Source organism: Erpetoichthys calabaricus, chromosome 3 (assembly GCF_900747795.2).
Source record: "Erpetoichthys calabaricus chromosome 3, fErpCal1.3, whole genome shotgun sequence".
NCBI classification, from domain to species: Eukaryota; Metazoa; Chordata; class Cladistia; order Polypteriformes; family Polypteridae; genus Erpetoichthys; species Erpetoichthys calabaricus.
The window spans coordinates 198094388-198208694 of record NC_041396.2 but is presented as its reverse complement, the minus strand read 5'-3'; the positions used below and the strand labels follow the sequence as shown (position 1 = coordinate 198208694).

Below are 114307 nucleotides of genomic sequence, written 5' to 3'. Positions count from 1 at the left end.
CAAGGGGTGAGACAAGAGAAGAGTCAAAAGAATACAAAGGTCAAGACCAGGAAGAGCAAAACACTGATATGTCTCAGATATAAGAGCAAAAGAAAGGTCAAACCTGAGAGGACTAAACTATTATAAAATGACTATAAAGACACTGTTCTTCTAAACAGAGTTTTACCCGCTGAAAGATACTGACAATATGCCAGTCACCGCCACATTTATACTGGAAGGTATTGTGATGTCAAAAAACATGACGACTATAAATACGACGTTGCAGAAAATTAAATAAAAACCATGGTAAAACAAATCAAATCGATCAATCAAAAAAAGATTATTCTAATACAAGGGAATCTCCATATCTTAAAACATTAGGATAAAATTATAAATTCCATCAGTAAACAAATTTGTCAATTTAACGAAAAAGCAAACAAATACAAATTCATAACAAGAGGAAAGATCGCTGTATAAGCATTAAAAATCTCGAGCCTTCAACCTACTTTGTAATCTTAAACATTTCAGAACAAGCCTTACAGACTAATATTGACTGAAAACTGCTCCAGAAAACCTTGCTTCTTATGCTCAATCCTACAGGTATGACCTGTGTGAGGTGCAACTGAGACCCCAGACCCTCAAGCACAGTAACACCAACACAAATCTCAGGTTCAAGTATGTGAATTTGATTTTCACAATACCTTGACAAACTGTCAGTCGCTTATTTAGACTGTAAACTGATGCTTTGTAGCCTTTTCCTTTAAGAGAAGCCATATTGGGTACCATTGTCAGGGTCAAGTCTCTCGTTTCTAGGGGTGGGGTCTCTGGGGTCATGACTGTGACTTAATTAACACCTGGCATAAAAGGTCCACCTTTTGCTATGAACCTTATCGAATCTGCAGATAAAATCCTTAATATTATTTTAATCTATTGTGCATTTTCTCATCTTATATTGCCTGGTTTCGACTTATTGCCTGTTCTTTACCTTGATTTTGCCTCTCGTCTGGGTTATGGTCGCTATGTTTTTTTTTTTTCTTTTGTTTTGCCTTTTGCCCATTTCTCCTGGTTTACTCACAAAATCAGTTATCTTGTTTTCCTGCGAAGATAGGACATGCCCAAATACACATCTCTTCTCTCTCCTTCCTCTCCTCCGAGTGGGCTTTGTCCTCCAACATCTCGACTTTGACTCCCGGAGGTGAGGTGTTGGTGCCCTTTTATACTAGACCTGGGAGTACTTCTGGTGTTACTGTACTATACCTTTGAAGCACTTCCAGGTTACTAAATAGTTCTTTAAAGTAAGTAAAGCAACTCCTCCTGGTGGCACCCATGGAACCCAACAGGCCTATTTAACTGGACTGCAATTCTCAGCTTTCCCTGCGGGTACCCATGCAGGGAGATTGGCACCTATTGTATCAGGGGAGCAAATAGTCTACATGAGTGGTCTTCCCCTGTCCTTTCCTTTAAATTGGCCTCCCCGCTGGGACACCAACCCATACCATACCATGTCCATGACAATGGATAAATCTGAAAATGCCATAGTCATTTTTAACGTTTTGGGCACACACTAACATTTTCTGATTGTTTGCTAAAAGTTTATCATCCACCCTGAAAAGCCTCAAATGCAGGAACCTTGCCTATTGACCATTTGTGGTTTATCAGATTTGATATTAACTCGACTTGATGTTACCTTAGAAGAATTAAGTGGATAGGACTGGTGAGCTTTGTTGGGCTGAATGGCCAGTTCCCATTCATGACACATAACATAGTTATGTTGTCATAAAAAAGGAATAAAGCTGCTGATGTTCTGAAACACCTAGAGATATTGCTAGATGAATATTAGGTGTTCATGACAGAGCTTGTGATAGTGACAATCATTTGGTTTATGTGGGACCTTTAGACTTTAGACACTGATAGTTGCCTTGATGGCGTTTTTTTGTTACAAGTTGTCTGACTTGTCACGACTGTCAGGACGCAAGTACATGGACATTTCTGACGCTCACAGAGTGCAAACAGTCACCAACTACCAAAAAGAACACACAAAGAAATGGGTTATATTTACATCACATGTTCTTCTGGGCCAGCATTCTGTGAGGTGCTGTCATTCAAAGACTTTCATTCAAATGGAAACGAGTGGTCATGTTACTGGTGAACATAAAGTAATCAACAATTTCTTTACATTTTTGATAGTTACTGTTGATAATAAAGCTGTTGCTTTCTAATACATTCCATTACATTTTTACAAGTTTAGATTGAGTTTATTATTTATCATCAATAAATAGTCCATCGGTCCACTTGTTAATACTCCCAAAAATATGAAGTTGGCTAATAGTGACACCAAATTTCTTGTTAGCTATGTTGCATATTCAAAATATACAAACTTACTTTTACCTGGACCCTTTTCTGAGATATTTATGGGTCTTGTTGTTGTAAGGTGTTGACAAACTCATAAACAGCAATATGACTTGCTTTCCACCATCAAACAAACCTTTAAAAGCACCCGAAACATTTCATGTGAAATGCTAGCATTGATTTTGCAAAATGAACCCTGGCTGTTTTGCACATCACTAACCCTGTGGTCATTTTGGTGCTATTCGTTTTGGTCACTAGACAAGGACACTAATGGAGCCCAAGGGCTAATCGTAGGTGAATATATTATTATTAAACATTCAATCTAATTTTCAACTAAATTAAAGTGGAAGGTTTTGGGTTGGCTGAGTCAATCGCCAGATCTTAACCCAAAAGAAACATACATTTCACCTCCTGAAGAGAAGACTGAAGGAAGAAACCCCACAAAACAGACAACAATTAAAAGATGCTGTGGTAAAAGCCTGGAAAGGCATTACCAAGGAACACCAATGAAGAAACAAGAAACCTGGTGGAGTCTATAGGTCACAAGGTTGATGTATTTATTGTGAGCGAGGAATATGCAACCAAACATTAGGGATTTTTGACTTTAATTTAGCTGAAAACATTTTGTTCCAATACTTTTGCTCACTTTAAAAACTGGGTGGTTTGATACAAAAATGTTCTGTGTTCTATGTTATTTAACATACAGTATCTCAAGGAAAATACCAGGGAATAAAAGCCAGAGAGAGATCTCATATTTAGCAATGAATATGAGATCTCTCTTCTCATATTCATGTTTTGATCTCACACACAAATGTCTTCACAAATTGCCTTGCTGGAGGGGACTGTACATAAAGTTAGTCTGTCAGTTCTGCGATCCAGATTTAAAGAGTTAGGTGCTAGACTGAGGAGCAGAACTGACAAGGTGGTCTTCTGTGAAGTTCTGCCTGTGCCACGTGCCGGTCCAGGCAAGATTGATGAGATTAGAAAGCTTAACGCGTGGATCACATTTTAGTGTTGGGTAGAAGGGTGTAGGTTTATGGGGCATTTGGAACGGTTTTCCGACTAATGTGTTGGGGAGGCGTATGAGTAGGTTAGTCGAGGATTCTTCAAGTTTGGGTATGGGGGCAAGGAGTTTAGGACAGGCCAGGTTTAGAACTGTACATGGGGAAACAAACAATACTCTAAAAATAAAAACAACATTTAACAACATTTAAATGTAAAAGTAAAATAAGTAAAACATTAAAAATAGCTTGCCTTAATGCTGTACGTATCAAAAATAAAATTGGAGTTGGAGTTGTATGTAGCGGAACATAATTAATGGAACAATAGAGGAGACCTGGCCAAACAACAATGATGGGGATGAGTGTAACATAGAGGGATAACACATTTTTTAGGAAGGATAGACAGAACAAAAAAGGAGGTGGGGTTGCTGTTTATGTCCAAGAGAAATTTAAGCGCAAGACCTCTTCAGTTGGACAATGAGCCCCACCTTAGTGAGGACAGGTGGCTTTGCCTGGAAAGAGTTAGGGAAAGAGGCCTTATTTTAGGAGCTTGCTATAGACCACTCAATGCAGACTGTAATTTCAACACACATCTTTTTAGTAATATTAAAAAAGCAAGTTTACAGGGAGATATTATAATCATGGAGGTTTTTAACTTTCCAAATATTAACCGGGATAATCTTGCAAATAGCAGAAAACAAGAGCAGAAGTTTTTAGATGTAATCAGTGACTGTTTTTTAACACAGCATGTTAAACCACTAGCGCAGGGGGAAGCCTGTCTGAATTTAGTATTCTGTAGTAATCAGGACATTATTAAGGGTGTAGAGGTGATTGAACCACTAGGGTCAAGTGACCATAATATAATACAGTTCTCAATGTTGTGGAAGAGTGCAGATGCAAAGACTAAAATTATTAAGTTTAACATTGTTTGGGAAAATTTTGAGGAGATGCAGCAAAGTCTAAGGAGGACAGACTGGGATAAGCTTTTAAGTGTGGAGATATTCAAGGAGCAGTGGTTAAAAAATGTTTTACATGTAACACAGGACATGTGCATATTTAAATTTGGAATAACAAAAAATCTGCACTTGTTTAATAAAGCTGCAAAGAAAAAACAGCTGTATAAGGCGCAAAAGACTAATAATTTCATTGTGAAGCATAGGGCGTATAAGAACATGACAGTAATCATTAAGATGGATATTAGGGAGGCTAAAAGACTATTAGAGAGAAATATTGCAGATAGGCCAAAAGACGACCCAAAGAGATTCTTTCAGTATTTTAGTAGTAAAAGAACAGCTAAGGAGGAGGTGAAGTGCATCAGGAATAGTAAAGGGAATTAAAAAATAAAGACAGTGAAATAACAGATGCTCTAAACTTGCATTTTTCTGAGGTCTTCACATGTGAGAAAGTAGATAACCTCAGAGTGGTAAAAGGGACTAATAAGGAGGTACAGAGTGATTTTTAAATTATAGAGGGAGAAGTACTAACTTAAAGAGGCTGAAATCAAACAAATCACCAGGAAAAGGTAATAATTGTCCCATTTAGTCATTTAGCTTTTATACAAACAAAACTCACGAAAATCAACCAAAACAAATCGCCACTTGGGCTTAACACGATAGGCTATGCTCAGGCAGCTGCTTGTAATGAAAAGGGTGAATTGTTCAGGAGCTCCGTCCAGCGGTTTGCCCTGTGGAAAATGACAATGGGGCATCTTATGGCAGCACATCCCAGAAGAGGCAAAGCTAAGTGCACTCATTGGGCGATTTCTCTGAGCTGTGAGGAGACAAGGAGAAGAGAACATAAGCAACAGTGCCCCTCTCCCCCCAGTGGGTTATCACATACCTTGTCTGAGCCCATGAGGAGGTCCTCCGATGCACATGCGTGACAATACAAGACCCCTATGCATATTTTTAGGAAGTCACTGCTTACTGGGGAAATTCCAAAGGAATGGAAAATGGCAAATATTATTAAAAGGGTGACTGGGCAGACCCAAGCAACTGCAGGTCAGCAGGATGAACGTGCATCACAGGAAAATTAATGGAAGGACTTACTAAGGATATGACTAGGCAACACATTGCAAGAACGGGAGTTTTACTGAACAGTCAGCATGGGTTCAGAAGAGGGAGGTCATGTTTTACCAACATGCTGAAATTCTATGAGTAGGCAACAAAAGGATATGATCAAAGTGGAGCATAATATATTATTTATCTGGACTTTCAGAAAGCATTTGATAAGGAGCCACATGAGAGGTTGGGCATCAAACTAAAAGAAGTGGGAGTTCAGGGTGATGTTTTTAGATGGGTGCAGAATTGGCTCAGACACAGGAAGCAGAGGGTGATGGTGCAAGGAACCTCATTAGAACTGGGCGATGTTAAGAGTGGTGTTCCACAGGGGTCAGTGCTGGGGCCGCTGCTATTTTTAATATACAGTATATAAATGATTGGATAGGAATATAAGTAACAAGTTGGTTAAGTCTGCAGATGACTCCATGATGGGACTTGGGACAGCATTCAGGTTTGGGCAGATTTGTGGGAAATGAAACTTAATACAAGTAAATGTAAAGCATTACATGTAGGAAGTAAAATATTAGGTTTGAATACAGAACAAAAGATCTGAAAATTGGCAGCACACATCCATGAAAAGGATTTAGATATCATAGTGGACTCATCACTATCAACTGCCAGACAGTGTTCAGAAGCCATTAAGAAGGCTAGCATCTGGGCTTAACGCCTAGGCCTCATCTGGAGTACTGTGTGCAGTTTTGGTATCCAGGCTACATAAAGGAGATAGCAGCCTAGAAAAGTGAGTATTTACTGTTCATGCACCTTTGGCAGCTATGACAGCATTGAGTCTGTGTGCACAGGTCTCTATCAGCTTTGAACAGTCCAGAGAAGAGTGACTAGGCTCATTCCAGGGCTACAGGGGATGAATTATGAAGAAGAATTAAATGAGCTGAGTGTTTTCAGTTTACGCACAATAAGATTACTAGGAAAACATGATTGAAGTATTTAAAATTATGAAGGGAATTAGTACAGTGGATCGAGACTGTTATTTTAAAATGAGTTCATCAAGAACACAGGGACACAGTTTGAAATTTGTTAAGGGTAATTTTCACATGAACATTAGGAAGTTTTTCTTTACACAGGGAACAATAGACACTTGGAATAAGCTACAAAGTAGTGTGGTAGACAGTAGGACATTGGGGACCTTCAAAACTAGACTTGATGTTTTTTTTAGAAGAATTACGTGGCTGGGAATGGCATGTTATGTTGGGCTGAATGGCCTGCCCTTGTCCAGACTGTTCTGATTTGCTCTTATGATGGGTAACTTTACGACCTGTGGGGAGAACCTGTCCCTGAAACAACTAGTAAGTGGTCCTGTTCCATTTGCCAGAACAAATAGCTGGGCAGGATGGCTGAGGTTTTTAATAACACTGTTTGCCTTTTTAAGGCAGTGAGTGTTTATACAGTATCTCTTGAAGAAAAGGCAGCTGAGTGTTGGTAATATTCTATGCCACCTTCACCACCCTCTGCAGGGTTTTACAATCTTGAGATAAACAGGTGCCAAGACAGGATGAAATATAAGGTTATCTAATGGGATGAGCACCATATAAAAAATGCTAAATCTAAAATTATGGGTACACATTGCAAAACAAGACACAGAACAAATGGCAATATAATATTATTTTATTTCAATCATGTAAAACTTTATAAAGACCTCATAAAAAAATCATGATTCGCACAAATAAAAAGTATTAATACGTTTAAAATAACCTTACAAATTGTGATATGCAGGAAAGAATCAGTGCTTCAGTTTAGCAATAAGAAACCAAAAAGAATTAAATCAACTGTACAGCACTTTTCGCTTTACTCTCACCAATCAAGTAAATGCACCATTTGCTCAAAATGAAAGGTTCATTAAATTGTGAACACACATGATGCATGATAAAAAATAAGTCAGTTAATTTAAGGTAACCGATGCATGGACACCAAGTAAATTAGAAATTGCTTTGGTCAGTACATTTGTCATTTGTTGTTCCCCTCCACAATTGACTATGGTATCTCACAGCCTTTTTAACAACTAATTCTCTATAAGCATTTTACTCTGCATCCTGAGGTAGTCCAAAGGCATCTTAAAGCCTGCACATTATGTTGATTTCCTTAGGACATGCAAACATTCAATACACTTTATACTGAAATGGAAAACACTGGATTTCACACAGTGTGAAGTGGTTTCATGAAGTCCTTCACTAAACAGTTAATTCGTACTCGTGATTATTGCTGCAGCCTCAAAGAAAACTAAAATGGAGATAGCAGATGTCCATGTCCTCTGTGTATGTAACAGGTAAGTACAGTATGTGTGCAGCGATCTTTGTTCTGTTATTAAGCATGCTGTAGGGCCCAGGTTTTTTTCTTGATCATGTGATCACCATACTGTCAAGCTGCGTTTCAGAAGTTTCCCTCATCATTTTGTTCCAGGTGTTCAGCAGTCATTTGCCAATAAGCGCTGGGTCACGACTAGACAATCAACGCTTAATCATCAGCTATCTCTCAATGCACTCAGCATGTGCCATGAACTTAAACTACTCGTGTTGGGTCATTAAGTTTGTTGAAACTGTGACGAAAGTTTTCAAACATTGTCATAATTGAAAAGGAAAACAAGGAACATGTGATTGGAAAGTTGTAAAGCTTTTCTGTAAAGACAGTGTGAGACCACCTGATTGTACTTATTTGAAGATGGTATTATACTGGGTCAAATGTACAGTTTCATGCTGCATTTTAGCAAAGCCAGCAGAATTTATTATTGTAGTGGAGGGGACACACTGGACTGTCCCTCTGAGAAGCACACTTAGCTCTTGTAAATTTGTTTACCTTTGTTTTCTTTATAACAGAATAGCACGGTCTGTCTTTGGCACACTTTCTATTGTGCCACTGAAGTCTACGGCTTTGATTGCAGGACACAGCAGTTGCTTTCCCATTCTCCAAGCTCTACGGCTCTTTTTTAATCTTTTCAAGTGTAGTGAGTGTGTTGATCACTCTAAAGGAGTTAGCTAAGGACCTAATATCTCCTAGCGGTTCAGGGATGACCTACTGTTTAATAATAAAATAAACACGTCTTCCACTGTTAAAGGACAATGGCATAGTGGGGGAAGCATAGGAATTTAGAAACCAGAGGGTTCTTGGTTTTATCACCATCACTAATTTGAGTCTGATCCTGTGTAAGCTTCTGCTCCAACTATAATATATAGATGGTGCACGAAACTGTACTTTGCTCTCTGTTTGGAATGATGTTCCTATAAGGCTGCATACATAATAAAGTCTGGTTTTTATTTGTTAAATGAAAAATAATCATTGGGTTAAATCTTTTGCACTTTTAAGTATGTTTTAATATGCTTAAAATTTCATTGCGTACATTATTCATACAAAGTACATCTTAACTATACACAGTCAAAATTAAGTGCCTTGAGCATGGGAAAGGCGCTATATAAATAAAATGTATTATTATTATTAAAAGAAATAACAACCAACTGCACTTCAAGTCAAGCATTTAAAGTCAATGCCTCATCAAATACAAGCTATTTTGGCAGCTACAGCACCAGAGTCTCACATGATGATAATATGTCAGTTACAGGTTCCAGCATGTGCCTAGCGATACTGTAGTTTGCTTGGCTGTTGGTTTGGCCATGGTAATCCAGACTTTAACTGTGCTTGTTCTACAAGACTGTGGACCCACCACAGTGGTTACGTTTCTCCTAGCACACTCCAGTCCTAATGTAGTTTTGATTTCCTGCTTTTTACTGAAACTAACTAAAGCTTCTGCTAATGAGATATCTGTTATATACTGTATGTCTGACAGATACAATACCATACCAAGCCCTCTTATTTCTGAGCAGGGTCATGGGAATGCTACATATATAATTAATGCTAATAAATAATAAATCTTTGTAAGCACTTTGATGATATTTAGATTTAAGGTTATTTCAATATGATGTGCCATCACTAGACACTTCATAAAGTAAAGGTAGTCATTGACTTATGACCACATTCAGCTCTGACGGACCGGTCGTAAGGATCTGGGCGTAAGACAGACTGATATATGTATTCAAACCAGACTGTATGTATAGTACTGTACAATAAGTCCCTTAAGTCATGTTGTTTGTTTTATATGCTTTTGTTCAGTTATTACTGTTGCTCACATGGGTGCCAAACATTTAACAGCTTTGTAAATCCTTTCTTTGTCTGTGTTATGTTACGTCATCAGTGTGAGCCTCTCCTAGTGTTCATTGTGTTACAGTAACTGTGAGAGGAGGAGTTGCACTGGCAGACTTTGAACACTAGTATGTTTTCTGTTTGAACATTTCAGCCTGTTAATAATAAGCACTAACAGATAAAGGAGTTCACTGTTGTTTCATTACCCCTTTGTGACAGTTCACACGAAGCGGCATATTGCGAGTCACAACGCGCAAGCTTTGGAGGTTAACCAGATTCAATGCCAAAGTGCAGCAGTACAGCACTTGCAGTGAAAACCGGTTAGAATGGGATAACTTAAAGTCACATGCAATCGCATTCGCTTTCTTTCCTCTCTCATACTGCTTGACCACCTTAATTTTTGTGTTGACATCAATTGTCTTTTTTCTGGTAATTGTAAGACAAATGTAACTGAACATAGTCATAACAGCTGTGTGTAATAAACTGAGATTGAAATGAATGAGTCACGGCATACAGAGCAAGTGTGGCAAAAACTGTCATTTGCCTGTGAGATGCGGTAGCGGTCGTAAGTCGAATGGTCGTAAGATGCATAAGTCGTAAGTTGACGACTGCCTTTACACACAGAAAATAAAACCTCAACACTAAAGGAATATGATCAACAGTATATACTAACCGACAAATTCAGATGCCCATTCCATCCTACTTAAGTGCTTTGAGTAGTAAGAAAAGCGCTATATAAATATAAAGTATTATTATTATTACTAAACAGACAGCATTGTAAAGTCATTATCATCAAAGAAGGGACAGTTCTTAATTTTGTAAAGATGGAACATTGAAAGAAAAATGTGAGAAGTAGTGGATTTTAATCTCAATTGCAATGTCAAGAGCAATGGGTCCTCATAAATAAGCCTAGGAATGGAGTTAAATAGTGTAAAAACTACTGTGCTGAAAGATTATTTGCCAAGAGATGCTTTGAAAGAGTATAGAGGCCCACATCAGGAGATCTCAGCTATTCAACACACCGCAATATTTCTTTGCAGTGTTGTTCAAAATTACCTGAGTCTGGCAATATAATGAAAAAGACTCAATGCTCGCATGTTCTTAACTGATTAACTTAACTTGATTACCTAGTGACGGATTAGTAGAGATGACTGCTGCAACTGAAAAACTGTTGAACACCTCTTGATAGTAGGCAGAAAAAAACTGGGCTGTAGTCTTAAGGTATGTACTTATTAAAACTGAAAAATGCATTTGTGACTAAGATGGTTTGTCAACATTACATGTCATACTGAAAAATGAGAACGCAGGATTTGTAATGCATTTTCAAGATCAAACTTTAATGAAACAAAAACAAGTACATTCAACCCGCTGAAGCAGTGCCACATCTGGAATATTTCTTTGTCTCTAGTGAAGATCGGCACTGTACACTGCGCAGTTTTAGCTTTGGGGTTGTGAGAAAATGAAAAACAACCTGCCTTATGAAGTCCAGTATTTTCTGTATACCTATTTTGCATTTCATTTTGCTTAATCCTTTACACCACTGGAATGGCCCAATGAAGAATAAATTAAAAAAAGAAAATAAAATGCCTGCCTTTATAACAAAAAAACACTTAGATGTCATACCTGTCTCATCACCAAATAGCAAACTCAGAAGCATGCACTGAGGATTTTAAATATAGTACAGTACAAAGACAACTGAGTTGTAAAAATGCAGAAAATAAAATGTGGGTTTCTCAGGCATAAATGAGACAAGGATCACAAGGCTTTATGCTGCTCATTGGCTCAGAGGGTTAAATAAATCTTAGGAACACACAGGTATCACAAATACATGTACAAAGTAAAAATCAAATCCATAGCCACCTTCCTGATTACAGCAGCTCGGACGTTTACACTAGAGAAGCTATGAGGTAGGCTGTTTGCTGTAAACAAAAAACAGAAATTAAATGTCACATTACCATTCATGAACAGCATAAATTATTACCTTACGCAAACTTCATGTAAAAGGGAACCCTGATGTTCACATAAGTATAACAAAAGAACATTAAAGATACTTTCATATGAAATAAAACAAAGCCTTATCTGATTATCAGAATTGCAGGACTATGTATAACTCAGAGGTAGTTACTAGTATATAAATCATAGTTATTACACACTAATGCTACTGTCAGTTTGTTCATAACACAGCAGAGAAGCAGGCTATAATGAGACGGGGAAAAAAAGATACTTTTTTGGTATATTCCCTGAGTTAAATTACGTATCCTGAGATGCTTTAATTCTTTGTGCTGTATGTGCATACACAGTGTGTATGCAAATATACAAAAATACACACACACATATATACTGTGCAGTCATGTAAAACATTCACAAGGAGATTTGTTTTGGTATGTGCTGTTAGGGATTTATATTTTTCTGGCGCATCTCTGAACTTAATCCAGATACACTCTGAAAGATCAATGGAACTTGTTTTGTTTTAATAAAAAACAAAATCTCAGTCCTGATTTTATGTAATTTTTTTGGTTTTATACAAGCAGGGAATTCCAACTGAAAACTGTATCATGCAGTATGTTTCTGTACGAACAAGAAACTTTGGTATACGATTTTTATTTGAATTTCACCTTATATAGACTTTAATTTGTTGCTTAGCCTAAATAAATATGAAATAAAACCATCCTGATTTGTCAATACACATTAAGCAAAGTACCAGTTCTCTAACAAACAAGGGTGTCACTTCTGCCGGTACAGTTTCACATTCAATATCGTCAAAATAGTGGCAATGTATCACTCTAAGCATACTGATAACCTGTTGAGTGCATCTTGACAATCATTCAGCAAGTACAAGTGTGGAACTATGTGACTCTTGCTGAGTTTTTGATAGGACCACACGTTATAACTTAAAACAGACCTATCAAACTAAAACAGTCAAAAATTATTTTTAGTGATCTACACTCCACACATTACGGAGGCATTTTGTACAGTACAATTTTACCACTGAAGGGTATGTTTGACAGATTTTGAATTCACACTTAATAATTTAAAGAATTTGATTATTTTTTTCAGTCATTTAGAACACAAACTTAATTGAGATGTAAACACATTATGTAAACTCGATATTGCATTATAAAAACTGAAAACAGTTTGATGAAAATCAGTACTACACTATCTACTGAAAGTAAGGCTCTTCATTTAGTAATACACACAGTCAATACTTAAAATAGTTTGTTTTTTGAGTTAAAATATGTAATTATTATTATTATTATTAAGAGTAGTCAGCTATCCGGAGTATAAAACAGGCTCTTTAGTTATATATTAAAAGGTGACTCACTCAGATGGCTACTGCCTGAGTATTACACACTAACAACATACAGTATAATGATGACATTCTGCTCTGATACATATTATACACATATACATGCTCCTCACAGAAAGGTAACGGCCAGCAGTTAGGGATTTTTTTTACTGTCAAACAAACAGTTAATTTGTTTAAAATATTAATCAGGAAAACAAACCGTTGTCACATTTCTTTGTTTTTTTTTATGTACAGTGAAATTTTTGATTTCTACACCATAAACATATATTTCTATCTCATTTCTGATTATTGGGACTCCAAATACACATTTATAAGGTAAAACAGAACTTTTGAGAGGGAGATTATAATTGGATCAACCCTGACCTCTTATGTGCAACCAAGTCCCAACATGAGTGCTACTGGATACGGTAAAACTACTTAACCACTGTAAGTTTGTTAGGAAAAAAAACTGCCATTCAGAAGATGAACTGAAGAGCCCCAACATCTGAGACACGCTAACGTGGCTAGCAAAATTTATATACTCAGGTTAATGGCCCCTCTAAGTAAATTGAGTTCATGATTATAATAGGATGGCTTTCTATGAGCAGCACATATATGAATATAATACATACGAAAGAATAGGATAGCTTAACAGATATCAACACATTCAGTAAAACAGCACTTGATGAAACACAGGCACACAAAAGAAACATTCATTATTTAGGGCAAGAAAATATCCTGATGGCAAGGGCCAAAAGTGTACAAAAATGTCTAGGCTTGGTGAAACACCAATCTATTATTTGCATTGTATTTTACTCAATACTTTACTTAACATTTTCTTTGTGTTTTCCTGATTTGTTTAGTGAAGTAATCCTTTGGTTAATTGGAAATTTATTAACAGTCACTGTTGTCTGACAAAAAAGGAATGGTTCAGAATCAGATAAAAAGGCCTTCCAGAAAACGGATTTCCTCATCCAATATAAAGAAACTGATTGAAGGTTTTTGTTTGCAAAAAAGTACAATACACGATCTGAGCACAAAAAAGAATGGCAAGTATTGTTGTCAAGGATTCTATAAAATTGAGGTACGATTGAAAGCCACCCTTAAATGTGCATCTAGGTCCACAAAACATGTGTAGCAGGATTAGTTAAGGTTAAATAATTTAAAAATATATTTATATATATATATATATATATAATAGAAATTCACAGTTTTACACAGTAGTTAAAAAGCAGAGCTGCTTTGAGTGAAATTACTTCCCCTGTACTTTTTCAAGTATGAGGTAGATGTGGCATGAATATCCAAAGTTGGTAAAAAGATGTGTATTTTCAGCAAAAATTAAGTTTTTTTTCTTTTCTGGACAGAAGGCCCTTTCCTGTTGGGATCTTCCAAAGAAGATGAAGGCTTACTTGTTGAAGCTTCTTGAGAAGGGCGCCCAGATCGTTCCAAGCCCTCCAGTCTTCCTTCCAGGTGAAATGGTGAGGCAGAATAGACACCTTCTCTCAGGAAAGCTGAACTTGACGGCACAGACTCTGCTTCATATCTTCCCTGAGAAGTACTGGGCAGCTGCGTAAGAGTTTTATGAGGACAGTTGGCTACCATGTGAGTGATGCTTTGACAGTAATGGCACTTCTTTGGCTGAGGTGGTAAGTTGCATTCCTTAGCATGGTGATCAAGACCACCACAGTTGTAGCATCTATTACAAGAGGAAGAAAAGAGAACCTACAGATTAAAAACTGCAGATGTATTAAACCATAACATTAACAAATGTAAGTATAATAGGGTGGCAAAAAATTAAATCCTTAAAATGGACACTGGAAAATTTGTACTATCATGAGGCATTCAGTGTCCACTACAGAGAATTCACTTCTTTAGTTTTGAAAACTGAACATTGGGAAGTTAACCAGGTTTGTTTAAATTCTCAAAGATTTCTCATTGATTTAGATGATCCTGCAGAATTGTTTATTTATATGATAAATCATATACTCAAAGGAAACCACTGGAAAGTAAGGGGGTGTGCGTCCAAGATGAAAACCTGGATGGTGAAAATCAAGAAAAACTCTCACATCGTGTGGATAAAGTGAAAAACCAGATGACTTAAAAATGTCTGGATGAGACAGGATACTAAGAAAACCTAGCTATTAGATACCCAAAAAAGTGAAGAAGTGAGTGGTCTACTGGTGTCTGTAAATTTTATTTTGATCTAAATCAAAGCTGACAATCAAATTTGAAAAAGAAAAGGCTTTTTAGGAGCAGTTTCTAATACATTTCAGGTGTTCTAAAAAACAAGCTCAAAGGGAAAAAGAAGTACAGTCAATCAGAAGTCACTATTTGGCTTTATACTAGCTATTCCCCTCATTAAGATGTATTCTTTATGAATCAACATTACTGTATTTATCAGAATCACTGAAATCTACTGTATCTATGGCATGTATAATAATAATAATAATAGTTCTTTACATTTATATAGTGCTTGTCTTACTACCAATGCGCTCTCCACACAGGACTGGATTTAGAAAGCATTATATCCCCTTCACTTTCTGTACATTTTATTGTGTTGTAGATTTCATTTGAAGTGGATACATTTGACATTTTTTCCCAAATATATACTCTCAATAACCCAGAATGACAACATGAAAAATGAACAGTCCTTCATGGACACTCTTTTAGGACCCCCATCACACATGACAGGGCTACTTCATTTGAAATGCTCCCCTAACTGAAAATCAGCTCATTTCATTTTTTTGGTTAAAGAATAAAATGAGCAGCTGGAAACCTTTATCTTTACAGTCTAACTTTTTGAGCTCATCTATATATATATTAGTTAAATATAGATTTTACTTGGCTTGTCAGTCAATTTATAAAACTGTTTATTGGTTACACAGTGTGAAGTGATTGTGCTATATAACTTCAAGGCATTGTAGGATGAAAACAACAATGTGCTTGTTAATTTATTTAGAACAAAGCACTCTGCTCTACCACAAAACTATTCCTGCAACAATGAGATATTTGTAAATCACCTTTAAAAATTAAATATTTCATTGTTTGTATATTTTTACACTTTCAGATTGTATTTTATTAGCTACACAATGTTTCCAGAGCTGAAAATGTGTTTTTTTATTTAAATTGTGTATATAATGTTTCTTTAAAAAGAAATTGGTATAATGTGAACATTGGAATTATTACAAAATAAAGAATTTTCCCACTGTGAATATTAATTTAGAAAGTTCAAAATATGGTTGGCATTGTGAGCACTAACATCTCACAGCTCGAAATCAAAGGGTTCAAACTGTAGTCTGATCACAGTCACTGTGAGACCATATACAAAATAAGCATATGGAAATTTACTTTGCTGGGGCACAGAAAACATTCTGGCGGGCAAGGTGGCACAGTATTGTGTGGTATGCACATTTTCCTGTGACTTTTTTTTTTTTTGCAAAGATGTGTGTCTCAGGTTAGTTAGTGATCTTAAATTACCCCAGTGTGAATACTGTGAGTGGTTATGGGTTTGCGTTGTTGGTTTATGCCATCTGCCTACATCTCCCAGGACTGGGCTCATCTCCTTGTGACTCTGAATCAGATGGGTAGAGACAATGGATGAATGGGGAAAAAATACTAAAGTAAAATAGAGAGGTAACAAACAAAAAATAATTTTTTGGATTTAATATTGAGTGAGATTCAATTAGTGGAAACTTCTGAATTAGATATATATTTTTTATTTCTTCACCAAAAGACATCAATGTGCATTTCCATGTTGTATGCATGAAATTGTTTACATTGAAATTACGACTATGTTAAAACTGAGTTAGTAGTTTATCATATATATTAAATAGACAGAAACAACGCTTTCATTCACACACTGCATCTAACAAGATCTTTTACTTTTTTCACTTCCTTCACATACTGTTCGAACAAGTCAGTTTTACAAAATTCCCAGTAGATGGCGCCATATCAAACGATTAAATTAGGCAAACTGTAATGAACAATAGAAATAGGATTTTACAATGAATTAAGAAGGCAATGCAAGTACTTAAGTGATAGACTGCAGTTATTTGTTATTATGTAACTTAGGTCACTTCCTTATTATTGTATATCCATGGATTATTTTTTTAAGCATAAGAAAAATCACACAAATACTTTCTGGCTACTGTTTCACTATAGTATAGCATTACAACTCATCAAAACTAGGGAAATACATAAAATAATAAATAACATAACACAAAAGAACATAACATTCTCAAATGGTTAACACAAATATTTTTAAAAAATGAAAAAGACCAACAAATACAATGTAACAAGAGACTGGAGAACTAACTATGTGTAGTAAAAGAAGACATGTCTCATTCAAATGTAAAACATTAACAGTAATCTATTGAAAAAGAAAATCTAGCTCCATTTCTACCCATCTTATACTATAAACACATTAGAAACTATGTAAACTTAAATACCCCAACAAAATAAAATCTCCACTGGCTGTACAAAATTTAAGAAAACAAGAAAAAAATTATACTGTACAATAAACTTTGACTTTAATGTATACTATAAATATTTTTCATATTAGATATCATTATTTTATTATTTTATTCACAAACCCCTACTTGCTTGTAACGGGTCAGCTGAGAACCACCAATCAGTCTATGACACACATCCTTGGTATCAGGGAGGGAAACCAGGGTACCTAGGACAAAAACCTATAGGGTCACGGAGACCCCTGAAGAATTTGCAGACTCCAAATTCCACACTCTTATATATATTTATGCATATGTGTATAAAGAGTGAGAAAACAAGAAAATGCATGTGTTACACTTAATATATAGCTTTCTGTGACACTGAAGGAACTTGCATTGATACACAGTAAGACAGCAGAAATTTACATTAAATTAGCAAGAAAATATTAGCCTTTAAAAATACCACAGGTACTTGCTAATGATAAACTACTCAAATACAACAAATTGGAGACTGAATAAATCCAACAGTGAATCTGTGGATGCACAAAACGCGAAGATTTCCAAAAGCAATGGTGCAAGATAATTAAAAGTAATCACAAATAAATATTAATGTCCACCCATCCATTATCCAACCCGCATTATCCTAACTACAGGGTCACGGGGGTCTGCTGGAGCCAATCCCAGCCAGCACAGGGCGCAAGGCAGGAAACAAATCCCGGGCAGGACGATAGCCCACCACAGGGCACACACACACACACACACCCCAAGCACACACTAGGCACAATCTAGGATCGCCAATGCACCTAACCTGCATGTCTTTGGACTGTGGGAGGAAACTGGAGCACCTGAAGGAAACCCACACAGACACGGGGAGAACATGCAAACTCCACACAGGGAGGACCCAGGAAGCGAACCCAGGTCTCCTAACTGCGAGGCAGCAGCGCTACCACTGCACCACCGTGCCTCCCTAAAAATTAATGTGAACAACAGAAAGTTTGAGAATGTTAGGCAATAAGAGAAAAGAAAAAATTATGTTAACTAAGAATTCTGTTATATGTTAAAAGTATGCAGTTAGTATTCAGATAAAATATAAAAAAATAAATTCTGTACATGCCCATTCTGATTACAAAAACAAAATGTTTTACACAGCCTGGCTGTGCCTTCTAATATTTACTGACAAATGCAATTTTATGTTTGATGTGGCAATGCTTTCAAAAAGAGCCTAAGAATTTTAAATTACATCATGAACAAATGCAGGCCTAGACACATGCACAGATATTGATAATATTTTCAATATACCATAATGCTATATTATTAACTGAATGCAGTAACACATCTCAAGAACAGTTAATAAAAAAAAGGGAGAAGCTGTAGCACATGTATATAAGAAAATGATAGCCAATAATAATAATAATAATAATAATAATAATAAATTTTATTTATATTGCACTTTATATTTTAGCAATGGATTTTGTGAAATTACCTTTATATGTGAATACTCTAGTTTGATTACAAATCCAGACCATTTAACTAATTAAGCCTAAAACTCAATGAAAACACTATTTAAGTGTTCCTAAAGGATCACAGACATATTACACATTTACAAACAATACCTTTCTAGAAGTATATACAGTGCAACCTCGGTTTGCGAGCATAATTTGTTCCGGAAACGTGCTCGTAGTCCAAAGCACTCGTTTATCAAGGTGAATTTCCCCATAAGAAATAATGGAAACTCAGATGATTTGTTCCACAACCCAAAACCATTCATATAAAAATGATTAATACAAAATATAAAGTAAAAATACATAAAACAAATTAACCTGCACTTTACCTTTGAAAAGAATCATGGCTGGTGTGAGTGAGTTTCTAAACTCTTGTGGGATTGCACCCAACGGGACGACACGCGGAAGAGCATCCCAAAGCAATTGCAGTCTCCCAGCGCTGTAGCAGTTCGCCGTAAAAGCGAATCCGGACATGCTATAAGCGCCTGCCGTCGATGGGTGATACAAGGAACATTATAAATGTGCAGGACCCTGCCTGACTGCTGTGTCTGTGTATAAATAACCTCGCTGTTGCTGTTTCAAGCTGAATAAAGCTGGTGTTGCTAAAGCACTGAGACTCAGCTTCGTGTTTTATGGTGCAAGACGGGGACTCGCATGTCACAGCACACACGCGCGCACGTGCACACACACATACACACATGTGAGCGAGTGAGCACACACACATACACATACACACACGCAAAACACACACACACACACACACAGTCACAATGCTAATGCTGCAGTAAACAGTATAAGCTCATACGGATGTTGACTATATGAGTGAGGCACACCGACTCAGATGGAGAATAGGAGACGATTGCCCACAATCCCACAGCGAGAGAGAGATAAGAACCATCAGCTCAGTTGTGATCACATGACGCTCAGCAGACAAAACGTATACATACTACTTGTATTGCAAGACCTCGCTCGTTTATGAAGTCAAAATTTATTAAAAATTTTTGCTCGTCTTGCAAAACACTCGTAAACCAAGTTACTCGCAAACCGAGGTTCCACTGTACTGTATTTTCAAATTTGTATGTGTGTTGCATTCAGATTCTTAAACACAGTTAGAAAAAAGCAAAAATATGACATCAGTCAGCCTGTTTACTAGATGCACAAGCATTTCAATGAAAAACAAAGATAAACAGAAAATCCTTAAACATAAATTACTGTGATTACTATACTGTATAATACAAGAACATTTGGTTTTTCCATATTTTCAGATAATACATGATTAGTCACTTCTGCAAAATTAATAAAGACTTATATATTGTAATCACCATATTAATAATAGTTTAATAGCTGGGCAAGTAAACAACATTGTTACTGACTTTAACTTTATGCATTTACATGACTTGCTGAAGTGTCGAAATGTAATTTATTATTACAGTAAATTGTTCATTTGGATAGCTTCAAAGAACACATCTCTGAGCACTGACATGTAAAATATTCTTTGATAAGAACTGACTTTTAATAAGGGAAAAATAGAAAGCAATGTAAGGTAGAACAGACCCCTCACAATAAAGAGTATAATGCTGCTGTGTAGGATGTGTCATTCGTATTACTGCATATCAACTAGAGTTTGTAATTGCCAAGGATCCTGTAATACAATACTACCCCAATAGTTTTTGTCATTGTATGATAACATTGCAGTTTTTCTGCTTTACAATATAAAAAATACTGCCACTAAATTCTAAAAATTATAGCAACTTACTGTTCCTTTTTATGTGACTGAAGTTATTATCCCTATCAGCAAAAATAAGTCAGTTTAAAACCAATACAATAAGAATAATCTTGACTCAATTCTTTCCACTTAAATAATTTTTAAGTGTGAAAATTAACCTCAGATATCTCAAACATTTCCTCATGATATTTACTTAAGATATATTTCACAAACATCAGTAAAATGTGTAAATTTAGCTGAGTGAGTCCTTGTAAGATTTGGCAAACAACATTTGAGATTGGTATGTTTCACACTAAGATGTTGTTTCAATATATACAAATGTGAATTTCAACTGATTGGAACTGAATGAATATTATATGTCAAGGGTTACACGTAGATTATTACTTTTCATACACAAGTAAAATGTGTTGAACACCATTCTAGTCCCAATGTTATTTAAACATTGTGGAAAAACACTGCTTTTAAAAACATTAGAATTCTTTTCTTTCTTTCACACGTGGAGGCATGGATGAAAGCAAACTAAGCATCGGGCAGAGCTTCCAAGCACTGCAGCTGAATTTGAAATTTCCTCTTTCTCTTTAATTACATCAGTTTGTAAACCCTAAATTCAATATAGTACACCCTCCTTGAATCCCAGCTGTCTTCTGGTGATAAACAGAAAGTCCTAATTTGTAGTGTGTCAGAGTAATTTAACGTGACAACAGTTGACAATGGTTACTAATGGTATACTTCATACTGAGTCTTTTCTTTGTAAACATTTCACTTCAGCATGAGCAGAACATTTGGTACATGAACTACTTGTTCTTGGTATATTAAAGACTTATCACAATGAAAAATAATAAGTACTGCATTCATTATCATCTCACTTCTAATTTTGACATTAACTATTCTCTAAATATAACTGAATTTAAATATTAAAATTATTTTTCCCAAACTGGAAAAAAATGAAGTATGGGACATTACTTTCAGAAATAACATACTTCCCTCCAAAGACTGGTTCATGCCTTATGTCTGATACTGCTGGGTCAAGTTCCAGCCCATTGCAACCCAGTATTAGATTAAGCATGTTAAGAAGACAAATTAAAGGAAAAATATGTATTTATATTTAACCTTACGCAAATTTAACTGGAAATGTTTTTATAGTTCCCAGGGCAGGAAAATGGCAAAAATACTTTTTCATTAAATGAACAATTGGAAACACATGAATGCAGCAGCTGACAATAAAAGAATGATTTTTATTGTGAAACTGCCATGACTTTATTATTGCAGCTTAAGTGTTCTTCAAAGATGAGGATTTTAGGATTCGTGTCATAGGGTAGCTAGCAGGGAACAATGGCAATGGACAAATAGGTAAGTTACAATGTTAAGCTGTAATAAATACCAATTTTTAATAAATTAAAAGACATTAAAATGTCTGTAATCATTATCCCCTAAAAAGTAACATTAATTAAATCTTTGAATATGATAAAACCTGCCTTCTTTCATAAATGTAATACAGTCCGAATCCAACAGTAGTAATACATAATTTTTAAATACAAAAACACTGCTTTAGAAAAAGCCAATTTAACTACTCTCTGATATATAATTTACTGAACCATTTTACTGCAAGGCTGATGAACCAAATTGCCATTATGCCCTGATTCAACAAAGTCTTCTCGGTCATGTTCTGTATCATCTATGTATTGGTTGCTCAATTTGTTTAATTGGCCACTGCTTCAGACCAATGATAAAAACAGAGAGAATGAACTGCACAAAGAATTACCAGCAGTGATGAACTCAGGTCACACATATGGGTCTCTTTGAGGAAAGCTCTTCTCAAACAACAGGATGGCTTTAAACTGTATGCGCGCCTGTTAGCATGTGCTTTAGCTCTAGGGGGAGGGGTGGTATTTATTCTGTTCTTCTGACTATTTATTCATTCCATGTCAATCATTCCCTCTAGCTGCACAGATCATACCCCTATTCTGAAATGCTTTCGTTCTCAAGGGATTTACAGCAAAATGGAAATGGTCAGCCACCTCTAAGCATAACTGCATCACTGGAGCATGCTCACATTGCCAGTGCTCTTTAACCCTTTTTATTCTGCAAGAGCTTGTCACTACACAATCAGAAATGGAATATCTAAACTAATTATATCAACTACCTATTTAACACACCTACATATACACATAATATAAATTTCAGCACATCTAAACAGATATATGATCCATGTTTGTAAACAAATACATGTTATGAGTTGAAAAAGACATACATTACAATAAATCAGAATTGTTTCAATGATAACCTTTAAAATTCATCCAATAAACACTGAGAACTAAAGTGTAATGCCATATACAAGCTCATAAAAAAGCAAATCAGAAAGTCTAAGTAGCTATTGCTACTTCCCTCGCTCTTTTCAAAAAGGTACTTCTACAAGAGGGCTGGCTGACACAAAGGAAATAACCCTTCCATTCATTTGAGGCCGTCTAAGTTACTAGGTAGCTTCCTGTTTTTAAGGTATAGCATGTAACTGGGTAACTTGCAGAGTGGAAGGGCATCCATCACCCAAGGACTATGAAAAGAGTTTGGATTTTGAACATGCTTAATAATATATTATAGTATAGTTAATTCAAGACAAAAAGAAAGAATATATAAAAACAAGAACATTATACGCCTAAATGGAATCTCTTTTTCCTACATCCATGTTTTCTCACTGAGGAGCGTTTAATTAATATCAAATCAATATTAATCAATAATCAACAGTGTACAAAAATCTTGAAGGTGTTCACAATTATGCATCTTCACTTTCACAACTGTATATATGTATTCATTTTACTTTCAAAAATAGTACGATTACGGCACATCTGTAATTCTGTCACATACAATAAGTCACATTCTCAAAAATAAATGCATCCAAAAGCCTCTGTTTTACAGTCCTGGTAAAGTTTTGATAATGTTATTCATTTATTCAGGGAATAAATGAGCAATCCTTAAAATATATAACACAGTTTTTTTAGGATACTGACCAACACTGATGCACAAATAATAAAATACTTTGATATGTGTTAATGGTTAAATATAGAGTATACATCCTAAAAAGAAGTATGTTACTAGAGTTTAATCCGTTACATTTTAGTTACATCATCTTAATCATAAAAGACTTACAAGAGTGGCATCAATGTTGCTGTTAATCATAAAACTTGATGTAAATAATTTCTAGTATGTTACATAGTTAAGGTACTGCACAAATGTTTATGACTTATTTCAAGAACAAAATATTCTACCTTATAGAATTGAAAGAGTAAATGAATAATAAGAAAACATGCTTTTACTTAGGTTGATTGAAAAACATTTCTTAACCTAAGATCTATAGATTATCAACAAAAAACAAAAATGTCTTGTAAAATTTGAATTCTCACTCTTGAATCGTATCACCAAAATTTGATTCTCTTTCTTATTTTATTTATATATATATATATATATATATATATATATATATATATATATATATATATATATATATATATATATAATTTTTCCTTTGATGTTGAGCTGTACTCTGTGGTTCAGATGTTTCCTTAACTATCAATTCATCAAAGAAAAAAGAGCTGAACTGGGCCAAGTTACAATTAATAATTAATGAAGTGTTTCAGTAAGTATATTCATGAATGGGCTTGGAATGAGGAACCCCTTTTCATGAGTCAGCTTTACAAAAATCATTGATGTTTTCATTTTTGCTTTCACGGATTTCTTAATAATTTAATAGTTAATATACAAATAAATCAACACTAGTGTTCTCTTTCTGTTAGCAAAACATCAAATTATAATTGAATGTTTAACCAGATACAGCTCCATTTAAATATATACAAGAAAAAAAAATCCATAGACCCAATGTGTGTACATGAAACATGTTTAAATGCTTATCAGTTGCTTTTAAATGAAACAAAAAGTTCTACATGAATTATCTGGAAGCCAGCATGGGGTCAAGCATGGTGGCATCTTAAATTAGAGCAGGCAAAGAGGGGGAAGGGCACTGGAATTTAGGTTAGATCTGCACTCCTGTGGGGCCAACTACCTATTCCTGCCAACCCCCACCTTTCATTTCATTCATGCTCTCAAGAAACTGTTTTAGCCAGTGAAATTATCATAGCTATCAACTCAGCTAAGGCACAAATCTACTACAGAAAGAAATGGAGGACCAGAAATCAGCCTTTACCTCAGGATTCATGATTATAATAACACAAGAAATTCGTATAAAAATAAAATAAGGAAAGAAAAAACAAGAAGAAAACAACTGAGTGTTACATGCTATTTCCAACATGCTGTTTGGCTTTATCTCACTAAAGATGTGACTGCAGTTAACTTTGTATGAAGAAACTGCATTACAAGTTTCAAATGCATACAGAAAATGCACAGTTTGCACTTTACCAAATAATCTGAATGTATTATGTAATAATGTAATAATTGATTATAAAACAAATTAGCTGTTTTAATAAACTGTTAGAAAAACCATCATTTAAGAAATCTTCAATAATGTCAGTAAAACTGAATATAATGTACTGTAAAAGAAAAAAAACCAAAACCTCAATAATTTGGACAAAACTACTGTATACTAATATGAAAAATACTTCATTCTCAAATTCAGAATCATAATTATACTGAAATAAAAAAATTGTGAAAGCATTTATAAAAATGTAAATGTTTGTTCTGTTAACTTGTTTGATTTATTAACTTTGTAATAAAATAATTTTAGTTCAAACGTTTCAACTGTTAAAATCAACTAGAACCAGAAAACCAATGTTCTTTCAAATTATTTATACATTTTCAATGTGAATAAATCTGACAAAGGGAGTTTAATCACATTGGAGAATTCATAAGTACAGTATAACTAAAATCTTTTTATAACAAAAAGTTGGAAATCTGTAAAGATTTTTAATGGAAAAATTAATTAATCAGCCAGTCAGCCACCTTTAACATTATAATTAATTGCATTTAATAAGTACTAACTATAATGTCAGTAAAATTTATTTTTACAAACTATTGTTTCAATGGAGCTCTTTGTGACTTACAGTATGTTTATGCTTCACAATATTGCAAACACCCAATGACAAAGCTTTTTTGCCATTGTGCTAAATCATTGATTGGTCCACTTAATTAAAAACATTCTTAATAAAAACAAATTTAATCAGCCTAAGCAAAATTAAATTAGTTTTAAATATGCTGTAAATTGTACAGTGACGAATATCTTTTATTTTTACTATAACATGTACAAAATGAGTATTGCATTTAACATTATATTATAAAGTTAGGTTAATTAAAAATAGAAATTGAATTAACATGCTCAATATTCACAGAAAGAGACATGATTAAGAAAAGAAAACAGCTATTCCAAAAGGTTAATATATGAGGTTAAAAAAGACAGATTCAGGTATTAGAAAAGATTTGTGAAAACAAGTCTTGTCTATCTTTTTACAGTTAGTTAAGTACTAAAAATAATGTAATTTGTTTTAGTACATTCAGACATGGATGAAAATTACATAATCGGACCAGTATGTTTAATTTTCAAAATGAAATTAATTACATCAAATATGAATAACTATATTCACATTTCATTATCAGCAATGCATTATATCTTCAATAAATCTGTTCATCAAAAAAAAAGATGGTATTCAACAGAACTAAAAATTACATTTAAACAAGAATTGTATACCACCTCAATTTTAAATTTCTAAAGTGATACTGTGCACAATGAGTATAAATAAGTAACATTCAACAACACAACACCAAATTTCTCAGAAACATGTTCAATTTACCGACTGTAAACTTATAACTTTTTAATATATTAATATTGTAAACTGCCAACACCATAATAGCATACAATTAGCTAGTTGCACTCCATAATTAATTAGAAAAAAAGAAAACTCTTTGACAACTTTGATATTTTTGCTTCTGAAATGTGCAAGCTAATTTTTCCATTCCAGTTACCATTTCAGGCTTTAAACTGCCTTAATCTCCTGCCCTCAGATGTTGACCTTGCAAGAAGAGAGTTCAAAGGTCAGAACAGGCAGACCATAAAAGATGTGGACTGATAATTCATGCCTGAAAGAACTCAATTTCAAAAACGAAAAAGCTATTAAAATCACACACATTTAGGTGGTTTGAAAAACATGCAGTGTGAATTAAGATTCAGTACTTAGAATCAACTGGTTTCCTGATTTTGGAAATGCTGAAAAAAGGATGGTTGAACATTTCCCACCAGGTTTTATTTTAGTCTTTTTGAAGCATACATTAGTTTTGGCTTTTTTATTGTTAAAATATCTGGATGAAAGTGAACTATCAATGGCAAGCATCTTTTAAATAAACATTTAAAAGTATATTAAAATTAATATAATCCAGCCTGCTGTTCAGCTGAGCATGTTTGATTTAAATGCAGACAAAGAACAAGAATCTTTACTAAAAATAAAGTAACAAATTAATATAATTCACAGTGTTGTCCCCTTCTGCATTTCTAGGTAACTTTTAGGGTAATCTCACTAAAACAGACCTTAAATATCATTGGGAAAGTACAGTGGAACTCAATATATCTTCAAAGTAAAATTATTCTTGGCATGGTGTGCTTAACCTGAAAGCTATGGGAGGCCGTGTTATAACCAGAAGCAATGAAATTAGAGCAGTCTGTGATTTGTAACTGTTACAAATATACTGAAGTGTCTGAACCTTAAGATAATGGTTAACAAATTATCAAAATATACCCTCCACTATAAAAAATTCTTAGAGAAAGAGAAGGTTATTAGATTTTCAAGCTTTCTCTGAAATTAGGATTATATCAACAATAATCAATTAAAAACTATTTAATATTGTTTCACTGATTATTACATATCATTCAAATAAGTTAACATTAACAAAAGCACATTGATCACAAAATACTAAAATAAGTCATATAAAATATCTAAAAACAAAATAAATAACACAACAGTAATTTAAATACAATTTCTAAAATCATTTACAACTCTACAACAAAATCAAAATTTAAGCAATTATAGCTGTCAGTAAAATATTAAAAAGTCACTAAACCTCTGTATGTAATGTATTGATATGTTACTTAAGATATATAGTCAAAATTGAAAGGCACTGTAAATGTGTTCTAATTATATGTCTTTATGACACATACTCATGCTGCATTATGTAAATATGCTTAGAAAATCAATAGACTTTAGAAACAATATAATACCCACTCTATTTTAATGTATATGCTGGAAAAATCGAGAATTTTTTAAAACATAAAAATATATTTGGACATTATTTTTAAAATGGTATGTTTTCTTTCAGTTCATCAATTCATAAAAAAAAAATATCATGATAAGCCTTGATTGCTAAATGAATAGTTCTAGAATGTTTTACATTTCTTGTCATAATATATTTACATTTTTGGATAGGTAAGGATTATGACCAGTATGAATGTGGTCTAAATTCTACATAACATAACATAACATAACATAACATAACATAACATAACATAACATAACATAACATAACAACATCTTTAAACCAGAGGAGCCAGAGCCTATCCCAGCAGCACTGCATGCATTGTAGGAAATAGCTCAGGGTGCTAGTCAAACTAAGTGTCCATGCTTAATATTAGATTCAACAAAATAATACATTTAAGGCTGAGAATAGGGATTCAAGTAAAATTAATATTAAGAATTTACGCAAATGTTAAAGTTGAAATTTTCAGTTTTTCCTTTCATAATTCTCCATGGAAAGTTATAACTCTGAAAGTCAGAGAAGATAGGTTAAGAACTGTAGAATACCTCCATACAGAGAGTAAATTTCAAAATTACAATTTAAACTTTCAAATACAAATTCATGAAATTAAAAAGGGGATTGATTATCCATGAATAAAACACCAACTCATACAAGTAGATATAGAAAGAACCAAATCAAAAATAAATGTGCTTACCTGTCTCCCTTTGGTTTTCTTTTTTGCACAATCTTCCCTTTCGGTCGCCTTTCACTACCAACACAGGGGCTGCCACCTGGACCCGTTACCCGTAATGATTCTAAACCTTTGGAAGATTTTTTAAACGTGAATTCTACCAACTCTCCCTCTTTTAGGCTCCGGAATCCTTCCATGAAAAGTTTGCTCTGCAAAGTGAAATAAAAAATTCCCACTAGAAATGTAAAATCTCTGCAACATTTTTATGGAATTAAAACAAAATAAAAAAACATTTCTAATGTGCATATTTTAACAATAAACACAATGTCAAAATAAAAAATATGCACATTTAAAATTTTTACTTAGAAATGTATATACTTAAAATTGAATTTAATGGTGCAACCTCATTTAATCAGAATTGTTGGAAATAAACCACACTTATACACTAATAATAACAATAATATGCAGAAAGAGATGGTAGGCCTATCAAGGCACAATGGAAGTCCTTTCCACTCCTCTACACCTTCCGTCTTTAACTGTTGCCCTGGTTACAAGTAAGTGAAATAATCACAGAAAATGTGCTCCGAGATGACTTACTGTAGGTTACTGCCTAGACAGCAAGCCTGTAATGGGGGAAGGGGGTGACAAATGGATCATTTCTTTCTGTGAGTGGACTGCCTCTTAGCCTTATGCCCACCTTTTATTTTACTATAGTTAATTAAGATACTGTGCACAAGAGCCTATTGTAAACAGTCAAAGGTAGTTCAAAAGTATACACAAATGCAATCTATGTAAAAATAGCTATGTTCATATACGCATTATTAATATTTTAATGTGCGTCTAATGTGCACAAAAATATTAACCACTGAACATTCTTTATTAAACTGCAAAGTTAGCTTGTAAGTACTGCAGCCTGGAATTGTAAGTTGTACAAAAATTTATTTTATCAGTTAGTTAGATGCACTGAAGTAGGTCTTCCCAGAACTGGAAACATACTATAACCCAAAATAAAACATAATTTAGAGGGAAATAAATGTTTATCAACTAAAGGCAGAATATACCACTGAATACTTTCAAATCCTTGAAGTAAGCAAATTAAAATAAATACAAACAAAAAGATATTTTTGGAAAGTGTTAATCTTTAACCATATATGCAGGGTACAATATATTTTTTTTATTAACTATCGTGTAAAACATCAAATTATTTTGTCTTGTTCTGTTTACTCACAATAAAACTCTAAAATGTTCTTTAAATGTATAACAATTCAGTATATACTAAATGCTAAATTGCCTTTCTAGTGGCCATATATAGTGAAGCTAACTGCATACTTCATTAGTTCATTAGAATTGCCTTAGTCAATGGGTGGGCCTCTCTGGCAGTGTCTTAAATTGGTTTGAATCCTACCTGGCAGGGAGAAAATTCTTTGTTAGTTGTGGTAATTATAACTCAAAGACACATGATATTCTATATGGTGTTCCACAAGGCTCTATCCTGGGTCCACTGCTCTTCTCAATCTACATGCTTCCATTAGGTCAGATTATCTCAGGGCACAACGTGAGCTACCACAGCTATGCTGATGACACACAGCTGTATTTATCAATAGCACCTGATGACCCCAAATCTCTTGATTCGCTAACACAATGTCTAACTTGTATCTCAGAATGGATGAATAGTAACTTTCTCAAATTAAATAAAGAAAAAAACGAAATCTTAGTGATTGGCAATAATGGATACAATGAGGCTATTAGAAATAAACTGGATGCATTAGGATTAAAAGTCAAATCGGAGGTAAAAAGCTTAGGGGTAACCATTGATTGTAATCTGAATTTTAAATCGCATATTAATCAGATCACTAGGACAGCATTTTTTCACCTAAGAAACATAGCAAAAGTTAGACCTCTTATATCATCGAAAGATGCAGAGAAATTAGTTCATGCGTTTGTTTTCAGTCGGCTAGATTACTGTAACGCACTCCTCTCAGGACTACCCAAAAAAGACATCAATCGTTTGCAACTAGTGCAGAATGCAGCTGCTAGAATCCTTACCAGGAAAAGAAAATCCAAACACATTTCTCCAGTTTTGATGTCACTACACTGGTTACCTGTGTCATTCAGAATTGACTTTAAAATTCTGCTTATGGTTTATAAAGCTTTAAATAATCTTGCCCCGGCTTATATATCGGAATGTCTGACACCTTATATTCCAAAACGTAACCTCACATCCTCAACTGAGTGTCTCCTTAGAATTCCAAGAGCAAAACTTAAAAGAAGTGGTGAGGCGGCCTTCTGCTGTTATGCACCTAAAATCTGGAATAGCCTGCCAGTAGGAATTCGCCAGGCTAATACAGTGGAGCACTTTAAAAAACTACTGAAAACACATTACTTTAACATGGCCTTCTCATAACTTCACTGTAATTTAATCCTGATACTCTGTATATCTAATTCATTATAATAACTATTCATTCAAAATCTGTACTAACCCCTACTCTCTCTTCTGTTTCCTTTTCCGGTGTCCTGTTGGTGGTGGCGTGCGCCACCACCATCTACCCAAAGCACCATGATGTTCCAACAATGATGGATGGATTAAAAGCCAGAAGTCTGTATGACCATCAGCATCAAGTGACTCCATGAAAAACCCGAACTACAAAGAGGACTATTTCATTTATGTTAGGTAGAATGCCCAAAGGGGATTGGGCGGTCTTGTGGCCTGGAACCCCTACAGATTTTATTTTTTTCTCCAGCCTTCTGGAGTTTTTTTTAGTTTTTTCTGTCCACCCTGGCCATCGGACCTTACTCCTTTCTATGTTAATTAATGTTGTCTTATTTTAATTTCTTATTTTGTCTTTTATTTTTCTTCTCTTCATTATGTAAAGCACTTTGAGCTACTTTTTGTATGAAAATGTGCTATATAAATAAATGTTGTTGTTGTTGTTGTAGTTTCCTTCACAAGCTGTTATTGAATATAAAAGAAGACAAGCAATTTTCTCACACAAAACAACTTTTAAAGCATGAACTTAGAAGATTTTTCCCATCTCATTGGGTCAGAAGACAGGAAAGAATGCATATTTTCTTGAGAATTTTCCTTGGACTCATAAGCTTGCTTATAATACCTGACACAGTGGTCAAACGTCATTGCCAAAATATTGCATTATTGGACTAGGCTTAATAATGGAGAATAAGACCCCAGAATCATGTCTTCTGTGTTAGTTTTCATGTAAGCAATCTGTGTTGTTTGCTTGGAATGTAACTAAGACTATGAAGAACACTATATTAAATCTTTAAAATGCCAAAAGTGATATGAGCAGTAAGATGATAAAATTTGCAGAAGATTAAGTGTTTTAAGAAGTCAGAATTAAATTGTACATTGAGACTATATAGTACTTGGCTGCGAGGACCCACTAATTGAACCATAGCAGTGACCATCAATTTTTGGTCTACCACACAAAACAGTTCACTGCTGTGCATATTCAATGTATTGGTTGTGTGTTCAGCAGCAGGGACTTAACAGCTTTTTTTCAGTATTTTTGGGCATTACAACTTGGGACAAATCTCAAGCAATATGCAAATCAAATCCAAGGGTTTTGCTCTTCACTATCTGTGTCAGATCATTTTTTCAAAATGCTTTGGAGTATAAGAAGGTGCACTATTTTAAGATTAGCCATAACAGCAAATTAACTGTATAAATTAGAATTTGAGGTGGGTGGTATTTTTGGCTTTTTATGAGAAGGTCACTAGAAGTATTCTGAAATGAGTAGTTAGCCAATACAATAATACAAATGAGGGAACTATTTAGTCAAAATGTTTACAAAAATACATTACTATGTTAAGATCTCTAGAAGGAGAACTCTTAAAATAAGTGTTTAAGTGGCCCAATTATTTTTTTCCAAACACAAAGCAAATTATTGAAATATAAAAATTTCAACAAGTATCCAGTGTATTGAATGCTTATAGGAATAATGAGTAAAGGTCATACATGCTCATTATACCTTTTATTTATTCATTAAACCCTAAACAATACAGCAAACAGAATATTTTGCTGACTAGATTGTACATTGATGTGTTGCTTAAAAGAACCTTGAAAAGGACAGCGATTAACATGCTGGATTGGATGCAGACCTGCAATTTGAGGATGCTTCCTATGTTTGCAGCTAGGATCAGGAACAAAAGATACCCCTGCTGTCTCTCAGGATAAATTCTAATGTTCTCATGGTCTCTGTTACCTTCATGCAACATTTGGCAATGTAAAGATAAAGAAACAGACACTATCACAAAATGTCTTTTATTATGTATCAAAATATTTTGCCAATATCATTTCCACAGTGGTATCAATATAAGTGATTGAAGAGAAATGACAAGAATGAAGAACTGAGATGAAAATCAAAAATGACCTCATTAGAATGTCAATGAAGAAAAAAAATGACTTACATTATGGAAGAAGCAGAAACTGCATTTTGTGATGCATAAAGCAGTAGCTTTACAAATATTCTATAAATGAAATACCTGACTAGCTTGTTGTACAATCTGAGAAAAGTTTTACACTTAGCTACAAACCAACTGCAACCTGCTTTCTTTATTTATTAACAAGAAAGGCTCAACAGCATTCAATCAAAAATCAAACACTGATTTTAATTATTTTGCTTTTAAACAATCACTGCACAAGAAAAAAGTAGCAAAATCAATTAGAAATATTTAAAAAAAACTGATCCTGCTTTTCCACATATCACTTATTATCTTTCCACAAGTCACATATCACTCATTTTCATTACTTATCATAAGCCTTGGGGAATATTTGCAGTATAGGAACACCACACTCAGAAAACTGTCTATCTGAGGGTCTAATGAAAGAAAGATCCAAAGGATAGAATAGCAGAAATGCAACAGAGTAAAATGGTGCAACACGCAAGTATGGATGAAATAACGTTGGTATTAGTAATTTAATTATATGAAAATTCAATAAAACACAAAAAATGCATAGTGAAAATTAAATTATTGTAAGGCACACATTTGTAGAACAAAACAATTTATCAAAATGCATATAATGACAATTTAATAAATTAATAAACACACCTCATGTAACAAATAAAAAAAAGAAATTTGTACTGTGCATATTCAAAAGGACAGAAAATGTACATAATCATGACCACAAAGATAGGAGACTGATAGAAGAGCATACTTTTTTCATAATGGTGAAAGCAATGAGGGCAGCATGGTGGCGCAGTGGTAGCGCTGCTGCCTTGCAGTAAGGAGACCTGGGCTCGCTTCCTGGGTTCTCCCTGTGTGGAGTTTGCATGTTCTCCCCGTGTCTGTGTGGGTTTCCACTAGGTGCTCCGGTTTCCTCCCACAGTCCAAAGACATGCAGGTTAGGTGCATTGGCGACGCTAAATTGTCCCTAGTGTGTGCTTGGTGTGTGTATGTGTCCTGCGGTGGGCTGATGCTCTGCCCGGGATTTGTTCCTGCCTTGTGCCATGTGTTGGCTGGGATTGGCTCCAGCAGACCCCCATGACCATGTGTTAGGATATAGTGGGTTGGAAAATGACTGACTGACTGAAAGAAATGAATAATATAAGAAATAATTAATCAAAAGTGCCCTAAGCACGGAAAAGGAACTATATAAATAAAATGTATTATTATTAATGTTAGCAAGAGTTTTAGAATTAATAGTACAGTTAAAAAAAACACTGAGTAGGTGAAAACAGCACAAAAGATGACAACTGCATAATAATAATGAGCAAAAAAAGAGCTTGTTTACAGCAGTGCAATTAAAAACTATATGGAGCAATAATGAGAACGTGAGACAACAAGCGGGGGAGTCCTAAAACAATGCACTCTCAACAGAGGAAGTGGGAATTGGGTATATTGTGCAAATAGCAGGGGTGCTGCAAGTGCCTTTTTAGGACATGAACATCAGAGCGAGAAAGAAGTTAATAAAACATCTGCAATGAGTCAATAAACTGCTTTTCACAAGTAGTTATTTTTTTATTATTTACATTAGCTAGAAAGTATAAAGGACTTACTAGTGTGCATCATATGGCACTTGACATTAAACATATTTATTTCTGCATTGAACAATATTATGCAGTACATAGGTTGAAATAAAGAATTTCACTTTTCTTAGGAGTACACTGAAGCCCCATTAACTTACTGATAAAGCAGTCTCAAATGTGCTTTTATTGGTCCTTTGTACCATTAAACAACTTACCTTTTCTTTGCATTCACATACAGCACTGCTTCTCTGACAGCCATATGGACAATCAATGAAGTGCTTAGTAGTTTCATAAACATAGTTATAGACAGAACATTCCCTCTAAATAAAATCATGGGATTTCTTTGGAAATGTCATTGTGTTTGCTTGATTATGTGCGCGTAGTATATAATTACATTGCAGCACACACTGTTGGATACAATTTAAAACAATACATTTTTCAGTTCTTTAGACTACTTTTCAACTACTGTATTACTTTTTACTGTTTCATTATAATATGACCACTCTATGACATTTGTATTTTGTTAGTCTGTCTTTTCCTTCTAAAGTTACCCCTTCTGATTTTTCTCCAAGTACACAAAACATACAGTATGTCCTCAAGATTCTCACAAAAACTCATACAAATCATTTAATGCAAAAAAGTCCACGATATGGTAGCAAAGGTGGAATAACCATATTACTTATCCTGAAGGTAAGGATCACCTGTTGACAGAGATTGCAACTTCACCACCCCTACACAGCCTGTGCTTTTAAAATGATGTTGAGAAGCATTATCTCTTGTTAACTGAATGTACAGTATCCTATTAAACAACTAGGTTAACCTATGCAAAAGAAAAGTACAGGGAGATTCACTCACCTTGCAGAGTATTCATTTTGGAAACGTTATTTAAATACAGTCTGTACAGCTTTTTCTTTTATTTTTTATAGTTTTTTTCCTTGACATCAAAAAATTATTGAAATTTTGCTTTGGGGGTTTGAGAGGTCAAAAATTGACCATTAATTGGTGGCTTAGATGTGCTATAATCGTATTCACTCAAAAGAGGTCCTGAATATTCCGTTGTAACTCCCATTAGGATGAAGCAATCTGAACCAAAAAAAATACGCTATATACTTTGATGTACTGTATGCGTAATCGATTGCATTACATGTGATGCTGGAAGTAGTTTCCATTTTCTGCCAGACACATTTCGACATGGCTCTCTATGTTAATTTCACGTTGGATGTTTATCTTCAAATCTTCCACAGTGTGAGGCTTGTTCTGATAGACTTATCATTTGAGCCCAAACCCAAATGAAGAAGTCTGGTGGTGTCAGATCCGGCGACCGTGGTGGCCAAAGCCCCTTTGAAGTTACCCTGTTGCCGAAGAAGGACTGAATTTCTGCCATGCTCCTTGCCAAAGTGTGGCACATTGCTCCATCTTGCTGGAAGTAACCTTCTGTTAACTCACAATCATCCAGTTGATTCTGACATCACTTAAATGAATTGGTGACCTAATAGGTTCACACTAATACTGTACACCACCATCCTGATGAGAAGTTGAGTGACTGAGTGAACGGGTATAGGCGGTATGCACCCGGAAGTTGCAAAAGGAGGTTAAACGTCGCAATGGTAGTCCAGCACCTACCTCATCGCTCCGACACAGGGGCATCACTGCTTGTTCGAAGCTCCATATACTGAGGAGCACATTGCACATTATTTCGTTCAGATTTCTTCGTCCTAGAAAGAGTTATTACAGAATATTCAGGGCCTCTTTTGAGTGAATCTCCCTGTAGATTAGAACAAACTTTACTGCTATTGTCAATGCCTCCTCTGAGAAGAATATGTCTCCCAGATTCAGAAATTGCTCAGATTCCACTCTTCAACCTATAACAATATTATCAATAAACAGTAAAGCTATTTCATCCTTGCTGAATGCAGCCTGAGTGATAACTAAATTGTTCCTTCCTAAGTTGTGAAATTTTTAAAGCTACCTGAAGATAATTATTTTTGTCCTCACCAAATGCTACCTATAATAAGCCATTTGGTTTGATTACTGCAACTGCTGTTGCCTTTTTGGTCTTAAATTCTTATTCTGACACTGTATAGAAGGTTTTCTGAAACTCAAATGTTTTCCAAAACACAGATGAGTACAAATGGGTTCAAGGGATGCTGCTATGACAATTAGACCATACCTTTTTCCAGCTTCTCTAGAATGGAATATAACCTAAAGAAACACATTTGCTAAACACACCAACACAGTCTTCATTCTCTGTTTGGGACTATCTTGGCTGCTTACTTGATGTTCCATTTGCTAAAGTCAACTCATCACAAAATAATGACCAGTTATAACCATTTTTGCTTTTTAAAGCATCTTACAATGGATAGCTATGTGAAATGTGATACATAAAATAAAAAATGATTGAAGTTGACATTTGAGCACTTCTTTATAACACCATACAGAAATTAGTGCCTTAGATTGGGTAAAATGGCTACAATGACCTTTAGCCCAATGAGCTCTGAAATCAAATACATTTACCTTGTTTCTTGTGGAAGGTCAATGACTAGTACAGAAATCATAAACCATTTTAAGTCTTAGAGTGAGATTTCCCAAATCATTCCCTCTAATCACATTCCTTCTGATGCCTCTGTAATTGTCCACCTGAGCACTAAAAGTCTCCAAGTAGTACTAGACAGTCAGTGGAATGACACCCACCATTTCTAAAAAAGCAAAATGCATGCAAATAAGAGTCTTTCTAAATTTTTACCTTTGCTATATGAATTTGTATTTAGCCTACTTTATTGTGCACTAGAACAAACTTCCATTGCAAAGTACAGTACAGTACATATTAGTGGGGCTGGTAAGTATCACTACACTTACAGTATCTGGTGTATCTCCCTCAGCACAAACCTGGAGAAAATGGCAGACCATCCTAGGTCAGTCTAGTTTTAGGGAGAATGCTGTGTGAAGAGATAAAGTGAAATGATGTAGCTGACATTTCTGCTTTGTGCCATTCCCCACCATAACCTATCATCTATGGGGGAGGAGTGAAAGGTTTAGATTCATCAAAAATTTCTATCTCCGTGTTTTGATGGATCTTGATGTTTAAGGGTCCAAAATATAAATATCGATATCTCAATTGTAAGTTTGTGTATGTGTGACTGTGTGTCACAGTTTCTTGAGGATGGTCTAGAGAGAAAAATACCCAACTCGAAACTTGAGCCTGTTATGTGATGACAATGAGCTAATTATTTTTTAAGCCAAATCGTGAAAGAGAAACAGGCACTGTAGAGGAACCTTCAAATACTGTAATTCTGAAAATTATGAATTCTTCTTGTCAATTGTTATTGTAATGACCTATTTTATGATCAGAAAGATCAGCATCAGAGAGGTAAATAATTACTGAAATGTGATAGAATAGCTCGGGTAATTTGGTTCCTAGGGCACAAAGCCTACTGATGCTCACGTTCAAATTTTTAAATCTAATACACAATCACTGGATTTTTCCTTATCCAGTGAACTGACATTCTATATTCCAAGAGCCAGTTTCTTATGCTCACTTTTTGATATGAGGATGATGAACTCATATAGTGGCTTCATTGCATTCATCACCTTGGCTTGATGGGGCTATATGAGTCACTTAGCCAATCAGTGATTGTTGGGATACACCCACCTAAGATCTGGCTATACACCAGTTTTTATACATCAGTTTTTAAGAAGAAAAATTCATAGAAAACAAATTCTGGATTGACAGTACAGAAGGGAACAAAGAGCCCACAAAACAATAAGTTGTTAGAATTTGTGGATTGTTACTTAAATCATGCATGTAAACACTGAACCTGTTTGACATACTTCTTGGAAACACATAAGAATTTCAACCTCTCTACTCGCCTCCTAAATCTGCTAGTGTACTGATCAATCACATCATGTTAAAACTATAATACTAAGTAGTAATGAGTGAAACAGGCAAGTTTTGATTTGACAAACAGTTTCACAAAAATGACATTAAAATTAATGCACAGGCGATTGTCCAATTACAAAACACTAAGGTCACTATATTAAGTTTTTTGGAGGTTTTAAAGGTTTTTTGGAGGTGGAAAAACAAGGAATATTTATCCCTAAAATATCCTTCACACTTCCGTGTTTACCTGTTAACATCACTGCATTTTTACAAAATGTAACATTTTGCATATTTTCCATATAAAGACATTTCAAAGCGCTCAATTTTGCAGATTACTTTGAGATTACCCATGGAAAATCTCACTAAAGGGGAAGCTGCCCACACCCCACATAGTTACCTTACAAACACCCTTTCCTGTTTCTTGATTCCAGTGGAGGAATTTGAAGATATGCACTCTCCAAGTGCTGTGCAGTTTCAAGTTTCCTTCCTGTCTTTGACGCATGTTTAGGATTGGGATTACCAAGAATGTTATGATAATTAGCAAAGTGGGGATCGTACTACCAGAACGTTTCTTTGGCTTAACAAAATGTCTATTTGTGACAGGAAATGAATCAGGTGATTTTTTTTTTATTGGAGATCTTTATTTAAATATTAAATGACAGGCAGATACATGAGCAATTAAAGCATGCAAATCAATGGCACAAATTTCACTGGAAGTGAAACACAATTCTTTTCTTAACTTCATGACGAGTTCAATTATGTGTAAATCGTTTCGCTCATCACTAATACTAAGCTTCTATGCTTTACTTTGCTTAACTAATTTTGTCTCTTTGTTGTATATTAACTTTGTACTTTTATGCTAATTAAACAAATTAATTTTATGTTTAATGGGATTTTTTGTTTTGGTGTAGATATCTAGTGCCACAATTTATATAAAAGAAAGAAAGGTATTAACATTGTCTCAGAGAGCAGATAAAAGTATATTTACAAGCAACAAAAATGGAATTTTTAACATGTTTGACCAACCAACTATTTTGCCCATGTTTTTTCTCCATAATAATAATAATAATAATAATAATTCATTACATTTATATAGCGCTTTTCTCAGTACTCAAAGCGCTATCTTATAAAATTATAAAATTTATAAATTATAAAATTTCCACTACCCCACTGACCACAACAAGCAGAATAAGGGGCAAAGCATGAACTGTGTAGCTATTTTCACTAGTTGAAAGTGAGGGGGCAGCCAAGTCATTATGGGAATTTTTCACCGTTTACAAAAGGAAAAGATTGCTCTTTGTCATTGGATAGAATTCTGTAACATTAATGACAGCATGTCAATATGATGACAATATGTTACGCAGTGAAAAATACACACACTGTTCCTAGAAGTGATGTTCAAAAACAAGACAAAGTCTTAATGTATAGTTATTCATTTTCTCCTGTTATCATACAATTAAAATAATAATAATATTAATGCATTTTATTTATAGGGGCACTTTATATTAGCAGTAAATCTCAAAGTGCAAATAATATTTTACTAATACTGAATGGCTAAATAAAACAGTACTATATCTGTAAGTGAAAGATTTCTACTTAATTCCTTAAATAGTTGCTTATTAAAAACAAAATATGATTTAAAAAAATATATTTTATATTAGTAACAAATCATACACCAAATTCCCAAATATATCAACATCACATAAAATTTTAGTGTTTATTAAAAAAATCCCTTAACTATGCGTAAAAACATGAGTAGTGATTTGGAAACTTCATGCATTTTTCTCTGAGGTTGGGCTAATTGGCACTTCTAATTGGATTAGAATTCTAATCTAATTCTAATTGTGGTTGTGGGTTTATTTGTGAGTATGTTGGCAAGGCAAATGACTAGTGCCCAATTCAGCAATGGTTCTTGCCTTGTGCTCATGGCTGCTAGTATAGGCTCTGGTCCACTTATATTATCATGTATCTGTCAAAAGAACACCAAAAAAGGTATTTCCAAATGTGACGTGAATTTCTGAACCTGCTCTTTCTATACATTGTGGTGTGAAGCCAGAAGCAATCTACACATTATCAAGTAGAAGGCAGGAAACCAACCTTGGACAAGACCCAAATTAATTGCAGGACACAATAACCCCATAAATTCATACCAGATCCATTCACAGTCAGTAATTAACCTAGCCCAAGTAGCTCTGGAATTTAGGAAGAAACAAATGTACACAGAAACAAGCGGAAAACTCCAAAGCGTTAACCACTACACCATCATGCTTGCCATTAATGTACTTTCCACTTGCAAATATTTCCAAATAAATCAGTGGCTTTAATAATGACTGACATGAACAGTTCAAGCATGAGAAATAGAACAAATCGAGATTTTTAATGTTCAAAGGGAAAACTGTCTAGCTTATTAAAACATCAGAACAGTAAAATGTTGAAACATTGTTTAGTAGACATAAAAGTAAGCATAAAATTTTAATGTTATGTTATGTGGGGAAGGTATCTAATTCATCCCTTCAAGTTCATAAGTGAAACCTGTAAAACTCAGGTGTAAAATGATGGGAGACCACCAGATTTAAAAAGTAGCCTGTTTAAACTGTTGTTACCTTGAAATATCAGATTCAATTTTATTAAGACATTCATATTTTAATATCTGTTATATGTTTCAAGTATTTAAAAAAACTAAACTTGCAAAAAATTTTAAAAAAAGCAATGAAATAAAATACTGAACGAATGTGCCATTATAACAAAACATGTAGAATTTTTCTAACATGAAGCTTTATGCAGTGCAGTAAATTTTATGCCAAACAAGAAGCGAAACATTTGGAAAACAGATGAAGAAATCTGCCCATACAAACAACAGGCACATCCTACAATAACAGCCTCTATATGTACCTTCAGTCTACAGTATCATAACATATAGCAGAACATAAGAACACAACACAAAATGTAAAAAAGATGGTGGTATGTCAGTACTTTTTCTACCTGAAGGGATTTTACTGTATGATGAAAATGTCTGTAAGTACATGGAATTTCTCCATAAAGCAACCTGGTTTGAGAAGTAGTACTAGGATATTGTGCTTTGGAATATCCTCACAGTTTTGTCAGCTCTAATTACGTATTTTGTATGATAAGAATTCTGTATGTTTTGTGTTATATATACATTGTTTCTGTACTATATATTCAAGCAGTATCATAGCTTTTTTATTATGTTGCCCTCAGTATGTGGATTCATAATTACATAGCAATTTCTGAAAAACTTAGCAAACCTGACTTATGATGAAAGATTTTACAATTCTGTCTCCTACATACAACATTTAAGAGACCCGTCAGAGATAATGATGCATCCTGTGGAGGAACTGAAATTGTTATTCACATACAACTATTTCACAGTGAATGACCTTTTTTCCCCCCTGATTAGGGAGCAATGTACTATGTATGGGTAAAAACATTACAAAATAATGCATAATTAAATTTCATAATGTACATTAATTTTGAATCTGCATGACAAAATCCAGCCCAGATGGTAAACAATAAATTTACTGTTGCTAACGCTGAAACAGTGAAAGTCTGATCTATAAATCACTGAAAAACATACAAATATTTATCAGTACAAAAAAGATCACCCCTATTAAATGCTCTCCATCACATTGCATTTTAATAATTACACTAAACAATATGAATATCTATCTCCTTCTTATTTATGTAATTTTACTGTAACTTGCATTAGAATTTAATAGCAAAGGCAGAAGTTTGCCTTTGGCACAGTAACTGTTACTTGTATTGAGTTACTTTTTTTATAGATGCAAAACCATTGTTACACAAAAATAAAAAATGAAACGTACAATAGCTTGAAAATTATGCAATAGGCAAAAATATATATTTCAGACTATTTAGCCCAGCACTCCTATAATTCAGAACTCTATTCTGTGAAATATTAATGTTTCTCTGAAACATACTAAATCAGCTATTTTAGCTGACAATCTCCCTGGTGCACTAGTTCTTAATGTGTATAATGCTGCAAACAATATGTTTTCTTATAAATATTACATAGACAAGGTAATTTTATTGTCCACACTGGCACCAATAATAATAATCTAACAGAAACCAAGAAACAAAAATTAATAAAGAAAAGACCAAATAAAAGGTAACAATTTTTGGTCCTATGCTGTTTTTCAAACGTGGATGAGAAAACTTTACTGTTCTTCCCTATCCATATTTATGGTCACCTATTTTGTCTGTTAACACATAATACTGATTCAAATGACATCTTATCTTTTCTGGGAAAGAAACACACTTGTTTCATTGAGATAGCGTACATTACACTGAGTGAGAATATAGTATTGTGTGATTTATTATAAGATAACAAATCAAATGTTCTAAAGCAACACCTAACTAACTATGCTGAAGTTTTTGTAATCTACAAAGTCCCCAATAACAATTTGCATTTTGCTATCAAACTCACTTCACTTGAATATATTCTACAGATACTGCGGCTAGACTAGAATATTTAAGATACTGACCCATTAATCAAAACCTTAGGTCAAATTCGAACTGTCTTTTGAATACCATATTTGGATTTCTTAATGTCAGGACAAATACATAAATTATTGCATTGTAACCAAATTAATACAAATTGTTTATACAATGCTTTACGTTGAAAATTTAAAACAAAGATAAATTAATCATCCACATCTAGCTAAAATATGGAACATTTTCAAAAAAATAAAAACATAAGATGGTATTTATTACTGGACATTTCTGTAGACAGACTGGTAATTATGCATGTTAACATTTTCTTCATAACCCAGAAAAACTAATTTTCACAGTAATAGCATTGTCAGCTATGTGTTTTTCATTTGCTTCAAATTTCAGCATTTAATTAAAGGATCAACACCGATTATTTTAGTACATTACAGTGATCCCTCGCTATATCGCGCTTCGTCTTTCGTGGCTTCACTCCATCGCAGATTTTAAATGTAAGCATATGTGAATATATATCGCGGATTATTCACTGCTTCGCGGATGTCTGCGGTCTACAGTACGTGTGCTTCCTCAGTTGATTTGCCCATTTGAATTCAAAAAAGGGACGCATTTGAATTCAAACAAGGGACGCTGAGAAGCTACCCAATCAGAGCACGCAGTTAAGTTCCTGTGTGCTGCTGATTGGCTCAGCAACGGAGTGCTGCATTAACCAGGAAGTCTCATCTCACTCATTCAGCATTAATGCACGTTACTGCTAATGCTTCAGGATTGCAGAAAAGGTAAAAGTTTTGGATATGTTGAAGGAAGGAAACAGCTACACCGTTGTAGGACACAATTACAGCATCAATGGGTCCACGATTCTTTTTATTTAAAAAGGAGGAAAAGCATATAAGATCTACGGCCGCAATGTCCTTTAATCAGGGCACAAAACGAGTTGCAAGGGGACATGATAAGGCAGTAGTCTGGATGAAATCTGCTTTAGGGATTTGGATTGAAGAGTGCTGGAAGAAGAACAACGGCAGTGCTAAACAGTCGCCTGAAGAGGCTCCTTTAGAAGAGCTGTAACGCTATCCTTTGTTGTGCAGTAAAATTAAACTCATCGTTATCGGACAAGTCGTCGTGTCATTGTTGGTGAGTAACCATAATTAATTATTTACGTACAGTACTTATTACATGTACATAGTTTAGTGTTGCTGTACACACATTTTACTGTATACAATTTTTCTTGCATTGTATGTATTTATTGCTGGTGGCCTGTCTGTTGTAATGGCTGTAACGTATGATATTGGAGACGCTCGATATCTTTAAAATAATATTTAGGTTTTACTGTATGTAAACTGTGTTTACATACATAATTTCAATGAATCTTACCTAATATCTAAGAGAATACAAAGGGTTTATGCTGTATAACTGTGCGTGAAATGTTTATAATAGTGTGGGAGAGTTTGTAAGGGCTTAAAATATATAAAAATAACCATACAAACATATGGTTTCTACTTCGTGGATTTTCTTATTTCGCGGGTGGCTCTGGAACGCAACCCCCGCGATGGAGGAGGGATTACTGTATAGTACACATTTTCTATAATTGATTATAAGGCTGTTTATATTGCTATTTATGGCAATATAGTAATATTTTAACTCAGTGCTACTGAATCCTTCTCATTTTTTTCATTTTCAGCATGTTCCATTATGGTGTTTAGTATTCACTATTATTTTGATCACATAATCCTTCCTATCAATAGAACGAGACATTAATGTTGATGTATTGTTAGCATTTATAAGCCTAAAGAGAAAGCTCTCCTCAACATTTGCTGGTATCGTTGGGGTGCCAAGGGAAGTGTTGGATGACCAACTGTTAGAGGAAAGATAGAATATTTAGGATAATGTTACATAACATAGAATTCTCAAACCTACATATTCCAGTTCAGAGTCATAGTCAGTCAAAGTCTATCCTGGCATCACTTGGAGCAAGGCTATCAGAGGCCAACCCCCCATGTACACACCCAGAATCACATACATACACTATAGGGCTAATTTAAGTAGTCAGTTAACTTAACCAACACGTCTTCAAGGATGTGGGAAGAAAACTGGAGTTCTGAAGGGAAAACCCGCACAGATGTCAGTAAAACAAGTAAAATGCAAATACTATGGTTGTTTCATTTTTTTCTTTTATGTTTCCATCTGTTCCTAACTTAATATACTGTATCAATACTATACCATTGTATTATTATTATTATTATTAGGTGCATTATGGTCCAAAATTAAATGAAAAGGTCCATAGATATGTAATATATAGATAATGTTAAAATGCATTTTGTTTGTATTGAACAGTGTATTTATCTGCAAGTAATTCTGTATTTTAACTACATTATACTGTATGTATAACTTTGCATAACATAACTGAAGTAACTAAAAAATTTAATTAATTATTACTAGGAGGCTTCGCCCCCTGCTCACTTCGCTCGCCAACCCCCATTTTTGTTTTTTCCAGATACAAACTTTTAAGATTTTTTTTCTTTGAATTGTTGCTATTTCATTAGTTTCACTTTTATTTCTAAACTTCTGTAAAAACAATACTTAGAATCTTTTGAGTCCCAATATGCTGAATCTTTTTAATGAGGTCAGTGAGACATGTGTTTAATGACTTTGTACCATAATTCAGGATACGTTTCTTTGTTTGGAATTTCAGCACAGACAAAATGATCCACATCATCAGCAGTTAATAATATTTTTTGCAAAGTAACCAATAAATGCATGTGAGGTAAACTCTGTTTTTGAAATTCTCTTGACTTAAACTTCAAAGCCTTACAATATTAACAAACTTCTGACATATCACCTATGTCCATATATTCAATTTCTATTCACCTTTTCGTTATTTCTCCAAGTAATAATTTCTCTTTCTTTGCGCTAATGTGATGTTTACTTTCTTTGTTTTGACACTGTTGTTTTTTTCTGCTTTCATATTCTGTACACTTGCTCTGCATGTGTTTCGCACCTACGTTTTTTTTGAGCCTTTCGAATTCCATTGCTTTCATAGTCTCTAACCTGCTCTGCATGTGTATAGTGCCAACGTGCGGATTGGACATGCTTTTTTTCAATTCCACTTGTTCTGGGCTGATAATTACTTTCCTTATTTTCTGAATTTGCACCTAGATTATTCTTTTTCTTTTTTGTCTCTCCAATGCTTTTGAGACTCTTTTCTCCACGCTGCTTTCTTCTTTGCTTAGTCGTCTACGTTTCATCTATAACGTATTGTCCTTATACGCTTTATATGCGCTGAGAGCCCTGGATCTGTGTGTGCTCAAAGCCAAAACACGACTGAGTGTGTTGCTGCCCATGCTCTTATTTGGTTGTAAGTAGGGCATGTCTTGCAAGAATCTCATGTTCTATGTCATCGCAAGACGGTCCTGGGTCAATCTCTTGGCACAAAGTCTCATGTTTAAGGTCCCCGCGAGACGCTCCGTGGCCAATCTCTTTAGTCTCGTGGGTCTTTTAAGTGTCTTCCGTGATCTTAACGTGAAGATCCCGTCTCAACGCCCTACTGTTTCTCTGCAGGATTTTTTTTATAATAGAGAGACATTTCAATATACAATATATACAGTACACCGCTCTGTTCAACCATCAACATGTGAATAATAGTAGGGACAGAAAAAGAAGAATGTAAGTTAAGCAAATGAAATATCAACATTTATTTTTTGTTTTTCCAGTTAACAAACAAAAAATATGTGAATCAATAAATTAATCAATATAGATATACAGAGAGACAGAGTACAGAAGGCTGACATGGGAAAAATGTTTTAACCCTTTGTAAGCAGCACTCAGGAAAACAGTCTGCCAGTGAAACACAAGCAGGGGCTTAGTATTTATGGTTGATATCATGACTCTTTCTTTGAAGTAAAAAAATATCACAATGATGGATAACATCAGAAGGAAGTACACACTGAAAAGTCAGATTAATTATAGAAAATCTATCAAATATGTAATGCAATGTTAAGAAGAAACACAGCAAAAGAAATCTAAATATATAAAGTGAAATGAAAATAAGTGAGTAATGAGAAATAAATATAAAAGGTGCAAGTAACTCAAAATTAAGACTATAAAGCAGGAAAAAAACAAAATAATTAAGGTATATTTTATGCATAGAAATAATTCCACTGAACACAAATAATGCATGCACATACAATTTTAATAATGATTTCCAATTCATTTATAGTAAATATTAAAAATTGCACTTCAAAATATGATTTTGAATTTAAAGGTAAAATCTAATCATACATAATTTGTATTTGAAAATTCTGCAACTTGTAACTTTCTCTACATTATACATACTGTAGTACAAATTGATGTTTCATAATGCATAAGAATATCACATTTTTTACAAGTGCTAATTCAGAGTTATTGCTGACTAACTTAGAAAATATTATTTGGAAATGGGAACTTATTTGGTAATAACAACTGAGTGTGCAGCATAACAAAACTGCCTTTATGATTTTAATATCTTACCACTGGCTGCAATTAACAAGATGACATCAGCCACCATGATGTTGTTAACATTTTAAGGATGACAAAAGAAAAATGCAAAAAAAGAAGCAACAGAGTGTCTGCATATTCATTACATGTATTTCTAATGAATATATGAATAAATACTGAAAAAGATAGAACATTTCATTTTGCTCAAGAGGGAAATTTAGCTTTTTACAGAAACTCAAGAAATAGTTAAACAAACAAGCAACACTATGCCTCACCAAGTACACACACACATACACACACACAAAATACGAAAAATATGAGGAAAACGTTTCGCTACTAAGTAGGAACCAGCCCTGGACAGGGCAGCTGCCCATCAGAGGAAACATTCATAAACAAGCAATTTCAATGTAAGTTGGCAATTAACATAATTTTCACGTCTTCAAGATGTGGGAGGAAGGCTGAGTGCCTCTGTGGAAACAGCAAGAATAATCAGCTTCCAGACCGGCAGTGGCCAGGTTTCTCAAATGGTGAGAATGAACTTACACTGGTGAGACAAGCTTGCAAGATACTCGAAAGAATCAGTATTGCTTTCAAAAGGATGAATAAATTCAGTTCCCATCAGGACTGAAATGCCTGCTTTATTACACACTATGTTCTTAAGACTCTGAAATATTCTGCAAAAAAGATGCCAAAATGTGAAAGAAACATGAAGAACTACTAAAAATATATTTGACATTGAAAATGTGGTGGAAATAGTAAAAAAAAAAAAAAAAAAAAAAACTTTGTTCATAAAAATTAAACAAGGTGGTAGGTTGACCAAACCACTGAAATGCCAAGTATTTGTTACTTGAAGATCCCTTGCTAGTAATTCTTTTCAGGCACTATCTTTTTTTTCTGGTAGTTAAGAGAAAGGTGGAATGGGTTTCTCAAAAGCCTTACACTGGGGAGAAGAGCTTACAAGACTCTCACAGGCTTTCTTGAAATGAGTGACTTACAGGTTAGTAGGTGAAAGCAGGTATAGCTTCTTACCACCTGAGTGGTGAAAAACTTTCAAACAGCTGAATCTATACCATTCCTATTGTGTCAGCAGTTTACTACATACCAAAATACACTTCGATAGAGACAAACACATACAATGGAAGAAAATGAAAAACAAAGAATTATTGAAAATATATTTACAGGGTAAGCATGCACGAAATAGTAAAAAGTATTGTTAAAAAAACAGAACACTTACTCTGATTTTCCATTAAAGAGAAAAAAGGATGGCAGTGAGCTCAGATCCCACTCTTTTTACAAAATTACAGGAGATGCAGTAGGAAGAAGAACTTCCTCAGCAAGCCACTCAGTTACCTGTGTGTTCAGTGTCCTGTGAACCATTGCACAATATTGTAAAATTATAATTTACAGATGAACTGGTAATTTTAATAATGTACGCATCCATTAGTCCTTCCATCCATTTTCCAAACCTGCTTATCTAGAGTAGGGTCATGGAGAATCTGGAGCCTATTTTAGCAATCACTGGATGAAAGGCATGAACAATCCCTTGATGGGAAGCCAGTCCATCACAGGTAAACACACTCATAATTACACACTAGGGAAAATTTAGCATTGGCAGTCCACCTAATTCTCATGTCTCTGAACTGTGGAAGAAAGTCAGACCCAGGAGAAACTTAATGTGAAGAACATGCAAAATCCATATATGGAGCACCTGGAACGTGAACCCTGTTCTCTTTGCAAATTTGTCAGTTTAATATCTGAATCGCCTTTAGAAGCTGTGTTTTAAGGTTAAAGCTGGATTTACCTTAACAGTGGAACTTTTTGTGTTGAGGCTGGCTCTGTGAGGGATGCAGAAGTATAGGTGAGACTGAAAATGAAAAAGAGAGCTTTTGATCTATATTAACAAACTGCTAAATGGACTTTCTGCTTGCATCAGTTTCTGTATCTCTAACCAGCATCAAACAAATCTAACTTTTTACAATAGTAAATAACATGGCCCACAGACAGTGAAAAAAGGTTAAATACATGTATGGGTAATCTCTTTCCACATATAAACTTTTAAGGGTTACTTTAATACTGGCAATTTAACTGTGTGAAATCTGTGTACTTTCAAATACAGTGCAATTTGCCTTAGTGACAACAGATATATTAGAATTAAATCCCACATTGTCAAGCCATGACTTTATGTTTGTAGAAAATGATTTTCTTCCCTGAATGTGCAAATCATCTGTTATGGAAAGCTCCCTGTAAGGAACATTGTTGAGAAGTGGCCAGGACCTACAAAAGATGCACCATAGCTTTGCATCAGTCAGGTGGTGCCCAACAGTATTTTGCTATAGTCATTTTTTTTTTGCCTGATAACAAGTAATCAGTCAGCCTTAATGACAGATCTCTCATTTTCACCCACTGTCGTCTCAAATCATTATCAATACCAGTAAACCCTCGATTCTCTAAAGAATCGCAAATCCAAGAATGGCAATTACTTTCTGTTCCCTCCGATCTTTGTAGGGATAAAAAATCATGGAGGGTGGGAGCGTCCTGGGAAAGTTTTTATTTAATTAAATAAATATATTTGTACTAAAGCTGTTTCTTTTTGGAGCCGTGACTCCTTTGGTTCTGGTGTTTCAGAAGCGGGTTGTAGGCGCCTTCGTTCATTGTTTTTATCCATGCGGTCTCGTTTTTGTTTTACTATGGGTGTGTTGTTAGCTAGAAGTCGTTTGCTGTTAGGAATCATAATTGAACTTATTTTTAACACTGAATTTTCTTAATGTGATTCAAATAAGCCACACGGACAGCTGCCACACTGAGCGCTGGCACAGTGGATTAGAGCACACTAACTGCTGGCACTGTGTAGTGGAGTACTGCTGGCACTGTTGAGGCACACTGACTGTTGGCACTGTGTAGTGGAGTAGCTGCTGGTACTGTGGAGTGGTATACTGCTGGCACTGTGTAGTGGAGTAGCTGCTGGCACTTTGGAGTGCAGAACACTGACTGCTGGCACTGTGGAGTGGAGCACTGCTGGCACTGTGGAGTGGAGAACACTGACCGCTGGCACTATGGAGTAGCTGACTGCTGGCATTGTCAGTAGTCACCACAACCTCAAGTTTAAAAATACATAGACATATATAGATAGACACAGCATTCACTGTGTTTCCCAGTCGACACGATACGTCAGAGCATCAGCCTTACTGCGTGTGGCAAAAGTGCCATTTAAACTAATACAGGTAAGACGTGGAAACCAGGTTTTCTGATGAAAAAACAATAACGTTTAAAACAGTTTCGTTTACATACAACAGATTTTGGCGAATCGTTTAAATGCAATTATTTATATCCATTTATACACTAATAATGGCAATTATTAAATAATAATAATTATAATTATTATTATTAAATAATTCCTCCAATATAAGTAACATTTCAGGGACTGCCTTCTTCTATCTTCGAAACATTTCTAGACTTGTGACCTGTTCTTACGCAACACAGTACTGAAGTATTGGTTAATGCCTGAGTCACCTCACTTATAGATTACTGTAATGCTATTCTATCTGACATCCCACAAAAACGTATCCATCGCTTACAACTTCTTCAAAATTCTGCTGCCAGGATAATAACCTGCTGTTCTAAATCCACTGAACATATTACACCGATTCTCTCTCAACTTCACTGGCTCCCTGTTAACTACAGCTCTTAACATTTAAAGCTCTCCACAACCTCACTGATCTCCTACAGACTTACAGTCCATCTCGCTCACTCAGATCCTGTAATTTGAAAGTATTCAGTCTGGCAATATGGTGCAGCCTTAGTTTGTAGAAGACAGACAAAACTAAAGACATGAGCATAAAATGATGGTTGTCAATTTCAAACTGTGTTTCCTCAATGTGCTCCTTGAGAAAAAACATCATCAAGTTTGAGAAATGTTAACAGCTAACAACAATCTACATAGGTAGTGACTAAATACATTTAAACAAAACGTTGTTTGGAGGCTCACTTGAGCACATAAATGCATAGCTTTGCTAGCTTAGCCTGGCTTAGCTAAAGTAAAGATTATAAAACGGGATTTTCTAATAGCCAAATATAACCAAAACAATTGTTCAGCCTTACCTATGAAATGTAATCCCCTGGGATCTGGTTTGGAGCGTACAGCGGTTTGTACAATCCAAAGCAGCACATTATTCATTACTTCACTCCACAGCAGTGCCACTCACAATATGGCGGCGACATTGACGTACGATTCTGCTGGTCATGAGGCGTCTAGTTATTCTATGTCTATGTATGTTTAAATATGTCACCATAGCAACTTGTTGGCGTGCACGATTTACCTCAAGTTTACTTTACAGGTTGTGTTGTTTGGGCGCCACCTACTGACTCTGGGAAGCCGCTGGGTTTGACTCTGGGGCACTGAGGCACTGTGCTCGTGCGCTTTTGGCACGGGTTGCGTCTGGCATCCGTGCATATATACAACCTTCGTAAACATTACTAAACGAAGGTTGTATATGCGGTGTTGTGAGCGTTCGTGTTCGGGCGGCGGTTGTATTGTGACCTGAAGTTTAGTTTACAGGTTGTGTTGTGTTGTTTGGGCGTCACCTACTGAGTCTGGGAAGCCGCTGGGTTTGACTCTGGGGCGCTGAGGCGCAGTGCGCATTTGGTGCGTCTGGCCTCTGGCATCCGTGCATATATACAACCTTTGTTTAGCAATATAGATATAGGTTTACCACTAATTGGAAAGGTATCCAGGACCTTTCCACTGTTACTAGTACATATATTGCACATTCCCTATGCAATTGCCTTTGCAGCATCTCACTTGTTTGACATTGCAGTTTTTTTATGCACATTTAACAAATTAGATACACGTGTCAACAATTTAATCACTGCATTGTTTTGTTCTGTTTTTTATTTTTCCTTTCCCTTTTTTAGTGACATTCAGATTTGGCCTAGAAACTTGGCTTCAATTTTCTCATACATTTCATGGATAATTAATTTATTACAATTTTTCCTACATTGAGACTGCGACTGTTCTCATTATTTTAAAGTTTAATTTGTATTGCTGTATATCGGATCCCTATTTTAAAATATTAATTACATCAAAGATAGCCACAATTTTTAAAGAAAAGGTGTTTTAAAGGATGGCTTCATTTCACTGGAGTGAGGATCTTGTTGCAAGCTTTCAAGGAACAGACTAGTGAGAAGAGAGTGAGTATAGCACTCACCATTCTTTACTGAGAACCTGGCCCCTGATGCTATGAATTCAGGTCTCACAACTACAATAAATTGAAAAAGGCCTGTATTGAAATAATATGACTGAAACTTTCAAACAAACCAGGGGCCTCACGTATAAATGGTACATACGCACAAAAATGTTGCGTACTCCTGTTTCCACACTCAAATCATGACGTATAAAACCTAAACTTGCCGTAAAGCCACGCACATTTTCACGCCAGCTAAATGCTTGGCGTACGCAAGTTCTCCACTTGGTTTTGCAAACTGATGGCACCCAGCGTCAAAGAAGTGCTTTTGTTCAAGTGTGGTTTCCCTTTCTTTTTAAGATCCACATCCCTGACGAGGCTTTATCAAAAAAACTGAAATTAACCACATATTGTTTATTAGTTTAAGGCATCTGATTGTAATTTACCTGTAACACTATAATGGTCCACTGAATGGCCAAACTATTCCAAATACCATAGCTGCTTTAGCTTTGTTACTCTCAAGTATTTAGACCACTGTATCTGAGTGTGGAATCACAGCTCTACAGCAGCTGATCGGAAAGAGAATTATCAGTGTACAGCACCAAGCACACGCTGCCTCAGCCATGCTGTCTATTGAACTGCTCCCATACAGCAAACACTTCAGGGAACTTTCCTGTACGGACCTCGCAGGTCAGAAACAGTTTCATCCCAAGAACTATAAACGCACTCAATCAGTCCAGCAAGTGCTCCTTGTAGAAATGTTTGTACTTATTAGTACAATTACCTCACTGTAAACAGTTACAATATTACACAACCTAAGCCACTTTAAAAAGCTCGTATTTACATATGATGACGATATCATTTTTAAGATGAAATGCAGCAAAATATGTTTATTACATTATACAGAAAATGTTAACATCATTTAAATAATCTATATTGTTAATGATTAAACATGTGAGGACATGGTGTTGCAGTGCTAGCTAGTTCAGGGATTGTTCCTGCCTCGCGCTGTATTCTTGTTGGGGCTGGCATGACACTGGAAGGATAGATGGATAGAATAATTAAACATGTACTACGAAGATATTTCAATGTTCCTTAAAAGTTTTGAAGAATGTGCGTTCTAAGCTTACAGATGGCTTAACATCTATTACAGAGCTGATTGTGTGGTGATTGGTTACTTGGAGAAAGAAAAGGAAGGACAGGAATTGGAGGTTAGTACGTTTGAAAGAGACAGTATTGCTGCAATAAATTATTTCATTGAAGGTCGCGCACAGCGCAGCAAGCATCTTGCAGGAGGCAGGAACAATCTCTGGACAGGGCACCAGCTCATCACTATCACTGCGCCACCGTGTTCCCATGTTTAATAACATGCTTTATCTCTTATCATCATGAAAATGATATCAAGTATACATCTCAGTATTTTAATTATTCAGAGAGCTGTAATATCACGAATGCAATGGATTCTGTGTCCTGTTGGAGGAAGAGAAAGCCCGTTTAAGAAGCACGTAGTGATTCACACACATAGAGCACATAGAAAAACACATACAAAACAAAGCATTTAACATGCTACTTTAGTTATGATGGTATTTGAGAAACTAGTAAATTAAATGATTTAAATATTAAGTTTATGATGTTCTACTTTAATGACACAATAAACTACGTGACTAAAGTGGAAATTTCGAGATTAAAGTTGACATTTCAAGCTTTTTTCTCACTGTGTCCCTATATTTTTTTTTCTTTTCTCTGTACCCTAATAAGCTTTCATATGACACTCAGACAGTGGGCTATGACTCACCTTTTCACAGCGACTTTGATATCTGACAACTATTTTTTATTATTTCAGGCACTGTGCACTTTGTGAACTTGAGCTTTCCAGTTTCTCTGACACTCTATGTCACCCGATCAGCTTCAATTTGTTGTTTATACCACTGTTTAAACCACCAAACACTACGTTTTTCCTTGCCTCCACTTGGTATTCACTGAAATTCTTCTATTTTCTCCCATGCTTTTGCCATTGCCTTTTCACAGAACACTGAGCTTAAGAGCTATTTATATTGATTTGCATATTGAAAAAGTGGTGTAATTCTGGGGGGAGTTGGGGTGGGGCAGCAGGCACGTGCGTTACTTTTCACGCTGACCAGGATTTATGGAGCGGAAGAACGTGGAAGTTGGTGTTCGCACAGATTTATGCATCTGGATTTTTTTGTGCGTATGCACATTTCCGCTTTTGTCTGTATGCCATGTTTTAGTGTGAATTCTACGCACAGCCTTATGTATTTGGCCCCATGCCCTTCAACTCTAAGGAAGGTCTAGGACCTGTCTGCACCTTCAAAAAAGCCAAGGCCTATATATCCCAAATGAGAGAAACAAACCATTAGAAAACCTCTGCTCGAAAAGAAGCAAATTTGATATTCTTAATATTATTAAAGAATTCAAAACAAAATATATTCTAAGCAAAAAAGTTAGAGCCTGAATATACTTAATACTATGTGACATGTATGCAAGCAGTGTAATGTCTATACTTGTGCGTGTAATTTATGTAAATATGAAGGATTTCACAAGGTGGCAGTGTGAGACATCATTATGGTAAGAAAACAACGTATGGTTTCACTGTGCCATAAGTTGAGGGAAGAAAGATGTTCAAGTTAAAAATTCTTTGCATTCTGATGATATTGCAAAGGCACAAAAAAAGACAACAGTAGCAACACAGAGGATGGTATGTGACACCTTTAAATTTTGTGTTATTAAGATGGGAATTATGCAACACTTGTATTGCTTATGTGAGAAATGGATGAAGAAAAGCACCATGAATAGTTTTGTATATCAGCATTTAAGTCTGATGATTTGTTTCACCACATTGAACTATTCATCAAACATCGAAGCGCGTATATTGATCCTGTAAGAGCTGCAATGAGGCTTGCTGTCACACTGCATTATCTTGAACAGCTGTCATCAAATCCCCACTTCTTTTCTCTGACATTTTTTTCTTTGCATGGACGTATCTGTCTCAAATTTTCTTCCATTTCGTCTTGCATGTTTTCACATTCACTTTCAAACAGGTGGTGATTTGATGACAGCTGTTCTGACAGGCATATTTGTCACTTTGGAGATTTTGATAGTAAACAGCAATGCGGATGTCATATACCAAAACTTGAACACACATGCCACCCAAATGCTTGCTGGTACTGCATCTAGCACACGAGTCACGTAACTTTCTGACAACGTGCTCAGAGGATGCATGGAAGCCATGATGTATGTGCGTAAACATTCAAGTTTAAACCTGGCCTTAGCCTCTAAAACCAAAAACCAAACCAAAAACCAGGTAAAATATTCCAAAAATGAAATGGACCAATCCAAACATTTCTAAAGATCAAAAAATCTATCAAATGTAAAACAAAAAGGAGAGCCAACCAAAATGAGCTGGACAGCTAATGCCTCTGTACAGGCAGCCACACTTCAATGTCAAGGGGATCAGCACCCTTGGGTCTAAACAGCAAATTAAATTAACATAGTTAAAAATGACAAAATCATTAAAATTAAAAAAAAAACTTAATGAAAGGTAAAATATTAGGTAAAACAACTTAACAAAACATGCACACACAAAAATCTCACAAAATAATTGAAAATAATTTAAACAAGAAAATGAAGAAAACGGAGACCAGACATGAAACCCTGGTTAAACTGTGACACCACCTGCAAACATGTTATATCTCTTAATTATTATTTACAGTATTTGCAAAATAATAACCACACAGTAGATTTATTACCCAAAATGCTAGCATTCAAAATATTATCTGTGCTGTTAATTAAATCATTTACTTAATTTTTCTAAATACAAAAATAAATTAGCTAGTTGAATTATTTAGAATGCCATCCATACATCTGTGATCATGAATTGTTCATTATCCCTTGGGCGGCATGGTGGCGCAGTGGTAGCGCTGCTGCCTCGCAGTTAGGAGACCTGGGCTCGCTTCCTGGGTCCTCCCTGCGTGGAGTTTACATGTTCTCCCCATGTCTGTGTGGGTTTCCACTAGGTGCTCCGGTTTCCTCCCACAGTCCAAAGACATGCAGGTTAGGTGCATTGGCGACGCTAAATTGTCCCTAGTGTGTGCTTGGTGTGTGTATGTGTCCTGCGGTGGGCTGCTGCTCTGCCCGGGATTTGTTCCTGCCTTGTGCCATGTGTTGGCCTGGGATTGGCTCCAGCAGACCCCCATGACCATGTGTTAGGATATAGTGGGTTGGAAAATGACTGACTGACTGAAAGAAATGAATAATATAAGAAATAATTAATCAAAAGTGCCCTAAGCACGGAAAAGGAACTATATAAATAAAATGTATTATTATTAATGTTAGCAAGAGTTTTAGAATTAATAGTACAATTAAAAAAAACACTGAGTAGGTGAAAACAGCACAAAAGATGACAACTGCATAATAATAATGAGCAAAAAAAGAGCTTGTTTACAGCAGTGCAATTAAAAACTATATGGAGCAATAATGAGAATGTGAGACAACAAGCGGGGGAGTCCTAAAACAATGCACTCTCAACAGAGGAAGTGGGAATTGGGTATATTGTGCAAATAGCAGGGGTGCTGCAAGTGCCTTTTTAGGACATGAACATCAGAGCGAGAAAGAAGTTAATAAAACATCTGCAATGAGTCAATAAACTGCTTTTCACAAGTAGTTATTTTTTTTATTATTTACATTAGCTAGAAAGTATAAAGGACTTACTAGTGTGCATCATATGGCACTTGACATTAAACATATTTATTTCTGCATTGAACAATATTATGCAGTACACAGGTTGAAATAAAGAATTTCACTTTTCTTAGGAGTACACTGAAGCCACCCTGCGTGGAGTTTGCATGTTCTCCCCGTGTCTGCGTGGGTTTCCTCCGGGCGCTCCGGTTTCCTCCCACAGTCCAAAGACATGCAGGTTAGGTGGATTGGCAATTCTGAATTGGCCCTAGTGTGTGCTTGGTGTGTGGGTGTGTTTGTGTGTGTCCTGCGGTGGGTTGGCACCCTGCCCGGGATTGGTTCCTGCCTTGTGCCCTGTGTTGGCTGGGATTGGCTCCAGCAGACCTTGTGACCCTGTGTTCGGATTCAGCGGGTTAGAAGATGGATAGATGGATGGATAGATAGTTTTGCTTAGACTTACACCCACAGTTTATACACATTTCAAAAATTAAGTCTTGATGCTAACTCTAAAACTGTCTCAACCCTGGCTTATGTGTAGTTTCATTTTCACTTATGTTTTTGTTTTTCTTTATTATCATGTATATTATGTCATTGATGATGTTCGTTTGTCATTTTTTATGTTGAACATTGCTTTGTTTAGTAATTATCTAGAACTTGTGTTATGTTTGCATTAGTGTATTTAGTTATGTGTCCTGTCCCCTTTATTAGAGTTTCAGGAGATGGGGCCACTGTGATGTTTCAGCTGGAGGATGACCTTTTGTTTTTATATTCCAGGCAGAGGGTCAGGTCCTCCAGATCTGTTTTTGCATTGTATTCATCATTTTGGAAGTATTGGTTTTTTAATGGCTTTTTCAATTATCAAGACAAGTCAAGTGGCTCTATTGTCATATCATTCATACACAGTATTACAGAATATAGTGGTATGAAATAAGGTTCTCCAGGACCGTGGTGCAACATATACATAAAAGCGGGACAAATGCAAGACAAAAGCACTATAATATACTACATTATAAATAGATAATTCTACATTATAAATAGATAATCCGTGAGAACCCTAACTACAAAGAGGACTATTTCATTTATGTTAGGTAGAATGCCCAAAGGGGACTGGGCGGTCTCGTGGCCTGGAACCCCTACAGATTTTATTTTTTTCTCCAGCCTTCTGGAGTTTTTTTTTGTTTTTTCTGTCCACCCTGGCCATCGGACCTTACTCCTTTCTATGTTAACTAATGTTGTCTTATTTTAATTTCTTATTTGTCTTTTTTTCTTCTTTTCTTCATTATGTAAAGCACTTTGAGCTACTTTTTGTATGAAAATGTGCTATATAAATAAATGTTGTTGTTGTTGTTGTAATAGGTAGTACATTATTATTTTGCTCGGTTTTGTGAACAAAGGATTTGGATTTGAATTATGGACTGGCTTTTGTTTTGTTTGCTCTGAGTTGCAGTGGTAAAGCATGTTAGGGGTCAGTGGCAGTGTGAGATTTTTAGTTTTTAATAAAATCAGTGAGGCAGTGCACAACATGTGAATGTAGGTGTGTGAAAGAAAAGCTGTGCAGCCACAATGAACATGATGACAGAATGTGATGATTGTACTTAACATGCATTAAAGTGGTTAACACAGCGATTGCTCACTGGAGGTATGTGGGTTGTGTGGCACACCTGCACTTAATTAATCCATTCCAGACCATACGAATTAGTATGTAAATATATATATTTTTTAAGTTTTTAAGCACAAATATAGTTGATCAAACCATAGAATGCACAGCATAACAGTAAACTAAATGTAAAAACATTGAATAACACTGAGAAAACCTTGAACAACAGAGAAAACTAACACTGCAATAGTTTGCGCTATAGCGCTACCAACCGCTGGCTAAAAACACTTTTTTTTTTAATGAGTTTTAAGCACAGGGAAAAAAATGAACATTTGAAAAAATCTGTAATTTAATAAACCACCAAGAAAAGTAACATTGCAACAATGCACGCTACGAACCGATCACTGTAAACAGAAGTGAAAACTTCCTACCTTATGCGTCCAGCCCTCTCTCTTGCACTGCCTGTGTGTCTCTCTCGTGTGTGTGTGTGTGTGTGTCTCTCTCTCTCTCACACGCACGCCTGTGTGTGTGTGTGTGTCTCTCTCTTTCTCGCCTGTGTGTGTGTGTGTGTGTTTGTCTCTCTCTCTCTCGCGCATGCCTGTGTGTGTCTCTCTCTCTCGTGTGTGTGTGTGTGTCTCTCTCTCGCACGCACACGCCTGTGTGTGTCTCTCTCTCTCTCTCACGCGCCCGTGTGTGTGTGTGTGTGTCTCTCTCTCTCTCGCCTGTGTATGTGTGTGTGTGTGTCTCTCTCTCTCTCTCTCTATCTATCTCGCGTGCACGTGCCTGTGTGTGTGTGTGTCTCTCTCTCTTGTGTGTGTGTGTGTGTCTCTCTCTCTTGTGTGAGTGTGTCTCTCTCTCTCTCGCGCCTCTGTGTGTGTGTGTGTCTCTCTCTCTCTCTCTCTCTCTCATATGTGTGTGTGTCTCTCTCTCTCTCTCGTGTGTGTGTGTCACTCTCTCTCTCTCGTGTGTGTGTGTGTGTGTGTGTGTGTCTCTCTCTCTCTCTGTCTGTCTGTCTCATGTGTGTGTGTATGTGTGTGTGTGTGTCTCTCTCTCTCATGTGTGTGGCGCTCTCTCGCTCTCTCTCTCTTGCTCGCTGCACAGGAAATGCACAGGGAGAGACTGAACACATAGAAACCGAAAGGGAGACTAGCTTGTTCATATACAGAGTGTGTGGTTGTGAACAGATGCAAAAGTTTGGCAAACTTTTTGGTCATAAACTGATTTGTACATGTTCTGAGACGCACATTAACCGAGGTTCCACTGTATATCTATCTATCTATCTATCTATATGGATTTTGACCTCCATTGAGACACTTTTTATTATGGATTACATACATGTTTATTTAGTTATTCAGAAATTTGCACTACACTTTATTTTCTGGACACAATTTGCTGTGGAATAAAACGCAAAAAGCTCTAACATAAACCTTGTCCATCTGTGCCCTTTATTGTACTGGTCCATCCTTGGTTCCAAGAACAGAAAGATATTGCTAAGGCTGTGGGCAACCCTGTTTTGCTATATATATATATATATATATATATATATATTTTTTTTTTTTTTTTTTTTTGTGAACATATTTTGTTAATAAATCTTCGTCAAAATTTTCAAGAACTTTTTCTAAGGTTGCTAAGGTTTATTGTATCCTATTGTTTGGGGTGAAAGACCCATTTTGGTTCCTAGGCCTAAAAGAAGCCTGAGGCTAAGTTTGGAAGGCAAGGCCTCTTTCTGATATTTTGAGTAAGGAATAACAAAACCTGTTGGCACTTGGGTCTAAGGATCCATTTTGGATGCATAGGTCATTTTCCACATTTATGTATTTTTTTTTGTGAGAACCAAAAAAATATATATATGACAAAATCAAATAAAATTAATATCCACTATATTGAAAACATCAAAAAACCTTAAATTTAAATCATATCTAACACTAGGCATATTACATATATAAGCCTCAGAAACACAGCTAATTCCTACACATCAAAGTATTTTAAATATATATTAAATATCCACTCATCAGAAAAAAAGTAGTTCTGCTTAATTATTCTGAGCTAAATGTCAGATATATGTTCTCTCACTGAAAGTAGGTTCTCAGGTACTAAAATCTTAATTCAGACCACCTGATGATTTTATCTTTTCATGCATTTTTCACTATAGATTGTAAAACTGATATTCAGTAGTAAACTTCAAACATCCATAATGAAGTCTAAATAAATATCTATCTTTTATATTCCAATAGATAGATAGATAGATAGATAGATAGATAGATAGATAGATAGATAGATAGATAGATAGATAGATAGATAGATAGATAGATAGATAGATAGATACTTTATTAATCCCAATGGGAAATTCACAATATAAGACATATAAACCAAAACAAATAAATTAGAAATTAAATAATTATTTTGACATCCTAATCTAAGACATTTAAACCAAAACAAACATATTAATTTAAATAGCTGCTTGTTTATACTCTTTATTCATAGATGAGTCAAGCAACATTCTGTCTGAATTACCAATCAATTATTTTAAGGTATTCTTATAGTGTGACTTTGTTATTCATACAAAAGTGCGATCTCCGATATATTATCTATTGAATTCCAAAATGTGTAAGGTTCTTCTCAGGTTTCCCCACTTGTGCTGTTTGGTGTTTTGCCTTGTAATGAAAACGGTACACTAAAAGGGCTTGATAAAAGGGGTTTAGTATATAATAGTAGTCATGTAAGTAGCCAAAAGTCAAAAATGTAATACATTATATAATCAAGTGTCAAAGCCAAAACAAAATCCTAATTCTATGTCAAAATAAACAGAAACTGGTTGGAAAATTTTAGGACAAATATACACACTTGCAACACTTTAATTACCTCTTAGTTATTATCCACAAACTCTGACTATCTGATGCCCTTTATAGACTTAAACCAAAACATCACATGATATGTGGTCTCCAATGTGTAACAACTAACAGAAAAAGCTCATGCAAAATGGTGATGCCCAATAAAAAACAAAATAGTGTAGTGGGAAGAATTGAATAAACCTAATATCAGAAATGGATTCAGGATCTCAAGACTCTGAAACCAAAAAAGAGCACAGGACTAAAACTAATGCAAAATATGAGGGGTGTTCAATAATTAATTTACTTCAGCAGGAAATAAAAGAGTTTTTTTTAAAAAAATGTTTTATTTTTTAGTATAGTCCCCTGATCGCTCCATACACATCATCCACTTTTCCTGCAATCACTTTAACCCCTTTGAAAAAAATCTTCTATTTGACCTTCAAACCAGGACATCATAGCTGCCTTGACGTCTTCATCATTCCACCGTCCACGGAGAGATTTCTTCAAAACTCAGAACAGGAAATAATCTGAGGGAGCCAGGTCAGGACTATAGGGTGGATGGTTCAGCTGCTGGAACCTACATTCTTGGATGACAGGCTGTGATTGACGTGACATGTGAACTGGCGCATTATTGTAAAGAAGCAGCACACCTGCTGTGAGTTTTCCTCGTCGTTTCTCCTTGATTGACACCTGCAAAGTAATCATTGCTTTGGTGTAACTCTCCCCGGTTATGTTTGTCTTGTGTGGCAAGTACTCCAGAAGGAAAAGTCCTATAATTTCCCAAAAGACAGTTGCCATGACTTTGCCTGCAGATCTTTCTGTCTTGAACTTTTTTGGGGTTAGGAATGACTTATGCTTCCAATGCATTGACTCCATTTTGCACTCAGGGTCTCTGTGATAAACCTCAACAACAGTCACCAAACAAAAACAAAATTCATTTGGTCTCCACAGAGCATCTCCAAATTCTCCTGACAGCACTGGAGCCTCATGGCCTTCTGACATTGTGTCAGCATTTTTGGACCTCATCTTGGCATTATTTTCCAAACTGTACCTGCCGAGATGCCCATTTGTTCAGCTCTTTCTTTGTTTCTTCAGAAATTTTATGACTGAACATTACTCCAAATCTAGCATTTTCTTACTTGATTCACATGAGAATTCTCCTGACATCCTGTCTCTTGGAATATTAGACTCTCACTGAGCAACAACTGTGTATAAGTAACCGTGAGACATGTCACAACATGCCCAGACTTGTTTCAACATGCTCGCTACTTTCTCAGGTAGATAAATTATTGAAAACCCCTCGTAATAAAGAACATAAATTATAATAATAGTCTGGCTTTTTTGGATTTAGTTTTATATAGCTATTGTTGGACTTTCTAATTAATGGATATTTTTTCTAGGTAAAGGTTCTGTTTCATTTTTGGATTTTGACATTGTCCATTTTTGAGTTTCCTTTTTGAGGGAATTTTCAATATTGTTGCCTTTTGAATTCATTGAGATTGTAATGCTTTCACCCCTCTTTGTCTGTGTGGGAATACAGCCCTGTTCTGTTTTTGAAACTAAGGCATGTCACTATGGCTTTTGTGAGACTGGACATTGTAAAATTGTCTTTATGATAAATAATTAGGTAAAATTCATAACTACTGGATGGTATGCTTCTGTACCATAATGAAGCACAAAAAGGGAACAGGCCTCCAAAAAACCTTCAAAAGGCCAGAACTACCCATAATTCAAGTCTGGGCCCCGCGATTTGGCCTGAATTTAGGCAGCCTAGACTCCAAAAAAAAAAAAATACAAAAGGCCAGAACTGTCCTTAATTCAGATCTGGGCTCCTAGCTTTGGCCTGAAACTAGGCAGCCTAACCACTGGTCAAAAGGCGAGCTTTACTCTGTACAGGCCCAGAAATGGGGCTAAGGCTGTTAAACATTCAAAAATAAACAGAAATTCACAAAATATGGAGAAGGGGAAAACTGTGAAACCTCAAATCCAAAAAAATTACTACTGCATAATTCAAGAATTTAATAAGTTAAAAAAGAGCACCAAATGCATTACTAGAAAAACAGAGCAAAATAGATTTAGGCAAAAAAATCTAGGAGTAAAACCCAAAGACAGACATTTTTCCAAAAGGAATTTAAACCAGAAAAATACAACAATTATACACAAAATGCAGGAATCAAAATAAGCCAAAAATAAAGAACTAACCACAATCAATGCTGAAGTTACTAAACACTTTTCAGCTTATGCCTAAGTACTGCTTGGACTTCATTAGGCTCCACATTTAGAAGTCAGAGCTGATAAAAAAAAAAAAAACTAAACATAAACTTAACATAAAACAAAACAGTAAAATTAAAAACTATATCATTAATATGACATATGTACAACACAGACATCGACAAACCAAAAACAGAATTAATAAAATAAAAAAATATTTTAACAGCAATGTCTAAATAAAAAAGAAATTAACTTAAACCAGAGCAAAAACCCTTGCTGAAACATAACACTGGATATGTTAACATTAACATATAAAAGTAAATTATTGGGATAATTATTAGCAAGAACAAGAAAACACCCATTAACCTGCATTATTAAAAGCAGTTGTATGTAGGAAACATATTTTCAGGTTTTATTGTTGCAATAACACCAATTTATATGAAATCAATGATTGAAATCAATTGATTCAAGTAAAAACAAAAAATAAAAGGAAAGCAGTTTTTAAGTATTTAACAGTGACCATTGGGCCAAGGGCAGAGGTTATTTGTATAAATTAGAAGTTTGTTTTTTCTGTTTTATTTTCAAGGTGTTCTTAACCTTATTAGATTATATTTAAATACAAATTTTTAGCACACTGAGAATCTACTTCATTTAATATTTTTTCTAATTTTTATACATATACAGCACATTATTTTTGGTAATTATGTTTATGTATTTTATTTTAAACATAACATACCTGTAAATATATGCAGTGCTCTCAGCTTATAAATGAAATTGTGCTGTATCAGGGTGAATAGATCTAAATTGAACTGGATAAAAAGCATACACTTGATTCAAAGAGGGACTGCGGAAAAGAAAAATGAAATTACACGGCCTCTGTGATACAGCCCTGTAAAGACCTCATGGTTAAATCCAACTGGCAGTTATGGTCGTGAGAACTAATTACTTTCCAAACTGATTTTAGAATACAATAATAAGCAAAATTGTTTTTCAGAATAATTGAGTATATTTTGAAAACCTCTTTGAAATATTTAACTGAGTCATTTGAAAGATTTAAGTTATTTTTTATTGATACGATAGTTTACATTGAAACGCTTATTTCTGTATGCTAAAATATTAATACTTTAAATCAGACAAATGAATCAGTTGTCTCCTTTAAACTTGCTCTTACTTCAGTCACTTTGAATGAAAGCACATTTCAATTTTTAAACATATCAGAGCAAAAGTACTTTCTAAACATTTATTATCTTCTTTACTGGTCAAAAACCTCTTTGCAAATTCAAACTGTGTTTACTTTCACCATATGATACACATCTCTATTGAAAGTAGCCAACTATTTTTTCATAGTATGGATAGGGATATATATTTTTGTTCAGATTTAAGAACTGTGTTTTATACAACAGTTTGACCAACCTTATCTGAAAGCAAAAAATAGGATAATATTAGTGATACAGTTCTAGGGTAGTTTTTGTCTGTCATATTTCACATCCATAACTTTACAGACATTATGTCATGTCAACACTGACTGCAGCATGTGGAATCTTTTGCCACCATTTTTGGGGTAATTTCTATTCCTCTTTTATACTATTCTTCTTTGACATATTATAAATAAACATAACAGTTAACTAATTTATAAGTTTGCTTATCTGACATAAATTGATGGATGGTCACACATTTTAAATTTACCAACTAATTTTTTAATTTGTTTATCTGATATAAATTGATGGATGGTCACAAATCTTAAATTTACCTAAGACAAAAATCTAACCTTTATTTGTTGGTCTTTAGTGGGACACTACAAAATTATGCTGAGTTAAATCTGACTTGAGGAGTTTTGGCGTTACCTACACTTAGCATATGAACTTCATGTTAAGTGAGATTGTTCATTGTACCTTTAAGAAACACAAAGTAAGGACAGGTCTTTCTTCTCTTACATAGGTCCTTGCATGTATTCAGTCTAAACCAGATTATTGTAATTTGCTGCACTTGTTACAGCTAAATCACTGAAGATGAGCCAAAAGCTTAAGTGTAAGATTATATGATTAGGCAACTAACGTGCTAATGAATTTTACCATGCACTGCCTCCAAGTTGCCTCTATGAAGAAAATTAGCATTTGCAAAATGAAAACATTTTAATTAAAATAACAGTAAGGAAAACAGTGAGAAGAACAATTCTTCCTAATAGAAATATAATCCAAGACCAGGGAATAAAAACTTGCTGACTTGGTACAACAGAAGGACAATATATGAAATAAATGCAATAGTAATAACTTGATGTTTGTAATTTTATGAATTCCCAAATGTACAACTACAATCATGTCAAGTTTGCCTCTGTAAGGGTTTAGCTATCATTCTAGAAAACCATCATGTGCAAGTGATTGACAACTATTGCTTTGATATTATAAAATCAGACACTAAACTGTGCATATCAGGTTACATTTGCAAGATAACAAGATCAACAAATATTATGGCAGAGCCAGAGTTAATAGTATCAAGACTGTTTGGAGGAATATAGCTTTCTTTTTCTTTTGATTTTCATTGTTATAAAGTTTATATCTTGACATGAAAAATAAATCCAGCTTGCTATATATAAATAGCAATTTCTTTAAATGAGGGTGTTTTACATTTTGTACAGTACATTCAGTGTCAAATGTTCAGAGTAACGGACTTCTACACCATGTCATATTTTATTGCTGTAAATATATTTATAAATATATATAATATATATTTTGACATATTTTACCTCCTCATATTTTACAAAACTTCATAATAAATACAGTGTCCTAAATTATGATTTGAAAACATATTGATTCCTATTCTTTATAATAATGCAACCAATGAAAAATATAACTGTTGTTAATTTAGCTGCAGGAAAAATTGTTTAATTAGTTCTGATCTATTTCAATTCTGAGCTATTGCAAGCCAGATCATATGCCAGCAGTAAATGTAACATGACTAGAACCAGTCCTAGGTACAAGTGCATAATAAGGCACACTGAAACATAACAACTCACACCAGCATAATGGTATGTCAAGTTTAGCACTTGGGATGCCACAATAACTGGAAATGTTAATTCAAACCAATTCACTATTTGGAACCCAGCTATTCCAACTAATACAACATAGTTTTTTCTTCATAACTCTTTGTTTTTTTTTATTCCTGAACAAATATATTCAATGTCTTTATTTAGTTATTTTCCCTAAACCAAGTGCATATTAACAATGAGAGGTTAGACATAACAGAAATAACATATGTCTTGATCCCATTTACGCCTGTGTATGTTAATTATGAAAGTATATGCTTCAGTGCCAAAGCAGAAAAAATAAAGGCCCAACAAGCAATAATCTTCTCTGGTAGTTCTCAGAGAAGCAAAGCTAACATATTGGTCATGTACGAGGTGACAAGAGTAAAAGCCGCAACAAGCAATATAAATAAATGGCTTCTAATAAAGAAGTCGGTTGGAACAAAAACATACAGCCACTGCAGGCCTTTGAGAACTGCATCTAACACATCTGACCTGCTGTCATTTAATGACCTGAGAGCATGCCTTTGGACTTAGAAGAAAAACTGGTGTCCCTTAAAGAACTCAAGAAAAAAATGCACACTCTATACATAAGACACTTCCAACCAGAATATTACTGCATTTGTACACCAAATGTTGTGAGGCAGAATAACTTCTTGTCATCTCACTATAGTGACCAGAAATTGCAATTAAATAAAAGCAATAATGTTGACAATTTTCATGTTTTTTTAAAACATTGGCCCTTTTATTATACTTATTTTGTTATCTTTCTTTTGGCAGTTTTTAAACTATGTTTACCAGTTACACTTCAGTTTAAGTATCAATTATATACCAGCTGCTAAGAATCACCAAAGATTTTATTAGCTTAATAATTAACAATAATAATCATTAAAAATTAAACTCTTTAAATATGTCACTGTCATTGTTGTATACCTAAAGTAAAGCATTACCAGGTTTGCTTAAACACATACTAATAGCTATTTCAGTTACATAAATTACGATTATATAATTATAATGATTAATAGTTTGATAAATTAAATAAGCACCAAATAATTAAATAAGAATGTCATAACCACATAAGGATATACTGTATATTCAGGTAGAATACTGATGTAATTAAATTAATGCAACCATAAAAATATTTTGTTATAACAGAAATTTCAGTATAACAAATATGGGGAAAATATGTATACTATTGCGACTCTGGTCACTGGCAATTCACCATCTCTAATGGCAGCGGCACAAGGACATCTCTGTAGTTGCTCTGCTATGTCTAGTAAATGGTTAACCTAGGGCAAAGTAATTGGTTTTCCTCTGCAGGATCAGGCTTACCGCCTAATGTGCTTGTTGCATGATGTTTAGAACATTTAACACAGGGTGTTGACCTGCTCTTCCTTGCATTCTCCTGGACTGCCACAGCGTTGATTTTGAGCCACTGGTGTTCTTCTAATCTGAAGATGGTAGCTAAAGCAGGACGACTGCCCATGTTACAACTTCTATCTTGAGTGATGAAGTAACAGCTCCAATTTGGAATGAAGTCTTGCGACTGTACCTGCCTTCTCTATACAGCAATAAAGTATTTATATTTTCCTTGGAAACATGAACTCACCTTCCTGTCTCTCATGCAACTCTGTGACCCAAGCTTGCCAATACCTGTATCTGTATCATTTACAGATGTAGCTTTTACAATTTCATTTTACTAGTATAATGACAATAAAGGCTTTCTATTTGTTATGTTCTATTCTGTTCTAAAAAAACAGCACTTCTTAAACTGCAAAAAATATTTCACTTGAAAATGAATGTTAGATGTAACTTTTTTTTATAGAAATACAGGTATAAATACATAACAGTTCAGTATCCACACATGACACAACTATCCATGTGGAAACTTGACGGAGCACTAACTTAGAATTTGGCTAAGCTCCTTAATACAACATAGAAGTGGAATTGCATATCAACAGAATACATGAAGATTTGGGAAAATGCTTGAGCCTGTGGAAACACAGAGCCGATCCCAGAACTGGTCTCAAGATGTGGGACATCAATCTTTTCATGGTACATTCAACAATTAATTGAGTCACCAAATGAAAATAAACCTACATGTCACTGTGATGAGGGGAAAAAGCTAAAATCCTTGGAGAAAACTCACCCAAATATCCAATTGCACAATCTCCGTACACATAGTGATCAGGCAGGGATCTGAATCTAGCTATTAAGATACATATACAAAATTTTGTATATGTGGGTGCGTATGCCAAATAGCACTTCAAAATGTGATTAAGCATCCAACAATTCCTTGGATTGAGTATCTATGCATACTATACAGTGATGTTGGTTGTTTATTAATGGTTATGAGTGAAGGAGATAACCACTATTATTAAAATCACTCTCTACATGAAGAAATAAGGCAGGTTAGTATGACTTTGTTAATGGCAAAATTAAATATTGTTTACACTTTCTTCAGTATAACAAAGCAAAAAGTTTAGCATGATATCAAATAATATAAAGTAAAATGCTGATCTTAAATTCAACTTTAAACTGCTAATTTGAATTAGTTAACATTTCATGTACAAATAACCAGAATAATAACCACTGTTAAAACATCCCATAATTTTCTTTTAAACTAACTACACCCCAAACCACTTCTAAGCCTTTTACCTAAGATATTGTTTGCTGGCTAAGTACATAATTTGGTTTTTGAGTAAAATGTCCTGGTAATGCAGATTTCAGTGCCACTTGTTGGCAGGCTCACTTAATGTGCAGGGTTTCAGAAAAGGAGGCATGGCTTTAGAATTAGGCTGGAGATAAGGAAGTCCGTAATGGTTAGGATAAAAAATAAGTACAGATCCATGTGGGAGAAGAAAGATGTTTGTTTTGACTTCTTGGGAGAATGAGCAATTGATTACTAGTCCTTCAGCTTCACTATCCTACTCTGTATCACAAACACAGATTATCTTTTTGAAAAGATAATCTATTTGTATAGATAAAGGTCTGTTCTAAAATCTTCAGACACAGTTGGAAGTAATTTCCTTGACAATGTTGTCGGAATGGGAATTTCTAAAGTGTATTTGTAAATGTTCAGGCCAAATTCATTGACATGGAAAGCAGGAATAAAAATGAAGGAAAAAAAAAGATTGAGGGCAAACTTGGGAAAGATGACAGTGTAAAAGAGACAGAGAAGGAACGAAAAGACAAGTATAAAAAAATAAAAGAAATATCGCAGATGACAAATCTGAAAAGAAGAGAGTGGAATTTAAATTAATGGAATTAGAGGTCAAAAGAATGCAAGATGAGTTGTGGAAAAGTGAAGAACAGAAAGATAATTTTATAATGGGAAATAAATAGTTTCTGAAATGGAACCATAAATAAAGGGAAAGAGGGTTTAAGGATGACGCTGGAAGAGGGGTGAAATGCTAGTAAACAGAAAGAAGAACATTGAAATAACAGATAAAATGAAACAGCAGCACATGAACTAATGATGGAGTGAAATAAGAAAATACTTAATGGGTGAAAGGGTAAGTAATTAAACAAACTGAAGTAGATGTTAGATTAAATATTACAAAATAAAAAGCACAGTGATAATCCAAATGCCTTAAGCTATGTGGAAATCATCATTTTACTTAAGAAGAAAGATGGCAACGGGGACCTGGAAAGAAAGAGGACAAACGATTATGAAGAAATTTCAGAATAGATATATGTAAAAACACAACTTCCAGATGAATGTGGATACAAAACAAGACATGATGATGAGTATATTTATTAAGAAAAGAAAAAATATTTTAAATAACCTCCATCCATCCTCTTTCTCATTTACTAATCAAGTATGATGAGGAAAAAACAACCTCATGCCCTTTTTAATAAAGAAAATGTTTGGTTAAACAAAAAAGATTTTAAATAAAGTATGTTTATCAGAATTGATTTTCATCCCAATGGATGAAAACAAGATCTATGCAGTAACAAAGATCATTGTTGTGGATTATAAATAAATAAAAAAGGACAAAGTAAAAATCTAAAATGTGAAGGTGGAAAAACACAAAAACATTGTACATTGAAATAAAACAAGGAAAACAAGAAATACTACATTAAGTGAAAAGTAAAGGAACATAAAAATAAAGTTGGAAATGAAGAAATAAAAAAATGCAATAAAGTATAAAGAAGACATTTAAGGCAGGTTTTTAAGATATGCTTAAGCTAATTTATGTTTGAAAATGTTTTAGTTATTTCTAGGAAAATTATACATATAAAAGATGAAATGTGAACAATCAACTTTTGTTTTACTAGTAATCTATCCTAAATGGAAATTGATGTATGAATGATGAAAGTATTGAGGCAAAGAAAAGCAAAAAAAGATTTTAGAAAAAGATGATCATGGAACATACAGAAAGATATTATAGAACAGTGCTAGATTTAACACAAGAATATGATAGAAAATAAAGTAAAAACAGAAACGAAATATGACAATATTGTGTCTCATTATGTATGGTTTTAGGAATAATTACATAATTTAAACAAAAAACAAATGATTATTCTGCATATCACAAGATGATTTACATTACTTGAATAGGCACATATTATAAAGGAATGCTACCGTATTTTGGTATAATAGTTAAATGAACAATTAAATTGTTCAATGCCATTTTTAATCATATACATGAAAATGATTTTTTAATTTGCTCTGATTTAAAACTACACAAAACAGGAAAAACAATTTTTAATCCTCTTTTAGTCTAAAGTTTACCCTAACACAGTATTTTAATTTTTATTCAAATTTTACATTTAAATATAAAACTGTACATCATTAAGCACAATACTGGTAAACATGAATCAAATAAAATACAATTCAAAAAAGTGTTTATTAATAAACCCTTTCACTTTTCTTATAATGGCTATTAATGCATATCAACATTAACAATTAAATATTTTTATTGATGAAGCTGTATTAGTTTTTCCAAAGATAAAGTTGTTCGAATAACAAATTATTAAAAAGTCATAAAAATGTAATGATTTCTTACTAAAACCAACGGTGCTCGTTAAATGTTTAACATGTTTTAAATGAAAGGCATAACCAACCTGATAAGTACTCAGAAATTACAAACTCTTCTGCATTAATCCATTGTGAAGAATGTCTAATAGAATTTAGTCACTGATTGACATGTACTTTACATATATAAACAATATACTTAATTTTGAGCAAATTAAAACAATTAAATATGTATATACTTTGCTCAATCAAAACCTGGCTACTTTATTTAAAAATCTTTAGCTTATTTTGACAGCTGTGGCTACAATTTGGTTATAAAACTATATTACAAACACTAAAATATTAACTACAAAGTTTCTATTAAACAAAAAAGTTAGCATTTCTGCTTAACAAATAGTTCATTACATGATGATTTGACAAACATAGAGCACAATCATATATGGTGGAAGTGATTTAAGTTTGCTCCACACTGAAAGCAACAGGAGATAACTGAAGGAAAGCTGACAATGGGAATATTTTCTATTTAACTTTCCCTCACTTTTAATTTTAGCTTGCTGACCTAGAATTCATTATCTCTTGTATTTCTTAAATAATAATGCCTATTTTTAAGTAATATTTGATACATTTTTTCATCATAAAATTGCATTATTACTGACTAAAAATATTTTAGTTTGTAATTTTAGTAAATAATGATTAGAATCAATTACTTGCTTTTGTTTGCTGCACATTTTTCACTATTAAACTATTTTATTATGGGAATAAACAAAACTGGTATTTAATTAATATAAGAAATATTAGGAAAATAATTACAATTAATTAAAATATTTAAAAGTGAATGCATTTGACATATCTAATCCATTGAAAACTAATTGTAAAACCAATGAAAAAGTGACAATTTCACAATGTTTTCTGTATGAGCAGTTCAAATGTTATTGTTTAAAAATACAGTATAAATACTGTACACTAAAGCAAAAGGAATAATCAGAGAAATGAATATTAAGTATTGGACCATGTTAAGTTTATTAATTCGAGTTATGGGGAAACAGTATTACTTAAAGCAAAGAATCACAGAGAGATTATTCTACAAAAAGTGTAAGAACAAGGTCATTTTATTAACAGCTGCTCAATAGAAAATGCAGAATGCTCCCTTATATATAAACTTTGGTCAACTGTTCCTTTACTTCTATTTTAAATTCTGAAAGTTCTTAAATTCTGATGAAAAAGTACTTGTGCTAAAAAAAATTCCTAGGACTTATGCAAAAGTTACATCACAAAAATAAATGTTGAAAACTATCAAGTACCACTTTAAGTTTTAATAAAATTTGCTTTGAGGATAAAGACACATTAAAACACCTATGTGCAGCACAGTTACTAAAAATTATACATATGTTCTTTGATCTCGCCATTTGAAATCAGTAAAGCAAAAGCATACATTTGAGTTAATTACTCAGCAACAGCATTGTATAAAATAACAGCTAAAATAACCCTATCTCTGTTGAGACTATAAAACATTTATATGTAATGATAGCTGTCAGATAAGGAAAGAGAGTATAATGCACCACTGACTAAACATTACTCCTAAGTGGACACAATTTTAAGCTTATTAATTAATATATTTTTTAACTCGGCTTAATGAAAGTCCAAAATAAATGCAGTGTAATATATATATATATATATATATATATATATATATATATATATAAAGTGAATTTTAGCTAAATTCTGGTAAACACCATTTTTATCAGATTATTGGACTGCTGTAAATAAAACATTTATGTAGCAGTGTCGTTTACTTCAAATGCCTAGTATAATACAGTGCTGCTGTCCACTAAAAAAGTAATTTAACATGCTTTTAAAAACTTGATTTTTAAATTTTAATGGAAATTAAAACATTTCAGATTTACTTCAACCTCAGTTGCATTTGCACATGAGCAGCAGACATGTTTATATGTCTGGACTTAAACAAAGTAAAGAAAAGTGGCGTTCAGAATTACAAAATTTTATATTTTTTTAATTTTTAACAAGTTTATAATTACTTTGCTTAGTAATAAAAGAATTATTCATCATATGTTTGACATGCACATACTTTAATTCGGTAAAAATGCCCTAAATCAGTTAAAACACTTTTTTGTTTTCATTTGCTAATAAGATCAATCCACTCTGATTAAAAGTACTTTTGGTCTTTTCCTTCTCTGAGACATTACTTCAGGCAGACACTGCATGCTGCGGCAGCCATTTTGGATATGTACATTTGTGGGAAAGAAGGCAGCTTTACTTTGGAAGGAAAGGATTAAGGATTAAGGGAAATACCAGTTCCTCCTATCCTTCAAATACATGCTCTTAAGTGGTCTATAGGGAACATGAAATCAACACATTTTGCATGAATTCATTAAATGAATGTAAAATCAAATGTTTACAGATCATCAGACATCATTGAATTTAAGAATGTATTGCACAAAGTTATTATGTTTGGTGTTTAATCCATTGAATACAGTATTGGCCTTCAAAGCAGACAGATAATCACAAATGACAAGTCATATTTAGAATACAAATTACTATAACATCCTGTTTTCATAAAGAGATGTATACTTAACACTACAGAATTAGAGAAGATTATTTAACAGGAAAATGCTACATAGTATTTTTGTACCATATACGTATGTTAACTCATAGAAAAATGCTATTTTTTTTTTTTAGAAATGTGAAGCATTTTATCACTATATTGGCAAGCAATGATTTTACATAAGCAGTGATGATTTTAAATACTGTATATTTATGTTTGCATTTTAATGTGCAATAAGGGTTGATATAGCAGCATAGCCTCATCTTCCTTTGATTAACTTCTAATTCTGGAACAATGAAAATTTCAGTAAAGTGACATTCTGACCTATAGTTTGCTCTAAACATTTATTAAAGAAAGCTGTTTTATGTCATATCAGTGGGATTGCTATTTATACTAGCAGGCATAGGCCATTACATTGTTTGCAACTAAGAAATTATTCACAAACCAAAATATTGTTATAATATTGTATTATACTGTATGTAGACCTATTTCAAAAAGTGAATCAGATTCTATATTTTAGCATATAGCTAACAAAGTTTCATTAAAAAGGCTAAATGTTAAAGTTCCAAAAAAATTTTAGCAATTGTTACTTGCATAAAAAAATAAACATAAAATACAAAACAACAATAAAACACTGAAAGATTTTATAAATGTTGCCAAACAATTTCACCCCATTTATCAGTATATTACATCTTGCGTGAAGAAGGGGCCTGAGTTGCTTTGAAAGCTTGGGTATTGTAATCTTTTTTAGTTAGCCAATAAAAGGTGTCATTTTACTTGACTTCTCACTACATTCATAATAGCTAACACGGTACAACACCCTAGTACTACCCCCTTTTATCAGAATAGCTTTACTAGTAAAATCACAACAAACGCTGCTTAACACTGCTTATGCAACAGCCAATCATTTTTTCTACTTGAATGTAACCAACACCTATCTATTTCATTTACACTAGCATCAAAGTTGAAAGTAAAATTGTAGTCATCTCAAATAAAACTATTATTCAATTCATAACCCATTCTGATTAGTTCCGAAAGATCAAAAAAAACTCAAGCAATATATGCAGACCACTGAATTCCGTTAAACTAACTAAGTTTACCACAATGTGAAAAAAATCACTGTATCTAAGAGGCAGTCATACAATAATAATATAATACCAGCTATAGCACCTGAAAATGCACAATGGAAATTTAATTTCAGAATTTAGAGAAATTACTAAAAATCCTTTATTTACTATAATACAAAGTGCCAATGGTTAAGTTGTGACTACAGTAACACAAAAATATCACTGAGTTTAATATTATGCAGTGGGACAAGAACAGGATGCCCACTCTTATTTTTTTCTTTAAATCATACAATGGACAAGATCAGAATGCCCACTCTTATTTTTTGCTTTGAATTATTAATTAAGCCTATTACTTCTTGATATGGAGAGTTATACAAAATGCCTAAAAGGTCATATGGCTTAATGAAAGTGAGATTCAGCTTAACACAACCTGTTGGACTGAGTTCTCAGCAGTATAATTGAGTCCCCCACTACCTTGTGGGTAAAGACTTAAATTAGGCAAAGGGTAGAAAAAGGGAACTCTGAATTCAAACCACCTGCTGCCTTGCAAGTAAAGCCTTTTCAGACCAGCAGCTGTAAAACAATAAACCAAAGCTTTATTTTGTAGGTGTTAAGTATAAGTAAAAGAAACCCAATCTATGTTACATTCTCTCTCTATGCTAGACTCTGAAGATAAAGTGTTGAGTCCTCACCTGAACCTCATGAAAAGATGGCCAGTGGTTGCCATGTCCAGAATGGGATGAAACTATGGAAGTGAACAGAAGGATAGATTGATTGATAAAGATAAAAGGTTTGTGGAATGGGAACTCCTGGAATATAACCAGTGGTTGTGCACCAAATCTGGAGAAGAAATGGTTTTGGAAAAAGTTAGAATTAATAATAAGGAATATTTAAAAAAAGAGACTTCTTTGGTAGGAGACACAAATATCAATGTTGGAGATAAGTATAAAGATTGGGAAGAACTGCATGGTGGACATGTTTTAGGAGAAGTAAGAGAAAGGCAGAAACATCCCAGAGATCGCAAAGAGTAATGAGTTAAAGAATTTAAACACTTAATTTGAAAAGAGAGAAAATCACTTGGTAACATATAGAAGTAGAGGTAGAAGAACACAGATTGACTATATTGTCATGAAAAAGAACTTAAGTGAGAAGAACTAAAAAGATCACTGGTGAAACTATAAGAATCAGAACCAAAACTAAAAGAGACTAGAAGAGTCTCTAGAAGAGAGAATTTAGAGGGTTGGTGTACATGATAAGGGATGTAGGAGATGCTAAATGAGGAAGAATGTTAGGTAACAAAAAAGTAAGGAAAAGAAACCTGGTAAATTAATAAAGAGATGGAAATTATGTTATGTAAGAAAAAAGTGGACAAAATCAGTAAAAACGTCAAATTAAGAAGAACAAAAAACAAAAAGCTAACAATGAATGGTATAAAGAATTACATGCTGAGAATGCATCAACATATTATATATATATATATATATATATATATATATATATATATATATATATATATATATATATATATATATATATATATATATATATATATATATATATATATATATACTGTATATGAAAACAATCAAAGATAAAATGAATAAATGATGGAGAGAAAAATGGTATAGGAAAGGTGGAGGAAATATTTTTAAAAATTACTAAAATGAGGGCAATTCTAGAAATCCAACAGAAGTGTGGGGACCCAAAGACGGTACTGTAAAATGGATGTCAAAACAGTGATACAAATCAGGAAGAATGAGAAAGCAGCTGGTGGATACTTCCAGTGGAAGTGTGAAAAATGATGTGTTATGATCTTGAAAACTGAAAAGATGGAAATGAAGCAATGAAATAACAGTATAGAAGGAAAAGAGAAATAATACATTGCAAACATTACAGAGGTAATGCACTACTAACTGATGCCTTTAAAATATGAGAAGAGGCAACTGAAAAAAGATTGAGAAACAGTGAATTTTTAAGAAAATCACTTTTCTTTCTGACTGTGAAGAGTAACCACAGATTAAATTCTTGATTTGTAAATCCTAATGAAGAAACGCAGAAAAGAAAGAAAAAATGTAGCAATGGCTTTTGTAGACCCTGAGAGTGCCTATGATAGATACCAAGAGAAAAGAGCAGGTGAAGCTTGTGAAGGAAAGAAGTGCCTGAGTAATACATTAGACTAATCAAAAATATGTACATTAAAGCAAGGATGGTAGACACATATGAAGCAAGAAAAGGAAAAGAGTTTGTGAGAGTGGGATAACTTTGGGGATCTGGATCAAGTTCAATATTGTATATACAAATCTTAGGTGAGATCATAATCAATGCTTTTTGCAGATGATCCTGAGCTAAGTGAATGTACAAGGAAGGAACTGGAAATGGAGTTAGAGAAGTGGAGAGATGGTCCAGAGAAGCAGGGAATGAAGATAAATAGATCAGAAACTCAATACATGTTTTGCAATTACAATGAAAAAGGGAAAAATGAAAAAGTGAAGCTAGGAGAAGATGAGCTAGAAGTGAATTCTTTGCTGTACTTAGAATCAAATATTCAAAAGGAACAAGAGCTTGAGGCACAAATCAGTCAGAAAATTATATTGGATGTAAAAACTTTAGAATGTGTTGACCAAAAGGCTAGAAGCAAAGATAAAATGGAGAGATATACAAGATAGCAATTCGATCAGCAATGCTGCATACTACTGCAGAGCTGAAAGACCAAAATGATGAAAATACCAAAATGGATTTAGTATAAAAATGTACATTGGCAACTTAAAAGTAAAAAAGTGATATGGTGGAAGATGATAGAGAGATGACTTCATTGTGTTGGACACATATGAAGAGAAGAAGAAAACAGTGTGTTAAGGAAAGCATTTGAGTCAGAACTGCCAAAAGAAAGAAGGAGAGGGTGACCAAAACCAGACGGAAAGATGTGGTAGTGAAATATATGCAGGAGATTGGATGTAATAAAGAGATGACCACAAACAGAATGCAGTGCAAAAAGAGAGATACACCTTTGCTAAAGCTAAGGGAAACTCCACACGGAAGGAATAAAAATTGAGCATCTTGCTGTTGCATTATAACATAAAGAGAATGTCCCAAAGAGAGACTCCCAAACCTTATCATAAAACAGCAGATAATACACTACTATACCTTCAAGATGCAGTAATTTCTTCATAAGAAACCATCAAGCTTATTGACATATTTTCTAAATGTATATCATTCAGTAAATCGAACTAAATAGAGTTAAACCTTGGGTCACGAACATCTCAGACAACATACAAATCGGGTTACGACCAAAAAGTTTGCCAAACTTTTGCATCTGTTCATGACCACACACTCGGGTGACAAACAAGCCAGTTTCCCTTCTGGTTCGTACGTGCCGATGATTTCCGCACGTGTTCAGTCTCTCCCTGTGCATTCCCTGTGCAGCGAGTGAGAGAGAGAGAGCGCGAGCGAGCGAGAGAGAGAGAGCATGAGAGAGAGAGAGAGGGCTGGCCGCATAAGGTCGAGAAGGCAGTTAAAGAATGCACCGCACTTGTTTTTAAAGAGACTGATTCGAGCATTGTTTTAACCTCGTTGTATTTAATGAAGACTTTTTTCTATTGGATTTTAACCTCCACTTCACTTCTGTTTACAGCGATCGGTTTGTAGCGTGCATTGTTGTAATGTTACTTTTGTTGGTTGTTTATTAAATTACAGATTTTTCAAATGTTCATGTTTTCCCTGTGATTAAAGCTCATTAAAAAAAAAAAAAGTGTTTACAGCGATCGGTTCGTAGCATGTATTGTTGCAATGTTACTTTTCTTGGCTGTTTATTAAATTACAGATTTTTGAAATGTTCATGTTTTTCCCTGTGCTTAAAACTCATTTAAAAAAAAAAAGTGTTTACAACGAGCGGTTCGTAAGGCTATAGCGTGAATTCTTGCAATGTTACTTTTCTCTGTTCAAGGTTTTCTCAGTGTTATTCAATGTTTTACATTTAGTTTACTATTATGCTGTGCATTCTATGGTATAATTAACTATTTTTGTGCTTAAAAATCTTTAAAAAAATATATTTACATACAGTTCGTACGGTCTGGAATGGATTAATTGTATTTACATACAATCCTATGGGGGAAATTACTTCGGGTCACGACCAAATCGGGTTACGACCAGAGTTTTGGAATGAATTATGGTCGTGACCCGAGGTTCCACTGTATAAAATTCAGTGTTTATGTAGCTATAGTTGGAATTTTTGTATCAGAAACCACCATTCCTCTTTTTCACAGCTATACTGTAACTAGCAAAATACCCGCGCTTCGCAGCGGAGAAGTAGTGTGTTAAAGAGGTTATGCAAACATATATATACATATACATATATACATATATATACATATCTACATATACACACATATATATATACATATACACATCCACATATATATACATATATATATACACATAACATATATATACACATACATATACACACATACATACACACATATACATATATACATATACACATACATACATACACATATATATATATATACACATACATACATACATACACACACACACACACACACACACACACACACACATATATATATATATATATATATATATACACACATACAGACATATATATATATATATATATACATATACATATTTACATATCTACATATATATATACATATCTACATTTTTTAAATATAGTAGTAGTATTTCCTAGTCTAAGAACAACAAAACAAGTTCGGTGACTAAGTGCGTTGTAACACGGGCTGTGATTGTTACATGGGAGGGAGACGACAAATCACAGCTTCCCGCTTTCTAATCGGGCCTGTGATTGGTGCTTTGACTGATGCCTAGATCCCACAGTATCTCCCCTTAGGAGAGGCGTTAGGCAAGTGTAATTGAATAGCGGCGCTGCAAGTTTTGTTTCTTTTCAATAAAGTCAGGCGTTAGGCAAGTGTCATTGAATAGCGGCACTGCAAGTTTAGTTTCTTTTCAATAAAGTCAGGAGTTAGGCAAGTGTAATTAAAAGCGGCGCTTTAAGTTTAGTTTCTTTTCAATAAAGTCAGGAGTTAGGCAAGTGTCATTGAATAGCGGCGCTGCAAGTTTAGTTTCTTTTCAATAAAGTCAGGCGTTAGGCAAGTGTCATTGAATAGCGGCACGTCATTGAATAGCGGCGCTGCAAGTTTAGTTTCTTTTCAATAAAGTCAGGCATTAGGCAAGTGTCATTGAATAGCGGCGCTGCAAGTTTAGTTTCTTTTCAATAAAGTCAGGCGTTAGGCAAGTGTCATTGAATAGCGGCGCGTCATTGAATAGCGGCGCTGCAAATTTAGTTTCTTTTCAATAAAGTCAGGCGTTAGGCAAGTGTCATTGAATAGCAGCACTGCAAGTTTAGTTTCTTTTCAATAAAGTCAGGCGTTAGGCAAGTGTCATTGAATAGCGGCGCTGCAAGTTTAGTTTCTTTTCAATAAAGTCAGGCATTAGGCAAGTGTCATTGAATAGCGGCGCTGCAAGTTTAGTTTCTTTTCAATAAAGTCAGGCGTTAGGCAAGTGTAATTGAATAGTGGCACTGCAAGTTTAGTTTCTTTTCAATAAAGTCAGGCGTTAGGCAAGTGTCATTGAATAGCGGCGCTGCAAATTTAGTTTCTTTTCAATAAAGTCAGGCGTTAGGCAAGTGTAATTGAATAGCGGCACAGCAAGTTTAGTTTCTTTTCAATAAAGTCAGGCGTTAGGCAAGTGTCATTGAATAGCGGCACTGCAAGTTTAGTTTCTTTTCAATAAAGTCAGGCGCGCTTTGCAGCGGCAAAGTTCTGCTTTTAAATTTTTATTAAGAAGAAAAGAAAACCTTTTTAAACTGAGGGAAAATATACCAATAACAATTTGTTAAGGATCTGTTTTTTTGTGAAGCTGTCTTTACACAGCTTCTCCGCTGTTTTATAAACGAACGCCATATAAGTCTGTCCTTTCTGCTTGCTTCACGGTTCTGTAGTGGTTTATTGTTTGTCTATTACGATTGTTTTTATAAACGAACGCCATATAAGGCCATCCTTTTTCCTTGCTTTGCCAAGGAAGCAGCCTTTTTATTTAATGCACGGGTTCTCCGTTGTTTCATTGTTTGTTTATTACGATTGTTATAGTTGTCTTTGTATACCACGTTGTCAGTTGAGCACTCCGGTTGGAATATGATCAAGCCGTGGAAGCTTACTGTTGAGAATGCAACGTATAGTTGTACAGGAGAAAAATGGCAATCTTTTGTAGGTCTATGAACTTAATTTATGCCTGTATGCGTCAGTCGCTTCATATTCTTTTCATACCTTATCAATTGAGTAATGTGTTTTTTGAACAGGTTTGATTCATCGAAGTGATCACTCGTGCTGTGTTCAGTCAGTCACTCGCTCGCTTCTTATTGTTTCGCTGCCTTCTCAATTGTGTAATGAATGTTTTCTTCAGCGCTCTGTGGCTGTTCCTTGTTTTCAGTTCATGTGATTACGTGGGAGGCGTGATGACGCGATACGCAACTCCGCCTCCCACGGCCAGCGAGCTGCAGTCCATTACAGTACATGGGCAAAAAAGAGGTTCCAGTTATGACCGTTACGCTTTGAATTTCGAAATGAAACCCGCCTAACTTTTGTAAGTAAGCTGTAAGGAATGAGCCTGCCAAATTTCAGCCTTCCACCTACACGGGAAGTTGGAGAATTAGTGATGAGTCAGTCAGTCAGTCAGTGAGGGCTTTGCCTTTTATTAGTATAGATTCAATTTCAAATTACTATTACAAGTAAAAAAAATAAAAATCGACTTCTTGTATGGGCTTACCCCTCTTCCTAAATGGTAGAATAATAACCATTAAAATAATAAAATAATAATCCTATCTAAAACAAATTTTGAAAATTTTCACATAACAATGGAGAAAATTACAGGTTTTATTAAAAACAAAAATCGCAGTTCAAAGAAATATGGGCCCCATTTATGAGCAATCAAAATTTATAATTGAGCTTGCTGTTTAATTAATCTAACATGTGCATACCCACACAAGCATTGAAAGTGACATACAGTACAAACATACACTTGCAACACATGCATCACACATCACTACTCTTTTCATTTTTTTTTCTTATTCCTAGTCAGTCTTTATTTCATTATTAATGTATTTGTAGGTATTGCTATTATTCCTTTCATCAATATAACTGACACACTATATACACCTTAAACACCTACACCTTGCCTTATAAAGTTCTTATATGCTTCACCCTACTTGTACATCTGTCTTTCTACTTGTCCATTTTTCCAGCTTTGTTCTCTTTGCATATCTGGTGCTGTATTTATACTTGCACAACTGGAACCACCCCAAGGCATTGGAGTAATGAGGATAGTTCTGTATAGGTGCTTTCACACTAGCACTCCAATTTGGTCCATAACCTCTTTTCCTTAAGTTTTGTTACATGTAGTATGAAAGCCAGTGCCCAGATTGAAAGAAGAGCAAACATTGTTGTTAATGTAAAAATTGTGTGGGAGTACACAAAGATATGGCACTCACAGTTATAGTTCACAAATGTTTAACCACTGTGTACAGATATTTATTGTGTTGTTACAGTAAATGTGGACAACAATTAAAACTATTGTCTCTATACAGTATAAAAGTAAAATTACTGATTACTGAAAATACACAGTTTACTGAAAATACAGTTTAAATCTGTTGTCTTTTTTAGGGAGTTCATCATTTAATGTTTATAAAAACGTTCAAACCAGAATAAAGAAAATATTGTAATCAGTGCTGGTGGCACCAACAAACAAAAACATATTAGAAGCAGTATCATGCAGAATAGTTTTGCTCCTGAAATACTGTAATATACTGAGCACCTGTGGTAACCTTCACACTTCTGATTATATGGTTGGTTTGTTTCAAACATGTTCACAAGTAGATAAAGAAATTAAGCACAATGTTCTAATAGAAATCCAGTATTCCTAAGGATTTAATAGCTCTTTTTAAAACTCTTAACTTCAGCATCAGCCAAATCACACATCACTAGAACAAACATCTTTAAACTGAACTGCAATTCACCTATGTTCAGGAGTCCTGGGTTGCAGTCCCAGCCTGGGTACTGCCTATATGTAGTCAGCATATTATCCCAATGTCTGCATGACCATTTCTCTGCATACACCAGTTTCTGTCAAGTATCTCAAAGATATGACTATTAAGTTAACTGTCAACCTGGGTGTGTGAGTGCTTTTGTGTATATGTCCTAATATGGACTGCTGCCTGCTTCATGGTTTGTTTCTGTCTTAAGCTCATGGTTGCCAGGCTCCCCACTACACTAAATTAGATATATGTATGGACAACATCCACTAAGCTGTACTCTTAAATGAGGCAGGTTTAAAACACTATGTCTACTGGAAAATGCTTCCAGGCTGCTTGCTTTCATAATATCTATATTTTACAAGATTTTATAACTTTAATGCAAGTTAGAAAAAGTCTGTCAGGTAGTAGTAGTAGAGTTTGTGCACAATGATTGTTGCTGTGCTAACCTAGAAGCTTGTGTGGTTTCCTTCAACCCTTAGTTTTGAATGATTCATTTTCAATATTCAACAGTGCTTTATTGCCCATTCTTGGCATCAGGTCTTTTCCAAGCTTCTTCTAGAATATATAACCTGCCAGCATCTCATTTAGGATTAATTTTATTCCAGCCACATATTTTTAGCTTCATATCCTATTCTGATCTTTCTTGCTCTAAGTATACCTTGTGGTGGCTTGAACAAAAAATCGAAGTTGAGAGGTCAATGAAAAGTTTGTCAATAGCATTACATGAAACATTACGGTAGGATGTATCGCAAAGCTTCATAAATATAACATTTTTTGCACAAACCTGAAATCTTTCACATCAGAATATTTTTAAATCTATTCAGCCTGATTTTCCCCATTGAGTTTGGCAGGTGACAGTTATTTTAGAAGTATATATTTTTGTTTCAATTTAATTAAAACTAAACCAATTGTCCAGAGAGTCTTTAGAATATGAGAAATTCATCATTACTGTACTAAAAGAAATAAGTTCTGCTTTTTGTTGTTTCAACATACAGTGGAACCTCGGGTCACGACCATAATTCGTTCCAAAACTCTGGTCACAACCCAATTTGGTCATGACCTGAAGTAATTTCCCCCATAGGACTGTATGTAAATACAATTAATCTGTTCCGGACCGTACGAACTGTATATAAATATATATTTTTAAGTACAAAATAGTTAATTATACCATAGAATGCACTGTGTAATAGTAAACTAAATGTAAAAACATTGAATAAACACTGAGAAAACCTTGAACAGAGAAAAATAACATTGCAAGAGTTCACACTATCATGTACAAACCGGAAGGCAAACGAAATAGAGCACAAAGAGTTCACAGCAAATGCACGTATGAACCAGAAGGGAAGGGAAACTGGCTTGTTCGTCACCCGAGTGTGTGGTCATGAAAAGATGCAAAAGTTTGCCGAACTTTTTGGTCGTAACCCAATTTGTACGTGTTCCGAGAGGTTCATGACCCAAGGTTCCACTGTATTGTCAAATGTGTGCACAAATGTGTGCACAAAGGGCACAGTTTAAGGGCTCAGATAATTGTAATTTCCTGCTGGGATGGCAGAGGGCGCTATTGATTGATATGTTTTCTCCTCTCTCTTGCAGACCAGGGGCCTCATGCATAATGCAGCGCGTAGAATTCACACTAAAACATGGTGTATGGACAAAAGAGGAAATGTGCATACGCACAAAAAAATCCATATACATAAATCTGTGCGAACGCCACCTTCCACATTCTTCCGCTCCACAAATCCCGGTCAGCGTGAAAAGTAACACACGTGTACGCGCCTGCTGTCCCACCCCAACTCCTCCGAGAATTGTGCCTCTTTGAATATGCAAATCAATATAAATAGCCCTTAAGCTCAGTGTTCTGTTGAAAGGCAATGGCAAAAGCACGGGGGAAAAATAGAAGAATTTCAGTGAATACCAAGTGGAGGCAAGGAAAAACATACTATTTGTTGGTTTAAACAGTGGTATAAACAACAAAAGGAAGTTGATCGAGTGACATAGAGTGTCGGAGAAACTTGAAAGCTCAAGTTCACAAAGTCGCACAGTGCCTGAAATAAAAAAATTGTCAGATATCAGAAGTCGCAGTGAAAAGGCAAGTTGTACCCCACCGTCTGAGTGTCATATGAAGGCTTATTAGGGTACAGAGAAAAGAAAAAAAAAAAACAGGAACACAGTGAGAAAAAAGCTTGAAATGTAAACTTTAATCTCGAAATTTCCACTTTAATCACGGAGTTTATTTTGTCATTAAAGTAGAACATCATAAACTTCATCTTTAAATCGTTTAATTTACTAGTTTCTCAAATACCATCGTAACTAAAGTAGCATGTTAAATGCTTTGTTTTGTATGTGTTCTTCTATGTGCTCTATGTGGGTGAATCACTACGTGCCTCTTAAACGGGCTTTCTCTTCCTCTGACAGAACACAGAATCCATTGCATTTGTGATATTAAAGCTCTCTGAATAATTAAAATACTGAGATGTATACTTGATATAATTTTCATGATGATAAGAATTAAAGCATGTTATTAAACATGGGAACACGGTGGCGCAGTGATAGTGACGAGCTGGTGCCCTGTCCAGAGATTGTTCCTGCCTCCCGCAAGATGCTTGCTGTGCCGTGTGCGACCTTCAATGAAATAATTTATTGCAGCAGTACTGCCTCTTTCAAATGTACTAACCCCCAATTCCTGTCCTTCCTTTTCTTTCTCGAAGTAACTAATCGCCACACAATCAGCTCTGTAATAGATGTTAAGCCATCTGTAAGCTTAGAACGCAGACTCTTCAAAACTTTTAAGGAACACAGAAATATCTTCATAGTACATTCTATCCATCTATCCTTCCAGTGTCACACAGCCCCAGCAAGAATACAGCGTGAGGCAGGAACAATCCCCGAACGAGCTCCTCGTTCCTTGCTAGCGTTGCGACACCGTGTCCTCACATGTTTAATTATTAACAAAATAGATTATTTAAATGATGTTAACATTTTATCTGTATACAGTAATCCCTCCTCCATCGCGGGGGTTGCGTTCCAGAGCCACCCGCGAAATAAGAAAATCCGCGAAGTAGAAACCATATGTTTATATGGTTACTTTTATATTGTCATGCTTGGGTCACAGATTTGCGCAGAAACACAGGAGGTTGTAGAGAGACAGGAACGTTATTCAAACACTGCAAACAAACATTTGTCTCTTTTTCAAAAGTTTAAACTGTGCTCCATGACAAGACAGAGATGACAGTTCTGTCTCACAATTAAAAGAATGCAAACATATCTTCCTCTTCAAAGGAGTGCGTGTCAGGAGCACAGAATGTCACATAGATAGAGAAAACAATCTCTAGCAAACAAATCAATAGGGCTGTTTGGCTTTTAAGTATGCGAAGCACCGCGGCACAAAGCTGTTGAAGGCGGCAGCTCACACCCCCTCCGTCAGGAGCAGGGAGAGAGAGAGAGAGAGAGACAGAGTTTGTTTTTCAGTCAAAAATCAATACGTGCCCTTCGAGCTTTTAAGTATGCGAAGCACTGTGCAGCATGTCGTTTCAGGAAGCAGCTGCACAAAAGATAGCAACGTGAAGATAATCTTTCAGCATTTTTAGACGAGCGTCCGTATCGTCTAGGTGTGCGAACAGCCCCCCCTGCTCAATCCCCATACGTCAGGATCACAGATAGTCAGCGCAAGAGAGAGAGAAAAGTAAGCAATCTAGCTTCTCAGCCATCTGCCAATAGCGTCCCTTGTATGAAATGAACTGGGCAAACCAACTGAGGAAGCATGTACCAGAAATTAAAAGACCCATTGTCCGCAGAAATCCGCGAACCAGCAAAAAATCTGCGATATATATTTAAATATGCTTACATATAAAATCCGCGATGGAGTGAAGCCGTGAAAGGTGAAGCGCGATATAGCAAGGGATCACTGTAATGTAATAAACATATTTTGCTGCATTTCACCTTAAAAATTATATCATCATATGTAAATACGCGCTTTATAAAGTGGCTCAGGTTGTGCAATATTATAACTGTATCAACAACAACAACATTTATTTATATAACACATTTTCATACAAATAATGTAGCTTAAAGTGCTTTACATGATGAAGAAAGACAAAAAAAGACAAAATAATTAAAATAAGAGAACACTATTTAACATAGACTAAAAGTAAGGTCCGATGGCCAGGGAGGACAGAAAAAAACAAAAAAATTCCAGACGGCTGGAGAAAATATAAAATCTGCAGGGGTTCCAGGCCATGAGCCCTCTCTAGGCATTCTACCTAACATAAATGACATCGCAAGTTTACAGTGAGGTAATTGTACTTATAAGTACAAACAGTTCTACAAGGAGCATTTGATGGACTGATTGAGTGCATTTATAGTTCTTGGTATGAAACTGTTTCTGAACCGCAATGTCCCTACAGGAAAGGCTCTGAAGCATTTGCCATATGGGAGCAGTTCAATAGACAGGGCGCATAGCTGAGGCAGCGTGTGCTTGATGCTGTATACCGATCAGCTGCTGTACAGCTGTGATTCCACACTCAGATACAGTGGAATAAATACTCTGACTGGTGCATTGAGAGGAACAATGCTAAAGTAGCTATGGTATTTGGAATAGTTTGGCCATTTCGTGGACCATTATATTGTTACAGGTTAATTACAATCAGATGCCTTAAATTAATAAATAATATGCGGATAATTTCAATGTATTTGATAAAGCCGCATCAGGGATGTGGATCTAAAAAAGAAAGGGAAACCAAACTTGAACAAAAGCACTACTTTGATGCTGGGTGCTGCCAGTTTGCAAAACTGAGTGGAGAACTTGCGTACACCAAGCATTTAGCTGGCGTGAAAATGTGCGTGGCTTTACGCCAAGTTTAGGTTTTATACGTCACGATTTGAGCGTGGAAACAGGAGTACGCAACATTTTTGTGCGTATGCACCGTTTATACATGAGGCCCCAGATGATTGACGACCATGACATATATGACATCAATTCCAGTGTCTGGCTGCCTGGACCCACGTCCTGCCAGGAGCCTTTATGACCCATCATCTTCATCCACATCATTTTTATGATGTTTCCTTTTGCCTTTTTTCAAAGCGTTTCAACCTGCGTTTTATTTATAATACCTGTATACACGGTTTGCCTTTGGGTGCTCCAAATATTTCTAATCTCTTTAATCTCTTTATTACAATATATAAATGTATATTATATATTGGTCTTTTAGTTAACATAATTCTTCAAAATGGGTAGGGGAGGTTTTCTGGTATTGATTTATTTTGAATTGATAAGGAATATTAAACTATGGGAAGTAGTGTTGATTTAATGATTGATTGTTCTGTGTCTCATTCACTGTAATGTGATTAGAATAATATTAATATAATAAAAAAGATCTACTAATCATACAAATAAATTTGCCAATCATGCCAAAAATTCATTTAGATTACATATTTTAAAATCACAAATTAAATGTTATGTAATTCACCATTGACCAAAATGTCTTGTACTCAGATTCTAAACACATACTTTGAATCATGCCCTTAACATAATAGCCAAGTAAAATCTTGTGCTAGAAGGACTGCTCTAGCAACCTTTGTCACACAATTTTCCAATTATAGCTTTTTTGCACTTTTCTCAATGGCAATACATCTCATTCTCCTAAAATGAGAACTTGCTACTAAACAGTAAGATACAGTCAGAGAAGTCTCTAGTCTAACTCTCATGTTCACCCAAAGCCTTTTTTACAGATGGTGAACTACAATAAAGCGTTATCTTCTTAAGATTCTAATTAATAGTAAAAAAGAGCTAGTCTGTTATATTTCTAAGTTTAAGACTGTTGAAAAGGAATTATAGATTATAATACAGGTAACATTTACACAGATGAATACACAAAAGGGAATATCCTGAACTGTATTGCGAGATTTAACATATGTAAAGCCAATTATCCTTAGAAAGCGTTGCATTAATACATTGCTTAACAGCCAAACAATACTATGTTGGTAACATTTTTTCCTGTACACAAGCATGTTCTTATAGTTAAGTAGTAAATTATTATGTGAAACTATCACTTCACATTCCAAGGTTTGCTTTATTTAACACTGGCTACTTAATAAGTACAATCACAATAATGATAATCATACAAGCTGCAAAAAAGTACTGCAGTCAAAACACCCTTCCAAGCAATGGTTATTGTGGTGCTTCTTACATTTTTCTTAATCATATTTCATAGAGTTTGAAATGTTTGGTAGTAACTAAGGAGCTCTTTTTAGTACTGGTTTGACTTCAAGTGTCTCACAGTCAGAGTTGTTCTCACCTTCTTTGTTGTTTGGCCAGTGGCTTGGATTTATATCAGGTGGTGATGGCTCATCATGTGTGGGTCCAAGTAGTGAGGTGTTAATAGGTCTGCTAGTACTGCTGGGGGTCTAGATGTCATATCAGTGTTGATGTTTTAATTTACACAGAGCTCATGTCCTACAGAAGTACTTATTTTAAACTAAGAGCTTTAGATAGAGTGGCATAAAAGAAACCTGTTAATATCTCCTTCTTATATTCTGCATTTGTTTTAATTTTAGATTTGTCTGCTATTATTGCAGTATCTTAATAGTTTTATTGTAATGTATGATATTTTATCTTTGTTAAAGAAACAGTTGTAAGAAAAAGAAAATTGTCATAACAATAGATTCAATATTTTGCAGAACCTTAGTATTAAAGAATAGAATCTGGCATGTTTTTGCAAAATTTGCAGTTTTAAACACATTTTTTGTTTACTGAATCAGGTAGCAGGCATTTTTGGTGTGCCGCAGCTGGTGAGGCTTAAAGACAGTTTGACAATGACAAGAACAAAGAAGCATAGTATCCTAAAATCTACCCGCATCCTTTTTATTCTGTGTTTCTAAAGTTTATTAGCTTTATATCCACAGCAAGACCTTTAGAAATTAACAAACTTTCATCCATTTTACTATATTTTTGTAGAACTAGAAATTCAACAATAACTATTCCAGATTTTTAAAGACCTATACAAGCACCTTACTATATAATTTTAAAGGAGATTCATAATATTAGTAAAATCAAAGGGAAATTATGAAAATGTAGAAGGCGGCAAACATTTTGGAAACATACACACTGATGAATTAATAATTTCCCTGAAAAAAATACATGCAGAGTTGAAAAATTTGTACTGGTACCAGCCATGTTAATCGATAATCAAACCTGTGTTCTTTTAATGACAAATGAAGGTATTAGACCTATTTTAGAAGGATTTTTTTTTACAAAATACATGGTTTCACATATTCCATAATTACTACATATCATTAATTTATTTTCCTGATGCACTTAGTTTAACAGAAGATCCTCCAGAAATGGAGCCTAACTAAGGCATCAAACTGAAACCAGCACTGGATGAGATACTAATCCTATTTAAGATACACATACTTACACATCCCCACCAACAACTGGAAATCACAACTCAACTTAACATGCACATCTTTGGCATGTGGAAAAAAAAAAAACAGGGAACACTGAGAGAGCTTATAACGTGCAAAGAATGTGTAAATTCCACATTGATCTGCATGGGACTGGATTTGAACTCCGGAATCTAAAGCTCAAACACAGCATTACTACAATTGTGCCACCTACGAAAAAAATGACATTTTAAATTCACTTTGCATTCTCTTCTGTATTTTTCCACAACTGTAAGAATTTCAAGATTCAAAATCCTCAAAACACATCCTCCATGAATGACTTAATAGCACCATGAGTCTTCTTAAAAATCCATCCATCCATTATCCAACCCGCTGAATCCGAACACAGGGTCACGGGGGTCTGCTGGAGCCAATCCCAGCCAACACAGGGCACAAGGCAGGAACCAATCCAGGGCAGGGTGCCAACCCACCGCAGGACACACACAAACACACCCACACACTAGGGCCAATTTAGAATCGCCAATCCACCTAACCAGCATGTCTTTGGACTGTGGGAGGAAACCGGAGTGCCCGGAGGAAACCCACGCAGACACGGGGAGAACATGCAAACTCCACGCAGGGAGGACCCGGGAAGCGAACCCGGATCTCCTAACTGCGAGGCAGCAGCGCTACCCACTGCGCCACCGTGCCGCCCCTTCTTAAAAATGAACCTTCTTAAAGAGATGCATAAACTCATGGAAACATTTAGTGACTCTATTGCCAGACCTTTATACTACAAAGTTCCAATTTTTATTTAACTGTTTCTGATCATGCAGGATCCTTTTCACATGAAAAAAACACGCATATCTGGTCAATTGTCTTTTCTTAACTTGCCCGAGTATGAATGCAACAGTAAGTGTGCTTTGTGATGGACTGTCTTTTCATCTAGAACTAGTCCCTGCCTTAATTCTAATGCTACTAGGAAGCATTAGGAAAAAGGAAAAAAGATAAGGAAAAAAATGCTTTCATAAAATGGAGGGAGAGATTGTCTGAAAGCATGTAATCCATGAGAGGAGATTCAAAATGTATTTGCTTAATAATTCCTTGAAAAAAGAGTCCCTGTTTGCAGAGCTGGTTGTCCCTGTTTTGGAAAAATTAATGCATGTATTACATAAGAGACATATGTACATCTCAGAACACAGATAATACAGCAGATGCCTGAGTCACATTATTGGGCAGTGGTATTAATGGAAATGATGGAAACCATTACATGCACAAATGGATTCTCAATAACCTTTTGGAGTTCCCTATTTTGTGCTGGACCTACATATGAATAGGGTCTGCTTGGACAGATGAACTTCTAATAAATCATTTCCAGGAATCAACACATTCTGTATATGTAAAAATTTCCATCTATGCTCAGTAATTATAAAAATATAGACCTTTTAAACAAATATTAAGTTATGTTATAAATGTATAGCACAGCCCATTCACATCTAATATCATCAAGTAGCTCAGATTAACATCAAGCTAAAAGTCTAATAGAATAAACATAAATGTACAAGAAATTCCTGTTTAAATAAATATACTTAAATATTAGAAATATTTAAACTTTCAACAATATATCTAAACAACCAAGAGATTACGCTTTGGAATTTTGGGCAGACTATACTATTATTATGGTATGGACATTAACCCCAACAATTTATAAAACAAAATCAAATCACAATATGAACTGTTGATGACTAATACTTTTATATTGCTTAAAAGAAAACACTTGGTATATTACAAGTTATTTGGGCATAAACTGATTATAGACAAATATAAACAGAACAGTATACAGTAATCCCTTGCTATATCGCGCTTCGCCATCGCGGATTTTATATGTAAGCATATTTAAATATATATCGCGGATTTTTCGCTGCTTCGCGGGTTTCTGTGGACAATGGGTCTTTTAATTTCTGGTACATGCTTCCTCAGTTGGTTTGCCCAGTTGATTTCATACAAGGGACGCTATTGGCAGATGGCTGAGAAGCTACCCAGCTTACTTTTCTCTTTCTCTTGCGCTGACTTTCTCTGATCCTGACGTAGGGGGATTGAGCAGGGGGGCTGTTCGCACACCTAGACGATACGGACGCTCGTCTAAAAATGCTGAAAGATTATCTTCACGTTGCTATCTTTTGTGCAGCTGCTTCCTGAAACGACATGCTGCACGGTGCTTCGCATACTTAAAAGCTCGAAGGGCACCTATTGATTTGTGCTTGAAAAACAAACTCTGTCTCTCTCTATCTCTCTCTCTCTCTCTCTCTTTGTCTGCTCCTGACGGAGGGGGTGTGAGCTGCCGCCTTCAACAGCTTTGTGCCGTGGTGCTTCGCATACTTAAGCCAAACAGCCCTATTGATTTGTTTGCTTTTCTCTCTATCTCTGTGACAGTCACTGCTCCTGACACGCACTCCTTTGAAGAGGAAGATATGTTTGCATTCTTTTAATTGTGAGACGGAACTGTCATCTCTGTCTTGTCATGGAGCACAGTTTAAACTTTTGAAAAAGAGACAAATGTTTGTTTGCAGTGTTTGAATAACGTTCCTGTCTCTCTACAACCTCCTGTGTTTCTGCGCAAATCTGTGACCCAAGCATGACAATATAAAAATAACCATATAAACATATGGTTTCTACTTCGCGGATTTTCTTATTTCGCGGGTGGCTCTGGAACGCAACCCCCGCGATGGAGGAGGGATTACTGTAATGCCCCAATCTTTAACAGAACATAAAATAACTTTTGTTAGACAGTATAATACTGGTTCTAAATGAGTTTTTACAACAGTGAATCAGAGGCAACTATCAACATTTACTTCGACCTATGTGCTCCACTATTGTTGACTCAATTTACACCATGAATATACCTAACCAGAATTAGGTGATATATATTCACTGAATAGACAAGTCTATAAGCAATGGACTATGTATGACAGATATACAGTAACAACCTTGTGAATGAATCATCACAATTTTACTGCCTATTTTAAAGACTTTAATTAATAATGAATTTCAGGTTAATGATCATGCCAAGGTACGTGCACTTTTAAAATACGGCCAATGTTTTTTCAAAGATAGTAAGATCATGTTTTTATTGCATTGTATTATTTTACTTTTGCAAAGTACTCTTAATTCTCTCTTTATTAACTTCAACGTATATCTATAGCATTGCAATATTTGTACTAGTACTCCCATTTTATGTTAAAGCTAAAAAGCACAACAATTTCAGTTTCATTCTTCAGTTTACCCACTTTTTCACTCATTTCCAATTGGCATTTGAATTATCCTACATAGTCTACTGTACTTCAAGAAAATAACCTCAAATGCATGTTTTATACACATGGACAGAATACTTCCTGTGTAACTACTTAAAACAGTATAATTTTGGTTCTATACATATAAAGCAACTTGGCAATGAAAACTTAAAGTTCAAAATTGTCTAATATGGTGCGTCTGCTAAAAGCTTAGGATATAATACTGTTAAACATATTGCTTACAGAAGAGGCAAAATGGTAACTAATGAGTGAATTAAAATACAGCAGGAAAAAATAAATAGATTTCATAAGGACTGAAACTATAATTGCAATATAAACATGTTTTGTGAAACCAGAAGCTTTGCAGTTTCCAAGCTGACATATCAGAAAAGTTCTAAGGCTTGTGTTTCACATCTGTATTGCTGCCTCATTAGCTACAACTGTAAGACATTGGGTAATACCCATTTTCATTTAAAATTATTAAATGCAGATACAATTAAGCGAAATTCTTGGTCAAATGTCTATAATTTAAATTACTAGGGGGCTTTGCCCCCTGCTCGCTTCGCTCGCCAAACCCCGTATTTGGTTTTCCGGATACACACTTTTAAGATTTTTTTATTTGAATTGTTGCTATTTCATTAGTTTCACTTTTATTTCAGAACTTCTGTAAAAACAATATTTGTAATCTTGCGAGTCCCAATATGCTGAATCTTTTTAATGAGGTCAGAATAGGTTTCTCTGTTTGGAATTTCAGCACAGACAAAACGATCTACATCATCAGCATTTAATAATTTTTTTTTTTTACAAAGTAACAAAGTAAGTAGAGTTCTGCATTGGACTCCTGTCTGTAAAGTCGTGCTATTTTCCTCTCACAGTTCCAAAAGTACATGGGTTTACCAAGGTGATACCCCAGCTTTTGTCTAGGTTTTTGTGAAAGGGCAGAACGTTTTTGACTCCTGGGGTAAATTTATGTTTTTAAATAAGCAGACAGATAAATATATATATATTAACAAAGTAACCAAAAATGCATGTGCGGTAAACTCCGTTTTTGAAATTCTCAAGATTCTTTATTTGTCACATGCATAGTTATACAGGACAACACACAGTGAAATGCATCCTGATCCGCTTATCAAAAACTGTGCAAAGTTAGAGGAATATCAGTTAGATTAACAAAAAGTCATAGATCGAAAGATAACAGTATAGTAGAACATAATAAATAAGTAAAATTATGTGAATAAAGTAGAATTAAGTGTTAAGGTGCAATAGTGTAGTAATTATTGTGCAAAACCAAAGTTAGACTGGTGCATAGTTAAATGAGGCAGTTTGTTTGTTTGCGCTACTGCGATCTTTACTTTTTTATATTTTCTAATTTTCCTATTTTCATATCCTTTAACTTTCTCCACATGTGTATAGCGCCAACATTTTTTTTTTTTTGAGCCTTTCTAATTTCCCTGGTTTCATAGTCTCTAACCTGCTCTGCATGTGTTTAGCGCCAACGTTTGTAAACATCTCTATGACGTTCTACTTTGTCATTTTACTCACTGTCATTTATTTAAGAGCCGGACTGGACGTTCTTTTTTTTCAATTCCTCTTGTTCCGGGCTGATAATTACTTTCCTTATTTTCTGAATTTGCACCTCGATTATTCTTTTTTGCTCTTTTTTCTGTCCAACGCATTTGAGTCTCTTTTCTCAGCGCTTTTCTTTCTTCTTCGTTTAATCGTCGACGTTTCATTTCTACCCTATTCATTTCATTTCTACCGTATTGACCTTATACACTTTATATGCACTGAGAGCCCTGGAGCTGTGTGTGCTGCATGACTGCCTTTACACTACTGATTTGTTTTTTTTTTTGATATTGCTTGTAAGTAGGGTGTGTCTTGCAAGACTCTCATTCTATGTTCCCGTGAGATGCACCGTGGCAGGTCTCTTTCGTCTCGCGGGTCTTTAAATTATCTTCCGAGAAAAATCACGTATCGTAGACTATCAGGACAGGGGACAGGATTTCTTTTTATAATAGAGAGATACAATACTATAAATGTATACTTTAAGTGAAACACCAATGTGCAGAACAGTACACACACAAAAGGGTTGCTTATGCCATCCTTTTCATTAAATTGACAGATGTATTGAGTTATGTAAAATTGATACAATTTTCAGACTTTTAAGCAGGTTTAAAAAAACTAAAACAAACCTATATGTTCTACTCAACCTCCACAGAAGAACAGGGTGTTACTTCTGAGACATGTAATGACTGAATACTTGCACCACCAATGTTGCATTCTGAAATGTTACATTCTACAAAGATGTCACAAAATCATGACATTTACTATAACAAAAACAGCTACCATTATTAAAAACCAAACCCAGCATTGAATCATATTAAGTGTTATACCTTTAAAATATTTTAAAAAGTGCTTAATAAAACTAAGCCATAATTATTTTCATTTACAAGTAACTAAATTAATGTCAAAGGGAGGCAAGTATGGTGGTACAGCTGTCTTCACTGAGGATTTATAATTTCTTGATGTCAAGTTTCTTTCAAGTTTCCCTGGCAAGCTAGCAACCCCCTTTCTGTACAGAGTGTGCATATTTTCCACATGACTGGTTGGGGTTTCTGGGTGCTTCAGCTTCTTCCCTCATCTAAAATAGTTGTGTCTTGCCATTCCTTATGTCCAGTGCAACAGGAACAGGCTTTTTCATCCTGTCATACTGGTCAGATTGCACTTGCTGTCTTTAAAGATTAGGTACTGCTTTGCACAATGCCAAGTACAGCTGGAAAGGAGAGTTAAATGAAATACATGCTGGAACTGTGAATTCTCATGTTCCTAAAATCAGAGATGCATACAACAATAAAAGAGATATTAACAGTGATGATATCAAATTCAACGCCTGATTGTTATAAGTATAGAGTTAGCACCCTCTCTCGAGTCCAAAAATTGCTCATGTTACATTTACGAGCAGTTTTAAACTGGCCCAGTGAGACTGTGGGCATTAGTCGACCCTTTGATGGACTTGCAACATGATTAAAAGGTTGATTTGTGCCATGTGTCCAATTCTGCCAGGATAGGCCATGGTCTCTGGATCACAGTTTACAAAATTGACAATAATATGTTACGTTATCAGATACATATATAAAACTTTATATATATAAATATATAATTTATAAAATATATAATAAATAAATATATTATTTATTATGTATATATATATATATATATATATATATATATATATATATATATATATATATATATATATATATATATATAAAGCTTTTGTAAGATTTATAATTATATATAAATAAAATATAAATATAAATTATTATTAGCTTCTAGTATATGTTTTCATTAATGTTTCTAGTTTAATTTTTACCAATCATATCAATATCTTTTAATATATTTTGAGCATTTTCAGACTTAAGGATTTTAGCTACCAAACATTGCATATTTCTGCTCTTACTAAATACAAAAATTTTAAGGAGTATCGTGTCATTGTTTTTTATTTTCTTGTTGAACACACCATGATAATGCACATTTTGAAAAGGGAAATATAAAATAAAACTGTACTAAAAAATGAATGAATGAATATACCTATACTGAGTATCACTAAGCACCTTCAGGCCATCAAAGCTCACCAATCCTATGCACTTAAGTCCTCCAAAATAACATTAAGTTGAGTTTAGACAGTCCCCAAAGTCCTATTGTCTTCTATACTACTTGTGTTGCTCCAGCCTTAATATAGTTAAAAAAGACATAATATCAATGCTTTAAATAATCAAGTGGTACCTGCACAATTTGAAGAAAAAGGACACAGAAAAGACTACAAGAATATAAAAGCAATTTAAAGTGAGAGGTATAAGGCAATACTATTTGTTCGGAAGAGTTCCATTTTTTATATATTATACTTAAAACATATTTATATAGTAGATTAATTGAATACTCATGTATTTAATATTTTAAGTAAAACAATACATTCAAATCAAGCAATTCAAAAATTGCAGTGACTTGTATTTTACAACAAATATAATATCCACTATTAAAATATATCTGATTTTACAGCCTCAAATGGCTACAAGTTGCTGTCAATACATATCAAAACCATACAAGTTACCTCCTATATGAAACTTGTGAGGTCAGTGACAGGTACCAAAAAGATTTAACATTTACTTAGTGTCAGAAATATTATCATTTGTTTTTATAGGAAGTTGTCCAACATAAACTTAAATAAACTTGGCATAATTTAAAATTAGCCAGTGTAGATTTTGCAAGAGGTACTGCCTCACCTAACAAGAATGTTTAACAGGAATTTCCTAAAATTATAGGCTAGCTATTTCCCGCGAGCTCTTATATTTGTGAGGTCAAGCAGTCAAAGGTCAAAGGTTGCAGTGTTAACTGAACAATGTGGATATTAGAAACCTGACTGAAGCTTTCACAACGATGATTACTTTTGCAAGTAGCTTTAGTTCATTGATACAATTTCATTATTCAGTTGGTGAAATAAGGTCATTATCTTAAGAGTTTTTAACAAATTCACTGATTATAACTATTTATATTAAAAAATATTTATTTTTATACATCTATTAATTACAATGACACAATATTAATACATCTTCTACATTCCATATATCAAACAAACAAAAATGAAAGATGAAAATAATACAATACTTATTGACTAAATTTTTAAAGTACAAATACTGTATATGCATTATCTTTGTAGTGAATCATCTTTTATCTATCGAGTGTGTATTATCCTTTTATCACAACTAGTCCAGCAATTATTGCAAATCAATCTATTCTGATACATCATCAATTTTAATGTACACTTTAATCATGTACATTCTTAAATTTAGCCAGGTTCTTCACAATTTACTTTCATACAGAAAAGCTAGGAGAAAAAAAGAAAGAGAGAGATTGGCTGCTTGGGGTGATGAAGAAAAGGTAATAGGAATGCTCCAGTGAAGAAGCATTTCCTTTTCACTACTGAACAACAAAAAAGATTTCTGAGATATAATTTAAAGTGATAGTTAAATGTTTAAAGGCCAAATATAAGGGGTTTCAATTTATAACTTTATTACAAAAGCTAAATACACACATATAAATAATAAGTTAATTGACAAGAAAAATCTCAGTAATTTAATGACACATTACACTCTACTTGTGTAAGTGCTTTTTATTTTTTTTTTATGATTATTATTTTTTAAAGTTTTCAGTTTTGCCTGCACTTGCAAGTTTCTTTTGCTTAACTCTAAAGTATTAAACAAGGTGTTTATAATATATTTATTTCTATCTAATAAAATTGTGGCAGTAGTTTGTTTAGCACAGTGAAGCAAGCTCATGAAGCAATGATTTCCTTCCTAAATGGATGCTTGATTAAAATTATTGAGAGTTTTGATTAGACCAGGTGGTGAGCCATAAAGAAGCTTTAAAAGACAGGAAATGCTAAATGGACAAAGCTGTCCATGCTGCCAGATGGAGACACAACTTAACAGGATGCATGGAAACCAGAAAGAAAGACACCAACAAAAGTCTAATAGCCATGCTGAATTAAGTCCTTTGACTGGTCAGTTTTCATTTTAATAAGCTATTCTGATGCACTATTTCCAAACAGATGCTAAAAAGGAAAAATAAACAAAGCTGCATTAAGTGATAGAAGTTCAGATAGGAAGTGGTTCTTGATCTGACAAAAAAACATAATACCTCCATTTTATTGATAAAAAAGCCACCCATTCTCAAATAAAGACACGTATTAAAATATATCCTTACAAGTATGGATCGTTTGACAAATAAGCAAATACAAAGCATTTTAAGTTCAAGCATGCAGTATTTAATCATAAATCCTAGACTTCAAAACATGGCTGAAAAGATTAAAAATGTAAGAAATGGCAGTGATTTTTAATTCATTATAGAAAGCTGCAATATTAAAAAAAATGTCTCGTGTGTAGACAGAAGTAATTATAATGCAGAATAATAGAGCCTTGGCTACTCTGAATTCTTAAATGCTTAAACTACTAAGTACGAATGTTACTACTTGGTCACCTCTGATGGAAGATTCAAGTAGCAAACACTTCAATGATGTGTATACAGAAAAATGAACAACTTAAACTACTTTGATTGATTTTAATATTAATGACATCTATAGCCCAGGTCTACACATTGTCCACTATCTTGACTACCAATAAAACAGATGTATTACATTTTTCAATATACATCTCTTTTATATTATACTCAAACCTATACAATATTAGATTAGAACAAATATTTTGTGAGTTGCTATGGTACCGCACATGTTCTGTGTATTCTGCTGCTAAAAGAAATCTAAAGTATATCATGAACATAGAGAGAATTTTATAAACACCAAGAATACACATAAAAACACAATGTAACTGAGTTCATGTATTTATTACTACATGTCATTTCATTGCTTCCTCCTGCATTTATGATTCCTCAAAACTGACTTACATTATCAAACCTGACACTATGACTATCTCAATACCAATCTCCTTATTGTGCCTTTTCTCTCCTTCTCTTTTAAATAAATCTTTTTGCTAGTGAAACAAAAGATTGGTATTAACCACCCAGGGCCATTCAAGGGTGGGGCCCAAATCTCACAAAACACTGAAATGGATGGAGGTTAATCTTAATAGAGGCCCACTTTAACCTCCTCAATGAATCAAAAATGCAAACCCTTTCATCCACTCTCTTGGTCTACTGCCCCTATGCCTTTGTTTAAAAAGGCAAACAACAAAATTAATAATAAGGACAATTTTAAAAATCTTTACTATTGTTTTTTTATTAACACCTTTAGGTCTGTTTTTTTTTTTTTTTAACATATTAGCAACACCACATGCAGTATACAGAGCCATTGGTTTGCTTTGTGTTCTTTCTTTCTTTTTTTAATAATCATGACTCTGTATGCTTCCATCTATGAAGAAAACTGACCATCCCCCACTACACTATCTACCCCAAGAAACTCCTTGAATAAATGAGTATCCTGTGACAAAGGTGATGGGTGGTCTTACAGTCTTCAGTCAAGGCAGTTAATTTATTTGGACTAAGGCAACTGCTGTCTTAGTTAAACATACAAATTAATATATGCATCAATTTAAAAACAAAAAGGAAAAATATCAAAATAGTACACAACAGTGAACACATATCTCTTTTAACTACCCTCTAAACCATACCTGGTTTAAATTAACCTAGAAATAACACTCATATAAAAATGATTTTCTTTTTAATATAAAGGCAAACAATCAAAAAAAGAAATATTTACTATGAGTAAAAAAGAAATATTTACTATGAGTAAAAAAGAAAGAAAATCTTTGCCAGAGCCCTATTGATACTCCAAAATTCCTTCTGAATAAATTCAAATCAATATATTTTCATAATTGTGCCTAAACACACTCCATATAAATGTGTACACCTTCAATGTGCAAAACTGAAAAGTCAAGAGCTGACATGCCTGTGATGTATTTGAAACAGGTATCAAACAGCACCCACTGCAAAGTGAAACCTTTAAAAATAATTTCTTTGCATTTTTCCTTGAGACACTGGACTATTAAAAACAGGGGTCATTAATGGTCCAAGGAAGTGATAGGCAATGAATTGCCCTGACCCTTGCTTTCCTGGTTTGATCAAGAGAGCTTGCAACCTGAGCCAGATGGTGCAAATTCCTACTCCATTCAAAATTCTTCAATGGCATGGGGGAGGAGACTGTTAAAGAGGCATGCATGCAATTTTAATAGCTTATATATACCAGCCCTTAAAAGGCACCAAGCATGTGGCAAAAGACAACAATCTATAATGCATAAATAGCTATATTTGCCTTTACAACAAACACAGGCATTAAAACAATAAAAAACAGTCTTAAGGCAAGCTTGATGTACAGTAACAAACTTCATATCCTAAACTTCAACTAAATCCAGTTAAAGTAAATAAATTTCAGGACAACAGTAGACATATACAGTGCAAACTGCACTGTATACATATAAAGTGGATGGGAAAATGAGATGAGATAATATTTGAATACAAAACATGCATATTTTGTATTTATTTATTTACTTACTTTCTACAGGATGCACTAAAATAAATTATTATTTGTAAAGTAAGTTATTAAACATTATTAATCAAAACAAATATTAAACCAGCAACAAAACTTCTTCGAGAAAAGTAATATTGATGACAAGATATAAAAACATATCTAGCCTTGAAATATAATCTGAAATACTGAACTTATTTGACCATATTAAAATATTGAGTGCATACCAATTTTTACTTAATTCTTTTATATATATTTATATATATACATATATATAGGGACAAAAGAAACAACCTGTACTTTTATAAACATCAAGTGTCTACGCACAAAAATATTCACCATATCTGTTATCAAATTATCTACTGCACCATAGTCTTTAATTTCAGCCATTTACCTTTTAAAAAGGTTTGATGGGCCAATAGAAAGTGACATGTTCCATACTGACACTACCAGGGCAAAGCAAAACAAAATACAGATAATTAATTGGATAAGAATTATCCTTCTTTTTCATAATGTTAAAACCATGTGTAAAATGAAGCTTCATGAAAAAAACTGACTTAATAGTATTTAATAAGAAAAAGAAAAAAAATGGCATTTATAAGTATCATTTTCAAAATATGTGCTACAAATCTCTCAAAAAAGACTCATATTAAAAATGTCAATGGCACTATTTATATATTTCTAATAAAATATAAGCCATGCACAACTAACGTCCAACACTTTTTAATTTACAACTTACAACATTTACAACATTTTATTATAACAACAAACTAAAACTTGCAAACTCCAAATTGTGTTACTCATGCACTTGAATGAAAAACTCTGATCCTTCCCCTCCCTATTCATTACAATAAAAATGTATAAATCCAATTAGTCCTTATTTCATCACTACTTTGATCAATTTTAGGTTTAATATTGCAGTTGCATTCTGTCTTTTTTGTGGTTTTACACAAACAGCTGCCAGCAAAACACCTGGAAATTTCCATTCTCAAAATGCATACATACATACCAGCTAAATGCTAAAGCCATCAAAACCTGCATGCTGTTTGCAAAAACAAAACTCTATTTAGTAAACAAAAGCATTCCACGATACTAACCCAAGATCATTTTTATTTGTTCCTCCTCTTTTGGCACATAGGTTTGTATCACCTATAATGATAGTATTGCATTACCTTGTATTTTCACATTTTAAACTTTTGCTGTTTAAATTAATAGTTGGTGATGCCATTTTAAGATACATTTAACATTGTGAAAACACAAATAATTCATTTCGAAACATATTCATCTAAATATTAAACTAAAACATTGTTGTATTAAAGCATCACATAAATGTATAATGGAACAAATGATTATTAAAAAATGTAAGTTTACCATGTCAATTACTTAAGGCCATGTAGAGCCCAGAATACTGTATATTGCTTTTGTAAAGAATGGCTAATTATGACATATTCTCCTGCCTCACAGATAAAAGCACAGGGCTGTATTAAAAGGAAGCTATTGATTGTGGGGGCAGCTTATTGTAGAGGAATACCAAACAAAGGAGCCACCTGACAAAATCAAAGCACTGAACAAATTTGAATCTATTGAAATCAGTATCCAGTACAATGGCTTTGTGAAGGTTTTCTACCACATTATGGCCTTTTCAGTGACATGTATCTCTCAAAAAATCTATTAATAATTTTTGAAAAACAAACATTTAGAGACCAAACTGTGTCAACCACAAAGAATTTTAATAACACATGGTAAGAATAGCAAGAGCTCCACCATAGTAAATAGTCTAACAATAAAAATATAATATGATGTTTCTTTGCTAGGTAAACATAAGCAATAACATATTAATAACTAAACCTCTTTAAATAAACCATGATGAAAAGAGAGTTTAATGCTTTTTGAAAAAACAACTCATCCCAGCCCCTTGAGTTGGTTTCACATTTACATAGCTCATCTATTTGGGAAACAAACTGGCATAGCATCAACTGATTGAACATTAGCAAGAATATGTATATACTGTATTAAGATGCTTATGCAATTTTAGCATATGTTTCATACACCTTTAGAAAAATAACTACTATAAGTTAAAATTGCATTTAGGACAATGTGTAATATTTATTTAATATAGTGTTTGATGCTGTCCACATTAAAGCTATGTACAGAGACACATTCACAATTTTAAACAGCACCCTTAAGTAAATGTCAGTGTTCACAGCACTCTACACATGTTAAATCCCATTTAACAAATCTAAAACTCACAGATTAAGTAAGGTACTTGTGACATATAATATCTAAAGCCCAAAACTTTAAAGTACACTATTCACAAGCACTACGTTAATACTTAATTGTCTTATACAGCAACAACCATAATGCTGGAAATTAAGTCTGTTCTACTTCATGGTGGGATTGTACTTCACTTCCTTAGACTACTGGCTCCCCTGCTTACTTCTTATTTTGTGACAGAACTGTTTTATGAGTAAGTATACATTACTGATCCTGCTATGGCTATCCACTTGCCAAAAAGGAGAATGATGCACTGGTAATAAACAATCTGTCTATTGACTAAAACACTGTAGATGTTGCCTTTCAAAAATAGTGCCAAAGAAAACAAACCTGAGAAATCTAAACAATAATACGAAATGCAATCAGATGGAATGCTACATAGCTTTCATAACGATGAGGAGTACATTTATATGTGCACATTATAAACATTACAAATCATGTATCACACAAGTACTGTGTAAGTTCCATAGTGGAACTGCATGTCACTTTCCCCCAAAACACGAAGCAACTGTCAAAGATAACGGATAACAAAAAACACAACAAAACAAATTGTACTTCCAACAAAAATCAAACAAGTAAAAGTAAACGAATGAACAAAAGAATTGATGAACGAGTGCATGGCTGAATGAGGGACATACACGTGTAGAGAGGCTGGCATTATTATTATTATTACATCTTACTGTTATGGGGTACAAAATAAAGCCAATACGAGAATCCAACAAACCACATGTATGAAAGCAGTACACTTCGTAACATCGGGGCAAAATAAAATCCATCTGTTTATAAGTCCTAGAATTAGACATATTATGTTATTTCGCTCTTCTCGTGAATAATATGTGCATGCACAGGCACATCTGAGCTAAAAATAAGATACTTTTTCCAACACCCCCACCCGAAAAGGCAACTTGATCACTGCAGTATCCAACCTGTGGTGTTCTGCCTTGTGTTCTGTAAACTCGATGCCAGTGCTCTCAGCATTTCCTAGGAGCTATCGTTCGCTACATTTACATTTTGAAACTCCTACACGTATTATATTTGTAACAAAAAACCTGGGGTAATTTTCCAGTGCAAGTACGTGTACCGATGCATCGCTGGACACGGCGGCTGTTTCGTGTTATTTCACGGATATCAGCTGACGGCTCCAGCCCAACCATCCACTGTGCCAATTTTTGAACCGTGGTGAACGCGACAAAATTACACCCATTTCTACTTCGAGACTATCCACGGTGCCAAATATAACTGTTCTGTAGTTCGGTGTGCAAAAAGTACATTGGATTTGATTAAAGGCAAGAAAAGAAAACTCTCAATTACAGACAATATATAAATGAAGGTTAACGCTACGAATTACAAACTTGTAACATAAATTTTTATAATATAAGGATTATCGAAAAACGGCTGCCCCTTTCTTCTCGTGTCCTCGCACCCATCAATAAAGCTACTTTATGAGATCGTAAAATCTGCTTAACGACTTGGAGAATTTTCAAAGAAAAGGGGAGGAGGGGGATCAAATCATGTACCCAATGCAGCCATCGACAACCATACATAAACACAAACAAACGTGAAGTAACAACACACAATAATAATGACTTTAAAAATATGAATAAAGAAAGAAAGATATCATAACTTGTGATGACACTACTTCAGTAGTTATATTGTAGCTCATACTAAGTAGCATTAGTTTAAATACTTTAAAACCACAAAACAATCCAAGGCAGTAAAGGAATAATGCAATATTTGAATAAAAAATGACAATTTTACATTAGGCTAAAAAGTTCACCAATACCTACACAAACATACAATTCTATCTAACAGTATACAAAATACTACAATCCAAAAAGAAAAAACTCGTGCGGCGTGAAATCACGAAGCTTGCCTGCTACTTAGTTTGATTTGCATACGCTTTGAAATGCTCAAGTAAACTGTGGTGATTCCAGAGCACTCCCGATGTTCACGGTGTTGGTGTAAACTTTCTTATCGCATCCAAACTTGGCTCTACAATACATAATCTTCAATATTACAATTTAAGATAAAAAAGGGAACTCATATAACGCAAGCGTAAGAGCATACGCTTAAGAATCATAAAAGATCTTCTCCAATGGCTGGGATTTATCATTGATCATTTATGCAGCTATTATGATCGCATCCCAATCACGTTTAAAATCCAGTCATTTTAAGAAAGGAACACATTTTCATATACCATGGTCACAATACCCCGAACTGCCCAAAAGTAATACAAACCTCTTTCAGAGTAGTCATCGTACTTTTTATAACTATACTCAGCAAAATACAGCCTTGTTTTCTTTACCCAATTGTTTTTTATGATGACTGGCCAGTTAATTTTCAAAAATATAAACAAGAACCGCCTCTGTCCACACGCTTTAGAGAGCTTAACTCCCTTAAAGGAACAGCGCTCCTTAAATAGACAACCGCTTTGCAACACAAGTCTTTCAAAATAAGACATTAAAATTAGTATCAGTCATGCATCGCAGTCATTCAAAGTGACTGTGATAATACAGTAATTTCAAATGGAATGGTAATATTCGATGGCACAACGGATTTTTAAAAAATCGTATAACTGCGTTCTTACTTGGTGCACGAAGACATCTACTGGGGTCTCCAATGGGCTTCCTTCCCGGTTAGTCATGGAAATAAATCCGAATCCCATACGAACGTTGAACCACTTACAATGGCCTGCCCCATGCAGAACCCGACAATCTTCATCTGCCCCTTGTTTAGTCAGTTTTTCTGGATCGTCTCCACCACCTTTACCAGCCCCTCCTAGAAAAGGAAAAAAAAAAAATATATATATATATAAATATATATATATAAAACTGAAACGGCAGGAAAGGCTCAACCCACCACGTTGCCTATACTGTATAGCCCAACGTGAAACAAACCAATGTGGTTTGGGTTCTCTGTCAGTGTAGTTGTATAGCAAATTATAATTCAAGTAAAATATATACTACAATTAAGAAATTGCTGTTTTACTTGTGTATTTATGATTTAGTACCGAACCCATCTTCACTTAAAGTACTTGATTTCTCATCGGCACGAAGAAACATTCAAGAGCAAAGAAAAATTTTCGCAACTATTTACTAAATACACATTGTTAATTGGCAGCGTGCACCCATAAAATAACTTTCTGTGTAACTCAAGGGCAGGTGTATATGAAACTCGGCCACTACAACACCCCCACCATCCCCACCACCCCAAAAAACAGTTTAATCACATACAAACAACTCTAACAATAGTCTCGGTAAGCTTTTCATTTGTGAATCAATGGGGGCGGTACGTAGCATTTTGGAAATCCACAACAATAGGTTAGCTGAGTGCCCCCTTATACGAGTAGATACAACGTGAGGTAAAAGCGAGAACGAATTATTAAAAATAGAATAACCTTCGGCCATTTTCCCCCACGGGCCCTCTGTTCCAAACTTGTGAGATGAAACTTTTCTTTTCAATTGGGTCAGTCTTCTGCATCAATCCAACATCCCGATTTTCAGCGATCACAAATTTAGCTCGCATGGTCTAGCGTGCTTTTCCTCTTTTGATTTTTCCTTCTCTCTCTCTCTCTCTCTCTCTCTCTCTCTCTCTCACTCTCACTCTCACTCTCTCTCTCTCTCTCTCTCTCGCTGTGGCCCTGTACACACGTGACTTTGTCAATTACATGCTTTCTTGCTACTAATTTCACTTCGGATACTGAACAAGGGGAGGGAAGGGGAAGGGGGTAAGAGAGAGAGAGAGTGGGAGAGAGAGGGAGGGAGAGAGATAGAGATAGCCAATAGCAATTTCTTTTGACCATTCACCAAAACATTCAGTCTTTGAAGGGGGAGTGGTGAACGAGGGGGCTAAGGATTCCGCACATGATATTTTACAGATAATTTAAATATTCTTATTGTAGCGACTGCGGGAAGGTTCACATCTACCCTCACTTAACTTTTTTTTTTCTATGTAATGAACACCTTTGACTAAAATCGATCTAACACTTAGGGGCGGCATTTCTCAACATTTCCCTTTCTGTGAGCCGCATTTATGAGCACATTTACAATAAAACACATATCGAATATATTAAACAAAATTTAGTAAATGGCATTTTAATCGCCACACCAGAAGCAACTACGTTCTATAAATACATTAATTGTACATATATGTAGACCAGCAGGACAAGATAAAGACAAAAAAAGGAATTTTGAAAAAAATATTAAATAACTACTGTTTCAAAATTAAACGGAACCCTTGTTTACATCACAAACTGGTGTTTCATTATAAAATAGGAGTCTTATTTATAATACGAAAATTGCTTGTATATCTGTCATAAAACCACTTGATTAACAATCGATACTACGAACACAAATATAGATGCAATCACGAATACATGTAAAGAAAATACAAATGTATATTATAACAGTGATATTTGACTTGACGTTAAATGTTTTAACTATGATTTGTTTTAGGTATTAACTTCACATATTCAAGGATTATACAGTAATTTAAATGTTAGTTTAGTAGAAATAACAGGAAAGCGTTTTGGAAGTAATCAATAAGGTTTTAGAAAATCTTCATATACTTTTGACTAATTTAAGATTACAGTGTAATACAAAATTACCAGTGTTAAACTAACAAGTGCATATATATATATATATATATATATATATATATATATATATAAGAATCAAATGCAAATGTATATACACACTTGTAACTGTAAACGGATCTACTGGATCAGTCTCTACACTTGTATACTTGTATTCACCTGTAACAAATGACTATCTAGGCAAAGAATGAATACAATAAAACGAAAAATGACCTCAACTTTTTTGATTTACGCAGGTAAAAAAATCAGTATGATCTTAGTACATTTTTACTTCGTTATATAACAATCGTTGGCAGTTATATAAAATTAATCATACATAAGCGAATATGTAAATTGATTTGTAATGTAAAATACTGTGATTCTTTCTTCCGCTAGAAAATTTACACAGTTCAAATAGTCAATCAGTTCTTGCTGCATTTCTGTTTTTTCTGCTTGTGTGTTAAGGGACAAAAGATGAGAGTGTGTAAGTTGGATAAGCTGTGCAACAAACTTTTGAAGTCTGAGGTTAAGATACAATAGTTTTTAGTATGGCTAAATACATCAAAGGACACTGTTGTTAGTTTAAGTAATTGTTAAACAGTTAACAAACATTCGATAAATCCTTTTAAACTTAACAAATTTTTAAAGTAAATAATTACACGTTTAGTATTCAAAAGTGCCCATTCTCTGCTTTAATTGGCCTCTTTTCGGGGTGGCCAAAATGATTAGGCCACGCCTTTTGGCTGAACCAGAAATATGCTTGTTGAAATGTTTGCTGGAGGAGAAAAACGAGAGAGAGAGAGAGAGAGAGAGAGAGAGAGAGAGAGAGAGAGAGAGAGAGAGAGAGAGAGAGAGAGAGTCCAGCAATTGGAGCAGAAGCTCTAAATCCTGAAATTCCTTTGCCGTCTTCATCCGTAAACTTTCTATAGGATATTCCGACTAGGCTTCATTTTTCAAGTCAAGTGTAGAAAATTACAAAAAAAGTTATGTCATTAAAATGAAAGAAGTGTTTGTTTTCCAAAACACTCGTTAAAAACAGCTGATATTACAACAATGAGTGGGCTTTTCTGAACTGCTCACATTATTAAGATCTTGCTTATGGGCTTCAATTACATCAACAGAATATTGATTTGCACTATTAAAGGAATGCAAGCTCAAAATTTTGTTTTTTTTCAGCAGAAAGACTATAGGCATAGTACTAAGGTATGACGGTTCTTTACTAAACAATGCAAACGTTTATTTAAGCATCTCTGTCATGTATACTATAAGAGATATACATACAGATCTCGTACACGTAATATGAAAAATAAATTCCATTGCAAAGCCTTTAAACCGAGGTGAAGAATTTAAATACACTAGTGGCGGGTTTCTTTTTAAATTTTGTTATTAACACCCTAGTACTACAGTTATTAGCAACTGTATGTCTGAGGATAAGATGAGTTTTGATATTGATATATACGCGATGTATATTACTATAATGAGTATTAGCTATTTGTTACATATGATAATGCTGCTAAAGATACATTTCCACTGCAAAACACTATTCTTAAAACAGACATAACCGAAACGAGGCAAACATATATTAAATATTATATATATTCAAATTCAGAGACTTTGTAACATTTTAAAAACGTGCGATAAATTTAAACGTGTGTCGGTATAGTTTTCTAATTTTGACAGACATTATTTTTAACTATAAATTGTAGGTGAGACTCCAGCGTTTCAGGGATTATTGCAGAGCTGACGTGAACCCCCCAAACCCCTCCCCCCGCGGAATCGCCGGAGCCTTGTGTTAATTCATTTCCATGAGCTCTGAAAAGTCTGGATCACCCTTAGTAGTTCATCCATTCAAGTCTCCGCCCAGACATGTAATCATTAAACCATTCGAGTTTTCACAGATGCTAGCTGCCAGACACGTTATTCACAACGCTGCCATTAGTTTTAAATATCTACTCTGCTTATTGGGTGTCATCAAGAAGAGATAAGATTTCGAACAAAGATCAAAATTACGGCTTATAAACTTCTCGTGCAAGTATCCAACTATAAAATAGTTTCAAAACCAACATTGTTTTGCTCTTAAATTATTAGTCATTATTGATTAACATTACCACTAACTTTAAAGACTGTAACCTATTCACTCATAATGAAAAGCCAATGAACACTATAGAATATTCAGAATCACAAATCGTTTATATAAATTATCCGTAAAGGTTTTAAGTGTGTACCCATTTGTAAAAATGTACCTTAATCACTCATGGGATTAAATTGTGGGTATTAGGATCAGTAGTTCGTTTTAAATATCACTTTAGAGCAAATGCCACATTGATGGTTATTTTGTATAAATACACGGTGAGTTTAAAACATGAGCAAACATGACTGCAGAGTACAACACGTTTTACAAAATCACAAGTTTTAATTGATGCTCTCGTGAAACAACAAACACGATTCAGGGTAGATGTAGGGGGAAAACATACAATACATATAGCAATGTTTTTGAATTGTTAAACGTTAATTATATATTTACTACTTAAAACTAACTTTAGAAATCTTAAAGAAATATTTGGCGAATAGAAATAGTTTTAAAGAAACAATCGGCTAATAGGTTTAAGTTAATAAAGCAAAACATTAAGCTTACTCAATATAACATTATAAGAAGTATGGCGCCTGATTAAACAGCCCACAAGTACAATGTTTAATAGATGTGCAATAATAAGAAACTGGCTCCTGCTGACCTATACGACTGAAGGGTCCAAACTAAATCGGTTCCTTCCCAATTTACTAATGCAAGATAAACATTGGCAAATAAAAATCTTGTCTCATTGTAATTCTGGGTTTCTACATTACTACATTGAGAACTAAGACTTCTAATCATCCAAAGAGTTATTACTGAAGATACAAAAAAACTTCCAGAATAATCTCTTTTAGGTCAAAATTTACCAATTAAGTTAGTGAAAACGGTTACAAATTTCAACAGTTTAATTGAACATTTGCCATAAGTACAACATTTGCATTCGGTGCAGGTGCACGGCTGTTATGTTGCGGTTTTCTACTAAGATGTGCGATTCATGCAAGAGAGAAGGCTTGGAGAATGACAAAATACGAAATGCGTATCACAGTCTGTAATACCGTGAGGCAACCCCCACTTCCTTCAGTTAACAAACTAGACCCCCCTTATCTCCGCCTCCGACCAAAGGTACCGCCCCTCTACGACATACCTCACCTGTTAAGCAGTTGTATAAATTAGTAAACCGACCAGATTAACGTATAACAGTATAATAATTAAGGTAATTCTAATCCTTCATTTGGGAGAGGTACAGTATACGTGTTTATTAACTGATTGAGATAGATAGAGATAGATAGATTGATAGATAGATTCAATAAGCACATAACACAATTATGAGAACCCAATCAAGATAATATACATAATTGTTATAATAGCTCTATTTGGGCAAGGGGCTAGTTACATTGTTTCAGTTGAGGATCAAGTATACTGTATAATCAAGGTTTAAACCAATATGCATTACTTCACTGTAGTCATGTTTCCGAGACACAGCTAATTAGTCATTCTAAAGTAACGAGTACAAAAAGTAACTTTTGATGATTAGACAAATGATATAGATGTATTAATGGGGCTATGGCAGCAGCAACGCTATAAGAAAACTACATATGTCTCAACGTCAATTTACCAAAAAAAACGCATAGGCATAAATTACTTTATTCTAATTACAGTGTTGTTATTAATATCTAAAATTACATTACTGATTCTTAAAGTTTGGCTTTCAACAATACATTTCCTAAGGGCAGTGTCCTTTTACATGACATGCTTTATCCACTAAAAAGCGCCTGAAGACTTAACCAGAGAAAAACCCTGTTTGGACAGCGACGTCAAGCTACGCTCTGTAAATTGTAGTCTCTCTGAAGCCAAGCACTGATGGGTCATTATTTACTGAAACGTGCATGAGCTCGAAACGTATTAATTCAAGGTAAGTCCACACAGCGGTCTATTTATAGTTTAATTCGGAACAAATCATAAAATATTGGATTTTTCAGCAGTTTAGCTTTGCGCCCGCTCTAATTTCTGCGCTTTCTCTGCCATGTGTAGTAAGATGCTATTTAGTTTACTTTGTCTTTAGGAACAATTTAAAGCGGAGTTAAAAGGCCGCACTTTTTCGTACTAGTATTTACTAAAGCCAGTTTCAAAACTTTCAGTTTTCTTGAATGATCAGCGTAATGGTTTTACAGTTTTTCAAAGAAATTGTACTGAGATTTTACCAAACTTAGCAGATAACGCTGTTTCTTTATTACATGTACTGTTGATGAAATTAACACGTTGCGACATTCAGTTACTAATGCCATGAATCATCGTTAAAAGAACTAACAGCACGAACTTCATAATGACACATTTCTTTCGGTAAATACCTCCCAATACAGAAGGATATAAATAATGCTGGTGAAGATTATATACAATGTTCTCTTGAAAATTGCTTTGTGTTCATTTTCATATAATATCATTTTACATGGCTGTAGTCGGTGAAATGTTTTCATTCAACTACCCAAGTGTTTTCCTTTCCTTCGGGTGGTAAGTAACATTTAAAACTGTTGTGTGTCAATCATCTGCCAGCACAACGGGCTGGCAAGTATGCTACATTACCGACCTGAGCTTACGGGGGCCTCCTTCGTTGTGCTCATAGTCTTCCGGGAAATCTGTAAAATAAAGAACAACATTCATTCGAGACGGAGGGATGATTCGTGTACAAAGACAGTCGACAGTGTTTTGTTCATTCCCTTTGCTTCACTGGTAGTTTACAACGACCTAAATAAAGAAATCAAGGCCTTTGGCGTTAACTGAATTTATCGATGGCTTACCTTAGCATAAAAAGTCAGCACGATGGAGTAAGATGTCGTTGCTTATGCAAATTTAGCGGTTAATTTGCGAAAATTGTGGTCGGTCCCTGTAAAATGCAATTCACGTTTATAATAGCCAGAATTGGCTCCATGACAGTGTAAGGTATCCTTTTCGTTAATGAATATTTAATTAGGGAGCTGTAACTTAAGAAGGTTTACTTAGTGAAGCTTTTCGTTAGGCTTTTGCTTACATTGTTTGGCTTTTTGGGCAGTTCGTTTGTACAAGTGCAGTACCTTTAGCACATCAAGTTAAACTGTTGTGTGTGGAAGCTACTGTAAATATGAGAATGCACAGGGACAGGGTAAACCGCATCCTAAATATTCACAGGAACTATCTGCTCTTTAAAGGGACATTCTACATAGCGCCAACTAAGCAGCTAATAGTATAGAAGCTGGGCATCCTAAAA

The 114307-nt window shown here is 34.5% G+C and overlaps 1 protein-coding gene across 1 annotated transcript; it reads right to left on the bottom strand.

The window, feature by feature from the left end:
• Positions 1-9982: 9982 nt before the first annotated feature.
• Positions 9983-108021, bottom strand: lin28aa (lin-28 homolog Aa). The gene is made up of 4 exons (XM_028796170.2): positions 107820-108021; positions 107010-107200; positions 28437-28621; positions 9983-14517 (listed from the first exon to the last, which is right to left on the bottom strand). The coding sequence occupies exons 1-4, from the start codon at positions 107827-107829 to the stop codon at positions 14160-14162; spliced, it is 744 nt and encodes a 247-aa protein (XP_028652003.1). The 5' UTR covers positions 107830-108021; the 3' UTR covers positions 9983-14159.
• Positions 108022-114307: the final 6286 nt, after the last annotated feature.

Bases quoted from the DNA above. Each gene is read 5' to 3' on its own strand.
- lin28aa (XM_028796170.2), bottom strand. The intron at 28,622-107,009 runs GTAAGAACGCAG...TTCACTTTGCAG, and splicing joins TAGATGTCTTCGTGCACCAA to AGCAAACTTTTCATGGAAGG. The intron at 14,518-28,436 runs GTAAGCACATTT...CTCTTGTAATAG, and splicing joins AGAAAACCAAAGGGAGACAG to ATGCTACAACTGTGGTGGTC.